Genomic DNA, 144,179 nt, shown 5'->3' with positions numbered 1-144,179 from the left:
CCATTTATCGATATGTAAACTTCACGCAGGACTCCTGAGAGTAATTTTGGTGACGCGCACTCCCCTTTCTAAGTCTTCAGTCGTTCACGAATTTCCCACTACCCTTGTGAAGTCAAGAGGTTGCTGTAGCACGGATTGGATGTTATTCAGTATATTATCTGAGACTGAATCAATTTCTTGTTTATCAAGAGCTATTTGTTTGGATTTTGTTGAAATATGAAATACAGGGTGGTTGTAATTAAACTTTCGCTACTTGAGAGGACTCCCATGAAGAACGAGTGATCGTAGGACAATAACATTTTCTGGAAGCATTTGTAGGGACGTGCAAAAGAGAAATAATAAACAAACCGTAAGGAAACACGTTTTAATTTCCACCCGAGAGCGTAACTTCTGTTAACTCCGTACCGTTTTTACGTCCCAGGTTACAAAAGTTGCTCAATGTTACGACCTTCTGCATCCACAACAGCCAGGAAGTTTGTACGGATATCATTTCACACTTGTTTGTAGAAGTTTTCGAACGATGGAGCATGGAATGTTCAGTTGTGACACAGGTGAAGATCGCGTATTGCGTCGAGCATCCTCAGCGGCGGCAACAGTAACGTCTTCAACAATTCGTGGCACAGCTGGTCATCGGCTTCTCCCAAGAGCAACTCCCATATCGCTAGTTATTTCGAACATTCGGATCTCGCTGATCAACCCCGGTGTGGAAAGAGGACCCCTCCATACTCTTTAATGCGCCAATATTCGCGAGGACGAGCAGCGCTATTGCTGTTGTTTTGATCAAGTAGCCCTGCTCACCTTGTCCAGACCCATGCTGACTGTCTGCAATTGTATTGCACACCGATGCTGTGTGTATCCCTACGTCGCCGTACCAGTGCCGGCGTCTAACAGCAAGCCGTAATGACGAAAACTCTGTAGCGCACAGCCTAAAAATCGTTCCTATAAAGATAGGTACTCATACGGTAAATAGGTTCCCGTCTGCACTGGTTCAAGTAGCGAAAGCTAAATTACAATCGACCTGTATATCACCACGGCAACGGCCTTGCCGCAATGGATCCACCGGTTCCCGTCGAATCACCGAAGATAAGCGCTGTTGGGCGTGGCCGGTACTTGGATGGGTCACCATCCGGGGCCGCCATGCGCTGTTGCCATTTTTCGGATTGCACTCAGCCTCGTGATGCCAATTGAGGAGCTACTCGACCGAATAGTAGCGGCTCCGGTCACAGAAAACCATCATAACGACCGGGAGTGCGGTGTGCTGACCACACGCCCCTCCTATCCGCATCGTCAGCTGAGGATGACACGGCGGTCGGATGGCCCGATCGGCCGCATGGCCTGTAGACGGAGTGCTGCTGCTGCTGTATATCACAAAGTAACCGTACCTCAGTATTCTTCTGAATTGTATGAATGTTTTAATGTTTTGCAACAAAGTACAAGAGAGTAAAGGTAAATACAATCTTCTTCTTACTTTTTTTTTATTAAAGAAAAAAGACGCATGACGAAGGGACAACCCGAATGGGACAGAAATCGGTGGAATTGACGTACATGTGCAGACAAATAAATGATTACAATTCGAGAATGGTGTCCTAATTTATACACGTGAGTGATTTTGGTTGGCAGGCATAGGACACAAACAATGTAAAACAAAAGGTAAAGCACGCATACAACTTAAATGACAACAAAATCTGATGTATCATATTCCTTAACCTAAAGAGCCCTGTATGTATGTATTTCAGGAAAATAATTTAAAAAACACTGAGCATGCCAAAACTGTGGTGAAACATTTTCGGGTGATAAATTAAAACAATAATTTTTGTTCTTGCAGAAAGGTGGGCCCATCCTTAGTTGATTGTCATTAGAGAAAATTGGATGATTTTTTCAAGAAAAAGAGATTCACACATTCAGCAAGTCAGTAACGCGATGGTCCTCTTTTGCTCTTACGCGAGTGACCGATAGAATTGTTGGATGTCCTCCTGAGGGACACCGTGACAAATTCTGTCCAACTGGCGCGGTAGATCGTCAAAACCCCAAGTTGGCTGGAGTGCCCTGCCCACAATGTTCCCAATGTTGTCGACTGGGGAGAGTTCTGGCGACCTTGCTGACCAAGCTAGGGTTTTGTATGTCCATCCTTTTAGCAGGAGGTCTCTGGGACGACTGCCGTTTGCTATCGTGACCATTAGTTGATGGTTGGAGTGCTGACACATTATCTGCGTATACAGTAATGCTGGCAACAGATGTGTTATGCACGGGGATCATATCAAGCTGTATCGCATCAAAAACAGGCTGAAGATGACACACTGAAGAGTTGAAACTGGTAGCGACAAAATAAAATAAAATCATAAGGACGGCTGTAGGTGTTTTTATTTACTTGTCACAAGCTAGGGTTTGGCAAGCGCGAAGGTAAGCTGTAGAACCTCACTCATTATCTTTCTGAAAAGTAAGATCAGGATGGCTTGCAATGAAGGGAAACAAAACGGAGCGTAGAATATTGTCAAGGTACCGCTGCGCTATAAAGGTGCCGCGGATGGCAACAAAGGGATCCTACTATGGAATGAAATGGCTCCTCATACCATAACGGGCCGTATGGCGCGCAACAGTCACGTTGGTATCCCATTGCTGTCTGGAGAATTTCCAGATATCGCCTCGCACCTGATGGGGGCCTGGAATCTCATCGGCTGGAGTAGAATAGTCTTTGGTAACGAATCTCGCTTCGAACTGTGGCCTAATAACCAGCGAAGACAGGTGTGGGGACGGCGCCGACTGCAGTAGGATACCAACCTGACTGTTGCCCGCACCGAGCGAGGTGGCGCAGTGGTTAGCACACTGGACTCGCATTCGGGTGGACGATGGTTCAATCCCGCGTCTGGCCATCTTGATTTAGGTTTTCCGTGATTTCCTTAAATCGCTCCAGGCAAATGCCGGGATGGTTCCTTTGAAAGGGCACGGCCGACTTCCTTCCCTAATCCGATGAGACTGATGACCTCGCTGTTCGGTCTCTTCCCCCTAAACAACCCCACTGTCGCCCGCCAAACGGCCCGACATTCAGGAGTGATGGTTTTGGGTCCAGTTCACTTCAGAACGGCACCTTTACAAAGCAGCGGCTCGTTGACGATATTTTATGCTCTGTTCGTCACATCTACTTATTTCTACCCCATTCGGATTGTAAGGTGGTCATGTAATTTGGTTTTGTGCGTCATCGATGTGCATATCAGAAGAAAGCAAGTTACGTTACTATTAAACAATCTTTGGTCTCCTCGTGGCACAATCTTTGCCTTTGTGGTGTGTGATACTTTCTTAATTGAAGTGTAGTAGATGATGGACGTATTTGGTAGTGCTGAGTGGACCTGTGATTGTATCTGTTAGATGAAGAGAGGATAGCAACGATTAATATAGTGGAGGAAATGAAAGGTGAAAGGAATATAAATCTTGAATAATGTGATTGTCATTGAAGAGAAGAAGTCCGAGGTAAGACTGGAGCACTGCGCAGTTAGAAATGATTATTGTCAGCTAGTTCGGTTAAAGGCGCTGCAGTCTGGAACCGCAAGACCGCTACGGTCGCAGGTTCGAATCCTGCCTCGGGCATGGATGTTTGTGATGTCCTTAGGTTAGTTAGGTTTAACTAGTTCTAAGTTCTAGGGGACTAATGACCTCAGCAGTTGAGTCCCATAGTGCTCAGAGCCATTTAGTCAGCTAGTTAGCTTGCTCAGAGCTAAGAGAAAGGCCACCCCACTTCCCTGAATCACGTGCCTGTATATTAATTAATTGAGCTCTTCGATTTTAATAGAAAATCTCTGTTAATTTTGTACCTTTCTTAAATCATTGTGCACTTTCTTAAGGGCAGTATCATTCAGACCAGTGTTATGTGCAAAGATCACGTTTAGTGTTACTGTACTCCATTTTTTGGACTATGTTTTTAATTCTAAGATCGTTGCCTTGGAACATCGTTTTTTATGAGTAGTTACCCTCCACACCCGCTGTTTGTCTTTATGCATTGCCACATGCAACACTTTGAATACATGTACGAGAGTGAGTCAAATGAAAACCTTAAATTTGTAAAAACAAATCGAAATTTCGTGCCGTTGTCCTGTAAGTTGGTAAGCGTGCTACAAACAGCGTGCAGAATGGCCTGTAGGTGGCAGCATAGTGCAGATGCACACATACCGTTGCAGTATCAGTATAAAGATGGCCGCCTCTCTTGCGACTTGCACCAGGGAAGAACAGCGTTCTGTTATTCGGTTTTTGCGTAGCGAAGGTGTGAAACCTATTGAGATTCATCTACGAATGAATGTTCAGTACGGTGATGCATGTTTGTCACAGCAGCAAGTCTACGAATGGAGTAGGAAGTTCGCAAATGGTGTGACTTCAGTGGAAGATGCTTCTCATCCAGGTCAGGCACAACGAGTTGTGACTCCAGAGAACATTGCAGCAGTTGAAGCCATGGTGATGGAAAACCGCCGAGTGACACTGAATGACATTGCAGGATGTGTACAGATTAGTCATGGGTCAGCACACAACATTGTGCATGATGTGCTCCAGTTTCACAAAGTGTCTGCAAGATGGGTGTCACGGCAGCTGACTCCTGAAATGAGAGAACGACGTGTTGATGCTTGTGAAGAAGTTCTTCGGCGCTTTGAACAAGAAGGTGATGGCTTCCTTGCAAGAATCGTTACTGGGGACAGAACCTGGGGCCGGCCGGAGTGGCCGTGCGGTTCTATGCGCTACAGACTAGAACCGCGGCACCGCTACGGTCGCAGGTTCGAATCCTCCTTTGGGCATGGATGTGTATGATGTCCTTAGGTTAGTTAGGTTTAAGTAGTTCTAAGTTCTTGGGGACTGATGACCACAGCAGTTGAGTCCCATAGTGCTCAGAGCCATTTGAACCACTTGAACGAAATCTGGGCGCACTTCCACTAAGCGGAAACGAAGAGAGCGAGCAAGGAATGGCGCCATTCCTCATCACCAAAACCAAAGAAGTTTCGAACAGAACCATCAGCAGGGAAGGTTATGCTGACTCTCTTTTGGGACGAAAAAGGTGTCATTTTGGAGCATTACATGCCTAGAGGGACCACTGTCACCTGTGCATCATACACAGATCTACTAAAAAATCATCTGCAGCTTGTGAATCAAATCAAAGCGACGTGGACTGCTGTCAGCAGGTGTCCTTTTGCAACATGACAATGCAAGGCCCCACACTGCCCGTACAACAGTTGCAACAATCAGAGACCTGCATTTTGAGTGTCAGCCTCATCCACTATATTCACCAGACCTTGCCCCAAGTGATTTCCATATGTTTGCACTAGTCAAAGACGCAATGGGAGGAAATAAGGTCCGTTCTGATGAAGAGGTATGCCACGCGGTGCATGAGTGGTTGCGCGGACTACCAAAAGAATTTTTTTCTAAAGGAAATTATGGTCTTTGTAAGCGCTGGAGGACTTGCATTGAGAGTGGGGGAGATTATGTTGAAAAGTGATTCAGCTTTGTATCACTTCTGCACAGTAAATAATATTTAAAAAAATATTTAAGGTTTTCATTTGACTCATCCTCGTATGTATTTATAAATAGAACTATAGCTTAGCCGCTGCCTGCTTGCTGTTTGCGGCTGTGCTTTCGAGAAATCTGCAACAATGTTGTCAAGACGCGAGGTAAGTGGAAATTTTAATTAGGGCCAGATAACTGTTTTCCTTCCGTTGCGCATTTAATACTAGATCAAGCTGCATTCGGATCAGTTACAATTCAGTTCATATTAGGTTCTGTATGGTTGGGCTAAATTTCAGACAGTAACAGATATAGAGAGCAATTTACAGGATAATTCCTTCGTGGTGCGATTTTTTTTGTCTTGTTGTGTATATAGTGTTAAAATAACGATCTCGTTAAACAGATGAATGACGACTGGATGCTCACCCCATATTACTCTGCGGTTTCGAGGAATGTAAACAAGCGTTCTTGCCGATGAGTTGCTGCAAGCGCATTTATTTCTCTATAAAGGGAAGGGTATTACTTTTTCCGCAGCCTAAGCCGACCCGCATCCGCAGGCCGAGCCGCTGCTCCATTACGCGTTCGCCTAATGGCGTGTCGACAGCGGGCCCGCGCGGGACGCGGCCTTCAGCCACCAGATACATGGCGGGCCGAAAAATGTTTACCGAATCCTTGATGACCGGCGCTGGAAAACTTGCCAGTACTTTTCCACAACACCAGCAGCAATTTTCTGCCTCAGTGTCGCATGCGCAGCTTCGTTTCCTGGACGACTCACTGTTCACTGTGGTGCTACCATCGGGTCTCACCAACTCCATGAACGCCGACCTCTCATCCGAATGCAGTTCACCGCATCCTCGTGTACATACTTCCGCGTCTTTGTTGTGGACATACCTTGCTTGAGCCGGTATACCACACTACCACACTACCCCTGTGCTTAAAGCCTTGCCTTTCCGACTATAGCATATATCCACTCTACATCTATAATTACACGTGTACGCAGCTAAACAGTCTGAATCACATGGTAAAGAATAGATACTGTACAAACTGGTAAAGAAGTCATGTTATCAGCCAAGTTATAGCAAAAATATTGTAATTTTGGTACTGATCTGGCAAGACTAGCCCACACAATGTTGGAATACGCTTTCCTCTAGTCCAGATGTTTTTGTTGATGCAGGATACCAAGAGAACAGTTCAAGGAGTGAAAGTGCAAAAGAAGCGTTTTGTACGAAATAGGAACAATAGGAGTAGTAGAATACTTAATCAGCAAAAATTTTCTGAGTTTGTGGCATGTCGCATTATCGGAATGTTAGAACCTGATGCTTCACTTGGGAGTATCTCACAAGGAATATTACGTATCAGTCGACGGCGAGTGTTTAAGGCCGATATTACGCTATTAAATTTTCTTTGACAAAGTTCCCTCGTCAGATCAGATTTGACAGTGTAATTAGAAACTCCGTCAAAGTTAGGCCCTTGTCAAATTCTCTTCGATCGAATCTAGCGCTTCGCCTTACATTTGAACAATGAAAGCGCTTGTCTTCTGTTTACCGATTGGAGAAATACAACCGCTTGGAGCGCTAGCATAGGTGCAGATTTCTGACATCTAATGTTTATCAACATGGTTTCGAAATTTATGGTGCTTTATATCAAAAACGAAATTGATACAGATGTACTAGGCAGATGAAGCACTATATAATTTGCGGCATCCCGAACACAAAAATTGAATAAAAAGAAGAAGCGAGGGGCGTAAAAACTTGCGGAGGGCATTAGCCGTGAAGTACGGCCAAGATATACCCCCGAGGATATAAAGGAGAAAATCCACAACTTTTGTAGAAATGAAAATATTTCTTAATGGCTACAGTATGCGCTAAACAATTATTTGTCTTCCGGTATTTTATCTTCAGTGTTTTATAAATAGCTTCACACTTTTCTGGTATTATTCTCGTCAATGAGCATTGACGTATTCGAGAGCTATTCTGTAAACTAGACTAGTTCTCTCCTGTTACAAGTCTGTCTTTTGTGGATATAGCATTTCTGAGGTGAGTGTTCCGCTTCGTAATATCAGGAGCCGCTTTCTTGAGGACATACTGAAATGTAATCTCGCCCATTGGCAAGTAATTTTCATACGTACTCGACTTGGAGTTCCATAACAGATTTTGTTCGATGCTTTTAGAATCTCGCCGTGAAACACACGGCTGCACACACATACATCTCACTTTTCTTTTCTTCTGCTCCTGTTCCAAATGTAAATTGTGGTACACGCAATAACAGAGCACGATAATAAGTCCTCGTCTGCAATTCTGAAGGAAATATGACTTCAAAAATCTTTGTCAAAGAAAATTTGTTGAGAGTACCCCTATTTGCTCCGCGTCAAATATCTTCATCAAAGCAAACATGATGAATATTTGATCAAATTTCTTCGTCAAAGAAAATTTGATAATGTAATACCGGCCTAAGAGATGAGATAAAGGGCATGCAGTAAAATACGCAGCAATGGATTGCTGCTTTCTGGCGTCAGGACCGCAGCACACGCAGAGTGCATGTAATTGCAGAGAACCTTCAAGAGTATCAGGTCGCAAATCACCCTCACCTGTCCGCGGGCACCTCCGTAAAGATGGTAACCACAGTTTGTTTCCTGTTCCCAGGGCTACAAGAGATGTAACAGACAAACATTATGGTTGAGAGTCACTGATGTCTTTTTAAGTTTCTACGATTAGTTCCTCTGTGTCCAGCTTGACAATCGATACAATGCCGTATGTAGCGAACGTAGAACAAGGAACGAAACTACAAGGGTTGACGTCGTTTCCAATTGGTGGTGTGAGCTAGAATCACCACTGGCGGACTTACAGGGCGACAATTATTGAACTACGAGAAATAAAATCGTCAGAACTTCTGAACGGTTTGCGTTAGGACGTTCAAACTGCACGGTTGGCCGCGGGGCATGATTGTAATTAGTATGCGCTGTATGGTTTGGTTTAGTGACGAAGCTCACTCTCATTTGGATCAGTTCGTCAATAACCAAAATTGGACCATTAGGGAGACTGAGAATCCGTATTTCGCGATCGACAAGTCTCTTCACGCTCAACGGGCGACGTCAGTGTGCAATGTCCAGTCACGGAATAAGCGGAGCGATATTCCTTGACGGCAAGGTGGCTACCAAATGGTACTTGAAGGTTTTTGAACATCATTTCATCCCCATTATCCCTCTGATTTCGACGAGATGTGGTTCTTGCAAGACGGAGCTCGACCCTATCGAAGCAGGAGAGACATTGATGTCCTGGAGGAGCATTTTGGGAACCGCACTCTGGCTCTGGGGTACCAAGAGGTCACTGGTATGGTTCTCGACTGGCCGCCATGTTCTCCGAATCTGAACACATGCGGCTTCTTTTTCTGTGGGCCTATATTAAGGACAATGTGTACAGCAACAACTCCTAAACCGTTGCTCAGCTGAAAACAGCCATTAAGGATGTCATCGACAGCATCGATGTACCGACACTTCAGCAGGTCAGGCAGAATTTCGCTATTCGTCTGGGCCACATCATCACCGATGATGGCAGGCATATGGAACATGTTGTAACCTAAATCCGAATATCTGTAGTGACGTTTACATGTTAAATAAAGTGTGTGTAGGCCTTAGTTTGTAACTAACTTACGTTTTTTTCATGATGATTGTGATGAAGTCCCATACTCCTTGACAGATCGTAGAGTGAAACATGCGGGAGACCCAGACCGCCGTAATAGGCAAGGTCCTGGTGGAGCTGGTTTGCCATTGCCTTCCTCCAACCATAATGGGGATAAATGATAATGATGGAGACGACACAACAACAAAATGGCTCTGAGCACTATGGGACCTAACTTCTGAGGTCATCAGTCCCCTAGAACTTAGAACTACTTAAACCTAACTAACCTAAGGACATCACACACATCCATGCCCGAGGCAGGATTCGAACCTGCGACCGTAGCGGTCGCGCGGTTCCAGACTGTAGCACCTAGAACCGCTCGGCCACCCTGCCGGCGCACAACAACAACCAGTCATCACGAGGCAGGTGACAATCCATGACCAAAACCGGGACCCCGTGCTCAGGAAGCGAGAACGCAACAGCGCGATCATATAGTTCAAAAGTTGTCACACTCTACATCATTTGGCACAACTTTCGGAAAATATCTGAAGTGTAGAGGAGAGATGTGCAAGCGAATGTTGTACTGATGAGGTGTCATTTTGCGATTCGTTTATTTTTCAGATTTCATTTGTTGGATAGCACGATGTAATGAAAGGGCACCACTGCTACGAAACTATTGAAAGAATTTCGCCTGACTGTAATTGCACTGAGTTCGTGTGCAGCTGGAATACTTACGACAAGTACGTTGCAACCGGACCAGTCTTCCACAAGACTCTTCCAGAGATGGAATTATATTTCTACGTGGGTGTGATATTTTAATCGGAAACTCGACCAAGATGATTTTGTCACCGACGGGACGTTAAACTCCAATCTTCCTTCTTTCGTGTGAGGTTGTACAGCTTTTAGTCATGTAGATGTGGAACTAAGTTAACAGCTCGACGTGACAAATGTGCCTTGATATTACACTGCCTGACAAAAAAATTAAATCACCCAGAAGCAATGGACGAAACGAACTGAAACTTCATGGGTTGAGAGGGTATGTGATGTTATTTCAATAATTACAAGGTGCTCGAAGTGTATATCATCTCCCTGATGGTGCACCCTGGGCAACGCTGCGTCATGACTCAGCGGCGAAGAATCGACACAAAAACGGCGACCAAACTTACGAGTACCTCCTGGTCCAAGAAGAGGCGAACGAGAAGTAGGAGAACCCGCCCGGCGAGAACAAGCTAGACATTAAGAGATTATGTACAGTCTTAGACATAAAAACTGACCGCCGGCCGGCCGCCTCAGAGACTAAGTCCGAGTCGTTCACTTAAGGTGGCCAATAAAACTGACTGCTCCTGACAACTCTAAGTCCGGCCATCTGCACAATCTGGCAACACTGTAAGATGGGGAATTGTTGTCTACTTCCGAGATGTTCTCGGACTGTGTGAGCCCGTGGTCTAGCGGTAACATTCGTGCAATCTAAACTTATAGCCGCCTGTTCGCGTCCGACTATTTTTTGTTTTTTTACCACATTTCGGTCTAAAGTTATGAGTCTGATTGAACATCGAAGATAATTCGCTTAACATTCTACCCACCAGCAATAACAAGTATTCCAGAAACAATTCCGCAAGACAGCTCGTGGCTGCGTCGCGATCATCACAGCTTACGCTCGAGCGTTTCCTCGCGCTGCAGCGGCTACCGGCCACCGGCCAGACGTCACCCGCCGCCTGAAATCCGGCGCCGCTCATGTGAGCGCGGCGCCACGCTGTCAGTGTTTGTATCAACTGTCACTTTTGAATTTGCAGTTCTAGCTATCATCTTGCAGCTAAGCGTTGGATTTTGCATACTTGAAAATCCTGAACTACAGTTAAGCATTGTAAAATTGAGTCGCAAGTGAAAAAAGGTGTAACATCTGCAGCACAACCTTTACTTTTGGTATAACGGAGGGGTGAATGCAGAGGAGGCAGCTACAAAGATTTGAACTATGTGTGGAGCGAATGCTTTTGGGAAAAATACGCCAGAAAAAGATTATCATTTTACCACCATGCGACATTTGCATTCAACAGGCAACAAAGTTCAGAAGTCTGGTGTAGGAGTACTGCATGCTCTAATTCGAAACAACAAAAATCAACGGAGTGACTGTTATTGAACGCCATCAGGTCGCTCATTGAGCATTCCTATGCAGTACTGTTACTGGTGTCGTGTTATTATGCCTTTATCGTTAACTTCCTAAGAAGAAATGAAAGGCTGAGCCCCACCAAAAGACGTAAACTCGAGCAAAGAGTAGTGTGAACTTAATATGTTACATCTGATAGTTCCAAAAGTGTGTTTTGGGCTACGAATCCTGCCCCAAGGGGTGTGTGCAACGAATTTGTTGCCAACAACTGAGACACCTTTCGGTCGCAGTGTAAGAAAATGTAACAACAAAACTACATCACCTGTGCTACTGCATGATAACTCATTCTGTTGATATGAGAAACAAAACTACCCAGGAGATTGATAGGAAAGTCGTCTCTCAGGCACTTGTATTGATAGGGAAGTCCTCTCTCAAGCACTTGTCCCTCTCGTCATATATTCGTAAAATTTTACCTTTCCCGCTCTTGATCGATCAACCGTCAAGGCGATTCATTTCTAGACGAAATACTCTTAATACTACACTGGTTTAATGATATCGTTAGAACCAGTTGGTTCCTACGGGCGTAGAATTTGGAAACAACTTTAGCATTGTCAGATTGTTTTAGATATCGTAAAAGAAAATTCTGCTACTGATCAATTTCTCTTTGATGATTACTGTTGCGGTTAGGAAACTAATGGATAATGCAATTAAAATATTCACTGTACTAATACAAATTAAATTCAGCTTACTACAGAAACATCACGACGGCAGTCTATCTTAATAAAGCATTAAGTGTCTGTAAGACGATTGAGCCTATTTTAATACGAATTAGTAGGATATTACCGACTTTTGACTTCGAAAAGATCTGTATTTACTTCATTTCCTGTACCATTCGCAAGTATTATGAAACTGTGGCATTTCATAGATCAAATTATGTATTCACAACAGCAAAATATATATCGACAGAAAACAAAAGTGGCATTATGAATTTGGCAGTACCATAAGGTTTTCGCTCTGACTCTAAGGCTTACTGAAAGTAGCAAGACGAATTTTGTTCGAGCGTTGTCTTACGATTCCCTTATTGAGATTGTATCTGCCTGCTCCCCCTCATGAACGATGGACCTTGCCGTTGGTTGGGAGGCTTGCGTGCCTCAACGATACAGATAGCCGTACCGTAGGTGCAACCACAACGGAGGGGTATCTGTTGAGTGGCCAGACAAACGTGTGGTTCCTGAAGAGGGGCAGCAGCCTTTTCAGTAGTTGCAGGGGTAGCAGTCTGGATGATTGACTGATCTGGCCCTGTAACACTAACCAAAACGCCCTTGCTGTTTTGGTACTGCGAACGGCTGAAAGCAAGGGGAAACTACAGCCGTAATTTTTCCCGAGGGCATGCAGCTTTACTGTATGATTAAATGATGATGGCGTCCTCTTGGGTAAAATATTCCGGAGGTAAAATAGTCCTCCATTCGCATCTCCGGGCGGGGACTGCTCGAGAGGACATCGTTATCAGGAGAAAGAAAACTGGCGTTCTACGGATCGGAGCGTGGAATGTCAGATCCCTTAATAGGGCAGGTAGGTTAGAAAATTTAAAAAGGGAAATGGATGGGTTAAAGTTAGATATAGTGGGAATTAGTGAAGTTCGGTGGCAGGAGGAATATGCCTTTAGTCAGGTGAATACAGGGTTATAAATACAAAATCAAATAGGGGTAATGGAGGAGTAGGTTTAGTAATGAATAAAAAATAGGAATGCGGGTAAGCTACTGCAAACAGCATAGTGAACGCATTATTGTGGCCAAGACAGACACGAAACCCACACCTACTACAGTAGTACAAGTTTATATGCCAACTAGCTCTGCAGATGATGAAGAAATTGATGAAATGTATGATGAGATAAAAGAAATTATTCAGGTAGTGAAGGGAGATGAAAATTTAATAGTCATGGGTGACTGGAATTCGAGTGTAGGAAAAGGGAGAGAAGGAAACATAGTAGGTGAATATGGATTGGGGCTAAGAAATGAAAGAGGAAGCCGTCTGGTAGAATTTTGCATAGAGCATAGCTTAATCATAGCTAACACTTGGTTCAAGAGTCATGAAAGAAGGTTGTATACGCGGAAGAACCCTGGAGATACGAAAAGGTTTCAGATAGATTATATAATGGTAAGACAGAGATTTAGGAACCAGATTTTAAATTCTAAGACATTTCCAGGGGCAGATGTGGACTCTGACCATAATCTATTGGTTATGAACTGTAGACTAAAACTGAAGAAACTGCAAAAAAGTGGGAATTTAAGAAGATGGGACCTGGATAAACTGAAAGAACCAGAGATTGTACAGAGTTTCAGGGAGAGCATAAGGGAACAATTGACAGGAATTGGGGAAAGAAATACAGTAGAAGAAGAATGGGTAGCTTTGAGAGATGAAATAGTGAAGGCAGAAGAGAATCAAGTAGGCAAAAAGACGAGGGCTAGTAGAAATCCTTGGGTAACAGAAGAGATACTGAATTTAATTGATGAAAGGAGAAATTACAAAATTGCAGCAAGTGAAGCAGGCAAAAAGGAATACAAACGTCTCAAAAATGAGATCGACAGGAAGTGCAGAATGGCTAAGCAGGGATGGCTAGAGGACAAATGTAAGGATGTAGGGGTTTATCTCATGAGGGGCAGGATAGATACTGCCTACTGGAAAATTAAAGAGACCTTTGGAGAAAAGAGAACCACCTGCGTGAATATCAAGAGCTCAGATGGAAACCCAGTTCTAAGCAAAGAAGGGAAAGCAGAAAGGTGGAAGGAGTATGTAGGGGGTCTATACAGGGGCGATGTTCTTGAGGACAAAATTATGGAAGAGGAGGAGGAAGAGGATGTTAGTGTTCAACGTCCCGTCGACAACGAGGTCATTAGAGACGGAGCGCAAGCTCGGATGAGGATGGGGAAGGAAATCGGCCGTGCCCTTTCGAAGGAACCATCCCGGCATTTGCCTGAAGCGATTTAGGGAAATCACGGAAAACCTAAATCAGGATGGCCGGAGACGGGATTGAACTGTCGTCCTCCCGAATGCTAGTCCAGTGTGCTAACCACTGCGCCACCTCGCTCGGTATGGAAGAGGAGGTAGATGAAGATGAAATGGGAGATATGATACAGCGTGAAGAGTTTGACAGAGCACTGAAAGACCTAAGTCGAAACAAGGCCCTGGGAGTAGACAACATTCCATTAGAACTACTGACAGCCTTGGGTGAGCCAGTCCTGACAAAACTCTACCATCTGGTGAGCAAGATGTATGAGACAGGCGAAATTTCCTCAGACGTCAATAAGAATACAATAATTCCAATCCCAAAGAAAGCAGGTGTTGACAGATGTGAAAACTGCCGAACTATCAGTTTAATACACTCCTGGAAACTGAAATAAGAACACCGTGAATTCATTATCTCAGGAAGGGGAAACTTTATTGACACATTCCTGGGGTCAGATACATCACATGATTACACTGACAGAACCACAGGCACATAGACACAGGCAACAGAGCATGCACAATGTCGGCACTAGTACAGTGTATATCCACCTTTCGCAGCAATGCAGGCTGCTATTCTCCCATGGAGACGATCGTAGAGATGCTGGATGTAGTCCTGTGGAACGGCTTGCCATGCCATTTCCACCTGGCGCCTCAGTTGGACCAGCGTTCGTGCTGGACGTGCAGACCGCGTGAGACGACGCTTCATCCAGTCCCAAACATGCTCAATGGGGGACAGATCCGGAGATCTTGCTGGCCAGGGTAGTTGACTTACACCTTCTAGAGAACGTTGGGTGGCACGGGATACATGCGGACGTGCATTGTCCTGTTGGAACAGAAAGTTTCCTTTGCCGGTCTAGGAATGGTAGAACGATGAGTTCGATGACGGTTTGGATGTACCGTGCACTATTCAGTGTCCCCTCGACGATCACCAGTGGTGTACGGCCAGTGTAGGAGATCGCTCCCCACACCATGATGCCGGGTGTTGGCCTTGTGTGCCTCGGTCGTATGCAGTCCTGATTGTGGCGCTCACCTGCACGGCGCCAAACACGCATACGACCATCATTGGCACCAAGGCAGAAGCGACTCTCATCGCTGAAGACGACACGTCTCCATTCGTCCCTCCATTCACACCTGTCGCGACACCACTGGAGGCGGGCTGCACGATGTTGGGGCGTGAGCGGAAGACGGCCTAACGGTGTGCGGGACCGTAGCCCAGCTTCATGGAGCCGGTTGTGAATGGTCCTCGCCGATACCCTAGGAGCAACAGTGTCCCTAATTTGCTGGGAAGTGGCGGTGCGGTCCCCTACGGCACTGCGTAGGATCCTACGGTCTTGGCGTGCATCCGTGCGTCGCTGCGGTCCGGTCCCAGGTCGACGGGCACGTGCACCTTCCGCCGACCACTGGCGACAACATCGATGTACTGTGGAGACCTCACGCCCCACGTGTTGAGCAATTCGGCGGTACGTCCACCCGGCCTCCCGCATGCCCACTATACGCCCTCGCTCAAAGTCCGTCAACTGCACATACGGTTCACGTCCACGCTGTCGCGGCATGCTACCAGTGTTAAAGACTGCGATGGAGCTCCGTATGCCACGGCAAACTGGCTGACACTGACGGCGGCGGTGCACAAATGCTGCGCAGCTAGCGCCATTCGACGGCCAACACCGCGGTTCCTGGTGTGTCCGCTGCGCCGTGCGTGTGATCATTGCTTGTACAGCCCTCTCGCAGTGTCCGGAGCAAGTATGGTGGGTCTGACACACCGGTGTCAATGTGTTCTTTTTTCCATTTCCAGGAGTGTAAGTTACAGCTGTAAAATACTAACGCGAATTCTTTACAAACAAATGGAAAAACTGGTAGAAGCCGACCTCGGGGAAGATCAGTTTGGATTCCGTAGAAATGTTGGAACACGTGAGGCAATACTGAACCTACGACTTATCTTAGAAGAAAGATTAAGGAAAGGCAAACCTACGTTTCTAGCATTTGTAGACTTAGAGAAAGCTTTTGACAATGTTGATTGGAATACTCTCTTTCAAATTCTGAAGGTGGCAGGGGTAAAATACAGGGAGCGAAAGGCTATTTACAATTTGTACAGAAAGCAGATGGCAGTTATAAGAGTCGGGGGTCATGAAAGGGAAGCAGCGGTTGGGAAGGGAGTGAGACAGGGTTGTAGGCTCTCCCCGATGCTATTCAATCTGTATATTGAGCAAGCAGTAAAGGTAACGAAAGAAAAGTTCGGAGTAGGTATTAAAATCCATGGAGAAGAAATAAAAACTTTGAGGTTCGCCGATGACATTGTAATTCTGTCAGAGACAGAAGACTTGGAACAACAGTTGAACGGAATGGACAGTGTCTAGAAAGGAGGGTATAGGATGAACATCAACAAAAGCAAAACGAGGATAATGGAATGTAGTCGAACTAAGTCGGGTGATGCTGAGGGAATTAGATTAGGAAATGAGACGCTTAAAGTAGTAAAGGAGTTTTTCTAATTGGGGTCAAAATAATTGATGATGAGTGAAGTAGAGAAGATATAAAATGTAGACTTGCAATGGCAATGAAAGCGTTTCTAAAGAAGAGAAACTAGTTAACGTCGATTATTGATTTAAGGGTCAGGAAGTCGTTTCTGAAAGTATTTGTATGGAGTGTAGCCAAATGGCTCTGAGCACTATGGGACACAACTTCTGAGGTCATTAGTCCCCTAGAACTTAGAACTAGTGAAACCTAACTAACCTAAGGACATCACACACATCCATGTCCGAGGCAGGATTCGAACCTCCGACCGTAGCGGTCACGCGGTTCCAAACTGCAGCTCCTAGAACAGCACGGCCACATCGGCCGGCCAAACATCAGCCACTTGTAATCACTGCGAGTCACAACTGCGTGATGATTATGGTTCAGGTTGTCAGTAGTTGTGGTTGTGTTATGCTGTCAAACTGATTACAGTAACGTTAATGGTGGTGTACATAATGTAGTGCTGACTACCTACATAAGTAAAGATAGTGTTGTAGGGTTGTCGCTTCTCTTTATTTGGCCTCAGCTTGAGTAATCCATTTTAACGAACATAGTACTGAATTCGCGGGCTACTAATGATACAGTATGGCTACAGAGATCGTCGTGCAGGTATTATATTAATTCTACAATGAATTGCTTAACAAATATTACCCTCAGCTATGCAGCTGGAATGACTCATTACACAGGTACTCTATGTTGCACTTGGTTAAGTGATCAGTTCGCTGCAATCGTGCTTCTACTGTTCGTAAATACTTGTATACTTCAAATATGGTTCAAATGGCTCTGAGCACTATGGAACTTAACTTCTGAGGTTATCAGTCCGCTAGAACTTAGAACTACTTAAACCTAACTAACCTAAGGACATGAGACACATCCATGCCCGAGACTGGATTCGAACCTGCGACCGTAGCGGTCGGGCTGTTCCAGACTGTAGCGCCTAGAACCGCTCGGCCACCACGGCCGGCATACTTGTATACTGACCATTCGTTATTTGGCTAAATATGAAGTAGAATGTGATTCGAATATATATGACATGGGTTAGCGCTGGCACAAAGCAATGACTAAGGGTTGGATGTTGTTGAAGTCCCGTTACATTGATGGCAAGACAAATATTCGCAAATCACCTATATTGCCTCAAAAAACAATTGCATCTTAAATATCGAAGGACCGACGTCCACACTGTCACAGCGCGCTGAAATACAGCAACGACAGCAGATGAAAATTTGTGACCGACTGGGCTTCGAACCTGGACCTCCTGCTTACTAGACAGACGTGCTGACCACTGCACTATTATTTTTTAAAAAAAGTTTGAGAAGACTTTCAGCACCAGGTAGGCGGAGGCAAAGAGGGCAGGGGTCGAAGATCCAAGGCCTGGCCACAAAGCCTCTCCCATACATGTCACTGAGCAGCTGCATTATTCCCATGTAATCAGTAAAACCGTCCACCTCTTTGTAGCCCACATAAAGCAATAGATAAAGAAAATTGAAGCCATTCCTTATATTTGTTATTCTTCTTCAGCTTAATATGTTCTTCTGCAATACAAAACATGTACTCTTCTAAGTTCTATGTTTTGTTTGTTACGACGTAAAACACAAACTGTCCCAGAAGCCACGAATAACTTTTATTCTTTGCGGACGGGTAACATTTCCAGTCGGGTTGTAAGTCTTCAGTTATCGGTCTATGACTTTCTGCGGTTCTGTTGATAGTACTAATTTCTTCCTAGTCCAGTTCCAAACCCTAATTCTAATAAATGGCTCTGAGCAATATGGGACTTAACGTCTGAGGTCATCAGTCCCCCAGAACTTAGAACTACTTAAACCTAACATAAGGACTTCACACACATCCATGCCCGAGGCAGGATGCGAACCTGCGACCGTTTTTTCACAATGTTCAGTGCACATAGGTTTAACAGTACTAACAAATTTTCTAAGTCTTACTGTGAATAAATTCTCTACTTATTCTTTTCAGGAGTAGTCTCTCGCATTCAGCTCATCTATGAGTTCATTCACCACTAGGTTCTTTATCTCTAACCATTTACTCGAAAGTCGTATTACTAGAACCCCATCGACATCCAGGGAGATATAGAGAGCATCCAGAAAGGGTAGTGCTTTTTTCATCTTCCCAACAAGTTCGTGAAGTGTTAACTTCACAGGATTTGCTTCTCAAGTATTACGAAAATATGGCAGTTTATAGATAAGATTACGTATTCGCAACAACAAAAAATATGTCGGCAGAAAACAAAAATGGCATTATGATTTTGGCAGTATCGTAAGGTTTTCGCTTTGAAACTAAGGGTTACTAAAAGTAGCAGGAAGAATTTTATTTGAGCGTTGTCTTACGATTCCCAAATTGAATTTGTATCTGCCTGCTTGTAGTTCTGCTACAAAACAATTAAAAAATTTGGCTTTCAGAGAGTCTCGAAAGGCGAACAAAGGAAGCGGGCACTTGACAGACAAGCACGTTACATAGGAGCTAGCGAACAGGTGCGGGTCTTTGACGTATTTATTGGCTCAGTAGCCGCTATTACAGATAAATTGCAACATAAGAGACGAGAGTAGTTGTATTTCCCATGTGGAAAGCATTAACTGGTATCCTTATGTCACATCTCAAGAGAAAATCACTCACAGTATTCAATTGAAATGACACGATAATATCAAGTGAATTAAGCAGGATAGTTCTGTGCCATCAAGGAAGTAACTCGTCGGTCACAGAGTTGCCAAACATATTTTGCGCTGTTGCCAAAAAAAAAAAAAAATGGTTCAAATGGCTCTGAGCACTATGGAACTTAACTTCTGAGTTCATCAGTGCCCTAGAACTTAGAACTACTGAAACCTAACTAACCTAAGGACATCACACACATCCATCCCCGAGGGAGGATTCGAACCTGCGGCCGTAGCGGTCGCGCGGTTCCGGACTGTAGCGCCTAGAACCGCTTGGCCTCTCCGGCCGGCGCGCTGTTGCCAAGTTTAAGTTATACTGCTTCGTCTCAATGTTGCGGGTGACTAGGGCCGCAAGATCTTCATTATATGTCAATGAGTCTTATTCGCATATCTGTAACTAGTTTTAGGGGCTAGAGTGCAATTACTTGTAATACATCGATGCACTGAATGCAAACTAAATGTCATAAATTAATAACTGGGACAATTATTTTTGTTTTAGTGTCTTAATCGGACCGAAACCTTGAAAGCGTATTCACCAGACGCGATTCACAATTATGGAGCTTCTCCAGTGGTTGAGTTGGCAATGTATCTTTGCTGTACAATATTGTTATTGAGATCACATCCGCCAGAAGACAGCCATGGCCTGGCCTACTGTTGTCAGCTTTCCTGACGGATATTCTGCCTTTGCTCGAAACGTGAAGACTTAAGGTGAATACGAACATTCCATATGGCGAAAATTTGATGTTTCTATTCTTACAGCTATAACATTCAAATAAAAGTTACAATAAGCGGCAGAAAAGCGCCTGTGAACCAACAGTTAATAATGCAATCATAATTAGTGGAATCTGACAAATTCCATCTGTCATCTCATAATTGTGAAAAACTACTTTCTAGGAGCTACAGTCTGGAGCCGCGCGACCGATACGGTCGCAGGTTCGAATCCTGCCTCGGGCATGGATGTGTTTGATGTCCTTATGTTAGTTAGGTTTAAGTAGTTCTACGTTCTGGGGGACTGATGACTTCAGACGTTAAGTCCCACAGTGCTCAGAGCCATTTATTATAATTAGAGTTTGGAACTGGACTAGGAAGAAATTAGTACTATCAACAGAGCCGCAGAAAGTTATAGACCCGATAACTGAAGCTTTACAACCCGACTGGAAATGTTACCCATCCGCAAAGAATAGCAGTTATTCGTGGCTTCTGGGACAGTTTTTTTTTATCTATTGCTTTATGTGGGCTACAAAGAGGTGGACAGTTTTATTGATTACATGGGAATAATGCAGCTGCTCAGTGACAGGTATGGGAGAGGCATTGTGGCTAGGCCTCGGATCTTCGGCCCCTGCCCTCTTTGCCTCTGCCTACCTGGTGCTGAAAGTCTTCTCAAACTTTTTTTAAAAAATAATAGTGCAGTGGTCAGCATGTCTGTCTAGTAAGCAGGAGGTCCAGGTTCGAAGTCCAGTCGGTCACAAATTTTCATCTGCTGTCGTTGCTGTATTTCAACGCACTGTGACAGTGTGGACGTCGGTCCTTCGATATTTAAGATGCAATTGTTTTTTGAGGCAATATAGGTGATTTGCGAACATTTGTCTTGCCATCAATGTAACGGGACTTCAACAACATCCAACCCTTAGTCATTGCTTTGTGCCAGCGCTAAACCATGTCATATATATTCGAATCACATTCTACTTCATATTTAGCCAAATAACGAATGGTCAGTATACAAGTATGCCGGCCGTGGTGGCCGAGCGGTTCTAGGCGCTACAGTCTGGAACCGCCCGACCGCTACGGTCGCAGGTTCGAATCCAGTCCCGGGCATGGATGTCTCTCATGTCCTTAGGTTAGTTAGGTTTAAGTAGTTCTAAGTTCTAGCGGACTGATATCCTCAGAAGTTAAGTTCCATAGTGCTCAGAGCCATTTGAACCATATTTGAAGTATACAAGTATTTACGAACAGTAGAAGCACGATTGCAGCGAACTGATCACTTAACCAAGTGCAACATAGAGTACCTGTGTAATGAGTCATTCCAGCTGCATAGCTGAGGGTAATATTTGTTAAGCAATTCATTGTAGAATTAATGTAATACCTGCACGACGATCTCTGTAGTCATACTGCATCATTAGCAGCCCGCGAATGTAGTACTATGTTCGTTAAATCGGATTACTCAAGCTGAGGCCAAATAAAGACAAGCGACGACGCCACAACACTATCTTTACTTAAGTAGGTAGTCAGCGCTAAATTATGTGCGCCACCATTAACGTTGCTGTAAGCAGTTTGACAGCATAACACCACCACAACTACTGACAACCTGAACCATTATCATCACGCAGTTGTAACTCGCAGTGATTACAAGTTTCTCATGTTTGTCAAGAATAGCGGAAAGCGCCTCTGAAGTTCCATTCCCATTACGCCTAGGACGGAGAGAATCCTAAATTTCAGTAACAGGTCACCTAGCGAAGAGAAGAGTCCACGTATTGTCTCGAGTTCTTGCAGTTTGATATTAATGCAGTTCCCGATGGTTTCACACTAACGGGTTCTTTTGGCTATCGGAATATTCATATGGGAATTATAATAGTGTAATTGCTAGAAAGCTCAAGTACCTTAATAATACCTCATTCTGGATTGAATACGACTCGGAAAGCAACGTCAATTTGACGTTTCCATCCATCTCCCGACGTCTTACTGAATGAAGTCTGAAGTGCACGCACAGTTGTGTTGCCTGCCGCAAGGATTTGTGAAGTATTATGGCAGCTGGCATTCATTGTTGAATACAGACATGTGCAAATATCCTCACTGCTCTAGGGGAACTCGTCTTTGTTGCATATTTTCCATACTGTAATTAGCACAATAACATAAGGCTTGTTCTGCTGAAGAACTTGACGCCCACAAGTCCTTAAATAAGAATCTCCGAGCGGGAGTAATGCATGAAAGGAAACAAACTGTTGGCAAAAGAATGGACAGCTCCCTGCTTTTTGCGTTTCCGATAGCGCCTACGATAAGAATCTGGTGTCACATTATGCTTCACAACCCTAAACTGTTTATTTTCTTTTTACTTCATACTAAAACAAAAGTTATGATATGAGAAGAGGAAATGACTTATTTGCTTCTCAGGAACTTAAGTTTTTCGTGTTTATTTTCTCACTTCATACTAAAACGAGGGCGTTAATATGAGAAGAGGAAATGAAATATACGCTTCCAAGACATAATATTTCCTTGCGTGCTACTACTGCATACATGAAGGCCCTGCAGTTAATTTTTGCATGTTGGATAAATTTTGATATCACCTCACATTCCTTTGTGAGAAGGTTCATATTTTCTTGGGATTCAAATAGAGTGGACATTTCATCACTGGTTAATATTCTGGTGACTAATGACATGATACCTGTTGCAATTGCTCCATGGCACCTGTGACTAGAGTCTCACGTTGGTTACTATAAGAACACGCAGGCAGTGATATCCGCTCACTGCAGTCAGAGCCAAGGCGATTTCTTTCTGTTTATGGCGAAGCGTCTGCTGCAGTCTCCACGCTCAGCCAACATAATAAACACATCGCGGCGGCATTGGGCACTGCTGATCGCTACGCTTGTCGCGAGCCTCGAGAACATGAGCGCACTGTCTCTGCTAACGATACTATGGAGTTAATACATCTTACTTAACGTAATATGCAGGACGTGGGTTGGGTAAAAATTCAGTTTGTAACTTGCCATCGCGTTAAAATACTTTACAGTCATATCTGATGCAATATTTATTGTTGGTTGTCTCTCTATGTTAATAGTAATGATTCAGATTGTGCATGAACACGAAAACACACACACACACACTCACACACATACACACACACACACACACACACACACACACACACAGTCATTGATTCCAGTGAGGGTGACAACTACTGTGTGTTGAAATGCACATGCATCAGTCAATTCCTCAGCTGGCATCGAGTGGATGAGATTTTCAATTACCTTGCATTGCAAGAATTGTAAGGAGCAGACTGAAAGTAAATGGACTTGTATGCTAAAGAGCTATGACAAATTAAAGCTTGACCGATTATCAGATGATTGTCCACATTGGTTTTGTGGACGAGTATACTTTAGTAACCAACCCACCGACGATGATTACCTAAGATTTCTCGAAGGTGTAGGGTCATAGATTTCATTAAGTCGTCGACAGTGTAGCGTGATGGTTTACTTCCCACCATACGTTTTCTATATTCGTCCAAAAGTAGCTTGCATTTGTGGGTCCACATGGCAATGACCTTGTTTTCTCTGCCCACATATTCTCTATCTGGCTGATGTTCGGTGATCGTAACAAACGGCAACAGCTTTATCCTCTCTTGGTCCTGAAACCAATCTCACACTGCTCTGATATGAAGGATGGGGCTCTGCCCCTGTAAATAAACTGTATCTCGTTTGTTCATATATTTATATTTAAATAACGTGTTTGTAATAAGCATATTGGATTATTATTTTCCACAGTGTTTAAGAATTCAGGCCCTGTCATAGATAAGTGATCTAGATTCAACAGACCGATTAAGAATGTGGTTTACCCAGCCTATGATATGATGAGAGTCGTAGATGGATATCTACATTAAGACTGACTGGCCGAATCCGATTAGAACGATCTGGTATCGAAATGAAATTACAGAAGTCAGATAGTTTGAAAGTCTGTATAGAAACAATGCTGCGCACATAATACCTATGACGGAGTAACAGGTAGCAACTGTCTAAGAAAAAGTGAGAAATATGTCTACTAGCAGCAATGTAACGTAATTATAACCCATATTTATCTGATGGAAATACTAACTCGAACAATACACATCTATCACATCTATTTCAGTGGTGGGAAGATACAGGATATCGCATTTGCTGATGACATTATGACAATAATAATAATAATAATAATCCCGTGTAGCGGATAGGGGAAACCCTCCGCCATATGGGTTGTACCGCGGAAATCAAATACTTGGGGTGAAACAATTACTAACACAATCCTGAACGGCTACTCAATCCGTTGAACCCAAAATCCAGACACGTCTGAGTGAAAATCACCGCTACTCTGGTCACTGTCTGTTAGCTCAATGAGCTCGGCTGAAAATGTTTGCTTCCAAAGGCTTCAACACCCTCTGGTCCTGTCCGGTCCTGGAATCACCCAGGCCAAATCAATGAAACACAAACAAACATAAACTATTTCAAGCGAAGTCAACTTTAGCCCAGGTGGTACACGACCCGGCTGTCGACAGGCGGCAGTTGGATTTTCGGATTCTGGGGAGTCCGGGTTAGAACGGCAGAAAATATCGAAAATCTCAGGTAAATTTCCCTACAAGCAGAAAAATTGTATTTGAAAACCAAACATCGATACATTGATGCATACACGACATCTAAATAAGCTCACAAAAGAAATCGGCTGACAAAAAATTCTCAGCCTTGCTCTTCAAAAACCACGACTAACTGACAATGAAACCTTGCATTACGGAACCATTGCATCTTCAAGAGTAAAATACAACAAAAGGTAGCGAAAGGCGTACCAATCTTCGGCACTGTATTTCTCGAACACAGATCTATCATCAACTCTGTCAAAGAAATCACACCCATCAACAATGAAATGGTTCAAATGGCGCTGAGCATTATGCGACTTGACAGCGGAGGTCAACAGTCCCCTAGAACGTACAACTACTTAAACCTAACTAACCTAAAGACATCACACACATCCATGCCCGAGGCAGGATTCGAACCTGCGACCGTAGCAGTCGCGCGGTTCCGGACTGAAGCTTCTAGAACCGATCTGCCTCCGTGGCCGGCCCATCAACAATCTACTTATGAATGTGCTCATTCAGAGCCCCAGTAAAAAATATACACTCGTCAATGCACATGCCCCCACCAATATCGAAAATAAGAAAAATGCCGAAAAATTGAAAAACTCTGGAACACAATCGAAAATACTATGAGCAAAATTCACCAAGATGACGTGAAAAAACTAATGGGAGACTTCAACTCTCTTTTTGGGACAGAAAAAACCTGTAGAAAAATCATTGGTAAAAATTCAACACACCGAAACGCTTAGACCAACGGCGTACATTTGACTGACATTGGGCAACAATTCAACCTCAAAAGGATGTCTTCCCACTTTAGGAAAAAACCGGTTCCCAGGTAACATGTTTGGCTACCAGGTGCAAGCTGCTTTCGTTCGCCTTTCGAGACTCGCTGAAAGCCAGATTTTTAATTCTTTTGTCGCAGAGCTACAAGCAGGCAGATGTTGTTGTTGTTGTTGTCTTCAGTCCTGAGACTGGTTTGATGCAGCTCTCCATGCTACTCTATCCTGTGCAAGCCTCTTCATCTCCCAATACCTACTGCAGCCTACATCCTTCTGAATCTGCTTAGTGTATTCATCTCTTGGTCTCCCTCTACGATTTTTACCCTCCCAGCTGCCCTCCAATGCTAAATTTGTGATTCCTTCATGCCTCAGACCATGTCCCACCAACTGAACCCTTCTTCTAGTCAAGTTGTGCCACAAATTCCTCTTCTCCCCAATTCTATTCAATACCTCCTCATTAGTTATGTGATCTACCCATCTAATATTCAACATTCTTCTGCAGCACCACATTTCGAAAGCTTCTATTCTCTTCTTGTCTAAGCTATCTATCGTCCATGTTTCACTTCCATACATGACTACACTTCATACAAATACTTTCAGAAACGACTTCCTGACACCTAAATCAATACTCGACGTTAACAAGTTTCTCTTCTTCAAAAACGCTTTCCTTGCCATTGCAAGTCTACATTTTATATCCTCTCTACTTCAACCATCATCAGTTATTTTGCTCCCCAAATAGAAAAACTCCTTCCATTTCCCAATCTAATTCCCTCAGCATCACCCGACTTAATTCGACTACATTCCATTATCCTCGTTTTCCTTTTGTTGATGTTCATCTTGTACCCTCATGTCCATTCCGTTCAACTGTTCTTCGAAGTCCTTTGCTATCTCTGACAGAATTACAATGTCATCGGTGAACCTCAAAGTTTTTATTTCTTCTCCATGCATTTTAATACCTACTCCGAACTTTCCTTTCGTTACCTTTACTGCTTGCTCAATATACAGATTGAATAGCATCGGGGAGAGCCTACAACACTGTCTCACTCCCTTCCCAACCACTGCTTCCCTTTCATGCCCCTCGACTCTTATAACTGCCATCTGGTTTCTGTAAAAGTTGTAAATAGCCTTCCGCTCCCTGTGTTTTACCCCTGCCACCTTCAGAATTTGAAAGAGAGTATTCTAGTCAACATTGTCAAAAGCTTCCTCTAAGTCTACAAATGCTAGAAACGTAGGTTTGCCTTTCCTTAATCTTTCTTCTAAGATAAGTCGTAAGGTCAGTATGGCCTCACGTGTTCCAACATTTCTACGGAATCCAAACTGATCTTCCCCGAGGTCGGCTTCTACCAGTTTTTCCATTTGTCTGTAAAGAATTCACGTTAGTATTTAGCAGCTGTGAGTCATTATAACTGATAGTTCGGTAATTTTCACATCTGTCAACACCTGCTTTCTTTGGGATTGGAATTATTATATTCTTATTGACGTCTGAGGAAATTTCGCCTGTCTCATACATGTTGCTCACCAGATGGTAGAGTTTTGTCAGGACTGGCTCTCCCAAGGCTGTCAGTAGTTCTAACGGAATGTTGTCTACTCCCGGGGCCTTGTTTCGACTTAGGTCTTTCAGTGCTCTGTCAAACTCTTCACGCAGTATCATATCTCCCATTTCATCTTCATCTACCTCCTCCTCCATAATATTGTCCTCAAGAACATCGCCCCTGTATAGACCCCCTATATACTCCTTCCACCTTTCTGCTTTCCCTTCTTTGCTTAGAACTGGGTTTCCATCTGAGCTCTTGATATTCACGCAGGTGGTTCTCTTTTCTCCAAAGGTCTCTTTAATTTTCCTGTAGGCAGTATCTATCCTACCCCTCATGAGATAAACCTCTACATCCTTACATTTGTCCTCTAGCCATCCCTGCTTAGCCATTCTGCACTTCCTGTCGATCTCATTTTTGAGACGTTTGTATTCCTTTTTGCCCGGAGATGCGAATGGGGGACTATTCTACCTCCGGAATATTTTACCCAAGAGGACGCCATCATCATTCAATCATACAGTAAAGCTGCATGCCCTCGGGAAAAATTACGGCTGTAGTTTCCCCTTGCTTTCAGCCGTTCGCAGTACCAAAACAGGAAGGGCGTTTTGGTTAGTGTTACAGGGCCAGATCAGTCAATCATCCAGACTGTTGCCCCTGCAACTACTAAAAAGGCTGCTGCCCCTCTTCAGGAACCACACGTTTGTCTGGCCTCTCAACAGATACCCCTCCGTTGTGGTTGCACCTACGTTACGGCTATCTGTATCGTTGAGGCACGCAAGCCTCCCCACCAACGGCAAGGTCCATCGTTCATGGGGGGGAGCAGGCAGATACAATCTCAATAAGGGAATCGTAAGACAACGCTCGAGCAAAATTCGTCTTGCTAGTTTCAGTAAGCCTTAGAGTCAGAGCGAAAACCACTTTTGTTTTCTGCCGATATATATTTTGCTGTTGTGAATACATAATTTTATCTATGAAATGCCACAGTTTCATAATACTTGCGAATGATACAGGAAATGAAGTAAATACAGATCTTTTCGAAGTCAAAAGTCGGTGATATCCTACTAATTCGTGTTAAAATCGGCTCAATCGTCTTACAGACACTTAATGCTTTATTAAGATAGACTGCAGTCGTGATGTTTCTGTAGTAAGCTGAATTTAATTTGTATTAGTACAGTGAATATTTTAATTGCATTATCCATTAGTTTCCTAACAGTAACATTAATCATCAAGGAGAAATTGATCAGCAGCAGAATTTTCTTTCGCGATATCTAAGACGATCTGACAATGCTAAAGTTGTTTACAAATTCTACGCCCATAGAAACCAACTGTTTCTAACGATATCGTTAAATCAGTGCAGTTGTAAGAGTATTTTCGTCTTGAAATGAATCGCCTTGACGGTTGATTGATCAAGAGCGGGAAATGTAAAATTTTACGAATATATGACGAGAAGGACAAGTGCTTGAGAGAGGACTTCCCTATCAATACAAGTGCCTGAGAGACGACTTTCCTATCAATCTCCTGGGTAGTTTTGTTTCTCATATCAACAGAGTGCGTTATCATGCAGTAGCACAGGTGATGTAGTTTTGTTGCTAGATTTTCTTACACTGCGCCCAAACGGTGTCTCAGTTGTTGGCAACAAATTCGAGCTGTGTTGCACACACCCCTTGGGGCAGAATTCGTAGCTCAAAACACACTTTTGGAGCAATCAGATGTAAAATATTAAGTTCACACTACTCTTTGCTCGAGTTTACGTCTTTTGCTGGGGCTCAGCCTTTCATTTCTTCTTAGGAAGTTAACGATAAATGGTTCAAATGGCTCTGAGAACTATGGGACGTAACATCTATGGTCATTAGTCCCCTACAACTTAGAACTACTTAAACCTAACTAACCTAAAGACAGCACACAACACCCAGTCATCACGAGGCTTAACGATAAAGGCATCATAACACAACAGTACTGCATAGGAATGCTCAATGAGCGACCTGATGACGTTCAATAACAGTCACTCCGTTGATTTTTGTTGTTTCGAATTAGAGTATGCAGTACTCCTACACCAGACTTCTGAACTTTGTTGCCTGTTGAATGCAAATGTCGCATGGTGGTAAAATGATAATCTTTTTCTGGTGTATTTTTCCCAAAAGCATTCGCTCCACACATAGTTCAAATCTTTGTAGCTGCCTCCTCTGCATTCACCCCTCCGTTATACCAAAAGTAAAGGTTGTGTTGCAGATGTTACACCTTTTTTCACTTGCAACTTAATTTTACAATGCTTAACTGTAGTTCAGGATTTTCAAGTATGCAAAATCCAATGCTTAGCTGCAAGATGATAACTAGAACTGCAAATTCAAAAGTGACAGTTGATACAAACACTGACAGCGTGGCGCCGCGTTCACATGGGCGGCGGCGCCGTATTTCCGGCGGCGGGTGGCGTCTGGCCGGTGGCCAGTAGCCGCAGCAGCGCGAGGAAAGGCTCGAGCGTAAGCTGTGATGATCGCGACGCAGCCACGAACTGTCTAGCGGAATTGTTTCTGGAATACTTGTTATTGCTGATGGGTAGAATGTTAAGCGAATTATCTTCGATGTTCAATCAGACTCATAACTTTACACCGAAATGTGGTAAAAAAAAAAAAAAAAAAATAGTTGGACGCGAACAGTCGGCTATAAGTTTACATTTCACAAATGTTACCGCTAGACCACGGGCTCACACAGTCCGAAAACATCTCCGAAGTAGACAACACTTCCTCCCAACACTTCCGCATCTAACAGTGTTGCCAGATTGTGCAGATGGCCGGATTTAGAGTTGTCAGGGGCGGTCAGTTTTATTGGCCACCTTAAGTGAACGACTCGGACTTAGTCTCTGAGGCGGCCGGCCGGCGGTCAGTTTTTATGTCTAAGACTGTACATGCCATCTCAATATAGAAGTATATACGGAGACGAAAGGAGAAATCCTGGAAATATCTTAGTAAGGGAAGAAGCAGATGTAGTGTTTTTACAAGAAAACCATCTGACGAAGGAAACGATTTCGAAACTTCACATCCCTGGTTTTGCTTTGGTTGAATATAAGGGACATGACAAACATGGCCTAGCAATCCTGTATCAATAAAATCCTACAGAAATGCGAATACAGAACTAGAACACCCGGAACATGCCACAGGAATCAAAGTGAAAGAACAACCTCTTTACAATGTGTAAAAGCCTCCATCTGAACTTCTGGTGACACTGCCCAAAGCCGAACCCCAAGCAGTGAACGCTGGTGATGTCAATTCGCATCATACTAAATGTGGTTATTCAGAATGCACTACAGAAGGTGAAAGACTGAATAACTTGGCTGAGGGGAGAGATCTCCACCTCCTGTACGATCAAAAGCACAAGCGATCTTTTCATTAGGAGCATGGGGATCACAAACAACACCTGACTTGACCTTCGTTACATGGGGACCAATAGAAGACGTGCTACAAGCGGAAAGAAGGGTATAACCGAAGTTCCCTAGAAGCGAACATCGACCTGTGATCGTCGGAGTAGGACTGTCAATTCCTGTCATGCAAATTCTCCCAATCCCACGATGGGATCTAACACAGGCTGACTGAGAGACATTTCGGACTGTCACAGAGAGAACAGTCAACCGCTTTCCTCCACTACCAGAGAACTATTAGCGGCTCACTACTCTGATGTATAAATCTGCACTGAAAAGTATTCCACGCGGTGCGAGGTAAGAATACACTCCGTGCTGGACAAGAGGGTGTGAATCATTATTGGAAGAATACCAGGAGACCGAAAACTATGAGGTTACGGAACAACTGGTTCAAACATTGGACGAGGAACGCAGGTGTAGATGGATGGAAACTCCGGAGAGCATGGATTTCACCCATTCTAGCCGCAAAAGCTGGAGTCTGCTAAGAAGATTAGGAGGAGCTACAACCCTACACAGACCGCAGACGAGAATGACACACCCCCAGATAAAACTGCACATAACCTCGAAAATCCATCTAAGAACATCTGAAAAGAAAGACTTGAATTATATGATAAAAGAGGTAATGAAGAACAAACAGGAGAACACAGATCTGATAAAATATGTAGAGATTCAAGAGATCAAAAACGCATTGACAGGAATGAACGCCGGCAAAGCAGTAGGAGTAGATGGAACCCTACCAGAATTCCTTGAAAATCTAGGACCAGTAGGAAGAAACTGTCAAGCAAAACTCTTCTCTGAGGGCATCAAGCGGAACAAAATACCTGTTATATGGAGAGAAACCAAAGTAGTCACTGTCCTGAAACCAGGGAAGACTGGAGGCAACCCCAAATATTTTAGACCAATTACTGTTTTAAGTTTCCTTTAATTTACGTCTATGGTCACAATCTTTTCTGTTTAACAGATTACCGGTTTCGGTCTTTAATGACCATCATCAGATCTGTCTCATAAAAACAAAGTCCTAATGCACTGCAGCCATAGTGGCATTTAACAGTTGACTATGCCACTGTGGCTGCAGTGCATTAGGACTTTGTTTTTATGAGAGAGATCTGATGATGGTCATTAAAGACCGAAACCGGTAATCTGTTAAACAGAAAAGATTGTGACCATAGACGTAAATTAAAGGAAACTTATTACATATACGGGTCATTGTGTTTTTCCGCGACGATGTCGCAGCTTGCGCAATTACTGTTTTATGCACTGTGTATACATTATTTGAGAGAACTCTGATGACCATACTCTCCCCGTATATAGAACCCTCCCCCACAACGGAGCGAGCAGGTTTTAGGCCTAAAAGAAATTGCTGTGATCTTGTCCTCACAACCTTAATCGAAAAGGGCTATCAGGATAAGAAGAAAACAGGCGTTGTCCTGTTGGATCTAACTTCAGCATATGATACAGTGTGGAGGGATGGCCTACTTTATAAACTCATAGAGAAAACTCCTCAGATCAGCCAGACCTATAAACTTATGAAAAATATTTTAAATGGAAGCAACATTAGAGTAATTCTTAATGGAAAAATCAGCAGATGCATAGCACTCAACAACAGACTCCCACAGGGCTCGGTATTGGCCCCATTATTGTTTGACTTGTACGCTGTGGACATCTTAGAAACAATGTCCTGTAAGTTTATATACGCAGACGATATGGCAATAGCTTATCATAGCAAATCTTTTGAAAAAATAGAGCAGAAATTGAACGAAGGCCTAAACCTTTGCACCTGCACTACACCAAATGACATCTACAACCGATCCCAGACAAGACAGTAAGTGTATAGATGCATCTCAATAACAGAGAAGCTAAGAGAAAGCTGAACATCTGTATGAATAACCAGACTATTAAACATGAAGATAATCCTTGGTATCTTGCAGTAAAGCTCGACTGGTGCCTAACGTACAGAGACCATCTAGAGGTTACAAAACAAAAACTGAAATCTACACTCCTGGAAATTGAAATAAGAACACCGTGAATTCATTGTCCCAGGAAGGGGAAACTTTATTGACACATTCCTGGGGTCAGATACATCACATGATCACACTGACAGAACCACAGGCACATCGACACAGGCAACAGAGCATGCACAATGTCGGCACTAGTACAGTGTATATCCACCTTTCGCAGCAATGCAGGCTGCTATTCTCCCATGGAGACGATCGTAGAGATGCTGGATGTAGTCCTGTGGAACGGCTTGCCATGCCATTTCCACCTGGCGCCTCAGTTGGACCAGCGTTCGTGCTGGACGTGCAGACCGCGTGAGACGACGCTTCATCCAGTCCCAAACATGCTCAATGGGGGACAGATCCGGAGATCTTGCTGGCCAGGGTAGTTGACTTACACCTTCTAGAGCACGTTGGGTCGCACGGGATACATGCGGACGTGCATTGTCCTGTTGGAACAGCAAGTTCCCTTGCCGGTCTAGGAATGGTAGAACGATGGGTTCGATGACGGTTTGGATGTACCGTGCACTATTCAGTGTCCCCTCGACGATCACCAGTGGTGTACGGCCAGTGTAGGAGATCGCTCCCCACACCATGATGCCGGGTGTTGGCCCTGTGTGCCTCAGTCGTATGCAGTCCTGATTGTGGCGCTCACCTGCACGGCGCCAAACACGCATACGACCATCATTGGCACCAAGGCAGAAGCGACTCTCATCGCTGAAGACGACACGTCTCCATTCGTCCCTCCATTCACACCTGTCGCGACACCACTGGAGGCGGGCTGCACGATGTTGGGGCGTGAGCGGAAGACGGCCTAACGGTGTGCGGGACCGTAGCCCAGTTTCATGGAGACGGCTGCGAATGGTCCTCGCCGATACCCCAGGAGCAACAGTGTCCCTAATTTGCTGGGAAGTGGCGGTGCGGTCCCCTACGGCACTGTGTAGGATCCTACGGTCTTGGCGTGCATCCGTGCGTCGCTGCGGTCCGGTCCCAGGTCGACGGGCACATGCACCTTCCGCCGACCACTGGCGACAACATCGATGTACTGTGGAGACCTCACGCCCCACGTGTTGAGCAATTCGGCGGTACGTCCACCCGGCCTCCCGCATGCCCACTATACGCCCTCGCTCAAAGTCCGTCAACTGCACATACGGTTCACGTCCACGCTGTCGCGGCATGCTACCAGTGTTAAAGACTGCGATGGAGCTCCGTATGCCACGGCAAACTGGCTGACACTGACGGCGGCGGTGCACAAATGCTGCGCAGCTAGCGCCATTCGACGGCCAACACCGCGGTTCCTGGTGTGTCCGCTGCGCCGTGCGTGTGATCATTGCTTGTACAGCCCTCTCGCAGTGTCCGGAGCAAGTATGGTGGGTCTGACACACCGGTGTCAATGTGTTCTTTTTTCCATTTCCAGGAGTGTAGAAATGTCATTCTTGCCAAACTCACCGGCATCAGCTGGAGATGTGATGCAAATACCTTGAGAACTTAGCCTTGCCACTGGTATACAGCGTCGCCGAGTAATATGCACCTGTATGGGCCAGAAGTGTGCATATATAAAAATCGATATCCAGCTAAGAGAAACAATGAGAATAATAGCAGGGTCACTTAGACCTACGCCTCTAGATTGGCTACCCGTATTGTCCAACATAGCACCATCCGAAATAAGAAGAAGTCAGTTACTATCAAGAGAACATAGCAAAATACTGGCAAACCCAAACCTTCCCATACACCAGGATCTGACACCAAAAAAACCACCTGAGATCAATTAATGGAAAAGCTTATGGAGCACAGTAAAGAATAGAAAACTGGTTACTGACCCAAGCATATCAATAGAGTAGAGCTTTCCAGAAGAGTGTTGAGTACGCTGAACAGTGTGACAACGGGTGTCGGAAGACGTGGAGAGGCGATGACAAGATAGGATCTCGCGAACGACTCTCAGTGCGAATGTGGACTCAAACAATCAATGGCCTACTTGATCGAGTGTACTGTCCATTGTTTTAAGGTTAATTGAAGGATATACATAACCTCGCGGCAATGCCATTGAATGGCTTAAAAAATAAGTCACAGTGTACAAAATTTTGTGTTTTGTATTATGTACACTTCTGGCCATTAAAATTGCTACATCAAGAAGAAATGCAGACGATAAACAGGTATTCATTGGACAAATATATTATACTAGAACTGACGTGTGATAACATTTTCGCGCAATTTGGGTGCATAGATCCTGAGAAATTAGTACCCAGAACAACCACCTCTGGCCATAATAACGGCCTTGATACGCCTGGGCATTGAGTCAAACAGAGCTTGGATGGCGTGTACAGGTACAACTGCCCATGCAGCTTCAACACGATACCACAGTTCATCACAAGACTGGCGTATTGTGACGAGCCAGTTGCTCGGCCACCATTGACCAGTCGGTTTCAATTTGTGAGAGATCTGGAGAATGTGCTGGCCGGGGCAGCTGTCGAACATTTTCTATAGCCAGAAAGGCCTGTACAGGACCTGCAACATACGGTCGTGCATTATCCTGCTGAAATGTAGGGTTTCGCAGGGATCGAATGAAGGGTAGACCCACGGGTCGTAACACATTTGAAACGCTACGTCCACTGTTCAAAGTGCCGTCAACGCGAACAAGAGGTAACCGAAACGTGTACCATCACGCCGGGTGATACGCCAGTATGGCGATGACGAATACACGCTTCTGTGCGTTCACCACGATGTCACCAAACGCGGATGCGACCATCATGATACTGTAAACAGAACCTGGATTCATCCGAAAACTGACGTTTTGCCATTCGTGCACCCATGTTCGTCGTTGAGTACACCATCGCAGGTGCTCCTGTCTGTGATGCAGCGTCAAGGGTAACCGCAGCCATGGTCTCCGAGCTGATAGTCCATGCTGCTGCAAACGTCGTCGAACTGTTCGTGCAGATGGTTGTTGTCTTGCAAACGTCCCCATCTGTTGACTCAGGGATCGAGACGTGGCTGCACGATCCGTTACAGCCATGCGGATCAGATGCCTGTCATCTCGACTGCTAGTGATACGAAGCCATTGTGATCCCAGCACGACGTTCCGTATTACCCTCCTTAACCCACCGATTCCATATTCTGCTAACAGTCATTGGACCTCGACCAACACGAGCAGCAATGTCGCGATACGATAAACCGCAATCGCGATAGCTACAATCCGACCTTTATCAAAGTTGGGAACGTGATGGTACGCATTTCCCCTCCTTACACGAATCATCACAACATTTTACCAGGCAACGCCGGTCAACCGCTGTTTGTGTATGAGAAATCGGTTGGAAACGTTCCTCATGTCAGCACGTTGTAGGTGTCGCCACCGGCACCAACCTTGTGTGAATGCTCTGAAAAGCTAATCATTTGCATATCACAGCATCTTCTTCCTGTCGGTTAAATTTCGCGTCTGTAGCACGTCATCTGCGTGGTGTAGCAATTTTAATGGCCAGTAGTGTAATTAAGTAATGTTGAATGTGTCATTCTAATGCTGTAATTATTTCAAGTAATAAATAAAATAAGTGATTACAAATTAAATTCAGATTTACAAAGAACCTCACAACTTGTGACCTCTTATCGGTACGACATTGCACTCCCTCTGGCCTGGATGTATACACCGATACGGTTTTATGCACTCCTGAGGCAAGCTGGTCCGTAACGGTTGTATCTGGAAAATGGGTAATAGCTGTAGTATGGCGTGCGAGTTAGGCCCTCACGTCTTCTATAGAGGCCATACGTGGGGATCATGCTGGCCACGGGAGTTCATCAACATGACACAGATAGTCCATAGAGACACTTCCACGACTGGACGAGCATTCTCCGATCGAAAAATGGCATCTCAAACTGTCGCGGGAGAGGTAACACGTGAGGACGTAGGATATTTGTGGTGTATCATTGTGTGGCCAGAGTTACATTAATCACTACCAGTGACGGCGTGCCTCTCCGCATCACGGGTCCGGGAGTAAAACACTGGAAGAACACTCGAGCCATACTCGCCGATTATGATCATCCGTGGTACTGTAGAACCGCGATTCATTCCTGAACAGGAAACGTCGCCATTTATCAGAAAGCAACGCTTCCCACTTACAGCGCACGCCTAATGTGCCGCTTGTGTTGTATTGTGAACGGCAGCCTAAGCGTGAGACGATAATTCCCTATTCTGGCCGCTGCCAGCCTAAGAACAATGGTGCGGGATGATACAGACTGTTGCAGGGAGTCCGTTAGTTGTTCTCGTACGGTAGGGCAGTTGTGGAGAGGTTACGATGTACTTGGTGCGCAATATGTTCCCATACAATCCATCACCGCGCAACTGTCGCATCTGAATGTCCCATAAATTTGGATATTCGACGATTCGACCAGTTCTCGAAATGGAGACGACAAACTCTGTCAGCTTGCGAATAATGCTGTCTGCCAGGAGTAGGTGGCATCTCCAAGTCCTTCAAAGCGATAATTAAATCTATGACGCTGTGTGTACCTCTTATATACTCTACAAGGCCTGGCAACAACGCTAAACAAGAACAACACTAAAGCACTCAGGTGGCCGTTGCACCTGTCACAAAGAATTGCACCTCTACTCATATACATACGCATTTAAATACCCGACGATTGTGTGTTCGTGTATGAAGTTACATTGACGTCTGACATGTTTTCCGGGTGCTTGACTTCTTTTATCTGGAAATGCATACAGAAAAATTCCTTTGTCTTTTATTTAATGAACTCGTATTACAGGTCTCCTAAGTTGTTATGTTAAAACGATCTGCTTTGTCTGATAAAAGAAACAAGAAAAGAAATAAGAAACATTCTAAAAATAAGAGAGCAAAACTGTGTCTTAATTGACAATCAGTTCTATTCAAAACACGGTGGGATATCTCTATGGTCACCAGGCAGTGGACCCTTGGAAAACGTCTTCTGTAATCGTATTGAGAACAACGTATCTTAACCAATAGTAAGGCCACAACAACACAAGGTAGAATATTGGTATCACTATGTAGAAGTCATCAAGTGCCTTCTAGATGAAACACCCAATCATATTCAATAACTCCTCAAGTACGTAAATACTGTCCATCCAAAAATAAAATTTGCCATAGAAATAGACAGAAACAATACGTACATTGAGCAATCGAAGCAAGGATTCCGTTAGCCCCGGCAGCGGCATACCTTGAACTGCCATACGACTCCTTCTGCTGAAGTAACTAGTGTTGTTGTTTGGACTTAAAAAAGTTTGCAAGTGCGTGTTTCTTTTATTTTTAATCTATTACATTATTCTTCTTGTCCCAAAGTAGAGCTGACGTAGTTCCGAAGGTTAGTCTGAAAACCGCCGCACTTTACAAGGTACAGTTCAAGGTACGGTTCTGCTGGAGGTCCTTCTTTCACACGCAAGCTGTCTAACCGGGACATCAGTCCCCTACACTTAGAACTACTTAAACCTAATTAATCTAAGGACATCACACACATCCATGCCCGAGGCAGGATTCGAACCTGCGACCGTAGCAGCAGCGCGGTTCTGGAGTGGAGCGCCTGGAACCGCTCGGTCACCACGGCCGGCGAGTCATGTTCAGAATCCAGACAAAAATATATGAACAACGAGGGATTGAACCTGGAATGACTGTACGGGCAGTGTGAAATTTTACCTATGAAGCTACCACACCTACCATACCACGCCACATTTCAACAACCGTGGGTCAGGATTCTTGAAAAGAACTTCACAGAAAAGGGAGAATACAAGATGTACAATACAATTTAACAATATAAAACACACTTTATGGATCCTCTGATTGAATTTGTGAAGCAAATTCGTTAAGAGATAAAATAAACAGGGACCCAAAAGTTGTTTAACATTCCAAAATTCAATATTTCACGGAACAATGTAGGCAGAGAGGCAAAAATATACATACATGCTTGAAATGACATGGGGTTTGACTGAAAAAAACGCACAAAATAACCAGCAGACGGCGCTACGTATTATACAGGGCGTTTCAAAAAGAAAGAGCAGATTTCAAACATTTATTTCTCAAAAACTACAAATGATAGAAACACAATTCAAACGTTTCTTGTCAGAGAAATGTTCAAAGTTTTTCAATGGTCCGCGCAGAAGTTCCATGCAAATCTTTTTCATGGAGAAAACTATCACAGGAACCATTTACCTGGACATGTTAGAAAACTGGCTATTTCCTCAACTTCAGGAAGATTCAAATCACTTCATCTTCATGCAAGATGGCGCCCCACCACACTTCTCTGAACCTGTACGACGGTACCTAAATAACACCATTCCAGGACGGTGGATTGGAAGAGCAGGAGCACAAGATCAATGTCATCGTCTGTGGCCTCCCAGGTCAGCAGACCTTACTCCCTGCGATTTTTATTTGTGGGGGTACATAAAGGACTGTGTTTATGTCCCACCTATGCCCGCTACTCTTCAAGAGGTACGACATCGAATTGTTGCGGCCGTGAATTCGGTAACTAAAGACCAGTTGCGTCGTGTGTGGCAAGAAATGAGATACCGGTTTGATATTTGTCGTGTAACAAATGGTGCTCATATTGAGGTACAGTTTTGATATTTGTTGTGTAACATTTGGTACTCATATTGAGTGAAGGACCGTTGGAATTGTGTTTCTATCATTTGTAGTTTTTGAGAAATAAATGTTTGAAATCTGCTCTTTCTTTTTGAAACGCCCTGTACAAAGGCAATAATTAGCATAACGATAGATTTTTAGCAAAGACGATATTCTTTATAACAGATGCTCAATATGTCGAAGTTGAGAGATGATGCTGTCAGCAGATATGTTGAGAAATTTCCGTCGGATATTGTCTTTTAGCAGCCCTAATATTTTATCACCCCTAATAATGTCGCCGGCCGACGTGGCCAAGCGGTTCTAGGCGCTTCAGTCTGCAACCGCGCGACCGCTACGGTCGCAGGTTCGAATCCTGCGTCGGGCATGGATGTGTGTGATGTCCTTAGGTTAGTTAGGTTTAAGTGGTTCTACGTTCTAGGGGACTGATGACCTCCGATGTTAAGTCCCATAGTGCTCAGAGCCATTTGAACCCTAATAATGTCGTACGATCGCGGTAGACCTGTGTCTTCGGGTAACCACACAACCAACAACAACCAACAGTCACATGGATTGAGGTCTGGGGACTTAGGAGGCCAAGTATAACGGAAGTGGCGGCTCAGCACACTATCCTCACCCAACGATGTATGCAACAGACCTTTCACACGCGTAGCAATATCGTGTAGAGCGCCATCCTGTTGGAAAGCACTACCTTCCAGCAGGTGTTTACCAGGCAGACTAGGGGTGACGCGATTCTGTAACATTTCGGCGTACCTCATACCCGTCACGCTGACAATTTGAAAAGCGGCACCCCGCATATCCTCGAGGAAAAAGAGTCCGATCAAGATTGATGTGGTAAAGCCACACCACAGCATGACTAACGTCACGCACTTGGGTTTCCATGACAGTTTTAGAATTTCCGGGATTTCAGTTAGCCGAAATTCTGCTGACATGCTCCCCACTTCCTCCCCCCACCCGTCATCATCCTCCACTTTTTGAAATTCCCACATCGCAAATGCTCTTCGCGTCAAAACAATCTGTGGCTAACATTTTGTGATGACACTGGATTTTGTACGCATAGCATCGGGAGGTACGCCTTAACGCTGTTCAAACATTACTGCGTGGAATGCGACTTCACAAGCGCTGACTTCGCCATACGGAGACGAACCCACTAAAGTCTCTATTTCTTGCTGAACTGCCCGAGCCGTAGTAGCACTTGTGTCTGGTCACTCAGTACGTGTCGATAGTCTAAACAACCCTTCGATCTGAACTTCGTGACTTCTCTTCACAGCGACGCTTGTCAGTGCTTTTATCCGTTCGAATATCCTTCTTATGGCGATAGGACCGTAAAGCTGCAATATTGTATCCTCCATTCTGATAGTAGTAGTGCTTTTCTTAGTAAAGTCAACGTGCTGCGACTGATGGCGCAACTGACTCTCTATCTCACTACACCTCGTTTTATACGAGTACGTGATTCTCATGCGACGCCACTGACGTGTTGCCGCTCAGTGATCTGTTGGCCAGTTTTGCACTTCGTTTTAGTTTAAATAAAACGTCATATCACTTCAAGTGCATGTGTCAATTTTTACCTCTACCTACATTAATCTGTGAATTAGTGCATTTTCGAATATTAACGGACTTTTGAATCACCCTGTACGTGAATTATGAGACAAGCCCTTCGAGTCGGACAGCAAACCAGCGAAAGTCGATTACGTGACTACCTAGATGTCTTTGGTGTGGCCCTACCATCTGTCAGCGACCGATGACACTTTTCCGACTTAAACCTAAAAACAAAATATTTGGAAGAAGGCTGTCTCATCGCCGAAAGCCATCCATCAACATGAATGGCGGTGTGAAGCGGACAAAGCTACTGAATACGAAAGCGGTGCGAAGGCTGTCTACCGTTACATCTTGCGTGAGGTTTCGAAGCGGCGGCCTACGTCACGAAACAGTGTGCTGCGATACTCGGAGAAAGTGTTACCGTTGACCCGGCGTCCGGCTTACAATGATTGAGGTCAAGACATTGGCGGAGGGTGGGGTGGGATGAGTTGGAAATCCCCCGCCCCCATTGTCACGCGACTGATAGCATCGCCTATCTGCTTCCTCAGGTAGTACGCCTCTGAATATTCATCGCCTGCATCGCTCGCTCACAACTGTCTGGGGCACGACAGAAGACGCCGAGCCGGCTACCGTATGTGTTTACCTTACTCTCGCTGCATGTCGTCTTACGTCAAGGTTTTCCGCTCGGAGTGCGCAATGAGAATGACAAACTCTGAATAGCTGCACAAAGTACCAGGACCGCCGCTTTCTTCTAAACAAAGTCGGCGTTTGTATACCAACCTGATACTTGTAAACAAAAGAAAGTGGGGATTTATTCGAAACTGACATCTCTAAAACTAAACAAGTACGCGTCTAAACTATAAATATTGAAGTTTGTAAGTGAAACATGTTGCAAGACCAAACCTCACATTTGTCAGGATAATCAAAGAATAGTCTACCTCTTTTCATATATAATATATTTCTGTTCAAATTTGAGAAGGTAGTCCCATACCACAGAATTACGTTGCTCACTGGAGATCAGCAATGAGTTCTAGATACTCGCTTTAATGTCGCCAGTGAGTCTTATGACGTCATATCCGAATCGCGTCTCCGTGGGCTCGGAGAATCGACCAACTCCTCACTTGAGCCAGATGTCGAGCACAATTGGAATATACCAGGGTAGCAAGGAGAGCAATACACTAGTTCACAAGTATATAAGGACTAGCGGCATCGCCGCTATATACGCAACAGTGGGGCTTGAGGATTATTATACAGCAATACAACGAGTGACCGGTTACAGCTCAAAAAAATTAAGTAGAAGAAGAATGGGTAGCTTTGAGAGATGAAATAACGAAGGAAGCAGAGGATAAAGTAGGTAAAAAGACGAGGGCTAGCAGAAATCCTTGTGTAACGGAAGAGATATTGAATTTAATTGATGAAAGGACAAAATATAAAAATGCAATAAATGAAGGAAGCGAAAAGGAATACGAACGTTTCAAAAATGAGATGACAGAAAGTGCAAAGTGGCTAAGCAAGGATGGCTAGCGGACAAATGTAAGGATGTAGAGCCATATATCACTAGGAGTAAGATAGATACTGCCTACAGGAAAATTAGAGAGACCTTTGGAGAAAACAGAACCACCTGTATGAACATCAATAGCTCAGATGGAAAACCAATCCTAAGCAAATAAGGGAAAACAGAAAGGAGTATATAGAAGGTCTATACAAGGGCAATGTCGTTGAGAGCGATATTATGGAAATGGAAGAGGACGTAGATGAAGATGAAATGGGAGATATGATACAGCGTGAGGAATTTGACAGAGCTCTACTGAAAGACTTAAGTAAAAATAGGCTCCGCGAGTAGACAACATTCCATTAGAAAGCCTGGGAGGGCCAGCCATGACAAAACTCTACCATCTTGTGAGCAAGATGTATGGGTGAAGCGGAATACCCTCAGACTTCAAGAAGAATATAAAAATTCCAATTCCAAAGAAAGCAGGTGTCGACAGGTGTGAAAATTATCGAACTATCAAATTAATGAGTCATGGCTGCAAAATACTAGCACGAATTCTTTACAGACGAATGGAAAAACTGGTAGAAGCCGACCTCGGGGAAGATCAATTTGGATTCCGTAGAAATGTTGGAACATGTGAGGCAATACTGACCCTACGACTTATCTTAGAAAATAGATTATGGAAAGGCAAAGTTACGTTGTAGCATTTGTAAACTTACAGAAAACTTTTGACAATGTTGACTGGAATACTCCCTTTCAAATTCTGAAGGTGGCAGGGGTGAAATACAGGGAGCGAAAGGCTATTTACACTTTATACAGAACCCAGATGGCAGCTGTAAGACTTAGTCCAGTCAAATAGTAGATATACCTTGCAAAAGGTGGGGTAGAAGAGATTATTTTTTCAATTCGTTCATATGGTTGGAAAGATTAGAAAACCGAGTTTTGCCAACAAAATTTCGCTTGGGAAAACTTTCTGCAGTCAAAAAACTTCGAAAATTTCGGACTTTTTACAGTTTTTTCAAAATATCTCAGTTTCATCTGCTCCTATCGCTTTAACGTCTAGTTTCTTTTTTAAAGAGCACAAAATTCTCTACAAATCTGATTCTTTCCATTTTTTCTACTCCCAATATCTAAGGCGCTATAGCGCGTAAAAAAATACCAATTTTTCAAATTTCGAGCATAGTGGCAAGATACCCTATTTTTAAACACTATTTTTTCAGTTTCTGTTTGTGTAGTATAAATACATTATACATCATGTTATAAGTTGGAATTTACCACCTCACTTTCAGGTATTCAGTTTCTCTGTATGCAACATGAGGATTGCTGGGCTCCCAACTATTGTGATTCTTACATCACTACCTGAAGTTCACTATGAGCCACCTCAGCCCTGGTATTTGTATAACTATAAATATAAAAGTACATCATTAAGAGACATAAACACACACACACACTCACACACACACACACACACACACACACACACACACACACACACACGCACACACGCGCACGCACGCAAACAAAATCAATTGTCTCAAGAAACTGAACTATTATTAGCTTGAATAAGCAACCTAATTAGGTAGGTAATTATTCTGGTGTATAAAAGCCACACAGTTGACATTAAAAATAAGTAGCTTTATTACAATTAAAATGCATTGTCAGTTACTAAAAAAATGTTGACAGTTCTGGGTGTGTAATACTTGTAATATTGCACTTAAGCGCACTTGAGCATCACTTCCAACGTTTTGATGGGCCAGGTTCCTCAGTGTCACCAGAAATACCTTGAGTTACGGATTCAGGGTCTGTACATGGAGTTGATCCCAGATTGACCTCTTCTTTAAACAGCGAGTCAGCCTCAGCAAGTTCGTTGGTTTCGTCAGCGGTTTCCTCAACATCCTCCATAACAACTTCTTCACTGTCTTCATATAAAAATTTTGGCACGTTTTCACAGTTGACCCCAATACATTTCTTGCAAATTGAAGAAAATTTCAAACCCACTTTTCTGCAGGAGCATGCTCCGCCACAGTTCAGCTTGCATGAGCATGAAACAATGCGAAGAAGTGCTTCAGGTGCTGGATCCTGGCTCATTAAAAAGGGTATTGGACCGTGGTCACTGTGATTCCAGCCCCATTTCTCAGGCGGTTCCCAGTTTCCCATCCAACTTTGGACTTGTTGGTAAGTCCGCAACGAATGATGTTGTGCAGCATCTTGTGTAGGTGGCAACTGTGCAAGATTCAGTTTGCTTTTTGTGGCAGACTTGGCGAATAGCTAGTACCGCAAATGGTCTAGTGTGTGGGTACTGCTGACACCTCCACTATACAATGCGATAGTAACCTGTTCTCGTGCAGTTATTATTTCTTCACGGGTAGCATGTGGTTTATTGAACGTGCAAAGCGCTGAGGTTAGGTGTTCATTTTTTGCAACAATATTACTGCACTTAATTTTTCCTTGACCAAAAAAAAGCAGATGTTGTATCACATCCGCTAAAGGCGTGAGTGAACAGAATATATTCACTGTGAAACTTGTAAGTTGCAGTGGAAAACCACTTGTCTTCTGCATTTCCTCTTCCTGGCTTTAAGAAAAATAAGTTTTCAATGCCTTGCCCCAAACCGGTCATGAGCACAAGCAGGTCAACATCTTACAATGACAACACTTCCAAAATCTTTGGTTCTTGAAATGGCAGATGTTACAATTATAACGTCAGCATCTTCTTGTGCCTGGTGCGCTTCAATGCTACACTCCAGAAATTCCATTTTAAGAAGTGTGATCAAACGCATCTTGTTTCGTCCGTTGTACACGGACTTGTCCTGAGGGACTTGGTTCACCATCTCTGATTCAACCACAACGTCAACCGAAGAATGTTGTTCGGACCTACGAATCGTCTCAGCATACTTTGTGCTACATTTGTCTCCCTCATATAGATACCCATAAAATACAATAGCAAATTGAGAACCAAAATGACACTGCAGGTAAGAAACATAGCTTTGGGCTATTGACTTGAAGCAAACATTTCGAGTCCAAGTCACTTTGTGGATAAGGTACCCTCCATCAATGACAAAAAATTTACTCGGTCCACCTGACTTCACATCTTCCACTGGAAGGAAGGCATTGTAGAATGAAGATTTTGTTCCTTTTCGCATGCCTTTTTCTGAGAATAGGGACATTGGGTAAGGAGCGAGTTCATATTTCAGAGAGGCTTTTAACTCTTCTTCACTTTTTTTCATTAAACAAATCCTTTGGAAAAGAGTTAAAGGATCAACAGGAGTAATTTTAGTGCTCCCAGCTTTTACAGAATTGAACGTAGAAAGCAGAGTCACAACTTTATCTTTTCTACGGAACTTTAAATCGTGGAAATTGTCACCAACTATCAGCTATCCGCCGAAAGGAACCGAGAATGGCGTGATATCTCAGGCGGCAGCAGTTGTTAGTGCCGACATGAGCTACTATTTACAACCAGTTGTACCCAGGGCGTTCGACAGCCGCCAGCAGAGCCCCCTCCACACCACGACAACCATAACGAGTGCATGCTGGCATTCTTTCCCTCGTGCATGCTATTTTCCTGAGGGGTCCCCCTTGCCACCTAACACTGGAGCTTACAACGACCACGTTTTAGAAGCTTAATGCAATCTGTCCACTCGAATTTTTCGTTGACTAATGCGGCTACTGCTACACCTTTCTAATATCGTGTAGGGACCCTGCGAGCACGCAGAAGTGCCACAACACGACGTCGCAGGGACTCGACTAACGTCTGAAGTGGTGCTGGAGGGACCTGACACCACGAATCTTGCACAGCTGTCCATAATTCCGTAATAGTACGCGGGGGTGGAGATCTCTTCTGAACAGCACGTTGCAAGTCATCCGAGATATGCTCAATAATGCTCATATCTGCGGAGTTTGGTGGCCATCGGGAGAGTTTAAACTCAGAAAAGTGTTCCTGGAGCCACTCTGTAGCAATTCTGGACGTGTAGGGTGTTGCGCTGTCCTGCCGGAACTGCTGAAGTCCGTCGGACTGCACAATGGACGTGAACGGATGCAGCTCATCAGACAGGATGCTTATGTACGTGTCACCTGTCAAGAGTCGTATCTAGACGTACCAGGGGTCCCACATCACTCCAGCTGCACACGCCCCACACCATTACAGAGAATCCACCGCTTCAACAGTCCAACGTCCATCCGCTCGATACAATTCGAAACGAAAGTCGTTCGACCAGGCAACATGGTTCCAGTCACCAACAGTCCAATGTCGATGCTGATGGGCCCAGGCGAGGCGTAAAGCGTTCTGTCGTGCAGTCATCTAGGGTACACGAATGGGCCTTCGGCTTCCCTTAGATACTGGAAGTAGAAAAAAATGGCAACAATCAAATTTGTAGAGAATTTTGTGCTCTTTATAAAAGAAAATAGACGTCAAAGAGGAGCAAAGGAAACTGAGATATTTTGAAAAAACTGAAAAAAGTCCGAAATTTTCGAAGTTTTTTGACTGCAGAAAGTTTTCCCAAGAGAAATTTTGTTGGCAAAACTTGGTTTTCTAACATTTCCAACAATATTAACGAGTTAAAAAAATAAAATCTTCTACCCCACCTTTTGCAAGGTACAGGCTTTTTTTCTGACAGTTTCACTGGACTAAGTCGAGAGTCATGAAAGGGAAGCAATCGTTGAGAAGTGAGTGAGGGATGATTGTAGCCTATCCCTGATGTTATTCAGTCTGTATATTGAGCAAGCAGTAAAGAAAACAAAGGAAAAATTTGGAGTAGGAATTAAAATCCAGGGAGAAGAAATAAAAACCTTGAGGTTTGCCGATGACGTTGCTATTCTGTCAGAGACAGCAAAGGACTTGGAAGAACAGTTGAACGGAATGGAGAGTATCTTGAAAGGAATATGTAAGATGAACATCAACAAAAGCAAAACGATGGTAATGGAATGTAGTCGAAGTAAATCAGGTGACGCTGAGGGAATTAGCTTAGCAAATGAGACACTTAAAGTAATAGATGAGTTTTGCTATTTGGGAAGCATAATAACTGATGAGAAATTTGCTAACATCGAGTATAGATTTAAGTGTCAGGAAGTCGTTTCTGAAAGTATTTGTATGCAGTGTAGCCATGTATGGAAGTGAAACGTGGATGATGAATAGTTTAGAGAAGAAGAGTATAGAAACTTTCGAAATGTGGTGCTACAGAAGAATGCTGAAGATTAGATGGGTAGATCACATAACTAATGAGAAAGCATTGAATAGAATTGGACAGAAGAGAAATTTGTGGCACAACTTGACTAGAATAAGGGATCGGTTGGTAGGGCATATTCTGAGGCATCAAGGGATCACCAATTTAGTACTGGAGGGCAGCGTGGAGGGTAAAAATCTTAGAGGGAGACGAAGAGATGAATACACTAAACAGATTCGGAAGGATGTAGGTTGCAGTAGGTACTGGGAGATGAAGAAGCTTGCAGAGGATAGAGTAGCATGGAGAGCTGCATCAAACCAGTCTCTGGACTGAAGTCCACAACAACAACAATATTGGTCGTAGAACACGTGCAGCGTCGGCTGAATATGTTGCTTTGTTAGAACGGCGCGGCGGTGCCCCTCTCGCAAAGAAGTCCCCATGTGGCTGTGTCGCTCGGATTCATGCTCGTTCAAAAAAAGAATACACACCAAAATATTTTGTAGCTCTTTCACAATTCATAATGGGTAAAAGTTTCCTAATTATGCTTTCAAAATAAATATTCGTCTTACGTCGCTCAGGTAACGATTAAAACAGTGTTATTGAGATTTCTGTCTCACTATACTATGGAAAGTATTCAGATCTCAGAAAATATGCGTTTCCGGACCCATGTTTATTAGACTTGGTTTCTACGAGTACTGCCACCTCTCAGAATATCTGATACTTTTTAGCACCTCGTATGTATTATGAACAGTAGAACGTTACCTTCGTTGACTATCGAAGTTACTTTTGCGTCTGATCATTTAAGAACGACGTGTAAAACTCCCTCGAGAAGTTCAATTCAGTATTTCGGTATTGTGTCTGTCTTCGTGACGGATCGTTATGCAACAGGACATTCACGCTTACTTTCCTGTCAGAAAGGTCACAGTTCGTAGTAATCGACGGAAAGTCATCGAGTAAAACAGAAGTAATATCCGGTGTCTCCCAAGGAAGTGTTATGGGCCCTCTATTGTTCCTAATCTATATTAACGACATAGGACACAATCTGAGTAGCCCTATTGGATTCTTTGCAGATGATGCTATCATTTACCGTCTCGTAAAGTCATCAGGTGACCAAAATGAACTGCAAAATGATTTAGATAAGATATTTGTACACTGCGAAAAGTGGCAATTGACCCTGAATAAAGAAAAGTGTGAGGTTATTCACATGATTACTAAAATAAATCCTCTAAATTTCGATTACACGATAAGTCACACAAATCGTAAGGCTGTATATTCAACTAAATACTTAGGGATTACAGTTACAAATAACCTAAATTGGAACGATCACATAGATAATGTTGCGGGTAGAGCAAACCAAAGATTGCAGTTCATTGGCAGAATACTTAGAAGGTGCAACAGGTTTACTAAAGAGACTGCTTACACCACGCTTGTCCGCCTATTCTGGAGTATTGCTGTGCGGTGTGGGATCTGCATCAGGTGGGACTGACGGATGACATCGACATGTTCACAGAAAGGAGCTCGCTTTGCACTATTGCGAAATACGGGGACAGTGCCACAGACATGATACGTGAATTCGAATGGCAATCATTAAAACAAAGGCGTTTTTCGTTGCGACTGCATTTCTCACGAAATTTCAATCACCAGTTTTCTCCTCCGACTGCGAAAACATTCTGTTGGCACCCACCTACATAGGCAGAAATGATCATGACGATAAAATAAGAGAAATCAGGGCGAGCACAGAAAAATTTAAGCGTTCGTTTTTACTGCGCGCCGTTCGAGAGTGGAACGGCAGAGAGACAGTTTAAAGGTGGTTCATTGAACCCTCTGCCAGGCACTTTATTGTGAATACCAGAACAATCACGTAGATGTACAGGCTATTAGCACAATCCATTTTTAGGAGTGATAGACAATAGTATCAATTTAAGAGAAGAACCCGTGGACCAGAAACGACTAATTGTAAGTCGGATGCTACGAAACAAGACCTATTGGGATACTTCTGATCGTGTTATATGAAAATGTGCTTGTTATCCGTCTGGTTAGTCACCTAATTTTGTTTCGTTCCAACGGCACTTCCGCCTTTGCTCTTCGATATTTCCGGTCGAAAAATTCCAGTTTTTAGAGGAAATATCGATAAATATTTTGACCAAATTTTACACTAATATCTATAACACATCCCGAGAAAAAATTCTCAAAGAACACTCTTTTTTCGGGCCCTTAAGGGCGCCTGTGGGATGGCGTTGATATGTGATACCACATCCTGCATGTGTGTTGGATCAATTAATATCTCTAATGATCAGTGAATATCTCTAATAATTTCCGACCATTCTGTTATGAATGGCCCATGGTCCATATGCACTGAGGAAAAAAAGGAAATGATCCTTTATCTGTACTTTGATGGGACTAAAACCGCATAAATTATTCGCACACTGCATCTCTAGTGTGGTAATACAGTGAAGCGCCAAAGAAACTAGTATAGGCTGCATATTCAGGTACAGAGATACGTTAACAAGTTAACAGCCAGAATACGGCGCTGCGGTCGGCAATGCCTGTATAAGATAAGTGTCTGGCGCAGTTGTTACATCGTTTACTGCTTCTACAATGGCAGGTTATCAAGATTTAAGTGATGTTATAGTAAGTGCACGAGCGATGGGACACAGCATCTCCGAGGTAGTATTGAAATCTGCAAATTGCTGTAGATTTCAATGTTGAGCCATTAACAAGTGTAATCGTGCGAACCATTCCACGAAACATCATCGATATAGGCTTTCGGAGCCGAAGGCTCATTCGTGTACCCTAGATGACTGCACGACAGTACGCTTTACGCCTCGCCTGGGCCCATCAGCATCGACATTGGACTGTTGGTTCAAATGGTTCAAATGGCTCTGAGCACTATGGGACTTAACTTCTGTGATCATCAGTCCCCCAGAACTTAGAACTACTTAAACCTAACTAACCTAAGGGCATCACACACATCCATGCCCGAAGCAGGATTCGAACCTGCGACCGTAGCGGTCACGCGGTTCCAGACTGAAGCGCCTTTAACCGCACGGCCACACTGGCCGGCGGACTGTTGGTGACTGGAACCATATTGCCTGGTCGAACGACTTTCGTTTCGAATTGTATCGAGCGGATGGACGTTGGACTGTTGAAGCGGTGGATTCTCTGTAATGGTGTGGGGCGTGTGCAGTTGGAGTGATGTGGGACACCTGATACGTCTAGATAAGACTCTGACAGGAGACACGTACATAAGCATCCTGTCTTATCACCTGCATCCATTCACGTCCATTGTGCATTCCGACGGACTTCAGCAATTCCGGCGGGACAGCGCAACACCCTACACGTCCAGAATTGCTACAGAGTGGCTCCAGGAACACTTTTCTGAGTTTAAACTCTCCCGATGGCCACCAAACTCCGCAGATATGAGCATTATTGAGCATATCTCGGATGACTTGCAACGTGCTGTTCAGAAGAGATCTCCACCCCCGCGTACTATTACGGAATTATGGACAGCTGTGCAAGATTCGTGGTGTCAGGTCCCTCCAGCACCACTTCAGACGTTAGTCGAGTCCCTGCGACGTCGTGTTGTGGCACTTCTGCGTGCTCGCAGGGGCCCTACACAATATTAGGAAGGTGTAGCAGTAGCCACATTAGTCAACGAAAAATTCGAGTGGACAGATTGCATTAAGCTTTGAAAGGTGGCTACACTGAGCCACAGCGCCAGAGATTGCGCCAAAGAGTATTATTCAGCCACCTCCACTGGCAGTTCTTGTCGAGAAGTCGTCGTGGAGAGTGCTTGTTGAGATGTCGCAGTGGTGAGTCGTTGTTGAGACGTTGCGGTAGTGAGTGCTTGTTCAGAACTTGTAGTATTGTTTTGATGGGCTAGACACCAGATCTTGTTGGATTGGGGATGCTGTATTGATCAGAGTGCGCTTTTCGTCAATATATATGAAGGTAAAAAAAATTCCTTTTTTTTATTATTTCAATGTCTTAAACAATAATGCCTCTTGGTCACAGGTTCAGTCAACAAACCATCTGGCTCGTGTTCTTGTATTAGACTGTATTTCTGGTTTTTATGTGCAATTATAGTATTTGTTTATTTTTTTAATTACTTCAGTATAAATGGTATTTAAAATGTCTTGTCTTATTGAGGAAGAACCGTGCCAGATGTGTACGTTGAATCACGCTTCCACACACAGAACAGTTACTCTTGTGCTTTGTTGTTTCGTAGGTTTTATAGTTGCTGGGGACTTAATTAATTAATTGTGTTAACGGAAATTTCCTTTCATTCTTTGTTGTTATTCTATGCAGTCAGATTGCGGAGTAATACCAGTCAGGGCCAACCGGTTACGAGACTTCGTAATCGGACAGTCAGCTACTAAAATTAAAAAAGTATTTGCATTCATTATTTAATTAAGCCCCCATGCACGTGGCGACCGCTGCTTCGGATCGTCCCTTGGAATTCTTGTGATTGTAAAAATAGCAGACAGTAGTATTGTTGTAGTAATTTGTAGGTTAGTAATGGTAGTATATTTTGCATATGTAGATTTGGTAATGAACATTTGTAGTTGTCTTGTCTTTCTTCTAATGGTATTTTGCAAAATTTAATTTTTGATGTCTTGTATACGCGTTTGACAATTTTGTGCAATTATGAAAATTGCAATTGTTCGTTAATCGTGTTTGAGGGAAGCATTTCGTGTGAATGGTATTGTTGGTGATAAAGTGTCATATTGTGTGTAATTTTAGTATAGTGACGAGTTTTGTATGTTTTGTAAATGATTACGCGATCGATGAAAAAGGCAAAAATGATGGATAGTGAGAATGACGAAATTGTTAACATGGCGAACTCGCCAACACAGGAGAACAGTATGATGAATAATGAAGTTGAAAACAATTTAACAAGTCGGGAAAATAGTCCGGAACCAATTCAAAATTTTTCGCAATCAAAACATTTTCAGAATACGAGATTGACGACAGAAGATTCTGGAATAGAATCGAACACAGATAGCTTTACTGCTATGACGGAGGAAGTTAGTTTTACGGGAAATGTTAGGGGCGAAAAGAATTTCGAACAAGCTAACATGGAGCAGTTGATGAGTGCAATATTAAATTTGGGATCACGGTTAGACTCACAAATAGGAACAATTAAAACAAGGATAGGAACAATTAAAATTGATATGGGAACAATGGAAACACAGTTAGGATCTGAATTAAAAAGAGAGATGGGAACTTTGGCAAAATGGCTCTGAGCACTATGGGACTCAACTGCTGAGATCATTAGTCCCCTATAACTTAGAACTACTTAAACCTAACTAACCTAAGGACATCACAAACATCCATGCCCGAGGCAGGATTCGAACCTGCGACCGTAGCGGTCTTGCGGTTCCAGACTGCAGCGCCTTTAACCGCACGGCCACTTCGGCCGGCGAACTTTGGCAACACAGTTAGACTCACAAATAGGAACAATTAAAACAGAGATGGAAACAATGGAAACACGGTTAGATTCACGAATAGGGACATGTTTCAAAAACATGAATGATGAATTAAAGAAAGAAAATAGAGAAGAAGTACAACCGATTTTGAATTCTCACAATAATAGATTATTTGCAGTAGAGATTAGACAAAAGGAATAGGATAGAGAACAGGAAGAAAGAGATCGCGTGATAGTACAAACATTTTCAGAGTTAAATTTACAACGTGCACACGATAAGGAAGAAATATTTGAGCGAATCGAGGAACCCGTACCAAATCACAGAATAAATAACCTAACACAACAATACGAACAGTTAACTACTAAATGTGTCAATACTGAAACCCGAGTCGCGACACTTACGGAAGACGTAAATAAACAGAAAGAAAAAATAGGTCACTTATCGGAAAGAGTGGAGGAGATTTCAGATAAATTGACAAATCTTAGTTTAAATGGGGACAGAGATTCGGATGATACAGCTCCATTACCATTTGCAGAAACCGAAGAGTACCAGAACATAAATAAGTATGTTGAAAAACAGGGAAAATTTAATGAACGCGTTAAAAGGGAATTTGAGGCATTACAAAAGCAATCAAACAAATTGAAGGCGAAATCGTAGGAAAAGACAGCAGAAGAAATTTAGAATCACAGATAGCAGAGGGGTTTGAAGAAAATAAATTGTTCCATTTACGGGATGCAACAAGAGAGCGCCAGGCGCGCGAACTTGACAATAATCGACATGCGGACTGGGACAGACGCGGTAGGTCTTTGTCGCCACGAGGAGAAAACTTTGGCTATAAACACTTATTACTGTTCGGAAATTTAAGATCTTTCGCAATTCTAAGTACGACATACATCCATGTTCATGGTTAGATCAATTTATGTACGCACTTCCACCAAATTGGCTACTAAGTCACGAACTGGAATTTATGTGTGGATATTTAGAAAACGAACCGGCGACGCGGATGCGCGCACTTATTAGAGATTGTAATAATTTAAATGATTTTTATCATGCATTTCTATCGGCATATTGGTCCGAAAACACGCAAGACAGAGTCAAACACAGTCTTATCATGCAGTGTAATTTTAAACAGTCTGAGTTCCGCACGCCAGCAGAATACTTTGAAGACATGATTCGGAAGAATCAGTTCCTTTCCAGCCCTTATAGCCCGACTGAATTAATTCGGGTTTCTTTAACTAAGCTGCCACAAACCACAAGACAAATTGCTTTAGCCGGAAGATGTAAAGACGACATTGAGACTTTTAAGACTTTGCTACAAGAACTTGAGTATGACAAAGATGACGGGACTTCTTGTAATTTTTTCAGTAACGGTAATCACAATAGATTTTCAGAGAGAAGGGATAATGATCGGAACGGACGTTATATGGATAATTCTGAGAATGACAGACGAAACAGACAGGACAATAGATACCAGCCTTATGACAATAACAGACGTTCTAACAGAAATTACACAGACAATTTTAATAACGGAAATTCCTACCGGAATGATCAATCATACGGAAACAGTAATCGGTATCATCAAGACAGAAATTATTCATACAATAATAGAAATTCTTACTACAGAAATAACCAGGGTAGTAGATATAACAATAATTTCAGAAGTGACAGTCGAAATTACACAAGAAGTAGTCGTGCAGATAGCAAGGAAAATAAAAATTTTGATAACAGACGCAACCAAGAATTTACATGTAACAGACAGGAGGGACCTAATTGGCATCCTTCGCGTGACAGAAATTCAGAGAGACAAGTGCAAATCGTAGAAATTGATCCGCAAAATGACGGGAATAATCAAAGACGTGACGCAAACAATCGACAATAACTTGTAGCTTCGGCTTCTGGCAGCAATATAGACGGTTCAGAAAGTGATGACACTACGACTTTACACTACGTACGCCTGGAAGACATGAGAGACATTTTGCTAGACGAAAAGGAAAATAATGTAGACGCATTTTTACATCCTGTTATTGAAGTATGTGTGGGTAAGAATAAGTTCACTGCAGTTTTAGATTCTGGGAGCCCATTGAATGTCATTAGTGAATCAGTTTTTCGTATATGTGTAAGAACTATTGCTTGTCCTGTGTTACCTGTTTCTAAAACTACAATTCGAGGCGCTATTTCTGGAAAAAGTGTGGAAGTCAAACAACAGACCAACTTAAATTTCATTTGTCAAGGATACGAATTTTCTGCTAATTTTATTATTGTTCCATTACTCAGTACATAAATTATATTAGGTATGGAGTTTCTTAACGCACATAAGGCAATTTTAAACTTTAAAGAAGGAAGTGTGAATTTGACTGTTGCCGGAATGCCGAAATGTTTGAAATTTTTCGAGTGTTTAACAAAATCTGAATCAGACACAAAATGTTTCAGGTTTCTTACTTCTGATGTTTTCGCTGAGCATTATGACGACAATGTGTTCATTCATGACAACGACAATAGATACAGAGAAGGGATGGATGATATAATTAATAGCGAAGAATTAATTAATGAAAAAGTTAAGAAAGCTGAAGTGCCAGATGACGTTGCAAGAGAAGAACTGCACCAAATTTTGACTTCACATGCTACAGTATTTAGTCATCACACAGGAACTATACAAGGCTTACAATATTTATTTAAAGTAAAAGAACACACACCATTTCGGGGGAAAACGTACGCTATTCCTTTGGCTTACAGAGACAAGGTTAAGTGTGAACTTCAATACATGTTAGATCAAGGCATTATTGAGCCAGCAGTCAGTCCTTATACCAGCCTATTACACGTCGTTCTTAAAAAGGATGGGTCAATTCGTTTGGTTCTGGATTCCAGACAGATAAATAATATCATCATTCCTGAAACTGACCGTCCACAAAATTTAGATGAACTTCTTCAACATTTCCAAGGAATTAAAGTTTTATCCACGATTGATACGCGCGCAAGTTTTTGGCAAATAGAACTCCACCCCGGATTGTAGAAAATACACTGCCTTTTTAGCCTTTGGTAACTGTTACCAGTTTCGGAAATTACCGTTTGGACTTACTGTATCTTCAGCAGCATTCATTCGTAGTTTAAACGAAATTTTGCCTGTTTATCTTCGTGACAATATTACTTCATATGTTGACGATATTCTTATTGCTAAACGTTCTTGGAATGAGCACAACAAAATTTAGGATTCATTATTACGTATTTTTGCAAGAGTTGGCATTACAGTGAACTTGGAAAAATCTGAATTTGGTCGTTCTCAGGTGAAATTTCTTGGTCATATTATTTCTACAGAAGGTTTTCTTCCTGATCCAGAGAAACTAGACGCTATTCGTAATTATGCTGTTCCTACCACAAAACGTGATGTTCGTAATTTCCTTGTTGTCTGTAATTTTCTTAGACGCTTTGTTAGATTGGATAATTTGGCCACACCTCGTTTGTGTGAACTATCTGGAAGGAATTCTAATTGGTGTTGGGATGAGGAAGCTCAATCAGAATTTGAACAACTTCGTGATGCTTTAGTTGCTGCTTCCCTTCTTTCACATCCGGATTTATCTAAAGATTTTTGTTTGGCGACGGACTCATCATACAAAGGCCTAGAAGAGATAGAAGAAAACGGCGTTGTAGTACAGAAAACTATTGCATTTGGAAGTCGTGTTCTCTCTAAATCAGAAAAGAATTATTCGATTACGGAACTTGAAGCCTTGGCTGTTGTATGGGCTTTCACAAAATTTCGGACATTTTTGTTTGGCAGACATACTAAGGTTTACACCGATCATCGAGCTCTGGAATTTCTTGTGTCAACAAAATTAACACATGGAAGATTGTCACGATGGGCGCTGTATCTACAGGAATTTGATTTTAGTATTGTTTACATACAAGGTTCTTCAAATATTGTTGCTGATGCTTTATCACGTGCACCTATGGGTTTGAAACAAAGTGCTGAGGAGGACTGCAAAGAAAACAATTATTATTTGATGTATATTCAAGGTGTTGCGTTTGAGAATTTTATTTCGTCTTCGCTCCAGGACATCGCTAAGGAGCAAAACAAGGATCCATTCTGGAAGGACATTAAGGAGAAGTGGAGGAGAAAGGAAAGCGTAGCGATTAGACAGTATTATTTAGTTCGCAATGATATTCTTTTTAATCGAAAATCGGTAGACAACTCTGTTTGGTTAGTTTGCATTCCTGATCAGTGGGTTAATAAATTGATTTGGTATATACATTTCAGTTATGCGCACTTTGGTCCCAGAAAATGCTTTCATAAATTACGAGAAAATTGATACTTCATTAATATGGAAAAACGTATTCGATCTGTTCTTGCCAAATGAAAATTATGTCAAAAGGCTAAGCCGCCAACTATTTCTCACAGAGCACCGTTGTTTCCTATCATTCCAGCGAAATTAAAGGAGATGGCTGCAGTCGATTTGTTCGGTCCAGTGGTTCGTTCTACTAATGGTTTTGCGTATATTTTGGTAGCAGTGGAATTGACATCAAAATATGTGTGTTTTACACCTTTACGCAAAGCAATAGCTCGTTCAGTATCTAATGCTTTCATCAAACATTTTCTTAAAGAAGTGGGTCATGTTGATAAGGTTATACCAGATAATGGATCACAGTTTCGTTCTAAAATTTGGCTTCGTACTCTACGGCGTCGTAAGATTAAAGCAATTTTCATTTCACTTTTTCACCCTCAATCTAACGCTTCAGAGAGATGGATGAAGGAAATCAATAAATTGTGTCGACTTTATTGTCATCAGAATCACAGAACGTGGGATCAGTATCTTCATATTTTTCAAAACATTCTGAATGAACTCCCTAATGATTCAACTTCTTTACCACCTGTATTGATATTAAAAAATAAAGCACCGACAAATCGCATTTCTGAAATCGTTCCTTTTCCGCCTACACGGAAACTGCAGCATTCTGAAGTTGTGAATCTGGCTCTGCAAAATATTGAATCTGCGGCTGTTAGAAGAGAGAAATCAGCTAAACGTCCTGGTCGTTTAAAAACTTTGTCAGTTGGTCAGAAGGTGTTAATTAAGTCTCACCGTTTGTCTCACAAAGGAAAGGGCTTGTGTCGCAAATTTTTTCTGCTTTATAACGGTCCATATAGGATTCGCAAAATTATTCATGATAACACTGTCGAAGTAGAAACTCTTAAATCTCCGCGCTCTAAGGGAATACATCACATATCGAACGTTAAAATTTTTGTGGAGTGACATACTTTCGAGAAACCAACAGTTATACGTAAACATGCAGAGAATACAAGGATATCGCGCCGTGTTCCGGCGGCGGCACACAGTCAAAGCAACAGTCAAGTCTGCGCGCCGCACAAGGCAGTCGTTGACCGCAAACAATTACTTCCTACGTCACGCGTACCTACAGCTGATCGAGCGCTCAGTGCGAATGCACTGACAGCCGTAAACAAATACACAGTCTAATTTCTCTGATTCAATTCAGTATAAAGCTATAGTGACTTGATAAATTATGTTATTAACGTTCAGTATTTTACAGGATACGGTTGTATAAAATATTTAAGACATTCAGGTAAATTCTGTGCGTGTCCGACGTTAAGAGGACTTGCTATCGAGAAAATTTCCGGAAGAATGTAATTACGAAGAAGAAACTAATAAACTAAAAAGGTAACTATTAATTGAGTTTATTTTTCAGGTAACATATTTCCACTTAGGTACGTACTTTAGACATAATTTGTTGCTCGCGATTACGTGATTCATGCTTTGTGCTAAATTTCATGTTCTATGAATTTACTTGTGAGGCGACGTGCTTGCGTACATTAACTGATTTTGACAATGATTGATTAATGAACAGGGTTGTTATTGTGTATATTATGCATTGCATGGCTGCTATGCTTTTTCACTGATGTCATATATTTTTTATTATGTGAATGTTGTGCTTATTTATTTAAATTATAATTGTCACCTGATTAGTTGTGCTGACATGGTTATGTATGTAGGTTATACTTCATGATTTATCTGCTTGCGCCTTCATGTTTACTTATTAAGATTACATATGAACATTTATTTGATTATGCTGATATGATGCTAATGACCTGTTTATTATGTAAGATACATAATTGCTGCTTGCGTATGGATTGCATATTTACACATTTCTGTTTGTTGTCATAACTATTCTTTAATTTGGTATATAGAAATGCTGATATACTGTGCACGAACATAGAGTTTAGGTCACACTATGGTATTAATTATAGATTGTTTGCTTGGCAGAGCTTCGTTGTAGGGATTGTGCTGCATCCACTTGTTGACATTCTGTTCTCTACTGGTATATTTACTCGCTATTGCATGTTTTGCTTACACTCAGTGCCTTATATTTTAAGATAAGAAAAAACTGCTATAATTCGACGAACGACATTAGTACACGAAACTTCATAGAAGTCACATGAGCTGGAGGTTTTATGGAAGCTGTATAAATTTATGCTAATAGGAAGGAAGCTAACGACATGACATACCAACACTAGGTTTAGACCATTGACAGTTATTACACTGCATTCTTCGTGAGCAATTGAAATAGCAAGTGACACTTGACACAAGAAATACTCCACATGTTTGCTTCTGTTTTGCCACGATTCTTAAAGTGGTGCACACACTGTGAATTATTACTATCATTCACACTCCGTACTCGTACTTACTTACTGAAAGTTATTCAAACTAAAGGCTGTTAGAGGTCATGTATGCATTTCTTTTATTTAATGACGGTCAAGGTATCCAAAATGTATTTTATAATTCATAATGAGTAGAAGATATGGGTCAGATGGATTACACAGAGGTTGTGTGTGGACATTGTGTCTTCGGCTTGTATGGGATGATGAATTGAAGTTTGCACTAGGATTTTATCTGTACTTGTTCGAGGAGACTGACTAGAGGAAAGAGTTGTTATGGAAGTGAAATGATATTGGCGATAAGGTTTATATGTGTCGACATAATGAAGAGGTATTATTGAGGTATTGAGATTGTGTGAAATTGATGAATATTGGAGTTTTGGTGGACAAGAGGTAAGGTAAATGATATTGATGATAAGGTTTATATGTATCGACGTAAGAGGTATTATTGAAGTATTAAGATTATGTGATGATTATTGGAGTTTTGGTGGATAAGAGGTGAAGTAAGTGAGGAGCAGTTTTTTTTGTTTGTTGGTCTATATGGAACAAGGAGGATGAAGATGGCAGACTAGAACACTCAAGTGGAAAGAAGATTGTCTACACACACACTTTGTTAAAACAGTAAGCAGTATATATTTTTTTTTTTGGAGAGAGGAAGTATTTGCATATCTTGGCACACTGACAGTTGTTCAGCAACCGTACATTTTGATCTGGCTTGGCAAATATTGGTCTTGACATGATGACTATGACGTCGACTAACTATTATTGACTGTTATACACTGTTACCACTACTACTTGATACACATGTTGAACATCAAATCTTGGACAGAATTGCATTTACACAGTTAACACTATCCAATTACATAGTAGTACTTAATGTCGATGAAAGATGAGTGAGTGTGTTTTGTGTGTTTTCCTTTCCTAATCCCAAATAATTGGTACCGATCTATCTCCTAAATATTATTTTACTTGTTTGTTGTGGCTTGCACTGACACCCATAAATATTATAGGTTTACTGATATTTGTGTATTGTAATAGTTAATATGACAATTATCTGATATCATTTGTGTGTTTATTATAATTTGTATGTTTAGTGTAAGAGCATTGATAATAATTTTGTAAAAGCAATTGCGTGTGCATTCAAACTGTTGTTCATGCCTGCACTGGTTCAACATTGATGTGTGCCACTTGGACATGTTTAATTTCTCAGCAGAAACTGATGAACTGTCTGATTAGTGATAGTGAATATTATGGACTGTTACCTGCACCTGTTCAACATTGCTGGGTGCCACTGATGGAACTGCTTCTACTGAAATAATGTCACTTGTTGGCGTCTGCACCTGTTCAACATTGCTGGGTGCCACTAAGGGAACTGCTTCTACTGAAATGACGTCTCTTGTTGGTGTCTGCACCTGTTCAACATTACTGGGTGCCACTGATGGAACTGCTTCTACTGAAATAATGTTACTTGTTACTGTCTGCACCTGTTCAACATTGCTGGGTGCCACTGATGGAACTGATTCTACTGAAATGATGTCACTTGTATCTGTCTGCACCTGTTCAACATTGCTGGGTGCCACTGATGGAACTGATTCTACTGAAATGGTGTCACTTGTTGCTGTCTGCACCTGTTCAACATTACTGGATGCCACTGATGGAACTGCTTCTACTGAAATGATGTCATTTGTTGCTGTCTGCACCTGTTCAACATTACTGGGTGCCACTGATGGAACTGATTCTACTGAAATGATGTCACTTGTTGGCGTCTGCACCTGTTCAACATTGCTGGGTGCCACTAATGGAACTGATTCTACTGAAATGATGTCACTTGTAGCTGTCTGCACCTGTTCAACATTACTGGGTGCCACTGATGGAACTGCTTCTACTGAAATGATGTCATTTGTTGGTGCCTGCACATGTCAACATTACTGGGTGCCACTGATGGAACTGGTTCTACTGAAATAATGTCACTTGTTGGTGTCTGCACCTGTTCAACATTGCTGGGTGCTACTGATGGAACTGCTTCTACTGACATAATGTCACTTGTTGGTTCTGCACCTGTTCAACATTGCTAGGTGCCACTGATGGAACTGCTTCTACTGACATAATGTCACTTGTTGGTGTCTGCGCCTGCTCGCCATTGCTGGGTGCCACTGTTGGAGCTGTTTCATTAATGCTGATGAAATGTTATGAGACTGCTATTTGCACCTGTTGACCATTGCAGGGTGCTAGTGCTGGAACTGTCAACTACTTGTTTATTGATAAGATTTTATGTGAATATTTGTATAAACTGATTTTTTTGTGTATTTACTGTTTATGAAATGTTATGAGACTCTTACGTACACGTATTTGTCATTGCTGGTGCCATTGATTGAATGATACTTGTGTAAACTATTATGTAAAATCACATGTATGCAAGCATTTGTATTCCTTATTGTATTTTATATATTAGGTTATTGAAGGATCAGTGCAAAGCCAAAATTTATTTGGTTATGTAATATTTACTTATTAATATTATCTTTTATTTTTGTCTGTATTTTTTTTGGACGAATTTGGTGGTATTTTCACCACCAATGCTGGCAAAAATACCATCAAATTCTGGCCCGTGGAGGAGGGGCATATGAAAGGTGGCTACACTGAGCCACAGCGCCAGAGATTGCGCCAAAGAGTATTATTCAGCCACCTCCACTGGCAGTTCTTGTCGAGAAGTCGTCGTGGAGAGTGCTTGTTGAGATGTAGCAGTGGTGAGTCGTTGTTGAGAAGTTGCGGTAGTGAGTGCTTGTTCAGAACTTGTAGTATTGTTTTGATGGGCTAGACACCAGATCTTGTTGATTTGGGAATGCTGTATTGATCAGAGTGTGCTTTTCGTCAATATATATGAAGGTAAAAAAAATTCCTTTTTTTATTATTTCAATGTCTTAAACAATAATGCCTCTTGGTCACAGGTTCAGTCAACAAACCATCTGGCTCGTGTTCTTGTATTAGACTGTATTTCTGGTTTTTATGTGCAATTATAGTATTTGTTTATTTTTTTAATTACTTCAGTATAAATGGTATTTAAAATGTCTTGTCTTATTGAGGAAGAACCGTGCCAGATGTGTACGTTGAATCACACTTCCACACACAGAACAGTTACTCTTGTGCTTTGTTGTTTCGTAGGTTTTATAGTTGCTGGGGACTTAATTAATTAATTGTGTTAACGGAAATTTCCTTTCATTCTTTGTTGTTATTCTATGCAGTCAGATTGCGGAGTAATACCAGTCAGGGCCAACCGATTACGAGACTGCGTAACCGGACAGACAGCGACTGAAAATTAAAAAGTATTTGTATTCATATTATAATTAAGCCCCCATGCAGCTTCTAAAACGTGGTCGTTGTAAGCTCCAGTGTTAGTTGGCAAGGGGGACCCCTCAGGAAAATAGCATGCACGAGGGAAAGAATGCCAGCATGCACTCGTTATGTTTGTCGTGGTGCGGAGGCGGCTCTGCCGGCGGCTGTCGAACGCCCTGGGTACAACTGGTTGTAAATAGTAGCTCATGTCGGCACTAACGACTGCTGCCGCCTCAGATATCACGCCATTCTCGGTTCCTTTCGGCGGATAGCTGATTTGGCGAAGGCAACTAGCATCGGATGCCACGTGCGGGCAAACCTCACTATTTGTTGCATAACATCATGGTCGATCGTGGTCCTCTGCTTTGGAACAGAGTAGAAGGTTTGAACCAGAGGCTCAGACGACTCTGCGACGGTATCTGATACGATTTTCTCGGCCTCTGCTATCGGGTGGTGCAACACTTAAATCTTTTAGTGAGAGGTCTGGTTTCTCCCTATGTAGGTAGGTGTCAAAAACATATTTTCGCCTTCGGAGGAGAAAGCTGGGGACTTAATATTCATTTAATTATCTAGCGCAAACAAAGACGCCTTTGTTTTAATGACTGCCACGGCAAATGACCAAGGCGCGTATCATATCAGTGATGCTCTCTCGCCCACTTTGTTATAATACAAAATGAGCTGCCCTTCTTTGAACTTTTCCAGTCCCCTCTCAATCCTCTATGGTAAGGATAACATACCGCACAGCAATACTCTAGCAGAGGGTAGTGTAGGTGGTCTCCTAAGCAAATTTATTGCCAGTATAACGCAGTCTCTAGTTTGCCTCCCCAACAATATTCTCAATGCGATCATTCCTGTTTAAGCTATTCGTTACTGTAAATGCTAGGTATTTGGTTGGATTGACATCTTTTAGATTTGTGTGATTAGTGGTGACGAAACCTTTTTAGTACTAACATGGATGACCTCACAGTTTTTTATTTCGTACCTATTGCCACTTTTCACACAATGCAAATATCTTGTCGAAATCAATTTACAGTTGATTTTGACCACTTGATGACTTTACAAGATGATAAATGACAGCAGCATCTGCAAACAATCTAAGACAACTGCTCACATTTTCTGCTACATTGTTTGTATAGATTAGAAACAGCAGGGAACTTCTGACACTACCTTGGGGAACGCCAAAGATCATTTTTATTTTACTCAATGACTTTCCGTCAGTACTACGAGCTTTGACCTTCCTGACAGGAAATCACCACTACAATCGCCCAACTGAGACGATACTCAATAGGCACGCAGTTTGATTAGAAGCCTCTTGTAAGGAATGGCATCAACAGCCTTCTAGAACGCTAGATATATGGAGTAAATTTGAGATCCTCTGCCGATAGCCCTTATTACTTCAGAGAGAATTTGCAGAACATCCTTCATAATTTTCCTGATCATGCTGTTGTAATAGGAGGCGACTAAACTTGCCAGATACAGACTGGCAGTCATGCCACCAAAAATGATACCAGAGACAAGGGTTCGTGTGACATTCTGAATGTCATGTCCGAAAATTACTTCGGGCAGATAATGAAAGTACTAGCTAGCAACAAACAGAACTGAACTTAGCGGATCAGTTAACGTACAGGGAAGTATCAGTGACCATAAGTCTCTGACTGCGCCTATAACCACGGGTGTTTCAAGAAGTGTTAAGATAGGAAGGAAAATATTTTTGCTTAGCAAGACTTACAGGGTACAAACTGTAGAGTATCTGAGTCGTCAGCATCAAATATTCAGAGCTGAGGACGAAGATGTGGAGCACAAATCGGAATAATTCAAAAGCATAGTTCATTATGCCTTAGACAATCATACTCCGAGCAAGGCCTTAAGGGATGGGAACGATCCATCGTCGTTTAATAGCCGCCACAGAAAACTGCTACGTAAATAAAGAGAGCTTTATCACAGATTCAAGAGAAGTCAGAAACTAGTTGACAAACGAAAGCTTAATGACGGGATAGAAGTGTTCAACGGCTTTTAAAGCAACATTTTCTCAACCAACTTCAGCAAAAATCCTCAGGTTTTGGTCTTATGTAAAATTCTCTGTTCATTCATTCAGTGACCATAATGTCACCGAAACAAAGAGAAGGCCAATAAGTTCGCTCTTCCGAAATTATTTTACGGTGGGAGATCGTTACACGCTCCCTCTTTTCAATAATCATACGAACGTCGGAATGGAAGATACTGAGATAGCCAGTTGAGGAACAGAAAAGCAACTACAATTGCTGGCCGTCCGGCTAGCCGTGCGGTCTAACGCGCTGCTTCCCGAACGGGAAGGCGTGCCGGTCCCAAGTACGAATCCGCCCGGCGGATTAGTATAATGGTCCGGTGCGCCGACCAGCTTGTGGATGGTTTTTAAGGCGGTTTTCCATCTGCCTCGGCGAATGCGGGCTGGTTCGCTTTATTCCACCTCAGTTACACTATGTCGGCGATTGCTGTGCAAACACTGTCTCCATGTATGCGTACACCATAATTACTCTGCCACGCAAACATTTGAGGTTACATTACGGTATATTGATAATTTTTACTTATGGACCGTCTGACAGCAACTGAATAAAACACAATTTTAGTGCCATACGCGTTTCGCCTTTATTTTCTGTAAGGCATCATCACTGGCCTGGAATATGTACATATGTTAGCTATTTTATTTACATTTTTATCACTGTGCCTATAGGTTATAAACAGTTCTGGGGGTTGCTATTGCCTATTAAGTAGTAATGTTTTGAACTGTACTTACAGGTTGCGTGGACAATTTCTTACATATTACGCTCCTGTTGCATTTTTGGTGTTGTTCTTCTTCTTATGAACGCCAATTTGCGTTTTTTTCCACATTCCACAGCACTATGCACTGAACGCTTGTTTTAATGCAATGTTTTGGTTTCTGTTGCCAACTGTCAAATGTTTTTGCCCAAAGATCGAAACTTATGAGTGTAATTATTAAAGTATCTCTGGTCTGTTCGTGTATGCATTTGTGTATGCGTTTGTGTATGTGTGTGTGTGTGTGTGTGTGTGTGTGTGTGTGTGTGTTTGGTGTGATATTAATTTAACATTTTTTTTTGTGCTCTGTGTGTGCGTGTGTGTGTGTGTATGTGTTTTGGTGTGAGATATATTTTTATGCTATGTGTGTGTGTGTGTGTATTTTGGTGTGGTATAATTTTTTTATTTTTTTTAATGTGTGTGTGTGTGTGTGTGTGTGTGTGTGTGTGTGTCCAGACGGTGTGGGGAAGAGTTTTCTTATTTTATGTTATCATTTCCTTTATTAAGTGTAGTAGGGAGCCTGTGCTGATGTGTGTTTGTTCATTTATCACATGTTTGTTTTCTGCCATGGCTTTCTGGATGTGGAAGTTTTCTTGTGTTTGTATGAGATGTTTGTCATGGTTGCTTATTCTCATTATTTTCATTTCTTGTTCCATGTTTGTAGGATGATGGTTGTAGTGTTTTAAGTGCTCTGCAAATGTGGAATGGTTTGTTTCATACTTCCAACATCTGATATGTTCTTTGTATCTTGTTTCAAAATTCCTGCATGTCATGCCTATGTATACTGCATCACAACTTTGACATTCAAGTTTATATATTCCTGATTGTTGGAATTTGTCCCTCTTGGTAGCTGGCTGGTTTAAGTGTGACTGAAGGGTTTGCCCAGGCTTATATGCTATTTTGAAGCCCTGTCTCTTTAGGATGTTTGCAACTCTGTGTGTTAGTTTGTGTGTGTAGGTCATGGTGTACCATCTGGTTCTTTTCTGTGTGGTGTTGTCATTGTGTGTGTTTGTTGAGTGTGTTTGTAAGTTTTCAGCTTGTGAGTTCTTTTGTATTCTGGAAATGTTGTGTTTGTTTTTTATTTGTGTTTTTATTTTTTGATTGAGCCTGTGTACCACATATGTGTCATACCCATTGTTCCTAGCTATTTGTATGATTGTACTCATTTCTTGTTCATAGTTTCTCTTGCTGAGTGGGATTCTGTTTAATCTATGTAACATGTGTCTTAGTGCTGCAAGTTTCTGGCTGTGGGGGTGCTTGGATGTGGAATGTATTATTGTGTCTGTGGCTGTTGGTTTTCTAAAGAAGTTAAATGTATGTTTGCCATTTTCGTTTTTAATTGTAATGTCAAGAAAATTTATTTGATTTTCTTTTTCTTTTTCAAGTGTGAATTTTATGTTCTGATGAGCTTTGTTTATTTCTGAATGGAGTTCATCTACTTTTTCACTTGGCTCATCTACCAGACAAATAATGTCTTCCACGTATCTGTACCAATATATGATTTTGAAACTTTCATTTGTGGTTATCTTTTCAAATATCTGATTTTCTAGGTGACTGATGAAAATATTTGCTAGTGTTCCTGATATTGGGGATCCCATGGGCAGTCCATCAGTTTGTAGATAATATTCTTTCTCAAACTCAAAGTAGTTTTGTTCAGTTGTCAGTCTGAGCATATCTGTTATTTCTTTTATTGCGTCTGTGGTGAGGTTGCTGTGGGATGAGAGATTTTGTTCTATGATTTCTATTGTTTTTGTGATAGGGGTGGAGGTATACATATTTTCAATATCGAATGAAATCAGTGATGCTGTGTGTGGTTCCTGTATGTTCTGTATGTTTTCTATTAGGTTTCCTGTGTTTATCACTGTTCTGTTGCTTTCTGCTTTATAATGTTTTGTAACTAACTTTTGGAGGTGTTTGGCTATGCAGTATGTTAGGGCTTTCTTGAAGTTGATAACAGCTCTCATTGGCATTCCGTCTTTATGTACTTTCGGTTGACTGCGGAGTGTTGGTGCTTGTGGGTTTTTCTGTGTTAAGTAGTATTTCTGTTTGTCTGTGAGTATGTGTTCAATGTTTTTCAGTGTTCGTTTCACATTTGCCTGGAATCATGTAGTTGGATCTGACTTCAGTTTTAGTATGGCATTGATGTTTATGTATTCCTTGGTTTTTGTGATGTATTGCTCTTTATCCATGAGTACTGTTACATTTCCCTTGTCTGCTCTTGTTATTAATACATTATTGTTTGTTAACTTTTGTTTTAACCTTTTCATAGTGGCTGCTTCTGTTTGGTTGTTCTTATTGTGTGTCTGGTGTGTTTGTTTTATCATGCCTTTTATTTCTTCTTTTACAAGCTCTCTTGTCAATCCTATGTTTATCTCACAATTATTTTGTTGTTCTTCACGTGTAAGGATGTGTTCAGTTTCTACTATGAGATTTTCTATGTACTGATTGTTCACTTTGCCATTGGTGCAGTGTTTCAAACCTTTTTCCAAGAGCATCTTTTCATTTTCGTGTAGTTCTGTCTCTGTTAGGTTAACTAAGCGTGGATGGAATGTGTGTTGGAGTTCATGTGGTTTCACATTTAAAATGTAAATGTATTTTTGCGTCTTTTTTACTGTTAGTTTCATTATCTTCTGTTTATGTTTGTTTTGTAAATGTTTCGTTGCTATGTATGTGTTGTGTTCAGTTTTCTCAACTAGGGCCATGAAAACTGCGGCGTTTCCTACGTTTTTTGCCAATTCTAGATGAGTCTGATAGAGCATCATGTTTAGGTGCTGTTTTTTCGAATAGAGCATCTTAATTTCATGTAGTAACCAATATCGTTCTGCAAATGATTTCGACATTTTGTGCCACTGTAGAACTGTTTTTAACCTTTGCATTAATGTAACTTGGAATTAAATCGTTCTTTTTGCATGTTTTGTTGAATTTTATGTGCTGTATCGTCTTATGGATACACTCGTCTGGTATGAGACGCTCCCGGGCGGGTTCCATGTGGGGCGGCGGTGGGGTGAGTGGACTGCTGTAGCCTGTTGTGGGGTTGTGAACCACTGAGAGCTACGGCGGGATGAAGCCTCTCTGTCGTTTCTAGGTCCCCAGTTCAATACAATACACAACTACAGGTGGTTAGTGGAAAGGTGTAAGTACCACAAGAGATATCTGTAAGATTCTATAAAGATTATGTGAAAGAATTTGCTCCCCTTCTAGCAGCAGTTTATCGTAGACCGCTGGAGCAACGAACGATACGTAGCAACCGCAAAAAAAGAGCAGCTGATCCCCGTTTTCAAGAACGGATGTACGACAGATGCACATAATTAAGGCCTATATCGTTGACGTCGATTTGTTTTAGAATTATAGAACATGCTTTGTGCACACGTATTATGACGTTTCTTGTCGTCGGCTGATGAACAAAGGGATAGTGCCGTGTAAACCAGAGATCTACGAACAAAGGTTGCTCAATGTTGGCTCCTGTTATGACTGCACAGGAGATTGTATTCCCGCCAATTTACTTTGGTCAACAGGACTGAAGATGCTATAATGGAACACAGAAACTGGTTGCATAATTAATTTAAATGCAAAAGAGATGCCAGCACGTACTTCAATTTCCATTTCATGTCTTAACTTTGGGTCAGTCTGTAGGGTGTTCAGGAAGATGCCTTGAGTTTTGGCTTAGCAGACCTGTCAGCTCACAGCCCGCCTCGTGCCGAACTCTCAGTGCTGTGTCTCAAGACATACATGGAGGTTACAATTAAACTTTCTCTACCTGAAGGGACCGCCATGGTAAACGAGCAATCTTAGGACAATGAAATTTTAATTTTCACTTGAGAGGGTAACATTTATCAATTGTGTTACATATTAATGTTAAAGGTTACAAAAGTTTCTCAGTGTGACGACCATCTGCATCCACGACAGCACGGAATAGTACTAGAGATTCCATTTCAGATTTCTTCTCAGCACTTTTCGAAAGGTGGACTGTGGAATGTTCAGTTGTCATGACACGGTTATTGCTCTGCTTGAGGATTGTACACGGCGTCCAGCAATGTCAGCCATGGTACCAATAACGTCTTCAACAATCCGTGGTGCAATTAGCAGTCGGCATAGCCAAGGGGCAATTCCCAAATCTCCAATTAATTCGAACTTCCGAAAAATGCACTAGTTCCTGTTATAAGGCAAAAGATGGGAAACAACTTTTTTCTTCTTTTACTGTTTTTAGACGTCCAGTGTGGTTCGTATGGGTACCACTGCCCCATAACAACGACCACATTCCGTCAATGGGCAGTGGTACATATGTGTACCATTTGTAGTAAACTATACAGCAGTTTTCAATATATATTCAAAAAAATGGCTCTGAGCACTATGGGACTTAACTGCTGAGGTCATCAGTCCCCTAGAACTTAGAACTACTTAAACCTAACTAAAGGACATCACACACATCCATGCCCAAGGCAGGATTCGAACCTGCGACCGTAGCGGTCGCGCGGTTCCAGATTGTAGGGCCTAGAACCGCTCGACCACCGCGGCCGGCAATAAATATTACTTTAATCATAAAAGGAGCATGAAAATACACAAAAATCTTGATTTACTAAATTTCAGTAATTGAAACAATGAAATTCCAATATTTTTTTACAGTGATTTGTGAAAAGGAACAACAAAGCGCTACATTATAAGTTTTACAGCATAGTGCACTGCGTTTCTGAATTCTCTTTGTGCTCCAATCGTCGTTTGCTTCCAACATCAGGCAGGGGTGTACCAACGTTTGTAAAACGAGTGACCTTGACAACGGCCATCCCACCAGCTGGGACTTTTCTGCGGTGAGTGGATGAATTTACAGGCGAATATCCACATTTTTTTCGGGAGGCAAAATCTGTAGTAAGTTCATTTGCCAACTGTGGCCGAAATTCGATGTGCGTTATCGACATTTTCTTTCCCAACATTTATAAATTCTTGGTAAATAATGTAACTGTTGACAATTGCAGCATCAACTAGGTGCTAAAATATTCGCATCCATGATCTGTGAGATTTCTACCCTGCACTGTATACAGCCATATATTGCCCAAATTTATCGACACTAACAATACAATCGTACTTATTGTAGGATGTTACTGCGGTAGCGCAAGAAACTGTTTTCTTGGTACCCCGATGATTCGTGTGTTGTTATATCAGAGGGATTGAGCATCGAACTTGCAACACATACTGCTTTCTTTCCTCTGTCCATCCATTTGCATACTGATACGTCATCTGTCTGCAATAACCCACTTTCCGATTGTTTACCTGCCTTCAGTTCTGATGTCGGAAATCGTACCAAATGCAAAAAATATTCCCAATTGGATCTAATTGTACCACCTGCAAAAATATTTTTGTCTAATATATGCTTCAGAAGTGGAAAGGAGGTAAAAAAGAATTGCCAAAATAGAAACAATATCCTAAATTACGAAAAGGTTCTGCTACTTCAAGAACAACTCTTTCGTACAAGCTAACAGCAACTTCTCCAGAATCTGAGTTATCTGTATATCTAGACTTAAAATACACCTGCAGCAACCCCAATTTTGAATTCTCGTTTTGTTGGTTTCATGTGCATGTACTGTTTCAGGGTGCTTCTTCCCCTAAACCTGATCATACTTTCATCAATGGAAATGTGTCTTAATGGACAGAGGCGAGTCTGGTACGATTCCTGTAAAAATTATTAGAGGACTTATTATGAATAATTTATCATATTCTGGGGCATCACGCGCTGGAGTTTTTGAATTACGTCTTGTTAAATGCATCTAATCAATTTCAGGGAACGCTTCAAATTCAAGACACTATTAACTTTTTCCACGTAAAAATTTACGTCATTCGACCAATAGAACCTCATACTTGTCAACGTATGGAATCTCATTATTACGAAAATGCCTAAAAGAGCTTTGGTCTCTTCACCTTTAGAACAGAGATCAGTAGCCATTGTTTGAGCAACGTAAAGATTAGACTGTTCCACAATCGGTTGCCAGATATCTGATGTAAAGAAAGAGAAAAATATTGCAGATAGAGATTTATTATCTTTGTTCAGTTTCGAAGCATAATGTTCCTCAAACTGCCTGCCACTACGCTTGATGGACGTTTCCCCTTGCTGGGCTAGCAAAACCGTTCAGAGGAATTTTCATCTCACATAGAGTCTCAATCAGAGCTCGGAAAGCTAGTATCTTGAAAATGTCCTGGCACAAAATCTCGCTGTCAAAAATGTCACTGGGATCGACAGTTGAATCATCGGATGAAAGATCGTCGTCTCTCTTGTTATTCACTTCCATGACGTTTTCTGTTTGTGAAGGAATGTCACTGTGTTGTGAGCATCCTGCTCTTGTGGATAGAGATGCATTGGAACGAGTCTTGCGTGACGATCCATGCACTTTCAATGGCAGTAGATCTTCGGCATCTTCATCTTCTCTCTCTTACGAGTCACGCACTTGTCGTCAGTAGATGAATTTAGTAACTCCTATGTTTCTTTTTCTGTAAGTCCCTTCGTGACCTGAAAGTGTTGTAAAGCCTTTTGTCACTATGTGGAATTATTGAATCCACTTGAGTATCATCTTTTGGTGAAGCGCTTTGTTGTAATTCTTTATCAATAGTTAAGAGAAAAATGCGAGTTTTAATTCAAATCGAAAGCATGAAATGAGAAACAAAATTGCTTAATTTACGTATGAAAATGTAGTCACACAAGTGTGCAAATGTCTTTCCTCCAGTATGTACGATAGAAGTCATGGCGGTCAGCAGTTTAAAGTTTGGATTGTTTCGTCACCCACACGTCAGCCACTCACAGCGGCTGCACAGTGTTGCGTGAGCCAGGGTTGTGATATGTACGAGAATTCTCGTACGCATACGAGAATTTCGTCATTTGTACGATGTACGAGGCAAAAGTGAATATCGTACACGAACATACGAGAATTTTGCCTATTTTTCTTTTTAGTATTTAATTCGATCGATAACTGGTGTCGTTACAGACGACTTACTCTACCCTATCCTATCCTAACTTAGTCTACAGACATCACAAAAACATACATGCCCACGGGGGATCTCGAACCTTAGTAGTTGCGGGCTCGTGGGTCGTGACGCCACACCAAGTCGTGTGGCTATGGAGGCGGGTCCAAATTTTTTACCAAATGTAAATTATACACATTTTTTTGGAAAATAATCAATTCATCTGTTATATTTTAAAAATGATTAGAAACTGTTACGAATCCATGCAGTCTCTGTCAATCAAAAAATTTCAGGCAGGAGAGAGAGCGCCAAACTACCGACATGAGAAAACGATTTAAGTCGAGAATGAGGCTTAGTTCAAAGCCTGGCCCTGGAAAATAAATTAAGTAAGCTAACAATAACGAATCACTTTGCTTTGCATGACATTTCACTCAGTTCGAATTGTTAAGTTTCAGAAATAGAGCGGCCAACGAATCTCAAAGCACTAAATGGAACTTTAATCGAATATTATTGGAAAGCAATTAACAGTAGACCTAATTACCCTACAATACTGTGGAATTGTTAAGTACAAACGAAAGACATTTCATCAGACGGTATTGTTTCGTCTTCAACAAACGATACTCTTAACAATGCGTATTTCGCGTATAGTCATTACGAGTACGTTTAGCTGAATTCATTTACTGTGTAGTTACTTTTTGTAAGTGTTTCGGGTTACTGTGTGTTACTGTGAGTGGAGAAATGGGAAGTGACAGTGAATATGAAGACACAAGCGCGAAACTTCCTGTACGCCGGAGAAAAAACGTCTAAAAAGAGGTGGAATCTCGAAGACAGAACGGCCTGCCCATCGACAACAAAAATTTCCTGATGAGTGGCTACATATGCCAGGTTTACGTAACTGGCTGGTGCGCGATAGTGATCCGCTCAGGGCGCGATGCAGATATTGCAATACCAGCATGGTTTCTGAAATCCAGAATATTAAAAACTATTCCAGAAGTAAGAACCACCTAAATATGGTGCAGTCTGCTACCGTGCGACAGCCTTCAGTTGCTCAATTTGTCACAAACGCACAACCAGTTAAGAGGAAGGTTGCTAAAGCTGAAATCAAATTATCAGCATTCTTAGCAGAACATAATGTGGCATTTTTAGCTGCTGACCATTTATCCGGTTTGTTAAAAGATATTTTTCCAGACTCGGATATTGCAAGGGCAATGACTCTTAAACGGCACGAAGCACGTGCCATTGTTTCTAATGTTATTGGGACGTCACACAAAGAAGGGTTGGCGAAAAAACTACGACACGCCAAATTTAGCATAATGACGGACGAGTCCACCGATATCGGAAGTGTGAAAAATTCCTGCGTGGCGATCCGCTTTTATGACAAAGATTCAGGTGAGTAATAATAAGAGCTAGTTTTGAAATAATAACCAAATTAATTCTAAAATAAATTGTCCTGTTAAGTTACCACTTTGTATCACTTCTCCTTTTACAGGTTGTATTGAAAGTAAGTTTTGGGAGATATATATAGTTTATGAAGATGGAGACTTAAATGTTGAGAAAGCTTCTACTGCAGGAAATGGTGTAGTAAAAACGTTTCAACAGCATAACATTCCAATTGCCAATATTATTGGCTTTGGAGATCAGATGGTTGCAATACTATGATGGGAGTTCGTAATTATATTGCAAGCAGATTTCGAGATAGCTGCCCGGGTATTTTTGTAATGAAGTGTGTTTGTCATTCGGTGCATATACGCGCAAGCGAGGCGTGCAGGAACCTTCCAAGAGCTTGTGAGGACCTCGCAAGGAATATTTATGGTTTTTTCTAACTCAGTGCGAAGAGGCAGGCAGAGTTCAAGGAATTTCAGGTATTGTAGCACTTTATATCTCATAGACTTTATTTTACGTCCGATCGTGTGGAAATAGGCTAAACATTATGTTTTATTCCAGGTATTTTTAAACTTGGAACCACACAAATTACTACATCCTTCACAGACACGTTGGCTGTCAATGATCGCGGTTTTTAGGACAGTGCTGGAAAACTGGGATGCTCTAATGCTGTTTTTTTTAACCAAAAATGGCTTTCTGAGCGAGTTCTAAGTGCTGAACAAGTTTTTAACTGTTTACATGACTCTTTTGCAAAAATGTATTGTATGTTCTTAGAGTGGATTCTACCAAAATTTACTACTTTCAACGAGTATTTCCAGTCTAGAGCAGTAGTAATTGTTTACCTTCATGACAAGGTTAGAGCTCTCAATACAGAAATACTTCTGTATTTCATGAAACGCACTTATGTCATGGGAAAAAATCTCAGTGATGTTGACCCAAAAAATGGAGCTCATGATCTGGAAGATTCACAACTGTATTTGGGTGTGAAAATTCTGAAGAACGTTGGCACACCAGAGATAAAGAATCACCCACATCTTATCAAGGATTTTTATCATCGACGCAGGAACTTTCTTCTGGTGAGTACACCTCATTTGCCTGAAATCATATATAATTTGTGTTTTATTGTTTTCTATACATTTGTGTGTTTATGTGTGGCATACCTAATGAGAGCTATTAATTCTCAAATATTACAGACAGCTTCGTGCCAGATCAAATTACGGTATGATATGGAAGATAAAGTGCTGTCCAAACTAGCGGCACTCAAACCTACAAATGCCCTGTCACAAAGTTTCCGAGATAGAACACCTTCAATCATGTCTTTAATGGAACTGTTGCCACGTATAATTCCTCCCTCAGATCTCGATTTAGCACAAACTACAGATCACCAGTGGAGGCGTCTCCCTCTGGTTTTGGCTTGTCTCCCAGACTCACTACAAAAGGAACAATCACCGGATAAAATGTGGAATATATTAAATAACGAATCTGAAGAATTAAGGAATTGAGCGTTTTCGCTCTCTCAACTTTGAGTTTACCTCATTCAAATGCAGACTGCGAAAGAGTTTTTTCTAAGGTATGTAACGCAATGAAGCTAATAACTAGTTAATAATATGATTTCATACTTGTCAGGTTATTGAATTTTCATGTTCAACTTCAGGTAAACCTCATGAAAACCAAAATTAGGAACAGACTCCAAACCAGTACACTGAATGGAGCACTTCTTGCCTCTGAATGCATTAAAGAACGACCAGGAAACAACGTAACATGTGTAACTTTTGAGCCAACAAACGAAATATACGAGAAAATGACGTCGGACACTCTTCATAAAACGAAACAGGAAGAAGAAGATGTAGACATCGAATTTGTTTCATAATTATAAATTCTTGTTCATAGTTTTATTCATTTGTAAATAAGGTTTTGTATATATATATATATATATATATATATATATATATATATATATATATATATATATATATATATATAATTCAAATATTTAGGTGAAACAATCTCAGAGACTGGTCTAGAAAAAATTGGAAATGAAATTCGTTGCCAAAAGATGGAGACAGCTTTTAGACTTACAAAAGACATCTACAACAAAAAATGTCTCTCGAGGTACTCTAAATTGAGACATTACAACACGGTCATAAAACCAGAGTGCCTTCATGGAGCTGAAACGCTAATTTTAAACAGAAAAAAGGACATTCAAGAAATCCAAAAAAGAGAAAGAAAAGTAATCAGAAAATTTCTAGGTCCAAAATATACTGGAGAAGGAACATACGGGCTAAGAGCAAATAGTGAAATTCAACAATACACCAGCATATATTCGGATATGAAAAAACGCAGATTAAAATTTTATGAGCATATTAAAAGAATGGATGCTACCAGACTAACTAAACAAGTAGTGGAATTCTACGAAAATCGAAGTAAAGCTAAATTTGAGACAATAAAATAGATTGCTGCTATAAAAGAGGACATGAAAGAGGCAGATATAAAACAAGATGAAATTCAAGACAGAAAATTATTTGGGCAAAAAATTCATGACTGGGTAGTTGGTCAAGCTGAAAAACCAAAGAAAACTGGAACCACATGGTCTGATGAAAGGAAAAGAGCTCATTCCGAGAGAATGAAAACAGTTTGGGCAGAGAGAAAGTCTAAAAGAAAATAACTGAATGCCCCGTGATTGTACTCCGCGTGGTCCAGTAGGGCCCAAACGTGAATAATAATAATAATATATATACCACGAATAAAAAATTTTCAAAACGTACGAGAATTTTTACTAAAATACGAGAATTTCATGAGGTTGGTACGAGAATCGCGCTGTATGGATATCACAACCCTGGCGTGAGCCCCAATACTCAGTATCCGTTCGCGCTCAGGCTGTAATAACAGAGCTGCCGGTCGTCGATCGCCCCCCCCCCCCCCTCCCTTTTAACTTTGTATCACGCGAGTGCATTGATACACACACCTCGCGCGCATCTTCCATCGGAGAAGCCGGACACTGAAGCTGCCTCCATACTTCCCTGTCAACTGCCTCCCCTGAGGCTCACAGGTAAGTGTCGACGAATATTTTAGCTGTCGCTGCACTTAGAACAACACTGAACTTTGCGTTGCACCTATTGTCGTAGCCTTGACTTCTTTTTACACTTGCAGTATAACACTACCACTAATACACACCGAACACTTTAGTGTGCATCTTCACACAGCATTCGTACTCAGTTCCTTCGTCGATAGCGTTCATTCACAAAACAATCAAATTCGCAGGTTTCCTCCATTGGTACAGAAAGACTTATATTCTACTATTTACAAAATACCACTTACGAGCTAATACTTACAATTAATGGTCACTTCTTTTGTTAAGTCCAGTGAACAACTGCTTTATGAATGGACTCTTTATATCTCAAGGTTTACTTTCACTAGTGAACCTAAAAATATTCTTTCAAACTTTAATTTAGGGGCTCATCTCCTCATTATGAAAACTACAGATTTCGCAAGACTCGTTGCATTTATTCTTTAGTGCACCCAAGATCATTTCCTACTGCCACGTAACATATCTACTACTTAACGAATACGCATTTAACGCTGAATCTTTTCTTTTGTGCTTTCCTTTGCGCTTGGCAAAATTTTTATATTTGAGGGACTGGATAACAATAGGTCTCCCTCTTCGCTTCATGTACTCAGCAATCGTTCTCTTAAAAAAAAAAAAAACGGTATTGCGGGTCTACTATTTTTCGCATGAATGGAATTACCCACATTTCACTGGGTTTACGGAACCTGCCCATAAAAAACATTACCAAAGCTAGCGAAGTTCATCGCACTACGTGTCTCATTTCTCATAAGCACTGCTTAGCCTCGAAGCACACGTGCCTCTTACAAGTCGACCCTTGGTCTGGGTTAATGAACCAGGATCAAAAGGAACGGGCACAAGGAAAATGGATTTCATAAGAGGAGTGTCTTAAGAGTCATTTTTACAATAAAATCTGCGTGTAAATAAAATTATCATAATAAACATAGACACATATATAAATTTTTAACCTCTTGCATTACAGCATGCTTTGCTACTTCTACGTCTTACTCTCGTTATAGTCAATATCAAGTTTAAACATAACTGCATTGCTTGTTCTTTAGATTAGGCTTCAATTAGGGTATTGAATGGTCGCTAGATTACACTACAAAACTTCTGAAGATCTTTCCTTGGAGTTATTTATAATACAGGGGGCTTGCTGTGTGGTTAATTAGTACCTTGATTCTACTGTAATCAATTCGTCAGCTAACATTCCTCAATACTCTTTAAATTGGGCTCAGATCACAGGGAAACAGTTTGCTTTCATGGCAATTAATGGCCTCGTGGTGTACTTACGCTACATTATTCATGCTTCATGGTTTGCCTCTCTTTTTGTACTGTACTTCAACTAACTTAGTTAACTACAGCTTATCGTCTCCTTGCGTGAACACATGTGGGTTATCACTTGTTTTCTCATTTAACAGCACACTTTAACTGAACTTTAAGCTAAGATATTTCCTCCACTCCTGTTCACTGTCTGGACGTTTTGAATATGTATTGTTTTAAGCAGGTAATTTGGGCTTTTACAACAGAACTTCAAGTACTTACATTACTAAATATAAATCTATAAATCTTCTTGTACCTTGAGAGGAGTGCTTATTTACGCACCCTCCTCCATTTCTCACCTTTACATATTTATATAGCTCCGGGCAATCACTTCGCAAACACTTTTATTTTATACTAACTTAAACTGAAATTCTTTCTGCAACCTTAATTTCTTGCTTCAGCTTGTTGAACAAATATCAGTTCATGTCCATCACTATAAACAATTTTTCCATACTCAACATTTAATGCTTTCCATGTAGCACCCGTTACCATGTAGTCAGTGTGCTGTTCAACACAATACTTACCATTAACAGTTCACACAAGGAAATTTCAGTACGCAAGAGAAAAGAAACCAAAACAGATTCTATCTGCAGTTGAAGCTGCGTCTGTAAACTAACTCTTTGTTTCAATAGACCAATCGCTATGGAGCAAACCTGAATCGGCAACGATAAAATTTTTGAAACAGAAGACACCTCTCTGAAGAGACATGATGACATGACATTATGTTTGCTCCTGTATCAACAATGGCTGTGACAGGAATGTTGGCAATAGAAATCTTAATCGAAGTCTGGACCTGTTCATCACTAATGTCATTAATGTCTTGAGCTTCTTTGTCAGGTGCAGGGTCATCTCGTAAGTCGGTCTCATGGTCGTACCGAATCGCATTAACATACTCAGAACCAGAGGATTCGTTAGTGCCCCCACTTAAAATCCGCAGCGACCTCTAGGAGGCTGAAAGGCGCTGCCTCTAATTTTCCGCAGGATGTTTAGTCTGTTTGTCAGTCTTGGCCTTAAGTGTTTGTTTCGTTTTATATTGGTGCTGGTTATATGGTACAAATGCCGGTTAAAGGGGTCAAATCCACTGGGTACATTCATTTCTGAATAGAATACTTGAGATGGCTGCTGTCGCCCCATCTTTTGGTTGCCGGCAAAACCATTTCCTTGTGAAGGAAAGTTCGCATTTGACGCCGTTTGAAAATTGTTTCGCGGTCCTCTAACCTGTGAAAAGTTGTTCTGATGTTGAGCTGGGTTGCCTCCACCTTGCCCATGCCACTTGCTATTTTTCCACCTATAACTTTGATTGTTTACTGGCCTATTTGAAAAATTACCACTTGGAGAATTTCCATACTGCTCGGGCGCAGAATTAAAGGGTCGGTTTCCGTACTGATGTTGTACCTGGTGGTTGTAAATTTGGTGGTATCTCTGTTGATTACTGTAATTAGTTTTCTGCTTCCGTTTAAAGTTACTGCCGTTTGTGTTTTCATAACGGCTGGCAGGTTGGTACCAGCGATCGCAGTAGTGCGCTCTTTCCGGCTGGCAGGTTAGTACCAGCGATCGCAGTAGTGCGCTCTCTCCTTCGGCCCATTGTTGTCCGCGTGCGATGCATTCTGCTGGCTGCCAGGGAAGAATTTGCCACTGCCAACCTTGGAGCGCACATCCTCGCCAATTAAATCTAAGGAATCCAGCACAGAAAGGAATGCATCCGTGTCTTCTTCGGATACATTTACCAGTTTCTCTCTGATAGACACATGGAGTTTGCTTTTGAGAATCACAATTACGTCCTTGGAAGTAATCGGAGAATCCCAGAATTTAATTTTTGCTACATACTTCTCAAAGTATCGCCGGAGACTTCTACGCTTCTCATTGAAAATTTCCGCACCATACGCCTCCTTCCGTAATCTCTGCTGTACCCCATTACTCCGAAATTTTGCCAAGAACATTTTCTCAAACTCTTTATAATTCCTACACGTGTCTACTACCATTTCCGTTCCCCATAATGCTGCATCACCGGAAATAAATCCAGTGACGAAATGAATACGCTATCTGTCTGTGCAGCTCCTGGGATATATGCCGGAAAAATTCTTTAGGAACACGATGGGGTGTATTTCTCGCTTCTGCGGCTGAAAAACAGGAAAAGTACGATGCTTAATCACACTTTGCTCTTGCATTAAACTCACAATTGTGGGCGGATCACTTATTTTCCCCACTCGGGGCTCAACAGGACTGTTGTTTTGCATGTAATCAGGCGGTGAACCATAAGGAGTTGACTAACATTCGTCACCGTCTATAGACTTGTTCCCTATAGCTTGCGTATGCGTGTGCGGCTTTTCTACCCAGTTTCTCAGCATTCTGACTTCGTCCACTACTTGCTGCTTCCACTCAGAAAGATGCCCTGTAAGTGTCCTCCGAGTCTGTCCCAATTCAGACACCACTGTCCCTCCCGACTTACCAGGAGCAGCGAAGATTTCATAAGTTACATCCTTGACAGTCTCCCTAAGCTCCTCCCTGACCTTCTTTTCGATAAAAATATCTTTACCCTTTATCCATTCACCGTAGTGTTCCGATAATGCCTCTGCGTGTGCTTTCACGGTGTTCTTAACCGTTCTTCGATATTGATTGAGTCTATCTGCCTCGACAGATCCTCTACTACACCTTCAATGTCAGATACCGCATTTCTGAGTTTATTTCTTTGGTAGCTGCCTGAATTTTTGTGTTTAATGTTCCAGATACTTCAGCTATTTCACCTTTCACCTGTTTCTGCATTTTCTGAATTTGATCGCTGATCTTAGTTTGCACCTCAACCAACTGGGTATTTAATTCAGCCGTAATTTCTTTATGCAGTTCTGTTTTGATTGTGCCTAGCTGTATTTTTACTGATTCGCTTACAGCATCTAATCGGGAGTTAACAGTCTCATTTTGTGTTTTTATAGTCTCATTTACTGCGTCAAACTGTTGTTTCAGCATTTCCATTAATGCGCCGAAGTCATTTGTAGAGGCAGCGGGAAGAGTTTGGACTTTAGGGTCACTTTCCCCTGTTACAGACATAGTTAGTTCAGTATCCACACGGGAACCTACAGTTCGCGATCGTAAAAGATATGGAATACTGTTAACGTCTTCACTCCTGTCTCCTGTTGTCACCTGTCTCTGTTTACTCTCTGCCATGTTCGTCAGTAAATCACGTGCTACGCAAGGCTTTCGTCGTTTGTCAGTGACGTGGTGAGTCCGCTAAGAGCACCACTCTCGCGTGAGCAACAAATGAAATTCTATCTGGCGAGAAGACAAGATGGAACCTAAACGTTTCAGACAAATGAATGAAGATGCTCTTCACTGCAAATTGCACACAATATCCACCATGTTCAAAAAAGGTAATACAGCTATTCTAACAATGGAGAAAAAAGAATTCTGTTATCAGACTACGAAGAATTTTACACTCCTGGAAATTGAAATAAGAACACCGTGAATTCATTGTCCCAGGAAGGGGAAACTTTATTGACACATTCCTGGGGTCAGATACATCACATGATCACAGTGACAGAACCACAGGCACATAGACACAGGCAACAGAGCATGCACAATGTCGGCACTAGTACAGTGTATATCCACCTTTCGCAGCAATGCAGGCTGCTATTCCCCCATGGAGACGATCGTAGAGATGCTGGATGTAGTCCTGTGGAACGGCTTGCCATGCCATTTCCACCTGGCGCCTCAGTTGGACCAGCGTTCGTGCTGGACGTGCAGACCGCGTGAGACGACGCTTCATCCAGTCCCAAACATGCTCAATGGGGGACAGATCCGGAGATCTTGCTGGCCAGGGTAGTTGACTTACACCTTCTAGAGCACGTTGGGTGGCACGGGATACATGCGGACGTGCATTGTCCTGTTGGAACAGCAAGTTCCCTTGCCGGTCTAGGAATGGTAGAACGATGGGTTCGATGACGGTTTGGATGTACCGTGCACTATTCAGTGTCCCCTCGACGATCACCAGTGGTGTACGGCCAGTGTAGGAGATCGCTCCCCACACCATGATGCCGGGTGTTGGCCCTGTGTGCCTCGGTCGTATGCAGTCCTGATTGTGGCGCTCACCTGCACGGCGCCAAACACGCATACGACCATCATTGGCACCAAGGCAGAAGCGACTCTCATCGCTGAAGACGACACGTCTCCATTCGTCCCTCCATTCACGCCTGTCGCGACACCACTGGAGGCGGGCTGCACGATGTTGGGGCGTGAGCGGAAGACGGCCTAACGGTGTGCGGGACCGTAGCCCAGCTTCATGGAGACGGTTGCGAATGGTCCTCGCCGATACCCCAGGAGCAACAGTGTCCCTAATTTGCTGGGAAGTGGCGGTGCGGTCCCCTACGGCACTGCGTAGGATCCTACGGTCTTGGCGTGCATCCGTGCGTCGCTGCGGTCCGGTCCCAGGTCGACGGGCACGTGCACCTTCCGCCGACCACTGGCGACAACATCGATGTACTGTGGAGACCTCACGCCCCACGTGTTGAGCAATTCGGCGGTACGTCCACCCGGCTTCCCGCATGCCCACTATACGCCCTCGCTCAAAGTCCGTCAACTGCACATACGGTTCACGTCCACGCTGTCGCGGCATGCTACCAGTGTTAAAGACTGCAATGGAGCTCCGTATGCCACGGCAAAGTGGCTGACACTGACGGCGGCGGTGCACAAATGCTGCGCAGCTAGCGCCATTCGACGGCCAACACCGCGGTTCCTGGTGTGTCCGCTATGCCGTGCGTGTGATCATTGCTTGTACAGCCCTCTCGCAGTGTCCGGAGCAAGTATGGTGGGTCTGACACACCGGTGTCAATGTGTTCTTTTTTCCATTTCCAGGAGTGTACTTTGAAAGATAAAATAAGGCAGATTTTCTATAGCGGGAAGGAGATAGAAAGGATATGGATCGACTTGGGAAAGCAACGTTGCTACTGAAGCACTACACTGCGTATGCAAAATTCTGACTTACTTTTTGATGGCTTGATTACCGCTACGTTGTCTCAAAAAATTCGCGTCTCTTTTCTTTTCCTTCCTCTCGGTAATTAAACTGCGTTATCGACCAGCATATTTTCCGTCTTTCTCACAGAGGAATGATGTGTCCATGAAACGACAGAACATTTATTAACACAAGCACATAGAAAATTTTGCAAGTATTTGAACTACTTTTTTGGTCAGGTCCCTGTTCGGGCGCCAAGTGTGATGTAACAAAATAAAAGTGATGTTGTTATTCAATGGGAAAGTTGGAATTTGAGATTTCGCTTACTGTTTTATCAAGCGCAATTGGCGTAAGAATCATGGATTGACCATTGTCATAAAATATTGCATTATGACATGTGAATAGTCTTTACTTGCAGTTTCGCGTGGCTTGAAGCAGTCACAGCTAGCGTGCTATTGATTAAGAAGTTGCATTATCGTCTTTCTAATTATATCATGATCGTAGATACGATCATACCCGATCGTGAAGTTATTGTTATGAGAAAACAATATCCTAAGGGACCAGAAAGTTCTTATGGGGGCAAAAACAACTGTAACATCACACAAAAGGGAAAGTCAATATTCAAGCTGATGCAAGAAGACGATAAAACAGTTTTCTTTTTGTCAATGTAACACGCACATTGGACTGCTGATCTTGGCGTCTGTAATCTTAGCAAAATGCATAATTAAAATGAAAATAATACTGAGGAGATGATAGGAATGAGCACTGCTAAATGATTCAGTATTTCCAGAACAAATATTTATTATAACTAAACCATATATCGTACCTTATGCTTAGTACTACAATGACGGTAGATATTTATGTCCGTTTCATGTCCATTGAGCGCTCTTTTGTATAGCCATTGTCCGTTTGAGTCGCCCGTGCGTCGTCACGATAAGTTATAACAGTTCTTTTTTTTACACTTACCTCAAACTTAGACATAACACGTTTTTATACATTAAGTAAATAATTAGATCAGACAGCCACAAATCTGCGTCTGTCTTATTTAAGAAAAACATTACAAGTGTTTTAGCGCTCAATGCTTCATTTGTTCTCCAGCGAACAAAATAGTGAAGGATCGCATATCTATCCGTATTCTTCTGTTTATAGTGCCGCCCAGTGACGACGAATTACATTATTTAGGAAATTCCACCGTCGCTATGCGACGCCTTATTATACATTAATCATTCTTTATAAACAAGTATTTGCCTTCTGGCTGAAAGTATTAACTATTTGCTGTTTTAATGAAGTCAAAAATAGCGAATATCACAGTAGGAATTACTGATTTAACATCTGTCTGTCTTTGATTTAAATAAAAAACACTAATAAATTATCAGCACTAGGCATGTATACAAAAAAAGATTGGTGTTAATATAAAATGACTCGTTCCACATCATTACGATTTATCGTCAAATGATACATGGAACATGAAGCTAAATAACTAACTGTTGGTGTATCACAAAGCGAGGCACAGGATTATATACTTTGGAAATCTCCGTACGAAAACCAAAAGTAAAATCAAGCAGATGGTCCAAGTAGATGTATATGTTTCGTTATTCCGAGAAACTGACAGAGTTACTGGCGGGAAATATTTTACATACATGTTAAAGCAAAACATTCATTTTACGAGTCTAAGCCTTTGAGACAATTCCTTCTACCATATTTATAGTGTCGCAGAATGCAGGAACATATTAAAAAAAATTATATCTTTTTTATCCTGTAAATTGCTATTATAGTCAACACTCTCAATGATGTATCACAAATAAGATTTCAAGATGTGTAAAGTACATCGAGATTAATGCTTTGACAAACTAATAAAACAAGAACTCTGTCCTGCATGCAGTTCTGTGTCTTTGACATTTCAATAGTTCACTTTGTTAACACACAAGATACTGTAGCATGCCGCGCTTCTTTCCTCAGTGCTTATGGGGTAACAAAGTACTCGTAGGTACTTTTTTTGCAAATGTGACCATTAATTATGCTGTGCATACGGGCTCTGAGCACTATGGGACTTAACTTCTGTGGTCATCAGTCCCCTAGAACTTAGAACTACTTAAACCTAATTAACCTAAGAACATCACAAACATCCATGTCCGAGGCAGGATTCGAACCTGCGTCCGTAGCGGTCGTGCGGCTCCAGACTGTAGTGCCTAGAGCCGCTCGGCCACACCGGCCGGCTGTGCATACGGACTGAAAATGTAACGAATAAGAAGCAGTACCAGTAAGTAAACAAGCAATGGTTTCGGAATTCCAGCTTCATTTGCTGTCGATACAAATGCAGTAAAAGTGGAATTACATGGATTACGAAAGCATCCTTTTCATCACAACATTCTCTTTTTGATTATCCGAAATATATGAAAGAAAAACAAGTTACATTGAAGAGGCCAAACGTGTCGTATTACTAGAGCAAATGCGCGCCCATGAACAGAAAAACGTTCGAAGTTACCTTCCTGACACTACGTTATTTACATAAGCACGGTAATTTTTAGTATGTAAAACATGAAATGGGTACACACGACAAAAACCATGAGCAAGAATAATCGTAAACGGTACTTGGCTACTGTTCTGGGCTATTTAAAATGGCGGCAGGCCCCGCCCACTCTGGCTTCAAAACAACGTACAGCGTAAGTCTGCAGCCGCAACTCCCTTCTTTTTTTACCTCCATAAAGTCTATAGTGCCATCTCGCTTCTTTTTATACCTCCATGGCGATATAGCAATGAAGTTAAAGATCTGTGGTACACATACGTACCGACCAAAGATATTTGTGTGTAAGGAACTTATTAGTTTCCAAGCACGCTAACAGATGCCAGACCTTTGTGTTTAGAACGTAGTTAACAAGTGGTTCTCTAGCTCACCAAAAACGAGTGCAAGATATATTTTTTTAAATAAGTGGTGCATTATTGTACCATGTGCTGCAAAAGATAAACTACGCCGCGTAAAGCGAACCTCTCCGCATTCGTCGATGCGGCGATACTCAAGAAGAGCAGCAGCAATGTTGTTGTTTTGATAAAACAGCTTTACGGGTAAGCCTTACTCACCTTGTCCAGATCCACGTTGGCTGTCTCCAACTGTAATGCACACTAATGCTTGTTTTTTTAACCCTACATCGCCGTACGAGCACCGGCACCTAACGGCATGTCACAACGCTAACACTAACAACGTAAATTCTGCTGCGCACAGTCTGAACATCATTCCTATAAGTTGGGTACCCATACGATAAATTGTTTTCCGGCTACCTTAGCTCAAGGAGCCAAGTTTAATTATAACCGCGCTGTATTTATTTGACATTTTAAAAGTGAAACTCCAGCAGATTAAACTGTTTAAGTATTGCGGTTTTGGTGTGGTGGTAGACTTGAGTAGTGGCGATCCTGTTGTGACGAATGGTTATTGTTGTAGCGCTAAGTTGAATGTGTGTGTTATTGATTGATTGTATTTATGCAGCAGATAGCGCAGATTATAATGCGTATGTGGGAGGTGAGAAACTATGAATGTACAGCAGCGATACAACACTCCAGTCTTGTGGAGATATAGACCACGGCAGCCAGCAGCGACATAAGTGATATACGATACCAACAGCGAAAATCACGAAGAGGCACTTCACTTTTACCAACAAGGCATTCGGAATACCCCATGCATGTAAGCTGCGAAGCGATAAGGGATTTCTACCCTCTGATGGCGACGTCTATGTTCCCAGTTTAATCCATTTCCTTACACTACGCATGGGTAACATTTAGGACCCGCGGGCCTGATTAACATACTTTCTTATGCTCGTGGGCACGGTACGTGACAACAGCGCTCCTAGCGCCATTGAATCAAAACTACAGCGCCCGTGACATTAATGTTTATGTGATAACGTACCGATACGAATGGCACCCCTTCCCCAACACGCCACGCCAATAAATGATGCATTAGAAAATCCTTTTTCGAGAGTACATTCAATTTATCCCATTTTCAGATATTTGTATTTACTTACACACCTGGAACACTCGAACGGATGTATTAGTAATGAAAAAAATAGTTTCTTTTATCATGATTAGTGACCAGATAGTAAGCATCATAAAAACCTTAAAACATGCATGCAAATATACATGAAAAATGCTTAAAAGCGCATTAAAAGTGTCGAAATATACAATATGAAATAAAAAAAACTTGGCAGTTACTGCGTGCAGTATATCTCAAAGTTGAACGAGTGCATAAGAGTTACGAGGAAGTGCGCCGGCCACGCCAAAAATCGGTATATTTAGAACACTGATATCATTTTCTAAATACTTTCTGGCAGGGGTTAGGAAGGAGGCCTTTCTGGGATTATTTTCTAAAAATTTGCAAAATGGGGACGCATATCGTGTATCAAGAATTGTTTCTTCTTTGCTATTGTTGTCGGTCGCAAGCGGATGCGATGCGAGTGAGTCGCAGCGAAACACTCGATTGTACAGAACCAACTTCGAGATATATCGCACGCAGAGGGGCACGCTCAAAAACTCCGTAATATTTACTTAAAAAACAACATACAACCATGAATTTTTTTGAAGAGCATTAATTTTTAATTAATACTATTGGACCAAGGTATCTGTATAATTTATTTTACATTTATCTACTACTGTAAACATAAACGACCAAGTACTGTTCCAAATGTTGGGTAGTAAGATTGTGTTTTCGATCAGTCAAAACATTTTTATAAGCAGAGAACGACCGTTCTACATCAACTGAGGTAATTGGGCAGTATTTGAAGAAGTTTACCTGTCCTATTAATAAAACTATCAATTTGGAACAAGGGTTCAAAGCCTGGGTTATTGTTTAATATGTTTTCAACGTGTTCTTTAATTTTTCTTGGGGATACCTCCGGCAATGAGGAGTTGACTAGAATAATTTTATTCATTAACTGCATAGATTCATTAACGCCAAAACTTGAGTTTCAAGCTTTTTAATACTTGCAGGTATATGGGAAAAATGAATGCTAATCACAGCAATGTAGGTTTTAATATCGGAATCATAAAAAGCTACCTTGCACTGGCTAACTGTCAAAGCCTCTGCACTATCTAAGTCGCTTATCACCTCTCCAAGGGCATCGAAATGTTCATTATCAAACAACACAGCATCGGCCCACGTACCCCAACGAGTTATCACTGGCTCTGGGGGTAGGAGCACATTTGTTGTGTTTCTTTGTAGGCCTTGATGTGAGCAGAAGCTTTTAGAAACACTTCCTTCGTGGATGAAACCAGCTTACATTCACAAAAGTGGAACGTACTTCTTCAGCAAGGTGATGTACTCCATGACAAAGCACGTCACATGAATCAAATTGGGATGTAATACTCGGAGGGCTTTTCCTGCTTTGATCAGGTACCAACATCTGAAATAAACACAAACACCCTTTCATATGCAGAAGATTCTGGAAATATTTTTCTAATGTCCTCATTTACAAATCTGGCGATAGTAGAATGATTTACGTTTTCAAGTTCTTTACAGGCCGCTAAATCGGAAGAAGAAGGCTCTCCTTTTAAAGCACCAACGATTAAATTTGCAATATAACGCCTAAAAGTGTCTGTAGTTTCGTCAGCTGAAATCCAGATAATGCTATTCTTGGGATCATTGCGTATTTATTCCAGACCATTTACGTAAATTGTCGGTATGTAATTATTACGCAATGTTGATTCATCTGGTATATTTTGATTTAAGCAATATTTGTACGGGAAGCCGTTCGGGATAGGGTTTCTAAGTCTGTGAAGAGAAATGTTGCTTGCGATGAATGCTTCGCACAGATCCATGTTAATTCGATTTTTTCTGGTTACCTTTGGACAAATCCCTGCCACTGCAACTTGCTGTTGTCAGGAGTTGTTGTCGTGGTCCTTTCTTCTGCGTTCCTGCGATATGAAGACTTGTCTTGACAGGCTGGTCTATTTGAAGCCTTTTTTTTGCATGAAACGTTTTTCTCACAAACTCGACAATATGAAAGAATTCAGTCATACGTAAATGTTCCAGGATGGACAGCTGTCCACAAAACGTTTCTTTTCTTGGGCGGCATGGCGCACGTTACACACTACATGTCGTAAACACGTTATTCTGTGTACAAGTTAATAGAAAGCTAAACTGAAACAATTGACGTGCGACTAAAAGCTTTTGTAGTTTAATTGTTGCCGACGAGTACGGTATGACGGCGGAGGGGATTAACCGGGCGGGGGGGGGGGGGGGGCGAGCATTATTGACTCTGTCTCCCTGTTGCTGTTCCTCGTTCCTCTTCTGTAATGATTTCGCTAGGCAGTGTCCTCTCGGTTAGAGCACGCAGTTCTAGGTCGCGGTCAACCTGTGAGGCATCAAAACTAGATGGAGCTAGGGACCGCCCGTCTAAATTTTTACAGTACTGTAAACATAGAGCGAAAATATGCATCGTCACTAGTTTTTAGTTAAAATATGCAGTAAAAAGAGCCAAATATGCAAATGCATATGCAATATACAAATGCATATAATCCGGTCTCTAGTTACGACGTTTCACAATAGCTGTTTTAGAAACGTCCGTGATAAAATTGCGTAGCGCCGTTAGTAAAGCAATAATGTTCACGACACGTGGATAAATGTAAGCATCTGAAGATGCGATTCCAGGCATCTTCAAATGTCATCATGGAAAAACAAATGCCTACAAAAGCACCTGACTGCAGCTAATTCATTATGAATTACCTTAAGTTTCAACAGTTGCCGTGTTCTAAGAATTATTAATGTTAGTACGAGAAAGGATAGAAAACCAAAATACAGCAAAGATATAGGTAATTCCATCGACAAGCGACTTCCCGATGCCTTACACCCTTACACTATGCTTGTTCTAACAGTCTCACAGGAGACGTGTTTCATAGCTTTTTCGGTACATCATAGAATCTCACATCAGTGCTCGGAGATGCGAACAGTAACTTCGTTTGCATGGAGAGACATCTATCGGTCATGTTTGGCGTCAGCAGCTTCGGCACAACGCCGCACGTATGTTCCGTGGCGCCACACGATGGTGCCGCGTTAGAAAGTTTTCCGGTACATTTGAGCAGAGCGCCAGTGTAGGGGCTGTCATAATTTCTATCTGACAAATCGGAACATTTCTCTTGAAGTGACTAAAAACGCATGTAATTTGAGAATCAGAAACTAGGACAAACCTGACACTTCTCTTTGGCTTAAAAAAAGCGAAATAATTAATGAAAATATTTTCTCGGCTTTGTGTTTACTACCGCGTGTAGCGATATTTGTTTTAAAGTGCCGCGCTAACACTGAATTCACAATCGTTGTTGATTTTGTTCTGCTCAGAGCTACATTTTTTGCTGCTCCGGAATCATTAAAAAGCTTGGAACTTAGCCTAGTCGTATTGTTTACTGATTTAAAATCGTAGGTTCGAATCCTGCTTCGGGCATGGATGTGTGTGATGTCATTAGATTAGTTGGGTTTAAGTAGTTGTAAGTTCTAGGGGACTGATGACCTCAGAAGTTAAGTACCATAGTGCTCAGAGCCATTTGAACCATTTTTCATTGCACGTCGACCCCGGCCTCTGAATGCAAATACGAAGTGTGCACTGGTCGTAAACAACCTGCACTTATGCCTAGTCCGCAGTGAACACGCACAGGCTTACCTGCGTTGTTGACCATCTAACAACCATCCGATTACTACCACTGTTCACATTATTTTGGCTATCCTCTGTACCTGCATTACCAACGTCCGCGGCTTGCCCACGTGCAGTATGATTTGCTGCTGTCAGCAACATCCATATTATCTTGTGCATAGAGCGTTTAGCAAATAATAAATTTTCTTGCATCCTTATGAACTTGCTTCTCCGTTTTTGTACGTTCACTTAATGCAAATACGTCGAAATCAATCCCAAGCAACTTTTTTGTCCCACGAGTAACGGAACACGTAGATGAGTGTTTTACTCGAGGAAATGTAAGTTCTCCGTTGCGCAAGACCATAATAATACATACTGACACTTTCATCACACAGTGCAGTTTTTCACGCCGGAATTTCCGTCGTTGGTGATTCGTATTACGGACAGTTGCGCCGTGGTCCAACTTCAGTTTCATTTCAAACAGGTACACCACTCATATAATTACAGTTGGTGGCGACATCGATCTACCTTTCGTATATTGGCGAAATTTCACACTTCTCCGAAATCACTCGGAATGCATTCTCAGAAAACTATTTTGAATAATTAATTGAGGAGCCCACTCGAAGTGCAAATGGCTACGAAAATATACTTGACCTCTTAGCAACAAATAATCATGGACAAATAGGGTGTATCAAATGGTTCAAATGGCTGAGCACTATGGGACTTAACTTCTGAGGTCATCAGTCCCTTAGAACTTAGAACTACTTAAACCTAACTAACCTAAGGACATCACACACATCCATGCCCGAGGCAGGATTCGAACCTGCGACCGGCCGGCCGAAGTGGCCGTGCGGTTCTAGGCGCTGCAGTCTGGAACCGCGAGACTGCTACGGTCGCAGGTTCGAATCCTGCCTCGGGCATGGATGTGTGTGATGTCCTTAGGTTAGTTAGGTTTAACTAGTTCTAAGTTCTAGGGAACTAATGACGTCAGAAGTTGAGTCCCATAGTGCTCAGAGCCATATGAACCATTTTGAACCTGCGACCGTAGCGGTCGCTCAGTTCCAGACTGTAGGGCCTAGAACCGAAATAGGGTGTATCATGACGGAGACAGAAATTTGAGACACCAAGGTTGTTGAACATCGTAACTTCCAAACCCTCCAGAAATAAAAGCAAAATACATCTACTTAAAAAAAGATAAAAATTCTGTTGATGCCGTCCTAAGAGACAGTCTGACTCCTTTCAGTCTGACTTTGTAAGTGTAGGCCAGATGTGGTTTAAATTCAAAGACATAGGGCAGATGGCAGTTGAGAGACATATACCAAATAATCAGCAAGAGACGGTACGGTTCCTCCACTGTGCACAAAACAGGTCAGAACGCTATTGCAGAAGCGACGAAGAAAGTATGCCAAATTTCAAAGAATGAAAAACCACAATATTGGCGAAGTTATAGAGAAGCTCGAAATTTCGCTCGTACTTGTATGTGAGGTGCTTTCAATAGTTTTTGCAACGAAACTCTTGTCTCCAAATTGGCAGAAACCCCAAAGAGGTTCTGGTGGTATGCAAAGGACACCAGTGGAAAGACGCAATCAATGCCTTCACTGATGCAAATGTTCCAGAACTCGAATCATGAACAACTGCGAACTTGAGTATCTTAGTAGCAGATCTCCTTGGTGTGGCGAATGGCTTAAATCTCTTAGAAAAGGCACGACCTTCAGTCTAGATTGTTTGCTAGTCTGGTTCCTTTCATTGTATGCTGATACAGCAGTTTCATACCTAGCAATCACACGTAACCACTAGCTCGTTGAAAGATCCGTACCTAAAAACTGGGAAGTTGCACAAGTCACAGCAATATCCAAGAAAGGAAATGGGAGTAATCTGCAGAATTACATATCCATATCACTAACGTCGAGTCTCAGTAGGATTTTGAAACACATACTGTGTTCGAACATTATGAATTACCTCAAAGAAAACGATCTATTGACAATTAACCAACACAGAGTCAGAATATATCGTTCTTTTGAAACACAACTCGCGTTTTTCCTCACGAGGTAATGACTGCTACCGACACGGGTTGCCAAATTGAGTCTGTATTTTTAGATTTCCAGAAGGTTTCTGACACCGTTCCTTAGAAGAGACTTCTAATCAAATTGCCTGCCTATGGACTAACATCTCAGGTGTGTGACTGGATTCCTGATTTCCTGTCAGAAAGGTAGCAGTTAATAGTTACTGACGGAAAGTCATCGAGTAAAACAGAAGTGATACATGGCGTTCTCCAAGGAAGTGTTATAGATCGTCTGCTGTTCCTGATCTACATAAACGGCTTGGGACCAGACCGCTGCCAAAGATAGATTATGGAAATTGTAGGAACGTGTAGTGGGGAAAATGGCCGCCGTTTGCTTTATTTTGCACTAAATTTCACAAATTGTTTGTTTTAACGCGACCTCTTCTATTAGTCATCTTTTTTGTATGGCTTCTCCATGATAGACTACCTTTTTCGTATCCCGCCTGGAGGGCGGCGCGTGGGTTTTCTCCTGTAAACAGCATGGGTAGGCCGAATGTAGGAAATGAACAGAAGCAGGTGAGGTAAGATTCTCGGTACAGCTTTTTATGTGAAAGTACAGTTAATTATTAGTCAATGACATACGTAACTTTACAACTGAAGAGCCCGTAGGTGCAAAACTGTATTCCCGTCATAAGTAGTACATAGTCTCAACAGCAAGCTGAGGTTCAAGCGATGTTTCCAGGCCATCTACTCTTGATGAAAAGGGCAGAAACTGTAGCGGAGCTCGTAGACCTCCACAGCACCGGCTAGAGGGTGCTGTCGTCTGTCATAGTGCCAACTTAGCAGAGCGTACCTAAGTTGCGGCAATTTAGCTATCGATACCACAACCTTTCCTAGTCACACTAGGCCTGTACGTATGTAAACGGCTGTGTAGGCTGTATATGTGAAGTATTTTATTTTTGTTGTTCTGTGAGATGTTTAGTGTGCATGCAAAAGAGAATTACGCATGAATAACACTGCTACTAATACTACTACTAATCTAGCTACCGAGCATAATAATGATTTGCATCTTGCTATAAGCATACTATTGGCGAAACGAATTTTGTGGTTCCCTGGTCCCAGAACATGATCTGCTGCTGCCGAAATCGAGTTGGCCAGACAATTAATTGTTCTCGTGTTCCTTAAGGCAACAGTAACGCTTCTTTTTATAGCTCCTACGTAAACTTGATCGCATATGCAAGTGACCTTGTTCGCTCAGTTTGTTTGTTATTGTCACTTTCTCAATTTTTGTTAGCCTCTAATGATGTCTCCAGCACTGGGAGATGAAATATTAGGTACAGAAATTTGCCTTGGGCCATGGCCTAATGCCCATAAAACAAAAATGAGATAGTTTTCTGTCTCTTCACGTCTCGTCTATAACGACATAACTAACCTATACAGGGTGATTCGTGAAGATATGCAAATATTTTAATATGCTATTCTACAAGTAAAACTAAAGAAAGAAATTCATATAAACATAGGTCCGCAAATGTTTCATCACAGAGTTAAGGCTGATAATATCTTGCCTCGAATTTAGCAACTTTGCTAATATGAAGCCATCGCAAAACCGTACGAAGTTAAAGTAAAGTACGATTTCCATTTATTTTGTTGTTATTGATCTGGTGAATCTCATAAAATATGTCCGAGACGAGTATCTGCATTAATTTTCCAGAACATACAGAGAACCAAAGAAGTTATTACGTAAATTTTTAATTTGTTAACTACTTGGCCCAACTTGTTTTTTAAATTCTAGACAATTGCACGAAGTTTTCACAGAAGTCGTAGAGAATTTAGTTTTGGAAAAATGATGGTAACAATATTAACTGAAACTGTATGAATGTGTCAGATAATCTGCTTTTATTAATACAATAGCACACGTGTGCTGTCGTAAATTTGAAACGCATCCCTATATCACAAATAAATGTATAAACTACAACAGTTACTATGTGGTTTCGCTTAAATACACTGCTGTTATTACGCTCTTTCACTGAACAGTAAAGAAAACTTACTCGTTAGGAAACGACTGAAACAACTAACTAACTGTTGCCTAAATGACATAAACGTTTCTGCATTCTTAATGGGAAGTAGACAAATTTACTTGTATAATAACCTTTGTTTCTCTGGATGTTCTGGAAAACTACTGCAGATGCACGTCTGGGAAACGTTTTATTAGATTCACCAGACCAATAACAACAAAATAAATGGAAATCGTGCTTTACGTTAACCACGTACAGTTTTGCGATGGCTTCATATTATCGAAATTGCTAAATTTCAGGCAAAACTCTGTAACTAAACATTTGCGGACCTATGGTCATAGGAGCTTTTTTCTTTAGTTTTACTTGCAGAATAACATATTAAAATATTTGCATATCTTCGCGAATCATCCTGTATAGACCAGGCGATGATATGCTACATACCGTCAACAGAGCAGATGTTATACTTTTCAGCATCACCGAAATTTTTAATGAAAAATAAATAAGAACATTCGTATTCATATAACTGCTACTTGTATTATCATTTAAATTCGTTTCATTTAAGGACACTGCCGCAAAAACCAAGGAATTTACTGAACTACTTTCGAGTTATCAGACACAGAAAAGATCTTCAATAACAACACGCATACACAGTTTTTCTAACGACATTGTCGTCGACGGGACGTGAATCCCTAATATTTTTTCCTTCCTTACAAAAAATTCAAATGTTCCGCTCATGAAACTGAAGCAATTACATCGATGTGTTCGAAGAGCTACTGGAATTACACAGTATCAGAAGACAAAATACTAAATGAAAAACTACAATGTGACTCAACAGACTTTTAAAGAACTTTAAGACAATGCTGTCATAGCAAATATAGATTTGCAGTAATTATTTTCGTAAAAAATATTCCTGGTTCTGTTACGCTTAATATCTGTATTTGCTGATCCTCTAACGTCATACGTCTATATCTGTTACGTTTATGGTTTTATTGTGGCAAATAAAAATGAGAAGAAATAAAATTGGATAAGTGATGGTTTATATGTATCAGCTTCTGCTCAGCAAGGCATTTAAAAAAATCGTAAGTGCTATAAATGCGTACATCTGTCAGTGTCTACGACATGAGAAACGTCTGTAATGATAATCAAGTGTGTGTTGTAGTGTCACTTTACCAAAACGACGCAAATGTTGTGTCTTCCTGGTTTGACGGACAACGAATATTGACGTAGGTTTGGTAGAGCAAAGTTTGTTTGACAAGAGAGAATACGTCTGCTTTGATGTTTGTTAAGTAGAATGTAAGAATTAATCACTTGATAATCACGATTACTTCTTGAATAAGGAATAAACAGTACTGAAAAGAAAATCTCTTCTCAAGTACTGAACTAACAGTAATATCTATGGAACAGCCGAAGGCCTGAATGAAACATTCTCTTCATGTGCAAGAACGAATAAACATAAATATGGTATACGGCTTAAGGCCATTAGGAGGAAAAAATCACTGTTAGAAATGTTAATGGGTAATAAATACACAATGCACTAAGGTAGCAAAGGTTCAAGCCCCGATGGGACATGTCAACAGTCAAAGTTTTGTACACTTGAACTCGGCACAAGTTAAGGATCCAGAAGGAGAGACCAGTTTCAAAGTTGCACTATTATGAAAAACAGTTGAGTTAGGGGTAGAAAAAGAGATAAGAAATCTAACAAGTCTACTAATTGATCACCGGCACGAGACACAGCGTCGTCGTTGCGGCGTCTCCAAAGTACGTTTCTGATTGATAGAATGCAACTGCATTCGGCGCTTAGGCCAAGAGGCCCACTCGAAGTGAACTGCTGGCCTTAATACTGCTCGACCTTAGGATACAATAGGGAATACGTTCAGTCACATTGCCTGTGGAAGAGTATACGTACGGGGTACCGTCTGGTGGCCAGGTCGGCTCACGGACAAGTTGCGTCTGTCTGTGGGAAGGCTGAACCCTAGCAACTATGTAACCACTTCCCTCGCAACTATTGCTGGTCACTGGCAGGGCAGGTGCTCGACAAGCATCATGTGTAAGCTGCCAGAGAAACATAGCATAGCGCTTATATTTCAAAGCAACTACCAAAATTAGCGGTATGAGCCTTACTTGGCCCAAGAGGACGATATTGGAATGGTCTACACTTTAGGTATAGTCCCAAGATTGGAATGAATACCCGTATTACACTGAAACACCGAAGAAACTGGTATAGGCATGCGTATTCAAATACAGAGGTATGTAAACAGGCAAAATATGCCGCTGAGGTCAGCAACGCCTATATAAGACAACAAGTGTCTAGCAGATTGGTTAGGTAGGTTACTGCTGCTGCAACGGCAGGTTGGCAAGATTTAAGCTAGTTCGAACATGGTGTTATAGTCGGCGCACGAGCGATGGGACACAGCATCTCCGAAGTAGCGATGAAGAGGGGATTTTCCCGTACGACCATTTCACGAATGTGTCGTGATTATGAGGAATCCGGTAAAACATCAAATATTCGAATTCGCTGAGGCTGCAAAAAGATCCTGCACGAACGGGACCAACGGCGACGGCAAAGAATCATACAACGTGACAGAAGTGCAATCCTTATGCAAAGTACTACAGATTTCAGTGCTGGGCCATCAACTAGTGTCATCATCGATATGAGCTTTCGGAGCCGAAGATCCACTCGTGTACCTTTGATGACTGCACGACACAAAGCCTCACGCCTTGCCTGGACCCGTCAACACCGACATTGGACTGTTGACTGAAAACAAGTTGCCTGGCCGGAGGAGTTTCGTTTCAGATTGTATCCACCGAATGGACGTGTACGGGTATGGAGACAATTTCGCGAATCTGTGGACCGTGCATGTCAGCAGGGGACTGTTCAAGCTGATGGAGGCTCTGTTATGATGTGGGACGTGGGCAGTTGGAGTGTTATGGGACCCCAGATACGTCTGGATACGACTCTGACATGTGACACGTACATAAGCATCAAGTCTGATCACCTGCATCCGTTCATGTCTACTGTGCATTCCGAAAGACTTGGACAATTCTAGCAGGACAATGCGACATCAGACATGTCCAGAATTGCTACAGAGTGACTCCAGGAACATTCTGCTGAGTTTGAACACTTCCGCTGGGCACCAAAATACCCAGACATGAACATTATTGAGCATATATGGGATGCCTAGCAACGTGCAGCTCAGAAGAGATCTCCTTCCCCTCCTACTGCTACGGATTTATGGACAGCGCCGCAGGATTCACGGTGCCAATTTCCTCCAGCACTACTTGAGACTAAGTCGAGTCTAAACCACGTCGTGTTGCGGCACGTCTGCGTGCGCTGGGGCCCTCCATGATATTAGGCAGGTGTACTAGTTTCTTTGGCTCTTCAGTGTACATACTGTGGTCGGCTTCTACAGGTCTCCAGGTTATAAAACGAGGAGAGCAGAACTTTCTCAAAATTTTTCAGAGGTGCATTTTCCTCCATTATAATAATTCACGGTTTACCAGTGGTTTTTTTCTTGGCCGTATACTACATCTGTCACGCAGAACAAGGCAACTTTAGTGAGTTATCGAAACTTTGTTACGTGTGTTTCTTTATTGTGAGCCGGCCGATGTGGCCAAGCGGTTCTAGGCGCTTCAGTCCGCAACCGCGCGACCGCTACGGTCGCAGGTTCGAATCCTGCCTCGGGCATGGTTGTGTGTGATGTCCTTAGGTTAGTTAGGTTTAAGTAGTTCTAAGTTCTAGGGGACTGATGACCTCAGCAGCTGAGTCCCATAGTGCTCAGAGCCATTTGCACCCATCTTTATTGTGAATGCTTACTTATATTGCTTCTGAGGTGGAGACGGGGAGAAAGCTGGCCAAGTATGGGAAACTGTTCAAAAACCACAATCAGTCGTACCTACAAATCAGACCAACGATTTTTATCCCTTCACATGGATTCGATCCTGGTATGACTCGCCACCCTGTTCCGAGAGCGTTAATGCCTGAACCGGTATGGAGAACAAGTCCTGTTGAATTTGCTAATTATTGTCGTCTCGTAGCTATTAATAGGCTGCCGTGTAGTAGAAAATTACTGTACTTCATATCTTTCGACATCTGTACAGGAAATGGTAATTGTAATAGATTCAGTTCACATTTGATGAATATCGTGTATATGAGAACGGGAGTATCTGGTAAAGAGCTTACTTCCGATTTATGTTATATCGGAGGACATACTTTTTGCACTGGACACACCATTAAGCTGTACGTACTTGGCGGTAGATAAGTGGAGCAGAGGTCTACAGTACACCATTCTCATTGTGACGAACTGCAACTTTTCCTAGAGTGGTGCTCGGTATGCCTCCTAGCTTAGAATAATAAATCCCCTCCCTCTTGCGTAAGGAATCAGGACCCCAGTCAGACTGTTGCGCGCACAATTTGAAGCGGCCCACTAAAAACGGTGTCCCCAAAAGCCTTCTTCGTTTGGCTTCCTAACACCAAACAAGAGAGTGGACATAGGCAGCTGTAAGAACAGAAGCCGGGTCAGAGGCGGAGCAGTCTATTGCTGTCATCAACGCTATGATTCAAATGGCTCTGAGCACTATGGGACTTAATATCTGAGGCCTACAGTCCCCTAGAACTTACAACTACTTAAACCTAACCAACCCAAGGACATCACACACATCCATACCCGAGGCAGGATTCGAACCTGCTACCGTAGCGGTCGCGCTGTTCCAGACTGAAGCGCCAAGAACCGCTCGGTCACCACGGCCGGCTCAACGCTATGAAAACGACTGACACTAACTGCGTCTGGCATGTCACTCGAATCTGCGAGCTAAACTGCCTGAATGGCTAATTTCCGTGCCAATTAACTCGGAAACGGCGCAAAATATCAATTTTTTTTCTCAAGAATTATTTCCCTGCATGACCTGCCCCATAGCACCTGTTACGAACAAAACACTTTTTATAGTTGAATTTTACGTGATCGTTCGATAAAGCTGTCTCCAATTAGTTTAGTGTGATATTCCTTTTACCGATATGCATCAACAGCTACAGTAAAACACGATGAATAACCAGTACTCCACCAGCAGCTGAGCAGCACTACTACAGTACACGGTGGTAGCAGTCAGCATGGGCCAGGGCGTTGCTGTCACTCTTGGAGTACCGGTTATTGCTCGTGTATTACTGCCCCTGTTAATACACAGCGAAAAAACGAATGTTGCAGTAGACTAATTTGTACCACTGTATCGAATGAGCACAAAAAATGCCTCTCCAAAAATAATTTTGTATGTTGCGGAAAATAAACCGACGCTTTAAGTCGACACTGGGTAGTGTCTGAAATACGTGGGGATGACTTGAGCTACATATTGCAAAATCGAAATTGTAAATATCTGCCGGAACAGCAGAGGAAAGCGCTTGAGGACTCATATAATATATATATATATATATATACTGATCTGTTCACTCCCGTAGGCTATATAAAATGCATACAGGGTGGTCCATTGATCGTGACCGGACCAAATATCTCACGAAATAAGCGTCAAACGCAAAAACTACAAAGAACGAAACTTGTCTAGCTTGAAGGGGAAAACCAGATGGCGCTATGGTTGGCCTGCTAGATGGCGCTGCCATAGGTCAAACGGATATCAACTGCGTTTTTTTAAATAGGAACCCCCATTTTTATTATATATTTGTGTAGTACGTAAAGAAATATGAATGTTTCAGTTGGACCACTTCTTTCGCTTTGTGATAGATGGCGCTGTAATAGTCACAAACATATGGCTCACAATTTTAGACCAACATTTGGTAACAGGTAGGTTTTTTAAATTAAAATACTGAAATTAGGTACGTTTGAACATTTTATTTCGGTTGTTCCAATGTGATACATGTACCTTTGTGAACTTATCATTTCTGATAACGCATGCTGTTACAGCGTGATTACCTGTAAATACCACATTAATGCAATAAATGCACAAAATGATGTCTGTCAACGTCAATGCATTTGGCAATACGTGTAACGATATTCCTCTCAACAGCGAGTACTTCGCCTTCCGTAATGTTCGCTCATTCATTGACAATGCGCTGACGAACGTTGTCAGGCGTTGTCGGTGGATCACGATAGCAGATATCCTTCAGCTTTACCCACAGAAGGAAATCCGAGAACGTCAGATCCGGTGAACGTGCGGGACATGGTATGGTGCTTCGACGACCAATCCACTTGTCATGAAATTTGCTATTCAATACCACTTCAACCGCGCGCGAGCCGGACATCCATCATGTTGGAAGTACATCGCCATTCTTTCGTACAGTGGAACATCTTGTAGTAACATCAGTAGAACTTTACGTAGGAAATCAGCATACATGCACCATTTAGATTGCCATCGATAAAATGGGGGCCAATTATCCTTCCTCCCATAATGCCGCACCATACATTAACCCGCCAAGGTCGCTGATGTTCCACTTGTCGCACCCATCGCGGATTTTCCGTTGCCCAATAGTGCATATTACGTCGATTTACGTTACCGCTGTTGGTGAATGACGCTTCGTCGCTAAAAAGAATGCTTGCAAAAAATCTGTCATAGTTCCGTAATTTCTGTTGTGCCCAGTGGCAGAACGGTACACGGCGTTCAGAGTCGTCGACATGCATTTCCTGGTGCACAGAAATATGGTACGGGTGTAATCGATGTTGATGTAGCGTTCTCAACACCGACGTTTCTGAGATTCACGATTCTCGCGCCATTTGTCTACTACTGATGTGCGGATTAGCCGCGACAGCAGCTAAAACACCTATTTGGGCATCATCATTTGTTACAGATCGTAGCTAACGTTTCCCCTGTGGCTGAACACTTCCTGTTTCCTTAAATAACATAACTATCTGGCGAACGGTCCGGACGGATGATGTCGTCCAGGATACCGAGCAGCATGTATAGCACACGCCTGTTGGGCATTTTAATCACAGTAGCCATACATCAACACGATATCGACATTTTCCGCAATTGGTAAACGGTCCATTTTAACACTGGTAATGTATCAAGAAGCAAAAACCGTCCGCACTGGCGGAATGTTACGTGATACCCCGCACTTATACGTTTGTGACTATTAAGCGCCATATATCACAAAGTGAAAAAAGTGGTCCAATTAAAGCATTCATATTTCTTTACATACTACACGAATGCGTAATAAAAATGGGGGTTCCTGTTTAAAAAACGCAGTTGATATCCGTTTGACCTATGGCAGCGCCATCTAGCAGGCCAACCATAGCGCCATCTGGTTTCCCCCTTCAAGCTAGACGAGTTTCGTTCTTTGTAGGTTTTTCGTTTGATGCTTATTTCGTGAGATATTTGGCGAGGTCACTATCAATGGACCACCTTGTATATAGTGTTTCCAGCTTACCTCATTACTTTTCCCGTGAACAGAGCGGAAAACATTGAAACTAATTTCTACTGAGCTCACCGAAATAAGGCAACTGTAATGCATCAAATAAAACAATTACCCATACGCTTTCCCAACGTCTTTCCTATGTCACCATCCACAACACGGATTCCTACACCTTTTTCCCCTCCGCCGGTGTGCCCCAGGGTTCCGTCCTCTCCCCTCTTCTGTACCTCTTGTATACAGCGGACATGCCGCCGCCTTCACCCACGCCCCCCATTCGCCTTTTCCAGTACGCCGATGACACTGCCTTCCTTGCCCTTGCCCCCACCCTGCAGCACTCCCAACACCTTCTCCAATCCCATCTTGACAAGTTCACCGCTTGGTGCAACCAGTGGTTGCTTAAGGTCAATCCTGCCATAACCCAGGCGATCATTGTAGGCAAAACCACCCCTTCTTTCCGCCTCCTCGATTTCTACATCACCATCTACATCACCATCTATGGCTGTCCGATCGCCCTCACCCCCACCCTTAAGTACCTTGGTGTCACCCTCGACCGTCGCCTCTCCTGGACCCCCCACCTCCGGACGATCCAAGCCAAGGCACGCTCCCGCCTCTGTCTCCTCAAACTCCTTTCCGGCCGAACTTGGGGTCTGGACCCCTCCACCATCCTCCATACCTATAAATCCCTCATTCATCCTATCATTTGCTACGCCCATCCTGCCTGGATCTCCACTCCCCCTACCTTTTTACAAATCCCTTCAGATCCTAGAACGCCATGCTCTTCGCCTCGCCTATTGCGTCCTTCTCACCTTCTCCAAGGGGATCCTGTACGACCTAATTCCCTTCCCCCACCTCCTCCTTTTCCTCAAACGGATACGGATCCTCTACACTTCCCGCAAACTCGATCCTCCTCACTCGCTGGTCTCTCCCATCCTCTCCCTCCCCCGTCCGCTGTCGCGCCTGTACTTCCATGTCCCACCTGCTCTCCATCTCTCCACTCTCCACACCCTCTCCTAAGGTGGCTTCCGCCAGCTCCCCCTCCCTAATGATGCCCTCCTCCACTTCATTTACCTCTCCTACCAACTTTGATCCACCCTCCCTTTTCCTGTGTTTGTTCCTTTAGGCACCCTCTCTCCCTTCTATCCCCCTTCCCTCCCTCCTCCCTTTCTCCCCACTCCTCCCCGGGCTTCTCCTACCCCCACCCCTCCAATCCTCCTCCCATCTCCTCTGCCATTGGCATCTTTGCTCTCCCCTCTCCCTCCGCCTCACCCTTCTACCCCTCTTGGCAGGTCCCTGGACTCGCACACATTACGCGGACATTCACGCGCCGGAGATCATCACCATCCGTTTCTCGTGTGTGCCGTCGTGTTTTGTGTTTAGTGTTCACCGTCACGCTCCATCGTTCACATGTGCCATCGAAATCATCAGTGTTTGTGCGTCGTGTCAACAGTTTGTAATGTGGATTATCGTCGAGTGTGAACGGCTCCATGTTTTGTATTCTATGTCTACTGTTTTTTACCCGCCATTATGTCAATTACGAGTATTCTTTCTGTTGTTCTCATTGTCTACTCTAAGGCTGAAGAGCGGCGTAGATTGCTGCTGCCAGACTACCTGTTGTTTGTACAGGTATCAAAATTACAATAAAGGAGAAAAAAATTACCCACACAAGCAGTTGAGAATACCAAAAACTCTGGTACAGTGGGACTTACCCTCTGCCGTGCACCCCAGGTGATTTGCAGAGTAAAGATGTGATGTAGGTATAAAATCAGTATTACACTGAACACTAAGGAAAACTGTGTAAACACACGCGAAAAAGATTTTTAGACATGACGGTAAAAACACAGCACTTTTTACCACTAGAGTTCATTTTAACTCCGCTATAGATCTGCCACGGAACGGCCTTTATGGCCTTCAGTCCTAGGACCTCAGTTGTACTCGAAAGGGATACTGCAGGGGAAGAGAGGAGACACCGCTCTCCTCGAAGGTATTAAAAGTGCTCAGTCGTTTTACTCATTATGTTTACAATTCGGCGGTGCCTTCGGCACCAGCCACGGCTGATGTCTCATTCAGCTGCTCGTACAAGTCCTGCTGACGTCTGTTTGGTCAGTTCAGCTCCTGCACGCCCAGGCAGCCGTGTTAGTCTATCAGGTGCAGAACGAATATTTGGTTTCGCACTGGTTGTTGGAGTGCACTCCGTCCCACTCTGAATTCGATGGTGACCCTCGATGACCCATCAGTGATACACCCGGTGTCAGTAGTCATGCGGTTAGTTGATCTCCTCCCTACCCATCTGGTAGGTCTCAGCCGACAAGTGCGAGAATTATTCCACAATCTTCTCAACAGCTCATGCTTGCAAGTTACTGACAATATACAGAAGAATGGAAAAGAAAATTGAGGATGTGTTATATGATGATCAGATTGGCTTTAGGAAAGGTAAGGACACCAGAGGGGCGTACTGACGTTGCGATAGATAATGGAAGCAAGACTGAAGAAAGATCAAGAGACGTTAATAGGATCTGTCGACTGGAAAAAGTGTCCCTGTTTGCATAGAAAAACAGTAATATCAGAAACTGATGCAAGGCGGACTCAATTTCTGATATTACTGCGTTCGACAATGTCAAATGGTGCAAGATGCTCGGAATTCTGAGAAAAATAAGTGTAAGCTATAGGGAAACACGGGTAACATGCAATATGTACAGTCATGCTCAAAAGTATCCGAACGAACTGAATTGCATTTCGCCTGATTCGCATGCAACCCACATAACGCAGCTGTCTAGCAGGTCCTCTAATCGCTCCTTGGTACAGTCGTTTGACTATTGAAAATGGCTCCAACAAGTCATCACTAGAAAACTCGGCTCTGTCTCGCAATAACTCAAGATGTAAAGTAATACCACGATACTACAAATATCAGGGAACACCTTATCACAGATAAGACTGTCCTTAAGGCTTGTAAGCTCACATTTATTGCAATAAATGACATACCTGAAATGTTACCACTCTCATTATTACGTCAGATAGGTAATGCACGTAGTAAGTTCGCCATATTCATGATTTCCTCTTCAAAGTAACATACCGTACTTGTTATTTAACACAAAATGACATTAAAAATTTAAGTTATTCACGAGCAGCTAGTTGAGAATATGTATGAACTTCAAATGACACGACGAACCGTCTCTCGTTCTGCATTTGGATTCAAACCCAGGTCATGCAGACTAAGTTTTCGTGACTGACGGAAGCTAACAGTCATTCCTGACTAGGCATACAGAGAGTGATATACTTCTATTTTAGACAGCATCACTTAGCAAATATCAACTTTAAATTACATAACGTAAACATTTTTAACGGACGCGAATTCCTACCCAGCATCTATTGTCCCTGATAACGAACTACGAGAGATGTTAAATATTGCTTCTTCACAAGTAACTTAATTGAAATGCCGTGATGTAAAGCGTTGTGTTGGACAGGGATTCGAACCCAGAACCTAATCGGATTGTTATCGAAGCACAATCAACTGTGACATATCGGATTTTCACGGCAGTAGCTAGATGTTTTGACTGAAGTGACGAGACGAAGCATTAATCCCAGGACCTATCGCTGTTATTTGTTAGAGAAAACAAACGTTAAATATGGGTTTGTTACATCAACAGCGACATGTGAGCATGTTTGAACTAGAAATAATATGACGAAGAGTTCAATGCTGACTGGGAATCGAACCCCACCCATACCGTTGTTGACTACACACAAAGAGTCGTCAGCTACAGAATTTTTCTCCACCAGCAGCTCGGAATAACATCCTTGAACTTAGAGTGATCTCTCAAATAGTTCTGTGCCTCACTGGGATTCAAAAACGTCAGATATTGTTAGTGTTGACAACGAATGAAAATGCATTAAAAATCAAAATTATTATCCATCGGCAGATAGGTGTTCTCATGCTAGAGCTTGATAATACATAATGAAAACGTTAGTGCCGGGCCAGCATTCGAACCCATTTACACGCAATATGTGGAGATGTTGAGGAATCTGCAGTTTTGGACAAACAACAAATTGTAGTCGACCTGTATTGTCACGAAGGGATCAAATTCCGCGTTAAGGGCGGTCTGAGTTGCATTCCAAGTTCAGAACCAATTCTGTCGACATACAGAAGCTCAAATAAAAGATGGAATAAGGGTCTTTTGACCCTACATAGCGTTTGTTTCGACACTATAAATAAATAACTAGTATAAGAACGGTTACTGGTGACAGAGTTCCTACATTTCGCCACTACTGACTTCATTGTGGTTCAACCTAACGACTACTTGGCAGAGAAGGAATAACATGTTTAACGTGAATTTCAAACAACAATGCCATTATACCTTCTTCACTTGGCGTAGCCAGAAGAAAATAGAATCTGTCTATCGCTATTAAAAATTATCGGCAGAAGTTGGAATCGAACCCAGACCATCACCATCGGAACCTATCATCAATCCAACATACCTCCACATCAGCTTGTGCGTGACTCATTTTTCTTTCATAACACTGGTGCGGCACACCCGATGAGAATTCTGACACACAGGCACCCTGTGGTGGTTTGCAGCATGTTCAGTACATTCATTTTCTTGGTTGACCGAATCGCCATGAACTAGCTGCCTCGGCTACCCAGTGCCTACATTCGACTCTATTTTGTAATCACCGAAATAAAATCATGTAACTGCCACCTACACAGAACTGCCAACAGTGTAGGATGCAGAAATTTAAAGAGAAAGTGTTCCTTTCCATTTGTGCTACTATATTGCGCTATCTGTTTGTTGAAAACGTCGTGTAGTGCAAAAGAAAAGCTGTAACTGTCTGTGTCTTAGAAGTCTAGATCCGACCATATGCATTATCTCACAGCAGTGTGGAATGTGGAAGTTCTGGAGGAAATATTTTTGACTTCAGTAGATGCTGTAGGTAGATGACACCTAGTAGCGTCACGGTAAGTGTCACGCACCGTAGATGAGAAGTCGCGAGTTCCATGTCATTTGCTGCTAAATTTTTTACAACGCAATTTTGCTGTCTGCTGAAGTTACCAATTTAATGGAACTTTGGACATAATTACCTTCACTTCTCAACACAAAATAGCCGCATGTGGAAAAAGGGCTAACTTCTGCGACAGTTTGTTCTTTTTAGGTTTAATAGACGGCCAGGCAACAGATGCATCTCGAAGCTTTTGTATTACGTATGGGGAGAGCGCATCATGCCAAAATAGTCAGAAAAGTATTTTCTACATTAGCTGCCGTCTGGTATTCGCATTTTATTCTTCTTCAAACCTTGTTTGATAGCTTTAACTCAGAACAAGTTTTCTACATGCATGTAATCAATAAACTACATGTGCAGTGTCAGACTGTTATAGATCACATCAGATAATTCGCATATATCGTTTACGATTAATTTCTCTTTCATATTTAGTATTGTTTTAACAACGTTAAAAGAAACGTTCCAAGAAAATTACTTTGGAGAGCACTACATATGGCAAACATAAGCCCTTCCTTGATTAAAATAATACAACAGATGTATAAAGATAACATTTGCCAAGTGAAAGTTGGTAATAAACTTTCACAGAAATGATTCGAATTCGTATCTCCTCTTTCGAGGATCTGATTCTCTCGGAACAGGATAGTTCAATCATTTCGTTCCTTTTCCCAGACTGCAATCTTCTCTAGGTCACCTTCAAAGGTAAGTATGTGGGTTCGATTCCTGATCCAGTACAAAAATTTTCATAATTTCATTTCAAGCCCTATCACGTGCACGCCGACCTGCTAGTGAAAATTAATGTGTATTTTTAATGTCTGTTCATGTGTTGCCAACAATTTCTGATCAAACACGCACACATCTTACTGTTGGTGAGTAAGCAATTGATACTTAAGCTATATTCGTGGACGATAAAGAAGAACGATAGGAGTGCGGTTCGATTGTCGCTCAGGCACAAAAATTTGTATCCTTATTTTAGATTCAAATGCCTAGCAGCTGGTAAGAAAAACCGATACGTAACATTTGATTTTACTTAGTTAACAATCCGATTACGTGTTGGGTTCGTACCTCCGCCACAGAACTTCACGTCATGCACTTCATCCTTAAATGCATACGCAATTTGTTACTTCTGAATGGAGGTATATCAGACATCTTTCGTGGTTAGTTAACAGGGATGAAAGGGTCTTGATAGGAGTCCCGGTTTATTACAAAAACTGTCGTCTTTTATATTCAAGTTTAGATTTGGTTACTGATATTGGCGAAAATTTCGGTAATTCCTGACTCTTCACAGCTAGTCAGCAATATGATAGATTAGTTTAGACTGGATTAATACTTGTTCCATACATCATGAATACGACACTTCGTAATGATGTTGAACGTGTTATTTTAATGAAAGATTTCTTGACATACCGGTATTAAATTTCTTTACAACATTTTTTACCCTCTCTCATTCTTCTTTATCTTTATTTCTCTCTCTCTCTCTCTCTCCCTCCTCTCTCTCTCTCTCTCTCTCTCTCTCTCTCTCTCTCTCTCTCCCTCCCTCCCTCCCTCTCTCTCTCTCTCTCTCTCTCTCTCTCACACACACACACACACACACACACACGCACACACACACACACACACACACACACACATTCTTTTTTTATTTTTATTTGTTTGGTGTGCTCGACTATCGGCGAGGCACGAAAACGTCCGTGAATGAGTTTCTTAGGTTACGAAAGAAATATAAAAACAACTATGAGAGTTACTGACATATGATGTTTAGTTTGCAGTCAGTTCTGAGTATTATCAGTAACTACGCTCCAGTCCCTATATCTGGTTACAGAAATGCGAATCAGACGCATTACGTATTCCAGGCCGTCGCAGCCGTGTCTTTGACAGGCCAGCTGTGGTCACTTCCCAGCCCGCTGTAGGATCACATCGGTTCGTCTTCTTCGTGTTAGTACTGTAACTGAGATTTGGCGCCGGCCGCGGTGGCCGAGCGGTTCTAGGCGCTCCAGTCCGGAGCCGCGCTGCTGCTACGGTCGCAGGTTCGAATCCTGCCTCGGGCATGGGTGTGTGTCATGTCCTTAGGTTAGTTAGGTTTAAGTAGTTCTAAGTTCTAGGGGACTAATGACCACAGCAGTTGAGTCCCATAGTGCTCAGAGCCATTTGAACCATTTTTTTGAGATTTGGCAACAAGGCAAGGTATATTTGGCAACTCTGTAATTGACGAGTTACTTCCTGGTGTGCACGGAATGAAGCCTCAAAGTTCACTTGATTTCTCCTGTCACTTCCATTGAATAATCTGAGTTATTATCATATCAGGTGTAACAAAAGATTGTAATTTTACGGTTTTCAGCCCAGGCAAGTCATTGCATGTGTAAATCGCAACTAAACTCGTCCTTTAAATAGCGGGTTACGAGTTCTAGATTCTATTAGCCTCGTAAGTGAAAAGCGCTACACATATCTCTTCGCTAGCTCTGTGGTGATGTGCTGACCTCTGAAAAAACGTGTGTTATGGTTCGCGGTTCCAGTCTCGGTGAATGTAGCGTTTTCATCCCTTCTGTGAAAGAGCTACAAGCAGTCAGATCAACCATCGATAAGGAAATCGCAAGAAAATTCTTTCAGCTCATAGTGCAATGGTGAAAGACTTACAATGCTGCACAACAGGTAACGTCTCGTTCCGCTGCTAACAAGCAAATTTTGGGTATCTAGGAATACATAACTTTATTTATGAAATGCCACATTTGCAGACCTGTTGAGTATGACACAGCATACCAATTAAACACAGACCCGATCGAAATCTAAGTGAGTAGTATTTTACTAATTCGTGCCGATAGAGGCACGCTTGTGTACAGATACTCAGTTTTATCAAAACCGACTTTCGTCGTAAGGTTATCGTGGGTAGTTTTATTTCATTTCTTTTAATACAGTGCACAATTTTCGTAACGTTTCTTTTAGTGTTGTTAAAACAATACTAAATATGAGAGAGAAATTAATCATCAACGATACATGCGAATTCTCTGATGTGATCTATAACAGTCTGACATTGCACTTGCAGTTTATTGATTACATGCATGTAGATAACTTGTTCTGAGTTAAAGCTGTCAAACAAGGTTTGAAGAAGAATAAAATGCGAATACCAGACGGCAGCTAATGTAGAAAATACTTTTCTGATTATTTTGGCATGATGCGCTCTCCCCATACATAATGCAAAAGCTTCGAGATGCATCTGTTGCCTGGCCGTCTATTAAACCTGAAAAGAACAAACTGTCGCAGAAGTTAGCCCTTTTTCCACATGCGGCTATTTTGTGTTGAGAAGTGAAGGTAATTATGTTCAAAGTTCCATTAAATTGGTAACTTCAGCAGACAGCAAAATTGCGTTGTAAAAAATTTAGCAGCAAATGAAATGGAACTCGCGACCTCCGCTCTACGGTGCGTGACACTTACCGTGACGCTACAAGCTGTCATCTACATGCAGCATCTCCAGAAGTCAAAAATGTTTCCTCCAGACTTCCACATTCCACAGCGCTGTGAGATAATGCATATGGCCAGATCTTGACTTCTGAGAGACAGACAGTTACAGCTTTTCTTTTGCACCGCACGACGTTTTCAACAAACAGATAGCGCAATATAGTAGCTCAAATGGAAAGGAACACTTTCTCTTTAAATTTCTGCATCCTACACTGTTGGCAGTTCTGTGTAGGTGGCAGTTACATGATTTTATTTCGGTGATTACAAAATAGAGTCGAATGTAGGCACTGGGTAGCCGAGGCAGCTAGTTCATGGCGATTCGGTCAACCAAGAAAATGAATGTACTGAACATGCTGCAAACCACCACAGGATGCCTGTGTGTCAGAATTCTCATCGGGTGTGCCGCACCAGTGTTATGAAAGAAAAATGAGTCACGCACAAGCTGATGTGGAGGTATGTTGGATTGATGATAGGTTCCGATGGTGATGGTCTGGGTTCGATTCCAACTTCTGCCGATAATTTTTAATAGCGATAGACAGATTCTATTTTCTTCTGGCTACGCCAAGTGAAGAAGGTATAATGGCATTGTTGTCTGAAATTCACGTTAAACATGATATTCCTTCTCTGCCAAGTAGTCGTTAGGTTGAACCACAATGAAGTCAAGAGTGGCGAAATGTAGGAACTCTGTCACCAGTAACCGTTCTTATACTAGTTATTTATTTATAGTGACGAAACAAACGCTATGTAGGGTTACAGGACCCTTATTCCATCTTTTATTTGAGCTTCTGTATGTCGACAGAATTGGTTCTGAACTTGGAATGCAACTCAGACCGCCCTTAACGCGGAATTTGATCCCTTCGTGACAATACAGGTCGACTACAATTTGTTGTTTGTTCAAAACTGCAGATTCCTCAACATCTCCACATATTGCGCGTGAATGGGTTCGAATGCTGGCCCGGCACTAAAGTTTTCATTATGTATTATCAAGCTCTAGCATGAGAACACCTATCTGCCGATGGATAATAATTTTGATTTTTAATGCATTTTCATTCGTTGTCAACACTAACGATATTTGACGTTTTTGACTCCCAGTGAGGCGCAGAACTATTTGAGAGATCACTCTAAGTTCAAGGATGTTATTCCGAGCTGCTGGTGGAGAAAAATTCTGCAGCACAGAGGCACAGAACTATTTGAGAGATCACTCTAAGTTCAAGGATGTTATTCCGAGCTGCTGGTGGAGAAATTTCTGTAGCTGCCTGTGTGTAGTCTACAACGGCATGTGTGGGGTTCGATTCCCAGTCAGCATTGAACTCTTCGTCATATTATTTCTAGTTCAAACATGCTCACATGTCGCAGCTGATGTAACAAACCCATATTTAACGTTCGTTTTCTCTAAAAAATAGCAGCGATAGGTTCCGGGTTGGAGTCCTGAGAAGGAAAAAATTAATGTTTCGTCTCGTCATTTCAGTTAAAACATCTAGCTACTGTCGAGAAAATCCGATATGTCACAGTTGATTGCGCTTCGATAACAATCCGATTAGGTTCTGGGTTCGAATCCCTGTCCAACACAAAGCTTTACATCACGGCATTTCAATTAAGTTACTTGTGAAGAAGCAATATTTAACATCTCTCGTAGTTCGTTAACAGGGACAATAGATGCTGGGTAGGAATTCACGTCCGTTAAAAATGTTTACGTTATGTAATTTAAAGTTGATATTTGCTAAGTGATGCTGTCTAAAATAGAAGTATATCACTCTCTGTATGCCTAGTCAGGAATGACTGTTAGCTTCCGTCAGTCACGAAAACTTAGTCTGCATGACCTGGGTTTGAATCCAAATGCAGAACGAGAGACGGTTCGTCGTGTCATTTGAAGTTCATACATATTCTCAACTAGCTGCTCGTGAATAACTTAAATTTTTAATGTCATTTTGTGTTAAATAACAAGTACGGTATGTTACTTTGAAGAGGAAATCATGAATATGGCGAACTTACTACGTGCATTACCTATCTGACGTAATAATGAGAGTGGTAACATTTCAGGTATGTCATTTATTGCAATAAATGTGAGCTTACAAGCCTTAAGGACAGTCTTATCTGTGATAAGGTGTTCCCTGATATTTGTAGTATCGTGGTATTACTTTACATCTTGAGTTATTGCGAGACAGAGCCGAGTTTTCTAGTGATGACTTGTTGGAGCCATTTTCAATAGTCAAACGACTGTACCAAGGAGCGATTAGAGGACCTGCTAGACAGCCGCGTTATGTGGGTTGCATGCGAATTAGGCGAAATGCAATTCTGTTCGTTCGGATACTTTTGAGCACGACTGTACAAGAGCCAAGAGGGAATAACAAGAGTGGAGTAACAAAAACGAAGTGTTCGGATTAAGAAGGGTGTAAGCCAGGGATGCAGTCGTTCTACCCTAATTTTCGATCTACATAGGAAGAAGCAAAGACGGAAATAAAAGAAAGGTTACAGAGGGGAGGGGGTCGTAGTATGGAGCAAGGGAATGACCGTTTAAATACCTCAGTCCACGCTGCAGTAAATGATTCACTCATGATCGCTGTGGGAGATATGTGTATTGAGTTGTGGTACATTCCAAGATTCATCATTTGGAGGATGTTCTTGAAACTTTCTCAGGGTAGGCTAACTCAATTGTCTGCCATTTCAGTTTTTTCAATGTCTGTGTGACACTCCCTCCCATGCGTCATACAAAGGTGTGACCATACGGCTAGCCTTCTCTGTACATGACCAATATCCCCAGTTAGTTCTACCTGGTACGGGTCCCGCACCCTTGAACAATGTTCTGGGATAGGTCCCACGAGCGATTTGTAAGGAATCTGTTTTGTAGACAGATGGCATTTCCCTTGTATTCAATCCATGAATCAAAGTCTGCCACCTGCTTTAACTACGACTGAGCCTTAGTGATCGTTCCATCTGATATGTCTACAAATTGTTCCACCCAGGTATCTGTATGGTTTGACCAATTTAATTTGTGATTGGTTGACACCATGCACGTAGGATGCTACGGTTGTCGTTACCAGAAGCGCAAAGTTTTAAATTTCTGGACTTTTAAACCCAGCTACAAGCCTTTACTCCACTATGATACCAAGATCCAACTGAATATCTGTAATGCTTTTTTCAGACTGTAATTAAGTTCAGATAACTGCACCTACATCTACATCTACTTGGGTACTCTGCAAATCGCATTTAAGTGCCTGGCAGATGGTTCATCGAACCGCCTTCACAATTCTCTATTATTCGAGTCGCGTATAGCGCTGCGGAAAGAACGGGCACCTATATCTTTCTGTGCGAGCTCTGATTTCCCTGCCGTGCGGGGTAGCCGCGCGATCAGAGGCGTCTTGTCACGGTCCGCGAGGCTCTCCCCGGGCGGAGGTTCGAGTCGTTCCTCGGGCATGGGTGAGTGTGTCGTCCTTAACGTCAAGTTAGATGAAGTAGTGTGTAAGCTTAGGGGCCGATGACCTCAGCAGTTTTGTCCCATAAGACCTTACCACAAATTTCAAAATTTTTCTGATTTCCTTTATTTTATAACTATCATGGTGATCGTTTCTCCCTATGTAAGTCGGAGTAAACAAAATATTTTCGCATTAGGAGGAGGAATCATTTTCAAAAGTTCGAGACTACTGTTAATATTGTCTACAAGGTCCTTAATAGCATAAATCTTTAGCGTTGGCGTCATTCATAGTTCTTGTCCAGTAAGACTAATTTATTCGTTATCGTTACCGCCAACTTTGTATTGTGTTCTTCCGCTAAAACACAATAATACTTTTTAACAGTAACCATGTCGTCCGCATTATTATACACTGCTGGCCACCGTAAATGCAACACCAAGAAAGATAAGAGGTAGCACAACAAGATTTATTTTGTAGATAACATGTTGACCAAGTATCAAGTGATTACGTTTACAGACGTCTGTGACATGTGGTTCCTGCCAGAATCAGTAGCCAGAGTAGCCGCCATTGTTGGAGATCACCGCTGCCACACGTCTCGGGATTGAGTCAAAGAGACGTTGGATGTGTTCCTGGGGTACAGCAGCCCAGGCAGCTTCCACACGTTACCAAAGATCATCTGGTGTGGCAGCTGGGGATGTAATCTGGTCACTCGTTGAGCAACCATGGACCACATGTTTTCTATCGGCGAAAGATCCGGAGAGCGAGCGGGCCAGGGAAGCAATTCAATCTGGTTATTGACGAAGAACATTTGGACAATGCGTGCCACGTGTGTTTGCGCATTATCCTGTTGAAATATGGCTGTGGGCGAGCCCAGGAGGTAAGGAAGGACAACTGGCTCCAGCACCTCGGATATGTAGCGCCGGCTATTTAAAGTACCGGCAATGCGTACTAGAGGCGTGCGAGAGTAATATCCAATACCGCCCCATACCATAATACCCGGTGGAAGACCAGTGTGGCGGTGCATAATGCAGCTGTCCAGCACCCTCTCTCCACGGTGTCTCCACACTCGAATCCGACCATCGTGGTGCTGCAGACAGAAGCGTGCCTCGTCAGTAAAGACAACGTCATTCCATTCTGCCGTCCACATCCGTCTGTCATCATACCATTGGCGACGGAGACGTCTGTGGTTCTACGTCAATGGTAGACGAAGCAATGGACGTCTTGCGGACAGACCACTCTGCTGTAAACGGCGTCGAATGGTGCGCGCAGACACTGGATGATGCGTTACAGACGCAATGTGCTGTGCTATGGTTCGGGATGTCACTTAGCGATCCGTCACTGCCATGCGCACAATTTGCCTATCAGCACGTGCAGTGGTGCACCGAGGTGAATGCGATCGACCACGTCGGTCCGTCGTACTCTCCTGCATCCAACGGTCACATATCCGCATTACAGTTGTTTGGTTTCGTCCAACACGACTAGCGATTTCTCTGTATGATAATCCACAATCTCGGTAAGCCACTTTCCTTCCTCTGTCGAACTCGGATACTTGATCAAAAGATGTTCGCTGTTGTCTACAAGGCATAACTGATCGTCTTGTGAAACAACCACAAGGTAAACACACGTGCCGAACGTACACTCGTCGAAATCGCCAAGCCTTAAATGGCGCTATGAGGTGGCGCCACAGGCGCGTGATGTGCGTCTGCGCTGAAATTCTAATCAGTTGCATATCTCATCGCTGCAAACCCATGGTGTAAAATTCACTTGAATCGGATGTTTCCTTCAGGGTGTTGCATTTTTCAGGGTGTTGCATTTACGGTGGCCAGCAGTGTATATGCAGTCCTTGGCTATTTGTTGTTATTGTTGTGGTCTTCAGTCCTAAGACTGGTTTGATGCAGCTCTCCATGCTACTCTATCCTGTGCAGAGCTTTTTCATCTCCCAGTACCTACTGCAGCCTACATCCTTCTGAATCTGCTTAGTGTATTCATCTCTAAGTCTTCCTCGACGATTTTTACCCTCCACGCTGCCCTCCAGTACTAAATTGGTGATCCCTTGATGCCTCAGAACATGTCTTACCAACGGATCCCTTCTTCTAGTCAAGTTGTGCCACAAACTCCTCTTCTCCCCACTTCTATTCAATACCTCCTCATTAGTTATGTGATCTACCCATCTAATCTTCAGCATTCTTCTGTAGCACCACATTTCGAAAGCTTCTATTCTCTTCTTGTCCAAACTATTTATCGTCCATGTTTCACTTCCATACATGGCAACACTCCATACAAATAATTTCAGAAACGACTTCCTGACCCTTAAATCTATACTCGATGTTAACAAATTTCTCTTCTTCAGAAACGCTTTTCTTGCCATTGCCAGTCTACGTTTTATATCTTCTCTACTTCGACCATCATCAGTTATTTTTCTCCCCAAATAGAAAAACTCCTTTACTACTTTAAGTGTCTCATTTCCTAACAGAATTCCCCCAGCATCACCCGACTTAATTCGACTACATTCCATTATCCTCGTTTTGCTTTTGTTGATGTTCATCTTATATCCTCCTTTCAAGACACTGTCCATTCCATTCAACTGCTCTTCCAAGTCCTTTGCTGTCTCTCACAGAATTACAATGTCATCGGCGAACCTCAAAGTTATTATTTCTTCTCCATGTATTTTAATACCTACTCCGAATTTTTCTTTTGTTTCCTTTACTGCTTGCTCAATATACAGATTGAATAACATCGGGGAGAGGCTACAACTCTGTCTCACTCCCTTCCCAACCACTGCTTCCCTTTCATGCCCCTCGACTCATATAACTGCCATCTGGTTTCTGTACAAATTGTAAATAGCCTTTCGCTCCCTTTATTTTACCCCTGCCACCTTCAGAATTTGAAAGAAAGTATTCCAGTCAACATTGTCAAAAGCTTTCTCTAAGTCTAGAAATGCTAGAAACGTAGGTTTGCCTTTCCTTAATCTTTCTTCTAAGATAAGTCGTAAGGTCAGTATTGTCTCACGTGTTCCAATATTTCTACGGAATCCATACTGATCTTCCCCAAGGTTGGCTTCTACTTGTTTTTCCATTCGTCTGTAAAGAATTCGCGTTAGTATTTTGCAGCTGTGGTTTATTAAACTGATTGTCCGGTAATTTTCACTTTTGTCAACACCTGCTTTCTTTGGGATTGGAATTATTATATTTTTCTTGAAATCTGAGGGTATTTCGCCTGTCTCATACATCTTGCTCACCAGATAGTAGAGTTTTGTCAGGACTGGCTCTCCCAAGGCCGTCAGTAGTTCTGATGGAATGTCGTCTGCTCCCGGGGCCCTGTTTCGAGTCAGGTCTTTCAGTGCTCTGCCAAACTCCTCACGCAGTATTGTATCTCCTATTTCGTCTTCATCTACATTCTCTGCCATTTCCAGAAAATTGTCCTCAAGTACGTCGCCCTTGTATAGACCCTCTATATACTCCCACCCTTTTGCTTTCCCTTCTTTGCTTAGAACTGGGTTTCCATTTGAGCTCTTGATATTCATACAAGTGGTTCTCTTTTCTCCAAAGATCTCTTCAATTTTCCTGTAGGATCTTACCCCTAGTGAGATAAGCCTCTTCATCCTTGCATTTGTCCTCTAGCCATCCCTGCTTAGCCATTTTGCACTTCCTGTCGATCTCATTTTTGAGACGTTTGTATTCCTTTTTGCCTGCTTCATTTACTGCATTTTTATATTTTCTCCTTTCATCAATTAAATTCAATATTTCTTCTGTTACCCAAGGATTTCTACTAGCCCTCGTCTTTTTACCTTCTTGATCCTCTGCTGCCTTCACTAATTCATCCCTCAGAGCTACCCATTCTTCTTCTAATGTATTTCTTTCCCCCATTTGTGACAATTGTTCCCTTCTGCTCTCCCTGAAACTCTGTACAACCTGTGGTTTAATCCGTTTGTCCATAGCCCATCTCCTTAAATTCCCAACTTTTTGCAGTTTCTTCAGTTTTAATCTACAGCTCATAACCAATAGATTGTGGTCAGAGTCCACATCCGCCCCTGGAAATGTCTTACAATTTAATACCTGGTTCCTAAATCTCTGTCTTACCATTATATAACCTATATGATACCTTCTAGTATTTCCAGGATTCTTCCATGTGTACAATCTTCTTTTATGATTCTTGAACCAAGTGTTAGCTATGATTAAGTTATGATGTGTGCAAAATTCTAACAGACGGCTTCCTCTTTCATTTCTTTCCCCCAGTCCATATTCACCTACTATGTTTGCTCCTCTCCCTTTTCCTACTCTCGAATTCCAGTCACCCATGACTATTAAATTTTCGTCTCCCTTCACTACCTGAATAATTTCTTTTATCTCATCATACATTTTATCCATTTCTTCATCATCTGCAGAGCTAGTTGGCATATAAACTTGTACTATTGTAGTAGGTGTGGGCTTCGTGTCTATCTTGGCCACAATAAGTCGTTCACTATGCTGTTTGTAGTAGCTTACCCGCACTCCTATTCTTTTATTCATTATTAAACCTACTCCTGCATTACCCCTATTTGATTTTGTATTTATAACCCTGTATTCACCTGACCAGAAGTCTTGTTCCTCCTGCCACCGAACTTCACTAATTCCCACTATATCTAACTTTAACCTATCCATTTCCCTTTTTAAGTTTCCTAACCTACCTGCCCGATTAAAGGATCTGACATTCCACGCTCCGATCCGCATAACGCCAGTTTTCTTTCTCCGGATAACGTCGTCCTTGGCTATAAACAATGCTAATGGATAGTCGGTGAGAAACAGTTATTGCACGTAATACGTCGTACGTGATGTGCCTTATCAATAATATTTGACAGTTCCAGGATAAACCCAACAGTGTCAGCTCTAACTATATAACTATAACTTCAGATTCTCATAACGGCCACTCCGTTAGGATGTGTGCATGTAAACAAATGTAAATACAAAAAATATGGTTAACAGTTGCCCGTAGTAGTCGCGCATGAAGAGTTCGCGCCAGGAAAATGCTTTTCAGGGATGATTTGCACGAATCTGGGAATGAGGTGGATAACTATGATTCAGATAAAGATCTTGAAGATCTTGTATATGTCTACGAATGGTAATGCGTTTAAAAGATGGTGCTAATCAGTTAAATATGAATATTAATTTAAGAAAGTAAACAAAGTTGTGTCCCTTACCGTATTTTATCTGAATTTACTTGACAGGGCGATGGTAGAAATGTGAAGGGCCATTCTTAATATTGTTTACATGCTGTAATAAGATGTTTGGTAAAACTACATTAATACTATCCTGATTCGTAGATTAATTTTTGAATTTGCTATATTTAACTATTGCACAAATTATTAATGAAAATCTTAGTATCAGTAACTGAAGCAATCATGACCTTTTACATGCCTATGTTTGAGAGTACCCACAGCGATATTTAGTTACTTTGGGCAGCAAGTAAACGTGGTGTGTCAATGGTAATTCACGTTAAATGGACTCAGTTAGCAAATAAACGATGTTAAGTACCTACTGATGAATGCTTAAGGATAAAATTTTGGGTAGAATTTACCATTTCAAAAATTTGTAATTACTGTAGACGTATTTTAAAATAATGACTTATCTGAATAAAAATCACATAGCAAGTACTTGAAATATCTTATTTACGAGATTTTATTGAAACTTTACTGCTAAATTCCTCAAACAACCAACTTGTCTCTCACCAGTTTTTACAGCTAAGGTCTGCATATCTGTTTGATAATTTACGTATTATGACAACCCAGCATCCATATATTTCAGTAAACTACACATTAAATAAATTTATTAGTCTTCATAAAAACAGATACAGTTAGAAAATTAAAATTAAAACAATATGTACGTATTACTAGTACGTACAACTCTGATACAGTTGCATCATAAGTTTTCAGATACCGTTAATGGGGCTTGACATCTTTATAATTTTCAATTTCCAATGCTCGCTTCATCGTGAGCGTGCACACTACTTGTCTATTCATGACTCTATTTAACGTGATGATACCAACCTACATACAGCTTAAAGTTACAGGTTTCCGCTACAGCATTTCTGCTGGTGTGATTGGAGTTATTTTATAATGAGTTACATTTGTAGCTATCGATTTCTGAACACTGGACGAAACAACACCAGAATGTGATTCCTGCAGAACTATTTACTTGGTATAATAACTGGGTCCATCGAGTCGTGAAATGCTGATGTACCGAAAAATCTTGAGCATGAGTATTTGCCAAGGAGGTATGAAAACAATTTGTACATCATTATTAACCACAACGTGAGGCGCTATCTTAAAACAACTCTTCAGATTCATCCGTTCCATATTTTATAATTTGGTGTGTCTCTTTGTCATTGTAGTGTTTTCAAGAGCAGCAATAAAGTTTCGCAAATTACGTGCTAGGGTCCTCTGGTAAGACTGGTAAAAAAAGAGAGAAAAAAGTTTTGTTTCGCAAACAACTCATCTTACTTCTCGATGAAGTCTCATTTCAGGGATATGCACATCATCCAGCGATTCTCTATCATTTTCATCCCGTCGGGAAAATCGCTTCTGTTAAACTCTGCCAAATACTCGTTGACTGCGACTATGACTTCCTCATTTGATGAAAATTTCTTCCCAGTAAAACAAAATTTCAGGTTTGAGAACAGGAAGAATTCATAAGAAGCTAAGTTTGGTGTATGGGGAGGATGAAGAACCAATTCAAAACCCAATTCATTCACTTTGACCATTGTTACCGCTGATGTGTGGTATGGTGAATTATTTTGGTGAAGAGTAATTTTTGCGTAGCAACCTTGGTCTTTTTTTTAGCCAATGCAAGTTTTAAACGATCTACCGATGAAGCATAGTAGTGTCCAGTTATGGTTCTGCCTTTTCCAAGTAATTTATGAGGAGTTTTCCTTGGGAACCCCAGAAAACAGTGACCATCACCTTACCACTTGACAAATTGGTCTTTGCCTTTTTAGGTGCCTTGTCACCAGCCTCAGTCTATTGTTTTGACTACCGTTTTGACTCAGGTGTGTGATGGACTCAGGTTCCGTCAAAAGTCACAAATCGGTGCAAAAAATATTGAAGATTGAGATTAAACATCGCCAGACGTCGTACTGAAATGTTGTGCCGAGTGCGCTTTTGGCCCAATGTGAGGAATCGGGCACCAAACTAGCATTCTGGCCTGTTCTCCGTGCAGGGAATTATGCACTCGCTCAGTTGAGATCACTACAGTCTCAGCGATGTTACGAATTTTTATCCGGCGTCTTGCATTACCATATCATGGACGGTCAGAACGCGCTTCGTCTTCGGCGGTCGCCCACACACGTTTAACTTCATTAATCCAACAGTTAATGGTCTTAAATGATGGTGCAGAGTCCGCGTGAACTTAAGCCTATTATGTTTCGATTTGTGTGGCAGTCCAACCATTCAAATGAAAAGTTTAATAACAGCACGAAACTCTTGTTTTCTTCGTTTTCAATCGCAGTAGATGCACTGACTAACTCAGAAGCCTTCAACAGTGAACTGTACGCTGTACATTATTGAAATTCCTTAGAGGATCCTTGGAATAACCAAGTTTACCAACCATGAAGACGCAACAAAAACTTACCAGATTTATCAAACCATCTCTAAATAAAACAATGACTATGGTGATACTATTATTTCACTCTAAAATTAAAATTAATACCTGTTGGCCACTGACAGGCGAATATAGCAGTATGACGATCCTTACTAAGGAACCTGTTTTTGCCTTGAGGCAATGTGGTGTGGGCGAGAAAGGATCACGAAAGACGAATGGTAGAAATCTGTACATGCTGATGTTTCTGTTTAGAAAACTAAGGCCATAACGACAAAACTGGAGACACTGAACGTGAAATTTCACGTTTTTACAGTGAAACGAAGATTAAGACTGCAAATGCCATCGACGGGGTCATTAGAGACGGAAGGGTCAGGGTTGGGAGGGAACGGGGAAGGAAATCGGTAGTGGTGCTTTTAATGGAACCATTCTGGCTATTGACTTTAAGGGATTTAGAGGAACCACGAATAACTTATTTGTACAGATAACTCCACCGATAAAATACCGAAAGATGTTCAGGGCTATTACCTATTTTGGCATAGCCCAAGTGACTCGTAGTCTCCATTTGCTCGTTACAGACTAACTGCATCTCGTTTCATTCCTTACCTCAGTTTATCTTCGTGTCTGTATTGCTCTGTAAGTATCTGCGCAGCAGTGCAGATATAGACAGCACGCGCTGTGTGTCTTGTTTGAAAACAAACTTGTCGTATTGCTTCACAGTATTTGACAACAGTAATATAATCGTTGCACCCTCAAACTTGCGGGTTTAGTACTGCTCGGATTTGTCTCGGATTTAGTTTTCTGGTAGTAGTAGTTGTGCGTTAACGGATGTACACAGCAGTATAAACAGGTTTAGAGCTGAAGAGATGGCCGATGTTCCTCTCATGTACGGGTTCACTGTATGACATGGAAGAACGACGGGAGATCGCTACGGTGAGCTGTCCCCACAGCGATGACAGCTGCGTCACAGTCTTACATTACCTTGTGTTTCACGTTGTACATTTTAGTGAATGTATATTTCAGGATATTTTGCAGTTGTGAAGATATTTTCTCGGGAACTAAGGCAACTTCGTCGACAAACCAAACAAATCTTAATTACATTACTATTCTGCAATGAGCCACCTGAGACCCCGGTTTCTTTTCAGTACAATATTTTGAAAATGTTCCCGAATAACCTCCGAAATTTTGTCGTTGAAGACACGGTTCACACTCTGCTCAATAGGGCCAGGTAAGCTCAACACTGACACTTCAGTTATGTACCATCCAACCTACGTCCTACAAGTCCGCAGGTCCTCTGAATCGAACGGTTCCTAAAGCTCTCTTACTTCTCATGTTTTACTATATTGGACGGTACTTGGGATAGTGACATTCCAGCATGTTTCATTTCGTACGAAGTTGTGGTGCAGATAAATGTTTGAAACTATAGGCAAGAATTACGAAGCCAAAAATAAGAATATTAAAAAAAACAAGCATAGTGATATAATTTTAAAAAGTAAATATATTATTTTTACAGTATAAGGATAATACGAAAGTATCATGATTACTTGAAAGGTGACCTGATAATGTTTATGATCTTATAATAATCAAAATTTGCACGTTATTGTTACATAGTTAATAATGAGAAAATTTAGAATTTTAGAAGATAGTCTGCTTTACAGTGACAATAGTGAATACCTTCTTATCACGGTTCTATTAACTTTTTAAATTATGTCAATAAGCTCCTTTTGTTTGATATTCTTATTTCTGGCTTTGAAATTCCTGTATGTAGTTTCAAACTTTTATTCGAATCGCGACTGTTTAACACGTCACCACGGAACGAAACAAAATCTTGCTGTAACAAAATCTTGCTACTCCAAGCGTCATCCAATAAAGTAATGAAAATTGTAGAAAAATTCAGATGCTCGCCCTAATTTTCCAGTATCAACACTATTAAGAGCTTTACGAGCTGAAGTACTGCTAAATACTTGATTATAGATTTGTTAAAGGACGTCTTCTAAACAACATGTGCTGCACTTAAAAATATTTAATACCCAAACCAGTATTCGGACGTATAACCCGTCGTTAGAGGTATCTGATACAGAGAACAACAAACATTTGTATGTACGTCGATATCTACGACATTACAATTGTGATGATAATGAGCGTATGGCATTGGTGGCTGGGAGACCCCTCGCGGGGCAGTTCGGCCGCCGCTCCACAAGTTCTTTAACGCCACATTGGCGACTTGCGAGTGAATGAGGATGAAATGATGATGAAAGACACACAACACCCAGTCATTTGGAGGCAGAGAAAATCCCCGACCCCTCCGGGAATCGAACCCGGGACCCCGTGCGCGGGAAGCGAGAACGCTACCGCAAGGCCAACAACCGCGGACACAATTGTGATAATAACAGTAGATACATGTCCACTTATACAGGGTGGTACAAAAGCCAGAACTCCACCGACAAACTTTTCAGAGGTGGCAGTATGGAGCAAAAGTCGAAAAAAAAGTAAGCGTGAGCTCTAAAATGTATACCTTACGATTTATCAGCATTTGTTCATCTTCACTACTGCCTAACGCATCTTATCTCTCGAACAAGTAATCATAACTCTTAAGGTATGCATTTTAGAGCCCATGTTTACTGCAAATTTTATTCTCTGAAAGTTTGTCGGTTCTCTCTATTTGTCCTAGGGGACATTACTTTTGTATTACCCTATATACCTCTAAATCAGCAACATGTGTGTCAGTTATAAGTTCTTCGTGATGTTCAACTCGATGTTCATGTAGACAAAAAATACTGTATGGATACCTAGGACCCGATTATAACTAGGTCGGTGTAATTGTGAAAGCACACGAAATCCGTCCTTCCTCACAGTGCGCAGGTTGTCACATATGTTACTGCTGTCATATGACATTTCTAGGTCACACTGGATATAGGTGTCATATAATGTAAACATGCAAAAGACCGTGAAATTTCACCGTTTAAGGTTTGACAACACTAACGTAAGCAGCAATCTGTTAACTGTGTGATAGGACGGATTACAATCCCTATCATATTAACATAGACATGGTTATAATTGAGTTATAGGTATCCACATGGTCGTTTGGCTTCCAGATGAACATCGAGCTGAATGCCACAAAGAATCTATAATTGACGAGCTTTGGCATAGTATCTAAAAGAAAGTGTATGATAAATTTCTTTTATTTCCGTCTGTGATGGAAAATTTTTTTGTCCTTAGACCACTGGTTTCGGTCATCGATGACCATGTCAGAACTGCTGAAAAATTGGGAAAAAACCAAATACAACTAGTTGACAGCGTATATCTAAAATAATAAAATAAGTCATGATTAAAAGTATTGTATTGTATTATATGTTAACCGGGGACCTAGAAACAACGGAAAGGCTCCGTCCGCGCTGCAGCCACAGTGATCCACAACCCCACGACGACTACAGCAGTCCACTTCACACCTCCGTCGTCCCACACCGAACCACTCTTCCAGGGTTATTGCAGCCAACAGTGTGCTTACCTTATATGAAAAACGTTACTGACCGAATAGGCAAACACCTTCGCCGCGTTGGGTTGCAGCCTGCCTTCTATAGTGGTCGTAGGATCCAGGACGTGCTAGGCTCCACTAAGGACACGATGGATGCATTATACACTGCAGGCGTTTACAAGGTGGAATGCGAATGTGGAGAGGCATACACCGGCGAGACTGGTAGGCGAATAGCAACGCGCATTCGGGAACACGAGCGTTATATTCGTCTAGGGCAACACAACAAATCCGTCGTGGCAGAACACCAGCAAGACTGCGGAAAAGAAATAAAATTCAGCCTGTGTGATGGCCAAGCAGCCAATTATGACGAAACGCAAAATCAGAGAGGCCATCGAAATACTTAAACACCCTAACAACATGAACAGGGAGGATGGACTCAGGCTTGCCCCATCTGGGCTGCAGGCAATCAGAGCCCAACAGACCGCACTGTCAACACGAGGCACGAGCACTATCGGCGAGTAACTGCCGCCGCGCGGCCGACGTCCAGCAGTTGGTAAACAGTAGCAAACTTCTCATTCGACGGTGACCACCAATCATGGTACATAACACAAGAGCCAATAGACAAAAGAGGTCACGTTCTCCTTCCACCGCAATAACCTATTAAAAATAAAGTTCCCTCTCCTTCTTCCTTAAGTGACCAATGAAACTAACTACCTTTTTAAAATTATGACGTAATGGCATGCGCAGTGAACACTAACAACAAAATATAAAGGGCACTGCATAGCTAGAACGCACCATTAGACCCAAAAGAACGCAATCGTGGCCGAAACGTTGGTTTTTCTCCAGCAGCAGTAGTTTTTACATTATGACGCGGTACTATACCCAGAAAACTTTTATGTCGAATTATTGCCTCGTTCAGTATGCAAATTTCAAGAAAGGTGATCAACAGGACGCGAGTGTTTGGGTTGTCAGCCAAGGACGCACTACAGACCACAACACCCCGCCCTCGGTCCACAGAACGCGTGCGTCTCCGGACGCGAGTTCCCAAAGCAATCCATACGTGTGCCAAGGTCACGCACACAGGCCGCGCTTACAGTACGGGCGTCACCCGACGCCTTGCAATCTGTCTATGCGGACAACAGCGTGTATACTCCTAAGTATGTGCTGGGTTCGCCTATTCTTCATTGGCATCTGAGGAGATCTCCCATAGCCTGTACTCTTACACAGAGGTTACAAAACTCGTGTTGGACCTCCTTTAGCCGGACATAGTACAGCATCTTGAGGTAACAGGGACTCAACAAGTCGTTGGAAGTCCTCTGTAGAAATATTGAGCCACGCCGCCTCTATAATTATCCATAATTTCGAACGTGTTGCCGGTGCAGGATTTTGTAAATGAACTGACTTCTCCATTATGTTCGATAAGCGTTCGATGGGCTTAATGTCGGGTCATCTGGGTTGCTCTAACTGTCCAGAATGTTCTAAAAACCAGTCACGAACAATTCTAGCCTGGTGAAATGGCGCAGCACTACTTGGGAACACGAAGTCCATGAATGGCCGCAAATGGTCTCCAGGTAACCAATCAAACATAACCATTTCCAGTCAATGAACGGTTCAGTTGGACCAGAGACGCCAGTCCATTTCACGTAAACACAGCCCACAACGTTGTGTAGCCACAACCAGTCTGCACAGGAAACAGTTTCTGTTGTTGCTGAGCACCAGTAATGCAATAATTTTTAAATGAACACAAACCCATTTGAGTATTGTTGCTTATTTAATTGGGACGTAGGTTTCGGCCTTTTATGCCATTTTCAAGTGATTGAGTTTATGTCATTAACAAAAATGGTTCAAATGGCTCTGAGCACTATGGGACTTAACATCAATGGTCATCAGTCCCCTAGAACTTAGAACTACTTAAACCTAACTAACCTAAGGACATCACACAACACCCAGCCATCACGAGGCAGAGAAAATCCCTTACCCCGCCGGGAATCGATCCCCGGGAACCCGTGCGTGGGAAGCGAGAACGCTACCGCACGACCACGAGATGCGGGCTATGTCATTAACATATGAAGGGCTTATTTCAATAGTGGTACAAGTCCACTTTTGTTCATATTGAGATACGGAGTCCTAAAGTTAAATGAGCGCTGAAAAATCTGCAGTTGAGGTACAGGAATACTCAAGCATATGGCTTCTTGCCAGAGATGAACCTTTATTTCTGTTTGGCTCATTCATTTGAGAAGCATTATAGACAGAGAACTGGAGGTAATGGACTTGTAGCATTATTGAAATAAGCCCTTCATATATTACAGGACATCGAGCTCAAAATTGGCCATAAATTAAGAGCCAATATTTTTCTTAATTTATGGCCAATTTTGAGACTGATGTCCTGCAATATATGTTAATAACATAAACTCAATCACTTAAAAATGGCATAAAAGGCCGAAACCTAGGTCGTAATTAAATAAACAACGATGCAGTCAAAAGGCGGTATGTTCATTTAAAAACCTTGCACAGTGCCTCGTCGACAACTTGGGTCCATGGTTCAAATGGTTCTGAGCACTATGGGACTTAACTGCTGTGGTCATCAGTCCCCTAGATCTTAGAACTACTTAAACCTAACTAACCTAAGGAAAACACACACATCCATGCCGGAGGCAGGATTCGAACCTGCGACAGTAGCGGTCGCGCGGTTCCAGACTGTAGCGCCTAGAACCGCTCGGCCATGGGTCCATGGCTTCGTTCGGTCTGCACCGCACTCGAACCCTATTATCAGCTCTTACCAACTGGAATCAGAAATAATCTGCCCAGGCCACAATTTTCCAGTCGTCTAGGTTCCAACCACTATGCTCGCAAGCCCAGGACACGGGCTGCAGAGGAAGTCGTGCTTTTACCAAAGGCGCTCACGTCGATCGTCTGTTGCATAGGCTATTAACATCGAATTTTGCCGCACTATCCTAACGGATACGTCCGTCGTACGTCCCACATTGATTTCTGCGGCTGTTTCACGCATTGTTTCTTGTCTGTCAGCACTGACAACTCTACGCAAACACCGCTACTTTCGGTCGTTAAGCGAAGGTCTTCGGCCATTGAGATGTCCGTAATGAGAGACAGAGCCTGAAATTTGATACTTTACGCACATAGTTGACACTGTGTACGTAGAGATTACCTACAGATTTTTGAAATTGAATGTCCCAAGCGTCTAGTTCCAACTAGCTTTCAAAGTCTATTAATTCACACGGTTAGGACATAATGATTTAGGGAACCAGAATGAGATTTTCACTCTGCAGCGGAGTGTGCGCTGATATGAAACTTCCTGGCAGATTAAAACTGTGTGCCCGACCGAGACTCGAACTCGGGACCTTTGCCTTTCGCGGGCAAGTGCTCTACCATCTGAGCTACCGAAGCACGACTCACGCCCGGGACCTTTGCCTTTCGCGGGCAAGTGCTCTACCATCTGAGCTACCGAAGCACGACTCACGCCCGGTACTCACAGCTTTACTTCTGCCAGTATCTCGTCTCCTACCTTCCACTTGCCCGCGAAAGGCAAAGGTCCCGAGTTCGAGTCTCGGTCGGGCACACAGTTTTAATCTGCCAGGAAGTTTCAAGTAGGGAACCGTTTCAAATAACTCACCTGAATACAAATGACATGTCCGTGAATGTACTGCTCTTTTATACCTTGTGTACGCGATACTAAGCCATCTGTATGTGTACATACCGCTATCCCATGAATCTTTCACCTTAGTTTATATTGACAATTAATAGAACAGTGCAGTCACATAAATAGTTTACAACTTATTAATCATTTCGTACAACATCGTACGCTCCACAATTAAAGTCGAATTTCAGTATTGTCTACGAACACGTACAGAGTTTTCCAAACCTTTAGAGTCGAAGCTAATTGTAAACGGAGTGCTTTCAGATAAGGAACTAAGGCCCAGAAATAAATATTTAGTTTTCTCAACTCCATTGCAGCTAGTCATATTAATTTGTATAAACTAATTATCGAAGATTCTATGAGTGTGAAACCATTGGATTTCATACGTTACGTGAAAGAAACTTGATAATAAAGAATATCTCTTCTGCCGTTCATCTGCGCAACTAAAGGCATATATAGCAAGTGACACGGGAGGCCTTCTGCTCCCGTTGGGAAAAAAAATATATTCGCTAACCGAAATCGCTTCCTGCCCCGCCAAACAGGCATGAATTCAATATGAATCTGAGGAAAGCCAGACCTTGTCATTGATGTTGACAGTGACTTGTAGCAGTTGTACCTAGGACATACGTCATGAAATCTCTAAACTCTCCCGTCATTCAGTATGAGACTAACGTGAAGTGCCCCGTCTTCTGCCGCCGCTGTGGCCGAGTGGTTCTAGGCGCTTCAGTCCGGAACGGCACTGCTGCTACGGCCGCAGGTTCTAATCCTGCCTCGGGCATGGATGTGTGTGATGTCCTTAGGTTAGGTTTAAGTAGTTCAAACGTCTAGGGGACTGATGACCTCCGATGTTAAGTCTCATAGTGCTTAGAGCCATTTGAACCATTTTGGACCCTGTCTCCTCCCTCCACACAGTTTTGACTTTAACGGAAGTGGTAAAATTAAATTTCTTTGTGTCTCGGCTGCAGGTTTACATTAACGACGCAATATAGAAGGTACAATACTTACAGCAGTACAACATTTTTCTTTCTTTTTTTTCATGAAATGTTTCGTAGAAATGCAAACGCAAATGCCACTCATTATTACAGAAATGGCTTTTGTTACTCTTTGTAGATACTCAAATTGAAGTTATTCTTTTGTGAGAACTTCACTTACTTTTACTTGGTAAAGTATCTAATATGTCTACTCCATACAGGTAAAATAATGGCGACAGGAAGGGAATCCGACTACACTCTATTACTAACATTGCAAATCCAGATGAACATGTCAACTTCGTGGAGATACGGGATAAAGACCGGGAAACAGAACAAGAATCGAGGTAAGATGGATGGAGTTCTTCGTGGATAATAACGAATAGTCGCAAATATTTTCTACAGAATATTTTGCTGAAATCACTGTTTATCGATCATCCAATTAACAGAAGTTCCCGCAGTGTTTTCACCCTATTACAAATAATGACAGTTCTTCAACATCCAGCGTCAAATACTTCGTATAGCAGACTGTATTCTTTTATGGAGAATAGCTTCCTTCGAGGGCTAAATAAGAACTACCTTCGTTAGACAAACAAGAACTGAAGATTTTCTTGACACATATTGCAGAACTCATTACGCAACTTTTTTCTTACTTTTTTATTATTACAATAAAGCGCAACGAGCCTGCTGTCAGTGCAACAGCCATCTTCTCGCAGTCAGTGGCCGTAGACTAAACCACCGCGATGACAGGCACTTCAGAAATACGCGTCAGATGAGAAAGACGGCACCACGTTTTTAAGCAAACGCTTAGTTTCCGCGTGAAACAAAGAAAGAAACACATCTTTCTCGTTATATTAAGCATCATTGCCGTAAAATTATAGCGATATTAATAAGAGCAGCCAGCCGGTGTGGCCGAGCGGTTCTAGGCGCTTCAGTCTGGAGCCGCGCGACCACTTCGGTTCCGCAGTAATACAATCACAACCAATTTCCACTAGTGGAACAGTTTCGCCAGCCACTAGTTCTTGCTTGCACGAAACACGATTCTTCAGCATTATCAACTGACGAAGCTTTAATAATACTACATTCTTTCACATCACCCAAAAGAAAACTGCAAGGAGTGGGCCGTTGTGGGAAATAAAGCTCAGTTTCGACGTATTTCTTGAGAGATTGCACTTAATGATACTGTCACGTAGAAGGTGTAATTAGATGAATCACCAGCACTAACTTCACTTAACGAAGGTTTATTCAGCACTTGCACATACAAGAGCGCGAAGCGACCTATCTCCGGCCAGAACACATACGGTAAGTATACAGCTACAGACCATTCCAGTACAATGATTCTTGACATTTGTGGATACTTCTAGAATGTACTCGAACCAAATGCAGAAATTAAAATTCTACACTTTAGGTGAGTTTTGAAGTCACGACCCTCCATGCAGCGGTCTAGTATCAGAACCAATACACCACCGTGACTGCGATACTCAGCTTCTTCTGAGACATTGCTCCCTCCTTAAGAGAACAGCGTCTCGGTGTTATGTCGTCCTAGTCCGGGAAAGTATCATCGGTCCTGCATACTCCGACTCCCGATGACTGATGTTCGCCTTGGCGGTGGTCTTCTTAGAACTTCCCTTGCCGCTACGTTCTTCGTTTCCTTTCCGCTTGCCCGCATCTCGTCGTCGTGCGGTAGCGTTCCCGCTTCCCACGCCCGGGTTCCCGGGTTCGATTCCCGGCGGGGTCAGGGATTTTCTCTGCCTCGTGATGGCTGGGTGTTGTGTGCTGTCCTTAGGTTAGTTAGGTTTAAGTAGTTCTAAGTTCTAGGGGACTTATGACCACAGCAGTTGAGTCCCATAGTGCTCAGAGCCATTTTGAACCTTTCCGCTTGTTGCCTGTCGCTGGAGCTTCGAATTTATCCTGGGTTGCAGAATCCTTATAGAGTTTCATTCGAAGGACGTGGACCGTATCTCTGATCTTTCGTCGTCTTGTGTCAGGGTCGAAATCTTCAACTTCATAAGTAACATCAGAAAAACTGTTTTACAACCTTATAAGGTCCAAAGTAGCGCCTGAGGAGCTTCTCAGAGAGACGAGCCTTCCGAACAGGAGTGAAGATCCAGACGAGGTCACCAGGCTGGTAGACAACAGAATATAGAAATGAAAATTTTACAGTTCAGGTGAGTTTTGAACTCACAACCCTCCATGCAACAGAAGAATTACATAATATTGTGACAATCAACGAGGTTTAGTGATTATGACCACTACACCACGATGACTGTGCTACTAACAAGGGAACATCCCCATCGCACCCCCCTCAGATTTAGTTATAAGTTGGCACAGTGGATAGGCCTTGAGAAACTGAACACAGATCAATCGAGAAAACAGGAAGAAGTTGTGTGGAACTATGAAAAAATAAGCAAAATATACAATCTGGGTCGTCCATGCGTAAGATAGGCAACATTAAGGGCAATGTGAGGCGAGGAGTGCCGTGGTCCCGTGGCTAGCGTGAACATCTGCAGAACGAGAGGTCATTGGTTCAAATCTGCCCTCGACTGAAAATGTTCCTTTCTTTATTTTTGCAAAGTTATGATCTGTCCGTTCGTTCATTGACGTCTCTGTTCACTGTAATAAGTTTAGTGGCTGTGTTTTGCGACCGCACCGCAAAACCGTGTGATTAGTTGACGAAAGGACGTGCCTCTCCAATGGGAACCGAAAACATTTGATCGCAAGGTCATAGGTCAACCGATTCCTCCACAGGTAAACACGTCTGATATTTTGTATACGACACTGGTGACAGCATGTGCGTCACATGACAGGAATATGTTGTCGACCCACCTAACTAGTACACTTGGCGAACGGGTGAAAAGATTCTTCTACCTTGCCCGATTTAGGTTTTCTTGTGGATGTAATAATCACTCCAAAAAAAGTGATGAAAACATAAGAGTTTTTCACATAAACTGAAAATAAAAAGTTAAAATTTTCAGTCGAGGGCCTCTCGTTCCACAACTGTTCACGCCAACCATGGGACCACGGCGCTTCTCACCTCACATTGCCCTTAATGTTGCCTATCTTACGCATGGACGACCCAGTTTGTATATTTTGCTTATTTTTTCATAGTTCCACACAACTTCTTCCTGTTTTCTCGATTGATCTGTGTTCAGTTTTTCAAGGCCTATCCACTGTGCCAACTTATAACTAAATCTGAGGGGGGTGCGATGGGGATGTTCCCTTGTAAGCTTTTCCCGCAACAATATTACGTAATTCCTCTGCGATAAAAAAAGGAAAAAAAACGTTATTGAGAACAATTAAGTTTAATTATACCTCAAATGTAGTATTATTGCATTCACGTCAGTTATTCAAACGAAGGAGATATAGTAGGTGTCCTCATTGAGGTCGTTGTAATGGCCGAGGCTATGTAGAACTTTCTACGTAGCCGTAACAGAAGTCCAAGAGTTGAGCAGTACCGCTGAAACTCAATGCATGTCGATCTTTGCCATACCAGCGAGGCACTGGTAGCGAGGGTTATGACCAGTAATTGTTGTTGGTAATAAAGTTTGCTTTGAAAAGGACAATTTTTAAATGTTTTGTAATTGAATACTATAACCGGAAACTCTAAGTGACCATGTTCGATAAACCGTATAAAACCTATTCTTAACGGCGCATTTTTAAGACCTTTCAGTTTTCTTGTGGTTATAACCTATTATACATTTGCAGAAGCAGGAGGAGGAATATTTTTGATTTCTCAGACACAATATTGCTTGTTCTCTATCTAACGGATCCTGTAGACCAGGGGTTCCCAGACGGTGGTACGCGTAATGCTGCTGATATGCAACGTCATTTAACGTGGTACGCGTGCAAATAAACAAAGCATGTATCGTTATTCTCTTACGTAACTTCATTTTTAAGTTAAAATGATGGTGTAATACAGATTGATAAAAGTGGAATATGTATAATGTTTAAGAAAGTGGATATACCGCAGAATCTTTGTTTGGTACCATATGTAGGACACAGGAATGTCTGATTGTATCCTCCCCACCGCTTTCATCATTAGTCGTCGCTGCCTTGACCTGGAACGATTCAGCTCGTTTTGACGTTGGCAATACTTTGATCGGGTCTCGTGGTCGTTATTCGGAAGTTTTCGTGACCCTTCGCAACTGCTGCCTACTTATGCGGTATTCCAATGTGAGACGTTGCAGTAGTCACTGTAAAGCTTTGTTAGGCATTACCTTAAATGTCATCGTAATACGAAGCTAACTTACGTCTGGAACCAGAGTGTACGTATTACAGCGAGCTGAATCTTGACTACTATAATGTGATGTGAAGTTTAACTTGGTTGTGTGACTTTTACGTTAATAGTAGGGAGATGGGAGTGCTGGCGCAATTTTGATATAAAATTGATATGAAATTTAATTAAATTGATCAATTATTTACCCCTCAACCACGCCCCCCATCCCCCTCTCGCGAATGACTTCATGTCCCCCCTCCACTCCCACCGTTCCCTCTCCCTCTCCCCACCTACCCTATTGGCAGAAATTTCGAATTTTGATGGGAATTTCTTTGTCCCAGGCCTGTGCTGATGTCCCACCCCGCTCCTCACCTGGGAATTGGCGGGAAATTAAAGATGGTGGTGCCCTTTCTGGGACTCGAACCCTGATCCTCTTGGATGTAAAGCCCAAGTGCACTCCCCCCCAACATATGGAAACTGCCCAGATGCAGGGAAAGATGGAAAACTGAAGATCGGTCCTAATTGCGTAATTAGTCATAAAGATTGGGTCTAATTACACAACTACACGCATAATGCTACACAAGGACTATCCAAAATCCCAACACAGCTCAAAAATATACAACACCATGCAACTGGTCTTATTCTACTGGGAAAAAAATTTCACAGTACGACCCAGAACTAGTGGCAGATGCACTCAAACTATATCCTACAGGAGTCCGCAGCTCGTGGTCTCGCGGTCGCGTTCTCACTTCCAGAGGGCGGGGTCCCAGGTTCGATTCCCGACAGGGTTAGAAATTTTCACCTGCCTCTAGATGACTGGGTGTTTGTGCTCTCCTCACCATTTCACCATCATTCATCAAAGTGGCGAGATTGGACTGAGCAAAGGGTGGGAATTTGTTGTTGTTGTTGTGGTCTTCAGTCCTGAGACTGGCTCGATGCAGCTCTCCATGCTACTCTATCCTGTGCAAGCTTCTTCATCTCCCACTACCTACTGCAGCCTACACCCTTCTGACTCTACTTAGTGTATTCATCTCTTGTTCTCCCTCTACGATTTTTACCCTCCACGCTGCCCTCCAATACTAAATTGGTGATCCCTCGATGTCTCAGAACATGCCCTACCAACCGATCCCTTCTTCTAGTCAAGTTGTGCCACAAGCTCCTCTTCTCCCCAATTCTATTCAATACCTCCTCATTAGTTATGTGATCTACCCATCTAATCTTCAGCATTCTTCTGTAGCACCACATTTCGTAAGCTTCTATTGTCTTCTTGTCTAAACTATTTATCGTCCGTGTTTCACTTCCATACATGGCAACACTCCATACAAATACTTTCAGAAACGCCTTCCTGACATTTAAATCTATACTCGATGTTAACAAATTTTTCTTCTTCAGATTCGCTTCCCTTGCCATTGCCAGTCTACATTTTGTATCCTCTCTACTTCGACCATCATCAGTTATTTTGCTCCCCAAATAGCAAAATTCCTTTACTACTTTAAGTGTTTCATTTCCTAATCTAATTCCCCCAGCATCACCCGACTTAATTCGACTACATTCCATTATCCTCGTTTTGCTTTTGTTGATGTTCATCTTATATCGTCCTTTCAAAACACTGTCCATTCCATTCAACTGCTCTTCCAAGACCTTTGCTGTCTCTCACAGAATTACAATGTCATCGGCGAACCTCAAAGTTTTTATTTCTTCTCCATGGATTTTAATACCTACTCCGATCTTTTCTTTTGCTTCCTTTACTGCTTGCTCAGTATACAGATTGAATAACATCGGGGAGAGGCTACAATGCTGTCTCACTCCCTTCCCAACCACTGCTTCCCTTTGATACCCCTCGACTCTTGTATGGGTGCTGATAACTGCGCAGTTGAGCTCCCAGCAAACCAAACATCATCATCATCATCTATCCTAAACCTACAAGATGGCAGGAAAACGGTTGGGGTGTAAGGTACTATCTTCAATTGTCGTACTGATTTTCAAATATATTCAACTGACAGGATCCTAGTGTTGGACAGAGAGGAATTTAATAAGTGTAAGCATGCAGCTGAGAACTGTATCTGTATCTGTTTGACTCCAGAGTTCGCTACAGATGCCTGCTTGACAATCACCTTGTAGCTCAGGTAATTGAAGGCAATACAAGCTGGAGCACGTGGCCAGTGCTTGATGTTACTTGCACAAATCACAGATCTGTGTAAAGTTTTGTCGACTGTACTGGAGGAAGACCATATCCAGCAGACTATCATTCACTAGAGAAGGTTCCTGTGTTGGTCCTTCATAAGCAGTTTAATACATTGATTTTCGGTTGTAACACATCCAGGCAGTATATAACTACAGTTTTGAACATCGCCATGCACTTTGTTTTTCTACAATAACTTCGAGGTCTGTTCCAGCTGCTAAACCAATATTAACATCTTTGGATCGTCTGGCTCTCACAGAAAGCTGAACATCGTATGTTGTAAAGTATGCTGGTTCCACAACACACAGAAATATAACACAGAAGCGATGTTTTTCATTGACTTAAATGTGGAAGACATCGCAACATATGGAAACCTGAAGAGTTTGCAGTATTGTACATCGTTTCCAAAAGCTATCCGAAGGTGATGACCCGTACAGTTAGTCTCATCTTCCATAGCAATGGGGTAGTAAATGTCTCGGTGTTCCGTTTCGACGAGCATTGTTTCCTCATTTTGCAGTCATGTGCATGATTACTGTTCCAGTGTTGACCATCGCCGGAAGCTGCCGCTCACAACATGCACGACGCAGTAGAAATAAAAAGAGGTATTGTTATCTTATTGGTGAAAAAAATAACAAATGTGGAGGGCATCACAGCATATGGAAATAGGATGAATCTGCAGCATTGAGGAACGCTTCCAAACAACTGTCTGACCTCTACATTTAATGCCATGCTCCACAGTGACAAGTAGCAGATATCCAGTGTTCTGCCAAGGCTCCCTCCATGTTCACCCAGTGGTGTCAGTCAATCGTTATAGGATAATCAACACTGTACCAGTGGACAGATGAGATGGGAAAGACAGTGTAGATATGGGGCCATATACAATAATACACACTGCAGTTCATAGCACAATCAATTCTAGCAATTTTGCCAGTTGCTCTGTAATTTCAACGCCAGCCAATGACACAGCACAGTGCTTCCCTATTTCAGTAGCATCGCTAAATTACCTCTCCACTACTTTGCATGTACCTTATACTAGATTTCGAATGCAGCTAGATAACTGTGCAGTACATACATTCGACCATATACACTAAAATATACAACACAGTGTCCTATACTGTTGCAATTAGGTTATCTACATATTTACAGCTAATCAATTATAGTGTGGAATTTACGATTACGACTGGCCATCTGTCCCTATGAGGATGGGCGTCACAAAGTATTCTCGCATCCGTAGGATAAAGTCGGATATTGACAGATTCCTCCCACTTATCCTTGACCAGTCCTCCCTGCAGTACCAATCTTACCTATGGCACTCATGCAAAGCACAAGATCTCTCCAGTTGCATGCATGTTGAGGAGGGTACCACCTCTTATCAGTGTACGGAAGATATGAGAGTGCTGCAATAATACAGGGTGTTACAAAAAGGTACGGCCAAACTTTCAGGAAACATTCCTCACACACAAATAAAGAAAAGATGTTATGTGGACATGTGTCTGGAAACGCTTAATTTCCATGTTAGAGCTCATTTTAGTTTCGTCAGTATGTACTGTACTTCCTCGATTCACCGCCAGTTGGCCCAATTGAAGCAAGGTAATGTTGACTTCGGTGCTTGCGTTGACATGCGACTCATTGCTCTACAGTACTAGCATCAAGCACATCAGTACGTAGCATCAATAGGTTAGTGTTCATCACGAACGTGGTTTTGCAGTCAGTCCAATGTTTACAAATTCGGAGTTGGCAGATGCCCATTTGATGTATGGATTAGCACGGGGCAATAGCCGTGGCGCGGTACGTTTGTATCGAGACAGATTTCCAGAACGAAGGTGTCCCGACAGGAAGACGTTAGAAGCAATTGATCGGCGTCTTAGGGAGCACGGAACGTTCCAGCCTATGACTCGCGACTGGGGAAGACCTAGAACGACGAGGACACCTGCAATGGACGAGGCAATTCTTCGTGCAGTTGACGATAACCCCAATGTCAGCGTCAGAGAAGTTGTTGCTGTACAAGGTAACGTTGACCACGTCACTGTATGGAGAGTGCTACGGGAGAACCAGTTGTTTCCGTACCATGTACAGCGTGTGCAGGCACTATCAGCAGCTGATTGGCCTCGACGGGTACACTTCTGCGAATGGTTCATTCAACAATGTGTCAATCCTCATTTCAGTGCAAATGTTCTCTTTACGGATGAGGCTTCATTCCAACGTGATCAAATTGTAAATTTTCACAATCAACATGTATGGGCTGACGAGAATCCGCACGCAATTGTGCAATCACGTCATCAACACAGATTTTCTGTGAACGTTTGGGCAGGCATTGTTAGTGATGTCTTGATTGGGCCCCATGTTCTTCCACCTATGCTCAATGGAGCACGTTATCATGATTTCATACGGGATACTCTACCTGTCCTGCTAGAACATGTGCCTTTACAAGTACGACACAAAATGTGGTTCATGCACGATGGAGCTTCTGCACATTTCAGTCGAAGTGTTCGTACGCTTCTCAACAACAGATTCGGTGACCGATGGATTGGTAGAGGCGGACCAATTCCATGGCCTCCACGCTCTCCTGACCTCAACCCTCTTGGCTTTCATTTATGGGGGCATTTGAAAGCTCTTGTCTACGCAACCCCGGTACCAGATGTAGACACTCTTCGTGTTCGTATTGTGGACGTCTGTGATACAATACGCCATTCTCCAGGGCTGCATCAGCGCATCAGGGATTCCATGCGACGGAGGGTGGATGCATGTATCCTCGCTAACGGAGGACATTTTGAACATTTCCTGTAACAAAGTGTTTGAAGTCACGCTGGTACGTTCTGTTGCTGTGTGTTTCCATTCCATGATTGACGTGATTTGAAGAGAAGTAATAAAATGAGCTCTAACATGGAAAGAAGCGTTTCCGGACACATGTCCACATAACATATTTTCTTTCTTTGTGTGTGAGGAATGTTTCCTGAAAGTTTGGCCGTACCTTTTTGTAACACCCTCTATAACAGACAGCTAAGAAGAAAGTGTGGTTTATACATGTTGGAGCTACAGAGAGATGGAGTTTGAAACATTTCACGTAAATCAACCGTGCTATCATTATTGAAGCATTATTCTACTGTCTGGAGTCAGGACTAGCAAGGTATCGGCATGAGAGAAATGACTGTAGAGCATACAGACACACTCCGATGGTTACACGGTTCTGCTCCTAAAAACGATATATTGTTAATGTCATACGGATTACGAAGTATTAGTCGTGCAGAATGCAACACTCCTAATACTCCAACGGAGAAAAGAATATATTTCTCTAACATCAGACATGCAACCACGCCATAAGTTTTCTACACCGATCACTAAGGTGACAAACTTTAAAATGATAAAATTACTTCCTTCTACACTGTTCTGGTGTCCTAGGATGGCCTCATCAGAGAATATCCACTGATCGAGCTGCTTAAAAACCAACTAGAATGAAGTCCAGAGACTGCTATTCTGCCTCTTTGGAAATTAATGGGTTTTATACGTCTTTTTACGTCGGAAACGTACGTACCCCCATCCCACATTGCTCACGTCAGTCATGCATATTGTCAGTAGTAGTAGTATTGGGTCTGATAGCTGCAGCTAAGTGTCACTAGGAAATAGAGCAAAGAAATACCGACATGAATATTTTTCGATAGCTGATACATTGAGATAGTACCCATGCCCTGCAGCACTTCTTAAGAGGGAATAAGCCAAAATGGATGTAACAGCCTTATTTCTGGTCACAGTAGCAAGACCACAGCTCTGCTAGCATTCCTCTTGTATAAAGAAGTTCTGGTCTGATGTTAGGTAGTTTTGCTCATATGTTGCATGATATAGCATTTTCTTACTGAAGTCACATGTCTCGTGTACAGCCCTACGTCCCCTCACACTGTTGAAGTTGATGCATGTGATATCGGTCGACCCTCCTACAGACATTCTAGGGAATACTTATATGGGTATGGTGTCTGTTCTTTCAAACATGTCTGAAAGAACAGACACCATGGTTGACCTGCAGCCATATAGAACGAAATTAGAATTATATGTTAATACCTTCAGCTGCTGACAGACGTCGATATATATCAACGGGAACAGGTGAAAATTTGTGCTCGGACCGGAACTCGAACCCGGGATCTCCTGCTTACATGGCAGATGCTCTATCCATCTGAGCCACCGAGGGCACAGAGGATAGTGCGACTGCAGGGACTATCTTGCTCACGCCTCGCGCATGACCCACATTCTCACCTTATATATGTCCACACACTACATTCGCAGTGTCCCTACCCAACACACTCATTACTCGTGCGGATGCGCACATATTACCTGAACTCTTACGGGTCTTGGTAAGAATGTCTTCCACGAGTAATGAGTGTGGTGGGTATGGACACCACGAATGTAGTGTGTGGACATATCAGGTGAGAATGTGGGTATCATGGGAGGCATGCGCGGGATAGTCACTGCAGTTTCACTATCCTCTGTGCCCTCAGTGGCTGCAGGTCAACCAATGTGTCTGTTCTTTCGGACATGTCCGAAAGAAGAGACACCATATCCATATAAGTATATAATTCTGGAAACACAGGCCACGACCTTCTTATTCTGTGCGGATGCACACATATTACACAAACTCTTCCGGGACTTGGTAAGAATGTCTTCCACTAGTAATGAGTGTGTTAGGTAGGGACACTACGAATGTAGTGTATGGATATGGTGAGAATGTGGATCTTGCAGGAGGTGTGCGCGAGATAGTCCCTGCAGTCGCACTGTCCGCTGTGTCCTTGGTAGCTTAGGTGGATAGATCGTCTGCCATGTAAGCAGGAGATCCTGGGTTCGAGTCCCAGTCGGGGCACACATTTTCACCTGTCCCCGTTGATATATATCAACGTCCGTCAGCAGCTGAAGGTACTAATATATAATTCTAGTTTCACTCTAGGGAATGGTTTAAATCTGGTAAATGAATTGGTTCTTCTCTTTAATGCTTAAGGAATAAAATTGTTCGTGAGAACCAGCTGTAACTTGGTAATAACTATATTTGACTGCATTTGTGGGAACACAGTTATGGATTGGGTACATACGTCTTGCATGCTTTAATATAGGGCCTCTGTGTAATACTTATGCCGCCTTTGTTGAAGTATGTGTTACAAAAACTCACATAGTTTACATGGGGATGGGGAGGATTAAAAGTGGGTGCAACCAGTGCATAATTGTTAAGTTTTTTCTCGCGCTTGAGTGTCTGGGTACCCCAACCCACCTGAATTACCTGCATTTCATGGTACTTTTTCTGTAATTTTATTTATCCTCAATTAATTTACGTAATTTTGCATTTTTTTGCAATTCTCAATTTTTACCGATTTTATGACATTTTCTCATACCTTTTTTGATATTTTTCCGTATGTACCTGGTCATATTGCCAGCATACGCATACGTTGCTTGATTTCATATGAGAATATGTACATGTCCTATAAAGCAGCGTACTAAAAAATCCTAAGAATTCCCTTCCTTCCTATGGTATACATACACACGTTTTGGATAGGGACATCATGAAAAGTATAGTAACGCTTGCCCCGTATCTAGATGAGACTCAGCTAGTGGTGCAGACTGGAATAATGTAGTCTGGAAACAAATCTGTGTACTGCTATGGCACATCAGAAAGGTTGTCTACAGACTCATGTAGCGATGTACTTGATGGAAACTCAGTCTAGCACACTTCTACACGTTCATCAGACTTCCACTGTACCATATAGGGATCTGTAAAAGTGTGTTGACATGTGTGAAGGTTTGTTTTTTGCTGATGCTCTGAAATTTTTTTCCCATAAGTATATGTTCTTATTGTTTACCAGATTAGCTTTGCTACTTTTGTTTACACCTGCCAACTCCGATACGTGCCCACAACTATGTCAGGGCATCTACAAACAGTAGATTTTATTTTTTTTATCCTAATAATAAGTGACTCATTAGTTGACAGAGTGTCGACTGCACTTAGCATCCTGAACTGATAGAGTTTCCCCTGCCCACATGCACAGAGTCTGCAACTCTGGCAACGTAATTTATAGACGAACAGTTAGCAAGTTATGCATTAGAACTGCACCCATCCACTGCTGACAGCTCTACACACATACAAGTATGCATGCATACAACCAATCATCAAGTCTCGATTTTATCTGCTTGTACATTATTTTCGACAGTGCTACAGCCCTGAAATGAGCGAAAAACTCTTCACGAAATGCTTCTGTAGGGGTGTAAGCACATTTAAGTTCATTCTGCTAAGTAGCATAACATCTTTGATGCAAATTATATTACCGAATGGTCGTAAAAATATTGTCGAGATTCGCCAGTAGTATCAACAAACCATGGCATACTGCTGTGCCTATCGCGCCTAAGTTTATACTCTTAAAGACCCATGATGATGGAACATAATCATCCCCATTCCACTATTTTGTGCGCTAGATGTCCACTGGATGGAGAGCTACAATCCTTTGTGAGTATTATTGTTATGTATGGTACAGAACAACACGTTAGTTGGACAGTATAATACTCTACTCGAATGCGCCCAGTCACTACAAACAAATGTTATACAGATGCAATGCATTTGTTCTATTTTTCTGTGTGTCTATGTCTATGAATGTGAGGTGCATGGCTCCAGTAACCCCAACCCCATTCTCCTGCTGGGGGATCCACACTGCAGTACATCCGGGATAGGTCCGAAGGTGCATCTACCAGCAGGAGTACTGGGTGAGGTTTAGGGCAGCCATCTGCAACACACGCAAAGACACAAACATACAGAAAAATAGAACAAATGCACTGCATCTGTAAATATTTGGTTGTGAGTAGCTAGGTGCAGTTGAGTATAGTGCTATACCGTCAGTTTAACGCGTCGTTCTGTGCTGTACATAATAGTAATACCCATGAAGGATTGTTGCCCTCCATCTGATGGACATCTAGCACACAAAATAGCGGAATGGGGCTGATCATGTTCCATCATTGTGGAACTTTGAGAGTGTAAAAGTAGGCGTGATAGGCACAGAAGGACGCCATGGTTTGTTGATGTTACTGGCGAATCTTGACAACATTGTTACGAACTATCGGTAATATAATTTGCATCGAAGATGTTATGCTCTTTAGCAAGATGAATTTAAGTGTGCATGCATCACTTAGAGAAGCGTTTTGTGAAGAGTTTTTCGCTCTTTTTTGGGCTGTAGCACTATCGAAAATAATGTACAAGCAGATGAAATCGAGACTTGATGATTGGTTGTATGCATGCATACTTGTATGTGTGTAGAGCTGGCAGCAGTGGACAGGTGCAGTTCTAATGCATAACTTGCTAACTGTTCATCTATAGACTACATTGTGGGAGTTTGCCGACTCTGTTTGTACAGGGAGGGGAAACTCACACAGTGCAGAATGCTATGTGCAGTTGACACACTTACAACTAATGATTCACTTATTACTAGGAAAACAAACCAAAATCTACTGTTGGTAGATGTCCTTACATGGTTCTGGGCACGTATCAGAGTTGCAAGGTGTAAACAAAAGTAGCAGAGCTAATCTGGTAAGCAATAAGGGCATATACTTATAGGAAAGAGAAGTATCAGAGCACTAGCAACAATCAAATCTCTACACATGTTAACATAGTGTTGCAGGTCCCTAGACAGAACAGTGGAAGTCTAATAAATGTGTAGAACTGTGTCAGACTTTGAGTTTCCATCAAGCGCATCGTTACATGAGTCTGTAGACAACCTCTCTGATGTGCCATATCACTACACAGATTTGTTTCCAGACTACGAGTTTCCAATGTGTACCGCTTGTTGAGTGTCACCTAGGTAAGAGACGAGTGTTACTATAGTTTTCATGACATCCCTATTCAAAATGCTTGCTTGCAAATCATTGGGAAGAGGGGAATACTTAGGATTTTTTAGTAGGACAAGCAAATATCCTTGTATAAAATCAAACAATGCATGGATATGTTGGCAATATGACCATATACATACGGAAAAATATCAAAAAAAGATGTGGGAAAATGATGTAAAATGGAGGAAAACATTTATAATTACGAGTTACTGATGGGAAATATGTAAAATTGAGGGAAATATGACTAAATATGCCAAATTACGAAAAACAACTTGCAATATTCCGTAAATTGACTTAAAATACATCAAATTAGAGAAAAACTTAAAAATTATGCTCTGTCTGCATTCTCTTTTAACCCACCCCTCTCCATGTAAACTATGTGAGTTTTCATAACAGATACATCA

The sequence above is a fragment of the Schistocerca piceifrons genome, chromosome 2 (genome assembly GCF_021461385.2).
Source record: "Schistocerca piceifrons isolate TAMUIC-IGC-003096 chromosome 2, iqSchPice1.1, whole genome shotgun sequence".
Lineage (NCBI taxonomy): Eukaryota > Metazoa > Arthropoda > Insecta > Orthoptera > Acrididae > Schistocerca > Schistocerca piceifrons.
This window is presented reverse-complemented; position numbering follows the sequence as displayed.